Raw genomic sequence first — 137,287 nt, 5'->3', positions numbered from 1 at the left:
CTTTCTACAAACAGATGAAAGGTCTGTGCTTACCAACCCCAAATCATCCCAGCCTTCCTTGCCAGGGGCGAGTGATGGGTGCAAATTGTCCTGAAATGTCCTGTCTTTGTGACTCCTTAAATTTCTTTTTTTTTTTTTCTTGAAGGAGGAGACATAAACCAGGAAGATTTACATCACCAGGACTCTGGACCCTTTCCAAAGGGTGAGGTCTAACCCAGCATAAATTAACCCGAACAATGGCAAGTCAGGACAATGTTCTGATCATCCCACGAACACTCAGAGGTCTTACGCAATACATGTTTACCAGGCAAAGACTGTAGAGGAACAAAAAAACCACCAAGAGGTTCTGTAAACAGAAATACCCTCTCTTAACTCAGATTGCAGTCCTACAGGAAACGCATTATGAGCTTCATTAGCCTGTGATTAAATTCACCTTTCCCCAGCACACAAGATGGCAATGAAAAAGAAAGGAAGATACTGGGGAAGAAGAGAAGAAAAGCCCATGGTGCTCATGAGGTTAGAAGGTGGAAGAACACTGGGGCTTGTTTTGTGGAGCCTTTAACACCCAGGGGCCTCAGTGATGGGCAAATGGGTGAACATCAAGATAGACCCACCTCTAGCATAGATTTTCCTCATCTCCCTCCACACACAGCAAGTCTCACAAATATGGAGGGGGAGGGCAGACTGGAAGCATAAGAACAGCTTCACAGCAAAGCTGTGAGACATGGGAAGGACCAAGATCACCTGCTGTGGGAGACAAAGCAGAGGGTGGCATCAGCTGTAGGTCCAAAAAGGCTCAGAGAGAGCACTGGCAGCCTGGGATGGCTGCAGATACCTGGGACATGGTGTGTCAGGGCATTGCAGCGACAGCCAGGGAGCCAAGGGGAGAGCAGAGGACTAAACCGTCTACTTTCCACTTGGTAAAAACACCACCACTTTGATTTCACTTCTTCTCAACATCTGTCCCACTTTGTGACAGCTCCCTTACTTAAAAATAAATCCTTGGGGAAAAAAAAAAAAAAAGGGAAGAAGAAGAAAAAAAAAACAACTCTGCAATTTGTTCCTCCAAGCTGGGCTGCCTTTCTGGCCCTGATTTTATCAGAGTGGAGACAGGCTGTCCTTGCAGAATGATTTTACCATCTTGAAAATGATTACAGAGCTGCACAATGCCTTCAGCTCACCATGTAACGATATTTTTATATGCTGTCTCATTAGATCGCCACCCGGGTTGAGGATGTTTTCAAACATTGTCTCTTCATGGTCGGCGTACCGCAGTACCAGGAATAGAGTGACGAATTGGAGGGAGTTCAGAGGGCAGTGGCAATAATCTGAAATCTGATTTACAAGGAAATGTTAAAAAAGCTAAATCCATTTTACTTGGCTAGAGTGAAGAACTAGGCATCCACCCACAAAGATGGGAAGGGCAAAAGGCAGGTGCTGGGGAAGGTGGTACCTGATGTGGTGGAAGAAAAAAATAATAAATTAAAAAGCATGAATACTTTCTCCAAAATCTTTTGTTTTCAGCATATCCAGGACAGATTCATGGAAGGACTGCTGCTGGAGGGACAGCAACCGAAAACATTAGGAAAGAGATGACCTCTGGGGGAATAGTTCTCCTTAAGCAGAGATGGAGATTACAGGACTTACAGGTCTGTTTCTCCTTCAACCTCGCTGCTTCCCAAAGCACTGACCAGCAGTGACAACCAGCCATTAGTGACCCCAGTGGCCACCAAACCTGTGCTCGGAAGGTGACAGGCTCCAGAGCTCACTGTCACCCCTTGGAGTGACCCCTCACTCACCTGAGCCCCTTCTTCCCCACCTCTGGCAGGTCACATCATGTGCTTGAAGGAACTGATATTATCTCTGCAAATAATGCTCGTGGCATGTTGCACACTAGAATTTTTCCCCTTTATAAATACATGTGCTATAGCCTGGCTGCACTCGGTGAACTAGGGTGTCAGCAGCCTGTGATTAGAGGAGAACGAAACCCTGATTATGGGTTAATTAGTGAGGCTAATAAACTGCTTGTAGCTTCGTTTAGGAGAGAAACTGTATTTCATTGCAGACAAAACAGTGAAGAACATGGAGAGGAAGAGTGTTTTTCTTTGAGAGGTTGAAACTCGTCCCCTGGGAAGAAAGGAGAGACAGGAATGCCCTGCACGGATGCAAACGGATGCTGGTGACAGCAGCAGGTGGAGGGTCTGAGTTCATCCCTGCTCATACCCTACAACCAGAATGGAAGAGCAAACTGGGACTGCTGGAAGGGCAGGGGAGCCACAGGGGGAGGAAAGCCAAAATTACTCTGATGAGAAACGTCACCTCCAGAAGTGGTCCACAGCCAAAGGTGGATTCGGACCTGGCAGGGAGAGCATCACAAAGAGACAGGGCTGGGGGAAAACCCCAGAAGGAGCCTGGCTTAAGGGGCAGGAGCTGTGGCAGAGCCCTTCTGGTACTGGAGAAAGGAAAGCAGTTCACCCAGACATAGCCAGGGCAGCAGCGTGTGTGTGAAACAGGCAAGGGACAATCCTGCCCAGGGGGAAGGATTAAATTGTCTACAGTGCTTACACAAAGCAGTTGTTTCCATTGCTCATTTCTCTCTGAATCAGATGTTTAGAGTTTTATCTGAAGGGACTTTTATTTCTTTCCTTCTTTCTTTCTTTCTTTCTTTTTTTTTAAGTGGATGAGGTGGAAATCCCAGCACCAGCCTTTACCTTCCTGGTGGCAGTTCTGTTCCCAGATCTCCCCATGAGAACCAGGTGCCCAGGAAAAAAACAAGCTGGCTTCGCCATGCACTTTCCACAGACCTGGCACCCAACCAGCCTGGCACCACATCAACCAGAGCCCCATGGGTCTGGTTATCTGCAGCTCAGCATCTTGGTCCACAGCTCAGCTCTGGGCAACTCCCCCTTCCCCTTTCCCCTTGTCATGATGGGAGCATACGTGCAAGGCTCTGGCACAAAAATAACCCCCCTCCCATCACATTCCAGTGTATTAATAATGACATTTAATAACTTCTGCCTAATAGTCTCCATATTTGTGTGGGAATCTGTGACACATGGAGGACTGGACAAGCTTTCTCAGCACACACAGTGTGGTTGCCCCATATGTCGTGCAGTTTTCAAAGAAAGGAGGGGGACAAACAAACGGCATTCTGGAAAAATAAAATAATGCAAATTTTAATTAAATTGCATGTTGCTGATAGAATTAGTGCTGACAGCTCTGGAGATCAGGGTCTTCTCATATAACCAGATATAACCAGATGCTCATGGTTGTGGCCAAATCCTGTCCTGGAGGGTCTGAGAGGACTTCACTACATGTTCATTGCATCCTCATCCCTCAGCCACTGCAGGAACCAGGAGCAGGCCAGGGTTACCCGAGGATGTTCAGTGCTTTAGATCTGTGCCTCAGCCATGCCCAAGCCACATGTGTGGTCTGCTCCATGTACAGACAATAAATCTAATCAGCAGCCAATGTACATCCCTGAAGGGACAGACAAAATATACCCTGTGAGTTTATTGAGCCCATTAATGAGCTGGATGGCCACCGACAAATGTCCTGTGTTTAGGATCATGCAGAGGGGAAGGCAGTCCAGGGAGAGCTCCAGAGGGGTTCCCTTCCACAAGGATGGAAGTCCTTAATGTCTCCCCAGGAGAGATCTCATGGGCTGCTGGGAGGGAGTGTCTCTGCCAGATGCCCAAGTTGGATGAGGAAGGGTTCTCAGGTGAGGATCTCAGGTGAGGATCTCAGGTGGAGACAGGAGTGAGGAAGCTCCAATGTCCCTCCACACTGGAAGCATGGGTTTCACCTCCTTGAGCTCTTCCCCATGTGCAGGCTTGCTCCTCTCAGCTACATTTCCAGTAGGGGTTATATTTATGGCTCTGCTCACCAAGTAATTAAAACCACTCATTTAAAAAATAGCAAAAACAATCAAACCAGAAATCATTCAAACTTCATCAGTCAAGACTGCTCTGAAGTTACCAACAACTACAGCCACAGAAAGGCTTTGATTTACAGCCCGTCACCCTGGGTTTGGCGTGAGGGAAAGTCATCTTCCTCACATAGAAGAGGATGCTATTACAATTTTTTTGCGGTCAAAAATCCCTCTTGGGCAGAGCTGCATAAACCCAGAGTACCCTCCCTTGTTGATAGGAAGGAGACACAACCCGAGATGACTCATGTGACTCCCAGGGTCTGGAGTAAGGCCACCCCTCCAAACCACACTGACATTGCCCACCCAACCCTAATGATCCCTGGGACAATTTTGTTACCTAAACTCCACACGTGGGGTTTCAGCTACTGAAATCTCCTTCCTGTACCATAAGTAGGCAAGGCTTGAAATAATGGTGATGGAAATGGTGATGGTGGGGACAGAGGTTCAGACGTGATGATTCAAAGGTCCTCCTACAAAATCGTTCTAATTGGGCATTTACCTAAGCTGCATTCCCTGCCACACAAAGTCATTGCTTAAAGCAGAGCATACACCAAGGCAATTGCCTTTTTATTTTGCTGGTTATTATTTCTCACTGGAAAAGGGGGGGGTGGGGGAGGGAAGCTATCACTCTGGGGTTTTTATCAGGTTTCATCCACTCTGCCTGATGTTCAATAAAAGAAAACCTATCTCTAAAAGAGATGAGTAGACCTTTACAGAACAGTCATTGCCTGCAAAGTAACCTTTAAGTACCCAACTCTCTCTTAAGTTAATGCAGGCAGAGGATGGAGAGGAAGTTACAGTCACTCCTATATGTTTGAAAAATACAGCTATTTCTCTTAAAATTCAGCAGCCAGGCACACATGCTTTGATTGGTTTCATTGATGTTGTTGTTTTCAGTTTTCCTTAAATCACTACTTTTCCCCTACCCAGCTCAGCCACCTCAGTCTCCATGCAGGCAGAAGAAGAGGAACAGAATCAGCCTGCGCTTGGGGACCAACACCGTGTCCCCTTCTCACCCCTGAAGCTCAGAGTTATGAGAAGCTCAGCTGCTAAACATTCCCTTTTAGCAGCTCCTTCAGGAGAGTGCAGAAGGAGCCAGCAGGTCCCAAGTGGGGGTCTGGGCAGAAATGGGGAGCTGCTAAAAGGTCTGGTGTTGCACCCCAAGCCCTTGGTGTGCCAGTGCTGAGCATCATGACGGCTCACACCGAGTCATTCGTGTGCCTGATGTGCCTCTGTGTGTGACTGTAGCAGCCAGGAGTGGCCTCGGGGTGACAAACCATCCCCTGGTGCAACACATGCTACCAGGCAGGCAGTCCCATTCCACCAGGAGGTTGGGATCTCTGTGTGCCTACACCTGCAGACTCATCACACACTTCTCCTAGGGCTTGCCATGGCCACAAGCTCTCCCACTACAACCACCCCAACTAGGGAAGTTCACAGCCAGGCAGCCAATGTGGGCAGGGTTTGACTAAGTCTTTATGGTAGAGCCACGTTAGAGCCTTTGGAGGTCTTTGGCATGTAGCTCTAGTGAAAGGTGTCTCTGACCATGGCAGGGGAGTTGGAACTAGGTGACCTTTAAGGTCCATTCCAACACAAAGTATTCTATGATTCTGTGATAACCCTTTTGCAATAGAGGTTGTTCCTGCGGTGTTATGTTACCCACCTTCAGGGACTACCTCCAGACTCAGGAAGGACAGCATTCAGGCTACAGGGCTGCAGGATGGCCAAGAAAGGACACATGCGGGTCACCCACTGCCTCCCTCCAGGCACATCCGTCCCCTGCAGCAGGAAGGAATCCCCACGGCTCAGCTGAGAGGGGTGGCAGTGCCCAACCAGTGGATACACACGTGCCAGAGGAAACCTGAGACCTCCCCACAGGCCTCGTGCCATGGCTGCATCCTGTGTTAGGAGGCTCAGGATTTAGGGTACCCCCGGCACCTACTGCATAAGTGACAAGCAGCTGTCAGCAGCTTACGGGGGTCTCCGGCTGCCTGCAAATTTCCGCATTAAAGCTGTAAGCTCTCATGCCTCACTTGGGACCAATAAAACGGGGTAGGGTAAAGGCTGTTGTGATAAATGGGGCATAAATCACACCTCCCCCTCCTTCTTCCCTTTCCTTGGGGGGAGGGGGTGCTGCCAGAGCCTTTACCAGCCCTGCTTCAACATGCTCAGATGGGTCCTCTTTTGCCTGTGCAGTCAATTAGAACTTCATCAGAAATCAATTTGCGAGGCCCAGCTGAGATGTACCTATAGATCAGGCGATGCCAAGTGATTATTACACTAATGGAATATTCCATTGATTAATTGAATATATAAGTCCTGAAATGTAAGCCCCACTATCTTATCCGTGGTTTGTTACGGAACTGAGCAGCAGAGATGTTGCACCAGCATGAGAAGCTAACCTTGAGTCTCTCTCTTTTGGAGTGAAAGGCAGAGGATCTGGTCCTGATCACACAGGAAATACTTTTACCTCAGCCACCCAGAGACACTCCTCTCCTTTGTGTCAGCAAAAATAATGTCCTACCTTTTTCAATACTGTGGGCTTGGACAATTTTCTGACTTGGATGTTGTGCAGAAACTGTGCACACTGGGTGATGAGTGAGAAGGTCCATGGGAAATAAACACATCTACAAAAAGCACCTGCAATAGCTAACAAAGTGGAGAAGGTGCTGTTGGGACCATTGCCTGGACTCTTTCCCAGGGCTCTCCAGCTGCCCCCCATGGCCAGGTAGCACCAATCACTCCCACCTCTTCCTCCCATGCAGAGCTCCAAAAAGCTCAGCCTTTCTCTGCTTGTTGAGCAGTACCAGCTTGGATGGCCCAGCCCCATCCCAGAGTCAGCACTGCTCCCATTCCCCAAGCTCAGGGAGGAAATCCTTGGTGATTTATTTCATTTTTTTACACACAAGCAGATGTCAGGACTGCAGATCACAGCCAGCAGGTCAGGAGGGCCATCCAATGCTTTTCCAAGCAACTGTACCCACAGCCCAAGAGCTCCTCCGTGCCGCGAAAGCCCCAGGTGTCCAGAGGGCAAAGGTGGCCACATGCCTCCTGCAAAGGGCTTCCGGATCTGCCACACAGAGAGGGCCAGGCTACTTCTTCAGTGAAACACCTGGTTAAGTGCTTTGTTGGACGAAGGCCATAATGACCAAGAGAGAGAAACAAGATAGAGATGGGGGAGAAGGGAGAGGTAGGAGTGGCAAGTGGAAGAGGTGGGTTGCAGCTGGAGTAATCATCACTGAAGGGCCCAGCAGTGGGTTAAGGAATATTATTCCCAAATGGTATTGTGTGAATAACTCAGTGGAGAGCCATTAACTAGATGAGCAGGAGAGGTTTCCAGTCCTCTGCACAGAGTTCCTGCTCCCACACCAGAGGGTGAGGTCTCCTTCCCCAGCTTGAAGAGCACTGGGTGCCTGTGGCCAAACCATGTTGGTTGGCTGCTGGAAGAAGGAGCCATCCAAAACGGAAAAGTGACCTCCATGGCAGATGCCCAAAGGCGTGGAGACCCATTTGTTTTCCTCCCAGTGGGGTAACAAGCATCCCTTTGAAGGCTGCTTCCCAGGAGATGGCAGAGGCTACAACAGTAGTCACCATTTTTAGATAAATCATTGCAATGGTGAAACTGGATCCTTGTTCCCACCTGCTGCCTATCTGTGAGGCCTAAAACAATGGCTCTCATAAAACCAGAGATGGCAAGATGCACATAAGCTTCCCATTGTTCCCATCTTCCCTTCTCCCTATGCACAGCATCTGTTCTTCTTCCTGCCCCAGGATTCAGAAGGGACCCTGGGCCCAGCCAGACTGAAGGACTCACATGGAGAACAAGGACCATGCCTCACTTCTGGCTGGAGAACATCAGGTGTTCCCTCAGCACCTCAACTTCTTCACACTTTGCACTAGCTCTGGCCATCACTGGGGACTTCTGGTCTTCAACTCTTGCCCCCAAATTGTAGTGGAGTCCTTGTCCTGGCCTCTGGCAGTAGAAGCTGCTTAGCTGCTGACATGGGAAGCATCATTTTTCCCCTCTTTGTTTACATTTTTCTGAACAGGAAGGTAAAAGTAAATGGAGAGGAAAAACAAGTATTGATGGAACAGCTAGAAGGAAGAAGAGAGCTTTTCGTCTCACTGAGAGATCTGACCTTTCAGTGGTAGCATCAAGAAACCTCAAGCAACTGTGGTTTGCTGGCATTTGCTGCAGGTGAATCATAGGGAGCTTTCATCCCCTCTCTCAGGGGATAATGTCTAGACATCTATTAACTTGCAGGTTCTGGGTGCCTGAGACCTGAGGAGTCTAGAAACCCCCAGCTGGTGAGATCAGGCTCTGAAAAGAGATCAGAAGTCATGTTTTCTCAAGCAGCAGATCCCTATGGAACCCAGCATTCTTCCTGCTCAGCAGACCCTCTTGCCCTCACATGTGGGCCTGCAGTGGGATGTGGGTCTGCAGTGGCCTCATGTACAACTCGTGGTCTTCACACTTTAGTTGCAAAACACAACAGACTCGTAAAAGCAGCACAGAAAGATGGGCCAGAAATGAAACACATTCCACTGGGTTTGGGTTTGGGTTTGTGTTCGCAAAAGAGAAGAGGAAAGTTCATCTGTGCTGGTGTAAAACTGTACAGCCCCTCCTCTCCAATAGAAATGAGGAGCAAAATGTCCAGGCTGCCTTCCCTATCAGAGGGGGCTGGTAGTCCCAGACATACTGCTCATGCCGTGAGCTGAGGGGACACTGGAGATCAGGCAGCAAATGTGGCTGTGCTGTTGGTCAAGGAGTAATGAGACGCAGAGTAACAGAGAGCCCATCTTACCCATCTGGCCTTGAGCTCCTTTGGCCTCTCCTTGGCCAGAGGGATGCAGGAAGCCCATGGCAAAGGCATTACAGCAACAATGTCCAGAGGCACACCGGGGGGAGGCACGTAGTCCACCCAGACACATTCTCTACCTCCTGTTGAGCACGGAGCAGGAATCTGTTTGGCAAGCTCTTCGGGCAAAGGGCAGCAGGAGCACCCCAGGCTCCTGGTGCAGGGTACCACAGCCGGTTCAAACAGCGGTCATTGCTGATATGGGGAGAACAGACAACATCCCTGGAGTGGGGTTTGCTGCCTGCCGGGCAGTGCAGAGGTCAGATGCTGCCCCCATGTCCCTCCAGCCCCCTGCCACGGGGCTGCTACAGCTGCTGAGTGCCCATAAATGTGTGTATCACCTTTCTTTCCCTCTGCAAACAGCACAACCATCATTGATTTTAGAAGAATCCACAGGCCTCCCTGCAGAGGTGTTTTGCTCAAAGGCAGAGGGCTTGGGATGGTTTTTCCATCCTGGTAGCCCTGAAAGCAGAGCAGCTCTCCCTTCTCTGCCCTCCCCAGGCTGCTCAACCTCCTGAGGACTGATCCCCAAGCTGTAGGGAGCCAATTTCCAGATTTGCCGGATAGGACAAGGCAGGGGTAGAGGAGGCAGAGATGCAGTCCTGCCACTGCAGCCCCATAGCAGAGACCCTCCTTCTGCCCAGGGAACCTCAGCTACAAACCCAGAAAACAGGAATTAAAAATGGAGGTATCAAACCATGGCATGAACTGCAGGGAGATTTCAGACTGATAAATATTTCAGACTGACAACTATTCCTGTCCTTGAAAGTTCATTCATCAAACTCTCAGCAAGGCCTCCACATCCCAGGACCATAAATACTAAGACCTATTTTAACAGCTGCTTTCATCGTGGCCAATACCAGAGGATAAAAACCAGTTACAGATCAACCTATATCCTCACATATTGCAGGGTAATTTACTGCACCTATAAAGGCTATATTCAAATATACTTCTGTTTTAATTATAGCCCCTGGCTGTGTGGGATCCATTTCTGAGCTGGTTTTACCTTGTTTAGGTCCGACTTCACACAATGACAACGATTTAGAAACAATGGCAGAGTTAGTATTGCAGTGATATAAGCAGCCTTGGTCTTACATGCAGGAGGAGTTTTACTGTCTGTCTGTGGAAGGAAAATTTGATCAAAAACCATGAAAACCTGCTCACTGTCAGGAGAATAGAAATGTTGGCAACTTGGAGCTCTCCCCTTCTTGGCTCTGATGTAGTTTCTGAGTGATGCTGCAGCAGCATCTGTTTCCTGAAATGGGTATCACAAACTCCAGCAGGCAGGCTCAGGTCCTGCTCTGGTTTCTCTACAAGTCCCAGGCCCCTGGAGGACTTGAGGGACTACTTTTTGTGGGGTATTTGATAGTTTTCTCCTCAAATTAGCCCTGAATTTTTGGGTTGCCCAGATGCTCCCCACAGGACGGTGCAGAACCAGGAGCCTCTTGCTAAATGCCACGGTAGGAGGGAAGCACAGAGCCCTTCACTGCACCTCATCCGTGTTAGCAGCGGCCTACAAGGATAAAGGGGAAACCTTGCTTTGCTCCTTTCAGTCCCAAAAATAAATTTCATCCCCAGATCTTTACATCAGCCCCAAATTGTGACATCCCCGTGCTGAGCAGCTGCTGGGCTTCTCCATTCCCACTTCCAAGCACCATCTTGGCTAGGAACCCTTTAAGTTGAGCCGTTGCCTACCAGGCGCTCTTAAGCCTATTTCATTCATGAATTAAGTCCCTGACAGCCCATATCTCTATGATCAATATGTTTGTTTATTAGCAGCAGCTGCTGTGTTTTAGCAAAACTGGAGGGCTCCAGCAGGAGCAGCGCGCTCTAACCGCAGAGCAGGGCTTGGGATAGAGAGGAGAAGGACCTCCTGCTGGCAAATGGGAGCTGGGCTGGATAAGATTTCACGCTAATGACCCTTTAATTGAAATCACTGCTCAGGACAGATTGCTCGGCTCGGGGATATCTGCACTGATGGCTCCTGGTTTGGCCACTCCTGAGATGAGCCCATTAACTCGGCAGCGGTGAACAAAAGCAAGCAAGAGGGACAGCGAGGGGTCATCCATCCCCAGCAGAGCTGATCTGCACGTCTAAGGAAGCCCAGGTCAGCAGCTGGTGTAAATGGAGATCTGCACAAAGGGAGGAGAGGGTGTGCAGCTTGTTGGACCTTGTGCTTCTGCTTCTCTGTGCTTTGCTGACCCAGGCTGGATATGGCCCCTGTTGTCTCCTTCTCTGGGCAAGGTTGTCACTATGTGCTGGTCTGGTGTGCCCAGGAAGGGAAATCGGGACATCTGGGCATCATCTCCAGCTCATGGTGTGACCTCAGCCTTTGCTTGGCATCCACTCCATCTTCCTCTCTCAAGGCAGTAATATCTGTCTACCCCAACCCACGGTAGGCAGGAAGATGGACACATCAGAGCAGAACAGGAGCTGAAGAAAAGGGAAAATCCTGATCTCCTGTCTTCTTGTGCAAGAGGCAAAGCAGTCTGAGGTCCCTTTTCACTTTGCCATAGCAGGGCAGCATTACACAGGAGCACAGGCACAGGTAGGGCTGCTCCTGGCTGGGCTGGCAGCACAATGCAGCAGCTCAGGACAAGGGTGAGCTGTCCCCATGTTCAGCCCATCGTCAGAGCAGGACATGTGTGTGTGTGCTCTGTAAAAGTGGAGACCCTTCCCCCCCCGGGCAGGCTCTAGGGGAAGGGCAGAACATGGCTTCCTCCCCACAGAGCTTGGGGAGCTGCAATATAAAACTCAGGATTGGCAAAAAGTCCTCGGCAGCTGCAGAGGTGCTACAAGGTACAGTTCCTGCTCTGCATCCACCTCATTTCCAGTCAAGAGGGAATATCCCCATCCGTGGGGACTCTTCATATCACAAGGTTTATCATGGGACAGCGAGTGCTAATGAAACCCAGGCTTGTTAGATGTAGGCAGCTCTTTTGGGCCTGTTTTGTAAGTTGAAATGTTGATGTGTGTCTCTTGCAATGTGAAGAGATGTCTGAGTGCACAGAAAGGAGGGTTACGAACCTGCTTTGAATGCATTTATTATTCCCATTAATTACTATGCCTGCTAAAGAGGACCAGCTGTTCTAGGAGGCTGTGGTACCAATTTATCAGCAGAAGATTCCAACAGAAGTCGTAGAGAGTTTTCCTCTGAACTTGGGAGGATGGAAGATGGAGGATTTTTAATTAGAACTTGTTATTAATGGGAACGTAGCAAATTAAAAATAGTCTCCCTCCCCCCCTTCCTATTATACGAAGCTCTGATCTCAATTAGAAAGATCAGGGACTAACCATTGAATGGGAATTACTGAGATGAAAACTGATTGAAAGACAAAAAGCCAAAGACAGACACATCACAGGGAGGGAATGGAGACGGGGAGCGGCAGGACCAGGGAACAATGAGCAGAGTCTGGTGGAGGCTGCCTGCAGCTGCCGGGCGTCAGCAGCACAGCCCAGAGCTGATGGCTTTCTGCTTTCCCCTGCGGTGAGCACACGCTCCCAGGGCTGCTGCTAGCCAGAGCTGTCCCTTCTAGAGCCCTGGAAGCTCATCGCTGTTTGGGCTGGAGCTTGAGTCATGCTGCTGGGCATCACTGGTACCCCAGTTTTGCAGACTCAGCAGAGCGGGACCACAGGGTCTGTCCTATAGGGGCATCTCTATAGGAAGGACAAGTCCCTGTTTTCAGGCTTGGGGCCATTTTGGGTGTTTCTGGTGGGTGTAGGCTTCTGTATGCTTGGCATTGCACCTCCAAAAGTTTCCCATCTCACCTTCTTTCCTTACTCCTCATCCTACCTCACCTCACCATCACCATATGGTCTTGTCCTGCTGGTTCCCCAAATCCTGCAATGTTGATGATGCCCTGAAGCTTCTGAGTTCCCAGCAACAAATGATTGAATTGGTCCACATGTTCCCTATCCCAGGAGATGTAGCCCTACCACACAGGCATTGAGTGCAGGCTGGCTGCAGGATTGGTCCCTGCCACCTCTGGGTGGACAAGAACAGGTGGGTTGGGATGAGGCCTTGTGCTCCACTTTGGCTTTGCCAATCTGAGTCATGCCAGGTTGGGGAACAGAAGATCAAGACTCAAACCTGGGGTGGTGCAAAGGGACCTCTGGGTCTGACCAAACCCATCTCCTGCATCCCACTGTTGGAAAAGCTTGCTTAATGACTTCTTAATGAGAATCTAATCTACTCCTTTCTCTGGTCACCTGTGGATCAGCGCCCCTGTCTTCCTTCCAGCAGATAATCCATGCCATATTCTAGGGCAGACAGGGACCTTAGGCTGAAATTACAGCCTTGCTTACTAATTGCTGCATGTTCTCTCTCCGTAGGTATATCATTGCCAGCAATTAGCACAAAATCCTTTCCCACTCTTGTTAAGTTCCTGTGCTGCAGTTAAATACTCCCAGATCCCATTTAAATGATTTCAAATGCAATTCATTCTGGCTTGTTAAATAATTCCACAGCAGTGTTTGTCGTCTTCTCTCTCTGTTTTCCAACAGACACTTTCTCCCAGGAAGAATACAACGACTGAAGAACAGAGAAGGAGGGGGAAGGGGAAGTGATATGAAAGCTGAGAAATTTGGGGACCATCATCTGTGCCCATATTTTCACTTCTTTTTTTCCCTTCTTCTTAGGCTGAGATTTCTCTTGTTGTCTGGAGATACCGGGAGATCTTATGGCCCAGGGAGAACAGGATTCTGCCTGTGGCATTCTGCACCACGTAACCAACCACAGGAAGCTGCCTTGTGTTTCCTGATGCATTTTCCTGAGTCCAGGACTGTGGATGGGCAGGGATGAGGGTCAGTGAGACAGAAAGCAACTGTCCAACTCAGCTTGCCTTGGGGAAAACCTGCCTTTTCCACATGTGTTTCTCTGACTTCCAAGCCTTATTATCCCTGCTTCCCCCACCTTCTCCTCTTTTCCTTCCTTTCCTTCTTTTCCAGCCAACATGCTGCTGATCCAGTGCCCAGCATTGCCCACCTCTCCTAGAAGACATGACCTTTACTTGGACTCCCACTTTAGGTGCAGAGCTAGTGGAGGGGGGAGGTTGGTATGGGCTGAGCCCGATGCCTGCCTGTCATCACCATCTACACAGCACCTCATGGCATTTGTCTGTCATAGTCACAGGACATGGTCACACTCACAGATCCCTGCCCTCTGACCAGGGCTGCCCACGCCCCCAAACACAATCCTTGTGTTGTCCTTCCCACCATGGCTGCATTACATCATTTTTGGGTTTCATCTCCGGCTGACGATGCCAAGTCTCACGCATACACTGCACACTTCCCAATACTGGATATTTTCCTTAAAGCCCCAGTTCATGGAGACAAGTGATTCAGCAAGACTCTCAGCTTTTGGCTTATACTGAAAAAAAAAAAAAAAAGAAAGAAAAAAAGGAAAAGTTCTAGTTCTTGCAGCTGGGGAATAAATAAATAAAAGCTGTGAGTGTTATTTGAGTGCAACCTACCGGTTCCAGAGCCAGAAGGCAAGTGGAAAGAAAACAGTACTTAATATCTTTGTTTGAATTTGGAGACCAGACTGGTGAACTCTGAGTGTCTGGGGTCAGGAGTATGGCACCTGTTGTGCCTCTGCTCTGGGGAGCAGGTGAAGGAGCCAGGCTCATCTCCTCAGGCAGATTTTTGTGGCTTCGCAGACAGGGCTCTGCTTGCTATAAGGATGGGTATTGTGGCAGGGGAGAGTTCCCCATCTCCATCAGGAATATCTGAAATCTCACTGCAATTTCAGTAGCTTCTTATTCCTTCCTGTGTCATGAAATGCTGCTGCCTGCTAAACTTGATGGCTAACCCATTCCCACCCATATGAAGTGATCTCCATATACTGCCTGATAAGTCAGTGGCTTTCAATCCATGGTCCTTGAGACCTGGGGGTCCAAGTGACTACTTGCATGGAGTTGTGAAAAGGTTGCAAAGAAAAGCAATTTCCTTTCTGCCATTCAACAGTCTGCATCTGTGTTGCTGTCAGGAAACTTGTAGTGGCCCTCAAGCTGATGAAGCTGAAAGCCATTGTGCTAAATACATTAAGGATCCTGTGGGATGAAAGGTGGAAGAACAGGAGAGAGTGCTGTCAACAGGACAGGAGCTGCCAGACTGCCTGTCAAGGAAGGAGGACAGGGATATGTGAAGGTGGAATCCCCAACTTTGTGTTTATTCCTTTGGGCTTTTGTTTGTTTATGCCAGAATGAGTTTCAAGTGAAGTGTGTGGATGATCTCCTCAAGCCTTTCCAGGGTGGGAGTGGGCAACATGGAGTGCTCACAGCTAACGGTCCTCCTGAAAGGCTTGGATGGAAGCAAACAAAATATGTCACAGCAGTGTTCATGCAGTAAAGTTTACTGCTGAAAATCAATTTGGCTGGCCACACGCCTTGGACTGGGATGCCATCTTATTCCCAGGCAGCCATGGCATTGTAAAGATGGTCCTGAAAAACACCCTCTAAAATAAAAAGGGCAATGTAAGGGAAATCTCTGCTTGAAAAATGTGTGTCCCCATCTGTTAAACAATATTCAGGTGCTCCTGTATTTACGCTTCCTCCAGATTTATGCAGCGATGGCTTTAAAGGCAGATTGTCAATGAGAAGAACAGATGGAGTGAACAATCCTCCCATCCAAGCTCTGCACCAGAACTGAAGAAGTTTGTAATCTGGTTCTTGTTTACAGAGCCAAGGCTTCAAATTAAGCCCTCTGAGTAGTCTGACTGAGTAGCTCAGGAACCCATGGTGGAGCTGAGATACTCCTGATTTTGCTTATTGTTTTCTGCTGGTTTCCCATTGAGGGATATTTTGTTAAAGCAAAAATGGTGTCAGGGACTTTTTCTGCATGGGCACCCACTGGGGTCAAGAATGTGGGCCAAAGATTACAGGGCAACGGAGCCAAAATTTCCTTCTTCCCCATAGATATGAGAGAAAATGTTCCAAGTGTCTGAGCCAGCTTCCCAAGCTTCAAAATCAACTGGTTAGCAAGTCTCTTCACTACTCTGAACCTTTCATCAGCACTAAATTTCCTGTAAAATGAGAAAAGTCATTTCAGTGAAGCAAAACAATACTCAGTCACATCAGCATCTCAGCTCCCAATCTCTGTTTTCTGTATCTCCATCGATATTCAAAGGAAAACAATGTGATTGTTAATTACAAACTGTTTTGAATGCATGAAAGAAACTGTTTCAGAGCCAGAGCCAGCCAGAGGCAGAAAAGCTGAGAATACGACAACGTGCACTGAACAGCTTTAAAGGGCAGAAAGTCCCTTTGTAATTAAGGCTGATGCAATCATTGTAACAGACGCAAGGTGGAAACGTTACCTTGCGTAGCTTCCCACTTGCCTTCTCTCTGCCTGTTGGGTTTTGCTTTGGACTAGGTGGAAAATGCTGAAATATCAAGGGAGTGCTTTTCATTTCAAAGAAGTTAATGTATAAGTGATGTGATTCATTAGTAGCCTGTGGATGTATTGGTGTTCCAGGGTCCACAGCCCTTACTGAAGGCCAGTGCTGCCCTATGCTCATCTTCTGCTTCCTGGGTGTTCAGGAAGGAAGAGGCCAACTGAAACCTGGCAACTCAACCCTGATGGGAAATATAACAGAGCTGGAGGTTGGTGCAACAGATAATCCTCAAAACACAGTTTCTTTCCCCCATTCTAGGTGATCTTTTTAATCTCATCATGACCTAGCCCGCCATGGGGAAAGCAATCACAACAACTTGATGATGTATAGGATGAAAATGAAATGCACAGCTGTAAACAGAGGAGTCCAGATGTCCATGTGGAGGATGGCAGTTCACAGCAGAACATCTGTGGGGCAGGAGACAGGGGACAGTGGCTGGAGCATGTGTAGGAGAGCAGGGAGGAGAGAAAAAAAGGATGTGAAAGACAAACTGGATTAGACACCCAGACCCAAGGAGGCCTTCGGACAGAGCCATGTGGAGGGCTGTGGGAAGGTGCCAGGAGCCCAGGACAGCTTGCAGCACCAGTTCACCGTCTTCTGCTCATTAGCAGAGAGGGACTGCAGAGCTTAGTATACTGCACTTGCCCAGCCAAGGACAGCTGTGCTTCTGCCACTTCTGACTCCCCTGGCCTCCTCTCTGTCGGCAGTGCTGCCAGAAATCTCCAGCACCCCGTGGCCAGAGCTTCAGACCTGCTGCCTTGCACTTCCACCCACCCTGCAAATAGAGCAGCTGCCTACTCTGCAGTTCAAAGGCATCCTGCTTTCACCTGCCAGCCAGGCCAAGGCTAATTCAGAGGGAAGAAAATAATGCAAGTAAGCATCTGTGGTTACTCTCTGTCTGATCTGCTGCCCATGTACTCCACAGGACCTAGAAGCTTAGGGTGAAGGGGCTGGATGAAGGGTTCCTCTCCCAGCTGAGAACTCCCTCCATGCTTTTTGACCAAGGCTTCTGCAGTTGGGACCCCCCTTCAGGACAGCCAGCCAGGCTGTCTTCTCATTGTCATCTCCTGGAAACTACTCAGAGGGGAATGTCCCTTTGCTCAACCCTGCTCTGCTCTTCTTGAGGGCACCCCAAAAGTTCTCAGATTCCCACAACTGCCTTTCTTTGCCCTTGCCCTGCTTTCTCACCTACATCACTAAGCCAAACCCCCCGGAGTGCTTTCCTCTTCCCTCTCCGGTCCATCTTCTCCAGTTTTATCTAACTGCCCTCATGCTCATTCACACCAAGCTCCTCCTCCCCAAAAAGGAGCACTGGGAAATGTGTCAGTTCCGTGGCAGGGAACACTTCTGTGAGTCTGCGCCTCTCTCGACCTAATCCCAGACACACATCAACGACTCCATGTGTGACCTGGCTCCTTCCCTCCCAGGTGGCTGCAATGTACCCAGAATGTTTTTTCTGCGCCGTAAGAGCCGTGTCAGCACCGGTGTCCCCCAACAGCCTGCTCACAGCCCCAGCCAGGAGGCTGCCTGTCCCCTCTAGCTCCGGACACAAGGAGCAGGACGGGCAGCGGTGACACCGTGCTGAGCCGGTGGCTGTCTCTAGGACTGAGGTCTTGCTCCACATCGTGGCTCTGCTCCTCCTCCTCCGCTCACAACCTTCCTCCTACGGGAACGGTGACTAATGCTGATGGCAGTGCTTCTCTCTGGAATGCATCATCCCGGCGCACGTGGGTGTGCGAGGGTGAGGGAGCGAGCGCACGGAGCGGGGGGAGCGCGCTTGCCAGAGTGTGAGACGGGCTGCGGGAGCCGGCGTGTGACAGTGGGAGGGAGGGACAGCCCAGAGACCATGAGAGCATCCAGGCTGCCCCTCTGGGCACAGAAAGAGCTGGGGATGCAAAGGGATTGTCCAGGCGACACCTTCTAGTGGGATGTTGCTCCCAGGGTTCTGAGTGAGTCGGTGCACAGACTTGAAGGAGCTGGAAGCACTGGGCACACTGGGAAGATGGGGAGTCCTGGGTTTCTCTTATGTGAGAAACAGAGCAGGAGTCCAGACAGAACAGCTGACGCACTTAGAGCAAGTCATGTCTCAGCCCCTTCCTCAGTTTCCCCCTGAGCAACACTTGATACTGCCACAGCCATTATTTTTAAACAGTCTCCCAGACTAACATTCTCTCACCAGCTTGGTGCAGCTCCAGGACTCGATACGAGACAGCTCCTGATGCACCGATCCATCAGCAGTGACCATAAAGGTTGATGTGTAGGAATAAGGAGACAAGGGAGTGGCCCAGCATTGCCCAGTGTCCCTTTTGTGGGCTGTTCCATCACCCATGGGGTGTTAGACACTCAAGGAAAGGAGCTACTCTGGGTCAGAAACTTAGGTGACCCTTCCCTCCCTCAGCAGTCCCACCAGTCTCCATTTAGCCCCATTCCCCACACAGGGCATTGGTTGGTGGTTCCTGGGGAACACAGAGTGCTGAGGTATGCAGGATGCTGAAGGAGGTAGCCCCAGGAAGCAAGATCCGTGCAAAGTCTCAATCCAGTAATGGAAAAGAGCATTCTTGCCTGCTGCTCAGGCCAACATTGGGTGCCCACCTGCAATTTACCCGTGCGCGAGTGCACCCATGGAAGACTTGGATATTGCTCCTGAAGGCTGCAGGGCTCTAGCCAGGGATGTCCTTGCAGGGTATGGGAGGACACAGCCAGTGTCCATGGTTGGGATGCTACTGTGATCTCAGGCTCTGGCTGCAGGATCAGTCCCAGCATCCTGCCCACCAGGTATGTTAAAACCCCACCTCCGGAATCTGCTCTCCCCTCAGGGTGGTACAGTATAAAATTTATAGCATTTCTGGCATCCAGGAACTGGTACTGGGGGCTCATGACACATCTGCCCACTTTTGGTCAGCCTGCCATGTGGCTGCCACCCACGCACAGCCAGGACAGTCTTCGTCCCCTCCTGCCACCCTCACGCACCTCCTCCTCACCCCGCCGGCCGCGGGGAGGCTGTCCCATGGGAGGCCAGGCAGCGCTTTTAAACACCACGGTTAACCATCACCTCTGTTTTCCAGGCACGCGGGCGTGTGGTTGGTTTTTACAAGCCCACTTAAGAGCGGAGGAAGGGGTGAGCTGCCGGCTGCCCTGCCGGCGTCCCCGCGGGCTCCGGCGCCCCGCGCTGCCAACCGCAGCCCGGCCAGCCCGGCGTAATGGCCTGAAGAGTGGTGGAGAGAGCCAGAGCAGCCTGCTAATGCGAGCAGAGCAGACAGCGAGCACTGCCCGTGCCCCTCGTTCTCCCCCCACTCCTCCTCCCTTCGCCAGAGCCAAGCCCAGAGGGGGAGCCTGGGGAGATGGTTTTCTCTAGCCCTCAAGAAGAGACCCTGACAGGGCTGGATGGGGAGACAGGATCAGGCTGAGGCCAGGGGAAGCCTCTCCCACCCTGCATCCCACCAGTGGTTGCTCCAACACAGCTGTTTGCTTCCCTGCCCTTGCCCTGACAGCTCCATCCGATCTGCGCTCAGGGACAAGGTGCCCTGGAGTAGCAAGGAGGGCAGCAGGATCAGGCCTCCTCAGCCAGCTTGGAGGCTGGGAGCCATTTAATTGACTGAGGATTTTAATTACCTGTGCACTGGATAGAGCCCATGGGGAAAAGAGTGATGGGCAGGCAGCTGGACCAGCAGGTACAGAACAGGGAAGGTCATTGCTGAAGGTTTTCGGAGCAATACTATGGAGCAAGTGCCACTGAAAATGCACCTAACAGGTGCCATTCTGCATGCTGCGCGTCCATGGGCAGGTATGAGCCACTAAATGGGGCCCTCTTGCACCCTTCCTTCTGCAAGTACTACACAGGGCTGGAAACAGCACCTAAACAATTCTATGATTCAAGTCCATGTTATCAGGCAGGAGGAGGATTCGATGGTCCCATTTATTAGAAGAGCCTTATCTTCATAGGGAATGGGTATGGATCCAGAGCACAGAGGGCAGAGACAAAGATTCCTCACCCAAGTCCTGCCCAGATCTCACCAGAAACATGCTATGGGACAACAATGACAAATTTAGAGATGCTGAAGGTGTTCAAGCCTCTGTTTGCAAAGATTCAAGGCATAACAAGTGTCAAGGCTGCAGAGCAGCATCAGTGTTGATTTAGAGGATTTCTCAAGGCCCAAAGAATCCCCTCAAAAGCCCCCAGACCTCAAACCCCACCACTGACCCCCAGACCACCAGTGGCAGGTGTCATTACGTAGCAGCAGTGGTCATTTGTCACATAAGCCTTGTCCATTAGCAGCAGGGTGGAGTCTCAAACAGTTTTTGTGGAAGATTCTGAGCAGTTTTTGGCACCTACTGTTTGGATCAGAAACACAGTCCTTACAGGCTGCTCCAATCATAAAAATGGGTGGGAGAAGCAATAAATATTCCTTAGTCTTTGGCATAAAAGCACATAAAGGAGGAAGAAAAGCATCTCAGCCCAGGTGGCAAGGACAGAGCATCCACTGAATCCTCCAGTGCAGGTCCCCATGCTCCCAGGCTCACCACAACCTGTCTCCCTCATCCCCCACCACATCCACCCAATCACAGTGGGGACACATTTCCCAGGCAGCCCTCATCCGGAAGGACCTCAAGGCTTTTGGCAGCTGCTGCGTCACAGAGCATTTTTGTGGCTTCTACATGAACATCTCCATTCCAGGAGAGCCCATAAAGAGCTAGCAGTGGTTTCGGCATCGGGGCAGACGCGCGCTGGAAGACGCTGCCTGCCAATTCAGCAGTGCAAACGCCTCAGAGGGGTCTGTTGCAAGCAGAAAGCTGGCCAAATCCTGCTTATCTGATGGGATCTACCAGCATCCCTGCTCACAGCAGTACGACTTCAGGTTTTTTTGTCAGCTGATGATATGAGGCTGAAATGAAGATAAATGAGAGCGGAAAAAAAAAAAAAAGAGAGAAATCCTTCCTCAAAACACATCTGAAGTCAGGATAAAAAGCAACTCGGCGACGAGGGCTTCTTTTTTTCTTCTCCCCAAACTTTGGGAACTTGGATGTGGGTGTGAATATCACTTTAAGGATTTATAAAATGACACATGGCCTCACCTGTCAGCATGCCAAAATCTGAATGTCGGTTTTAATTACACCGAATATTTTACTTTCTTATGCAGAGGCATAATCAATTATCTTATTTAAAGGCATTACGATAATGTGTGTGTAAAATGGAGCCATTCCCTGTATTGCATTAGATTCTCTAATTATAGGAGAATGTTTGGAGCTAAAATGTCAGCCTGTCATCTGGCGGGTGTGTAATTCATGATCTGCATTTGCCGGCACGGATGGAGCTGACAAAAATTGCATTCATTCTCTTCCACTGCTTTGGCCTCAAATTTGCCTGGCCTGGAGGTGACAAATCTCACCCTGTCTCCCTTCTGGAGCACAGTGAATCCATCCCGCCCTGTGCTGGGTGGATGATGCCATGAAGAGCTGAGTTTGACAAACTGGTTTTTATTGGTGGGTGTTTCTTAGTTAAACCTCAGTGAGCCCAGAGATCGAGCGTGGGGTTATATACCAAGCTCTTGGGCAGTGTGGAGCTGTTTGGATGTGATCATGAGCTCAGCAAATGCTTCCTCATGTCCCACATGGCAGGAGGAGATCGAGGCGTGAGCAGAGCTGGAGGCAGAAGACAGAACCCACCAGGGACTCTTCAAAACACCCTCATCTGAATTACGAATAATGAACGCCCTCCAACTCTCAGTTATTAAAGCAGAGGGATTAGATAAAAATAGTGTGCTTGTTTCTTGGGATTTTAGTCCTTTCTTTAAGCATTACCCAAGTGAAAGCAGCCTGGATGGCTTCCATGTCTCTGTTTTGCAGGACAGTTCCTGATCACATCCGTTATTTCATTTCTAGGTGGGCAACCATGCAAAGGCAGGAGAGAAACTCCTCTGACTTGGGGCAGGAGCAAGGAGGAGCTTGGGGTTTTGGAAATTATGAAGCTTTCTCATTAAATGAGAAATACTGCAGTGAGATTGCTGTGAGAGCACTGAAACAGTGATTGTGATCCCCACAGGGCAAGGGGTAGCAAGAAGCATCACCTGGAGGTGACACCTCAGCAGCAGCAGCATCCCCAAGGGGATGGTCCTGATGTAGGAAATGCAGCTGGTGGCCATGCCATTAGCCAAAGGGACAAATCACATCAGGGAGTGCCATTGTTTTGTCCAGGCAGTGCCTCTTCCTGGGTAGTACCTACCCAGTCACCCCAAAAACAGACACTGTAGGACCAGATAGACCACACAGTGCGATGCCACAAGCTGTGGGCAGTGCCACCTTCTGGCCTGTCCCTGTGCCCCAGCTTTCACACCAGACCACCTTCTGGATTTTCTGAAGTGACCCGGATCCATGCAGCAGAGCAGGACCTGAGTCCCCCACAGTGCTTCCCGCATCACCCCTGCCTTCCCAACCCTCACTTCCCAGCACTGCCTTCCCTGCATCCAGGTATCCTACCACAGGCATCATCCCAAAGCTGCCAAGGATCCGCACGATGCCATTAAGAGGCTTATTAAAAAGTGATGCTCCAATTTAACACCTATTAGCCAGCACGGTGCCCTTTAACAGCACAGGGGGGCCTGCAAATGGAAGCCCCAGCTCCCAGCAGAACCCTAAGTGGCTGAATTTAACTTTATGGCTCCAATTAGAGCAGTACCCGTGCTGTGGATTTATTAACACTGAGCCCATCCCCAGACCGCTGCAGGCCGATGCCAACAGCAGGCACGAGTGGGTGCTTTGCCAGCCGTGACCACACCACCACGATGCCCCATCCCCCCAAGGGGAGGTTTGGGGGAACTTCTAGGGAAGGTATCATGTCAAACAAAGTGGGATCAAGGGGAGCACAAGCTGCACCCACCCCCAGTGGTTGCTGTAGCTTGAGTTTCCTATTTTGGGGGATCTCGCCAGCAGGTAGGATGCTAAGGCAAAGCAGGGGAATGTCTCTCTGGGTCTCAGATCTTCCTTTGGTCTGGATGAGCAGGGCAAGAGTGGGAGGGAGAGCAGCTGCCTTCATGCACGGTTTGGAGATGTTTAAAGAGCCTGTTTGTTCCAGGAGGTTTATAGGCCGCCTTTGCCTAATAAAGTAATTTTTTAGCGTCTTGCGTCACCCTAATTACTTGTCACAATAACGAGAGGCAGCCCTCGTGTGGTGTGCTCCCTGGCCCAGCCAGGGGCAGGCACAGCCAGTGGGAGAGATAGTGGGATACACAAGTCTGCAGAGAGGATGGAGACTTGGCGTCATTCATTCCCACCCATCATCTGCAGCATTTGAGGTCATTTTCCCCATGCACCTGCTGTTTCCCATTTCCTCATCACCACTCCCCAAAGCAAAAGCACAAACACCTCAATAGGGGCCCCTCCTGCCTGGGTTGTGTTGCCGGTGGGACCCTTTGCCAGCTGCAGGGGTGGGAGCAGCTTTTCAGCACTGCCCCGGTGCTGCTGCCCTGGGACCACAAACATCCCCGCCCTGGGACACACAGATGTCCCCAGAACTGAGCAAATAATGCCTGCTAAGGAGAGCTGGGGAAAGACAGAACAGCAGGACCAAGCAGGTCCTATTTTGGACCCTCAGAAGCACATTCTCTCCTGTGTAAACCACCTATGGGGCTGCAGTCACCCCAAGGCAGCTCCTACACAGCCCAGGGAGCAGCCCCTGCCCACATCACTGCCTTAGCCAGCAGAGCAGGCAGCACAACTCCCACAGTGCTGTCTCTCCCACCCTTCTCAGGCTGCTGTGAAAGCCCAGGAAGGACCTGATCACTGCAATTTTCTCCCCATCCCCACCGCTGGCTCATCAGCCAACCTGCCCCCGCCAGCACGGGCTGTCATTTCCTCACCATGAACAACATCTAACAGCTCTTTTTCCCTCTTCATTCAGACAAACAAACAAACCAACCATTCCAGGCCTTTGTAGCAAGAGGAAAATTAGTAGCAGGTGAAAGCAGATTTTAATGAGACCAAACTGTTCCTAACACAGCCTGGGAACAGCAGTTCCTTCCCCTCCCTTTTGGTGTTCTGTGGTTTGAGTGAGTAAAAAGAAAATTCGCATGGGGAATGCAGAAGGTTTTCCTGAGCAAAGTGCAGGTCTAAAGGAGAGCTCGTTCCAGGCATCTGTGTCCCTCCTTGCTCCCTGCATGGACTTCCCCGTCATCCATCCTCTGTCTGTCCTCTACGGACTGAATCCAGCCATTATTCATGTGCAATGCTCCACAAAGTATGAACTTTTCAGGCTGAAAAACAAAAAACTCCTTCCAGTTCAACATGAAATGTTTCATTTCATTCTCACATTACTTGTTTTTTACATTAAAAAAAAAAAAAAATCAATGGCAAACATCAACCCCCCCACATTTGGGAACAAAAAGTCTCAAGTTTGGTTCCGGAGAGGCTCGTGAACCGCCTGGATGTGGTCACATGCTGCCCAAGAAATGCCTCATCTTTGAGCCAAACCAGGGTGTTTGACTTGAATTCATTAGTTCCTTTTGTTCCTCCTGCCGCTATTTTCTCTGCATTTGTTTACATGAAGAAAATCCCCCCCTTCCCATTCCCCAGTTCTCCTCACATATTAGAGGAACATTATGGGATATTTATAGCTCAGCTGAGCTTGCTAAATGCCTTCTTCTAGGAAAATAGTTCATCAAACTGTCTATTTTGACTATTTGTTTATTCTCTCTTGCCCATCTGTTCCTACTTCCGTTGCTGGAAGCCCGGCACCACCTGAGTGAGAACAGGCACGAGTGCACAGCTCAATCTGGGGAGGTCACCTGGCTCAGGAAGGTTTTTTAGCTGGCTGCACCCACTTATAGCACACTGGGCAATGCAGAAATGGACCCCCGTGGGCACATAGAGGAATGTGCCACTGCCACCCTGGCTGGGAAGGAACATCCCCCGGCACAGGGTGCTTTGCTGCATGGCTCCGCTTTCATTGAAAGCCTGGCAAATTTGACAAACTTTGAAGAAAAATCCTTGTGCCCTCAGGCTGTGGAACCAGCTGTAGTGTTTGTGAAGCAGGGAGGGGAATGCCTCTGAGAATCCTACAGCAACACAGAAGGAATAGTCTGATGTGGGAAGCTTCCACTTTTTTCCACAAGAGATTATTCAGATAATTTCAGAAAGGTGACAGGAGTGACAGCCTGCTCCCACTCCCCTTGCTGTCCCCAGAGTAGCTCTGGAGCCACATCTGTACCAGCACATCTGGCAGGTGTCCCTCAGAGCAAAAACTGTGCTCCCCACCTGAGGTCAGAGCTCTGAAGCATCCCACCAATCCCCCTGCATCCCCACGTATGGCCACACAGCCAAAAGGTCTTCTTCTCCCCTTCCTTCTAGTATATAGGAGGGAAATATCTGAGATCACTGCAGTTTTATTGTCAGATTTGGCAGCCTTTTCATATTTGCTTGGATTGAGACATAAATTGAATTTGGTTTTCTCCCGCTGACTCAGTTATTTGTTATAGGAATAAGCATGTGGTAATGGATTAGACAGGGGAAAGAGATTTCTCTTTCAGGCGTGTGCACAAGGTGGGATTTGCCATGCCCTGTCCCACATTTTCCTGGCGTGGCTTTGCATCATCAACAACTTTGCAAGCACTTTCCCCTCACTGTCTGGCCACAGCTGGATGTGGGACTCCTCACGGCAGGGCTCTGCTTCTTTACCCAAATTCTGCAATGTTTTAGTGCGGAAGAAATCTTACCAACGGTGAAGTCATTTTCTAAATCTGCTCCCCACCCATATCCTTCCCTCTCCCTTAGTCCCCCATCAGTCACTTTGCTGAAAACAGTGAAAAGCATTTCTGGGGCTCATCAGCAACCATTCTGACTGAGGAGCTTTCAAGCTCCCTTTGCCCTTCCATCTTTCATTTGTGCAGACCAGGAGCAGTACATGATGCTCTCTGCATCCAATCCACATCCTTCCCACCTCCCTGCTCGCAGCAGGGCCACGCTGCACCACTACCAGCCCTGCAGGGACTGAGGCAGCATATGTGGAATTAGCCCCTGGATTTACCCACCAGCTTTGGCGTTTCTACACTTCCCATCCCAGCATTGCCCCTTCATCCAGAGTCTGGCACTCCTGGTTTTCCTCCAGTGTCCCCAGCCCACCTGGGGGCAAACAGAGCCCTCCAAACTCTCAGGCATGCTGCAAGCAGCAGAACCCAGCTCTGGCTCCCCAGCATCCCTCCTCCACAGCACTTGTGGGAAGTTTTCATGGAAAATCCATAAAATCCTCCTGTCCCTGGCACCTGACAGGGATGCAGGTCGCTGCAGCATCCCTGAAGCCACAGCACACTCTGCAGGCACTCACACCACAGCACTGACCCCAAACCCTCCAGCACGTCCCTCCCCACAAGTGTCACAGCATCGAGCCCCAGCCACTCCACGTGTCCCTGGAGATGGTGGCACTGGGCTGCAGAGGAGTCTGTGCCCACACCTAGCCCAGCAGATGCTGGCAGGTGGGGCCATGTCCACAGACACGAGCAGGCAAAGGCATCAGAGCGCATCGCACCATCCTCCCACCAAATCTCTACCGTCCCACCACATCCCCTCTTTACAAGTCATCAGGCACTCACTGCCTGCAGCCCCCCCCCCCAGTGGGCTTTGGCAGCTGAGGGCAGCTGCTGCAGGGCCTTGCCCCTTCTGATGCTCATCCCAGCTGCAGGGCTCCAGCACGGCACAGCCGTGGTTCCGCTAATTCTATCAGCATAAACATGGTTTATAGGGCTGCCATTTCCGTGTGTCAGCTTTTCTAAATCACCCTGTGCGATGCTCTCCATCCCTCACCAGAGCACCAGCCCCTCTCCCGAGGGCAGAGATACTGGGAGATCCCACTCAGCAGCAAACAGCACTAAAAGAAAGTTCATGTCAGGGATGGGGCAGGCTGGAGACACTCAGAACAGCCTCCACCAGGACCTCCACACCAGCCAGAGAGCAGGTCAGCCCCTCCACATCTCTAGGGTACATCCTGCAGGAGGGCATTTAGGTGAAAATAAAATCAAACAAGCAAGAAAGCAAACTACTAAACAGTCAAAAAAGCCCTCAGAAAAGAAAATACAAGCTACACAGCTCTGTGAAAAGAAAAACAGAACAGCCACAGTCCAAAAACCCTGCCAACCCAGCTGCTACCCACTGCCCACCCCCCATAAAGCTTTTTTTTTTTTTTTTGCCCTTTTTTTTTTTCTTTTTTAAAGACCCTGCTCAGTTCCCCCAGAACATGCCCAGTACCTGCTCTCAGCCACTTAGAACAAACACCCCATTTTTTGAGCTTGAGCCCACATCAAGCTGGATATGAAGCCGCTGTGGCTCTTGACCCCCTTGTCAGGCCCAACAAGCCCTCACATCAGTGGTTTCACCTGCAGAAACCACTCAGCCCCAGCTCTTGGGCATCTCCCTGTCCCAGTGTCAAACGTCCCAGCGCAGGGAAGGAGGCCAGAGCTTGCCAGAAAGCAGCAGCATTTCTGAGCAGAGCTCTTGCAAAATTCCCGTCCTTTCCCACGCGATTCGCAGCAGAAGCAGCCGCAGCGTTCCCACCTCGGCGGGAAGGAGCCACGAGGCAGACGGAGTCTGCCAGCACTGAAGCACTGTGGTGCAGGCTGCCAGGAGCCAGCCAGGATGCTCCTAAATGGCATCCAGCAAGTCTCAGTAGTGTGGAGCCTGGTGTGGCAGCAAAGCCCTTTGCTGTGATTCCTGTCAGGAAGGCTGAGGACTGAGAGAGACACTGTGGAGTGTCCCAGGGCTGGACCGGTCCCGTCAATGGCTGCTGTGGGGTGACACTTGACCTCTGAGGAGGGCACCCAAAAAAAGGTGTGTGAGTGGTCCCTGGAGACAATGAGGATGATGGGGCCTCTGGGGAGCTGGGCATTGGGGAAATCCAGCTCCAACGAATCCACAGAGGGAAGCGTGGGATGCCAGCTCGCTGCTGAGGGTCTGAGCCTTCAGAGACACATGCGTGGGGGTTAAAACCTGCTGCTCAGTTTGCACTCGCTTTTGGAGGCAGTGGGGTCCCCAGGCTCCTGTGTCCTCCCTGCTAGAGTCACACACCACGCCAGGAGGGGAGCTCAGCACCCTCCTGGGGGTCCCCCTGCTGCCCCCCTCACAGCCTGCATTGCCCAGAGCCTGATGTCTTCAGGGTACCACTCCCAAAATCTGTCCCACATGTGGAAAACTAAACAGCTAAACCAGCAAAGGGACTTTGTTGCTGCAGCAGGGCCTGTCAGCTGGCCCTGTCCACCTCTCGTGTCCCAGCTAGGCTGAGCCTCTGCTCAGGCACATGTGTCTGTCACTGATGTTTAAAAATAGAAATAATGACAACCTCTTCTCTCTTTCCTGCCTGGTTGGAGAAATAGCTTAATTAGTTAATAAGGGGTTTAATTTGTTGTGTAGCTGTGTGAAGAATTTACAGAGGGCGAGCTAGGTCAATAAGTCCGAGAAATGAGCCTTAGAGGGGAGAGGAGGGGAGGGGAGGGTGCCCCAACTGTGACTGCTTATGTTCCATGGGGAGACCCAGCTCTGCCTCTGGCCTCAGAAAGATTTCTAGATCAGGCCTGAGGAGCTTCTCTTGTGGTGAAATAGTTGTGTCTGGGGGGAAAAGTTGGGGCAAATCAATGGTTTTTGTTTTGCCTAACAATTTCTGCCCACATCAGCAGTGCAGTTGGACCTCAAGCAAGATGCTGTTCACCCCAGACACAGGGGTCTCCCCTTCTCTGCACTGAGATGTGGGACTCCCAGTATCCCCCAGTTCTGGGGAAGGGCAGGGAGGTGACCAGAGGATGGCTCTTTATTCCCATACACTCAAACCCAGCTGCAGTGAAGATGTCGACTCCTGGATATGGATTTCAAAGTCTTTATCTCCAAGGGCACTGCGCTCGAACACTTGAGGACACTGCCCATATCTCCTGTGCCCCTGTCCCAGCTGTAGTGGCAGGACCTGGCCCTCCAACACGCAGTCCCTTTGGCCATCAATTTGGCCAGGGCATGTCCTGTCTCAGCAAGCTCCTGATCCTAAACAACCTGGCAATTGCTTATCCATAGCAACACTTAAAAAGGCAAAAAATGGATCTTTATATGGAGTCACTGCCATGCTCCAGAAAGGGCTTCAGCACTCCTCATTCCCAAGCCTGGGGTGGGGATTGAGGACCCTGTGATGGTAGCCAAGATGCTGTGGCAGTTACAGCTCTCAGAAATGTCCTTACATTTACTGGGTTTTAATAGTGTTGGCTGGAACTTGTTGAGAATGAGCTCTTATGCCTCCTCGACCCCACTGAGCACCAGCTGATATCCTAGAAGGGGAAAGGGTAGTCTGGGTTGCTGATGAAGCCAGAAATAGGGAAAGCTGCTGGAGTCCACCAAGAGCCACACTGGGAGATGCTGGAACTGCCAAAGGCTTCTCCCCATCTATCCAAGGGAAAGCCACAGCAAACTTGTCTATGGCAGCTCTCCACTTCCCATTTGGGTGTCATTATAGGTAATTCCCTGCTTGAGGTCTCATCAGAGGTGGGGGAGGGAGGCACCATTTCAAGGAAAGACAAAAGGGATCTTTCTTCATCAGCATTAACCTCAGGCAGCTCTCAAGAAAAATTCTGGGCAATTAGTGGAGCATAAGAAGATTTATAATTGAAATCTAGTTTGTAGCACTACAGGCAGCTCCCTCGAAAGACATTTCTCAGAAACCAAAAAAGAGGGGAAGAAAATAATAGAGAGAGACAGAGGGGGAGAAGGAACTAGTTAAAGAGTTTTAAAATCTCACTGAAAACTCCATTTAGTTTAACATTGCATGATAGCTTTCATAATTCAGAACAAAGTGCAAAGCTCTTTAATGAGGCCATTAATGACCCTTTAATTTACTCCACCAGGGCTGAATTCATAAAACATTTATGTTCCATTTACACAGGATTTTCCTGAAACTCTTCAGGGCAAGTCACCATCACAGAGCAGGTGGGATGAAACAGAGGATTCTTCTTTTCTGTTCCCACTCTTCTTCACCCCAGTGCTGTAGATCCACATGGGACCCAGGAGGAAAAAGAGCCATTTTTCACTCCTCTGCATGATAAACAGATGCAGAGTGCTCACTTGGATTTGTGCTCTAGGAACTGTGAAACCCTTTCTAAGATCAAGCTGGGGCATCAACAACCAGCCTTAAAAGACATGTTTTAAAAAATCATTACAGCCCAATTCGTTACACACTTATGATATCAGATTTGCTCTTGGGGTAGCACTGTTGATCCCAGAACATCTGGGGAGATATGACTCCCCCAGCTTCCCAGGCTGCTTCCCACACTTAGAGTGGTGATGGAGGAAGGGATGGGGGGAGACTTAAAGAATGCAGGTATGTAGGTGAGTGCTGAGGCTGCTGATGCTGACTGCTCTGCTTGCTGATGAGGGTGGGCTGGGCTGGGAGCTGCTGCCAGGCTGAGCAGAGGTGCCTGCTGGGCTGCTGGTAGAGGTGGTCACTGAGATTGTCTCTTGGCATCTCAGTGTCTCCTGCCCCTGCAGCTGTGGGAAGCTCAGAAAGCTGTCAAGGGCACATAGGGCAGCACCCTGAGGTGAGAATGGGCTGGTTCAGCACTTCCTGAAGGCCACACCTGAGCTGCAAGTGATGCTTCAGTCTGGTTGTCCCTCAACTCAGACTAAGCTATTTGTCTCTTCGTGATTTTTTCTTCTGTTACAGATTGCAAGCAGGGAGAGACACCTAGGAATCTTTAATTGTTTGTATTGGCTGAAACATCTCTTTTTATTAAAAAAAACAAACAAGTCTTCCTAGTTTATTTCAAAGACCTCACTCTCATTTCTTCAGTAAATGTCAGTTTCTGAACATCTTCATATGAAAAGAGCCATTAATCATCCGAACAGGGTTCACAGCATCTTAATTTTGCTTTGACCAGCCTTCTCATATGCTTGCTCAGCTTCAGGACTTTTAAGCACTTCGATCTGCTTCTCGCTTTGACTTAAGGAGGGTTTGTTGCACCTGCAGACACAATATTCACGGCAAAATCAGGCCTACCGAGGTGTCAGCCCACAAGAGTCAGTCCCCCAAAAGCCTCTGCAGAGAGAGATAGGGAAGATGCTCTCAGGCTCTCGGCAGAGTAAGAAACTTGGAGCCCGTTGGAGAGCGTGTCCAGAGTCAATATTTCCAATACCTATGAATGACAGCAACAGTCCATTCCTGACGGTCTGTGGAGCTGGGTGTCCCTGCAGCTTGTGTCTGGTAAGATGTGGGGACACGGGCTCAGAGGGAGCTGCATTTTCCATATCACCTGCCCTCTCCCCCTCAAATTCAGCTTCGGTTGTCATTCTGTTTTCCTTCTTCACCCCTTATTTTGCTGACGCAGGTTAGAAACCCAATGGACCATCAAGGTACTGACACCGCTTGCGTCCGTGCGGTTCATGAGTCATCCTCCTCGTTTCACAGCTAACAGGGCTGCTGACGCTGATGCCCTCAGAAAGGACACATCAGCAGGAGCATCAGTACCTCTGAAACCATGTCAGCCCTCATCAGCAGCGGGCTGTGTGCACACTGGTTTGTTATTGTAGGGTCTCTTGTGTGCACCAGGTTCTACGCACCAGGTTTGTGGTTGTAGGGTCATTTTTCACTTCAGGGGAAGGAAGCAGAGAAAAAAAGATTGCTTGACCTACTTGAATCATTCATGCAGAACTGCTCTGCAGCATAGGGTCAAGTTTGTCAGAACACTTACATCACAAAAAGAAATTATGGCCAAAAGAAACTTTAAACATGGACAGGGAAAAAAAATAACTAAACCCTCACAGGTATACACTCCAATTGAGAGAAAAAAATGGACACAATTTTTCAAATATTCCAAGACCCTGACAGGACAAGAAGGGAATTGGTCTCAGTTCAAGTCCAAAGTGTCAGTAATGCAAGTGGTGTTGCAGGAGAGCAGTGAATGGGAACCTACAGCAAGAAGAGGAAGCAAAATGGAAGTGGCTGCCCAGGGGACCAGTATACCCAGCAGCAACAGGTTACCCACTCTGAAGAGATGCTCTCCATCCCAGCACAGAGGTGAGATTTGCTTAGGTGGAAGCATTTTGTGAACCACAGTAGCAGGAAAAGTCAAATTTATTTGCTGAAATCACCCTCAAAGGAAAATGGAGAAGCAGGAAGTATGAGAGCAGCAGTGCTAACGGGAGCCATGGATGGAGCTCATGGGATCATTCCTGGGATGCTGTCTGGTGCAGTGACAGTTGACTGACAGAGAGCAGGGAAAGGAGCCAGGTCTGAGCAGCATGGGGACATCTTACTGTCCCACAGAGCTGCCTGCAGACCCGGATGATCCAGGGGCTCTCAATCCCTTTGGCTCCATCAGCAGACTGCTCTGGGCAGCTCCAGGAACAAGCTGCCTTAGTTCAATTGTTATTTGATTTCCAGAAACATCAACACAGGGATCCCATCCGAACTGGACCCTGGATTGTTTACTAAGCACAGGCTGTCATTTAGTTGGAAACACATGAGCTTTTATTATATTTCCCTGGAAAAAAACAATAGTTTAAGCTAAGGGGGAAAATATTTAGTAAAAATCCTAAGTTGCACTCACACAGAGGCTCTGACGTTTCATAACCACTCAGTTCCCTGCTCACCCACCCCAGTTTCCTGCTTAGCACATCTCTACTTACAAAGACCAGCTCTAGGGGAGCCTAGAGCCAAGGACTTGGATTTGCTAAAGTTATCCATCTTGACAGCCACGTGGGGTCAAGACTTGCAGGCTATGAAGTAGAGGCAGGGTCCTGAAGCTTCCAATGTTTGCATCGATTTCTTAACATCTCCAGGTAGCTCACACACCTCCAGGGCTCCAAGAACCAAGACCTGGCAGCTACTGCTCTTGAGAGCATGCAGTACTTGAAGCCAACAGACACGCCACCTTTACAAGGATCTTTTTATATTTTAGCTAAAACCAGAAGTGCAGAGTTTCAGCCACACTGAAAGACCCTTGCAATATATCTATGAATGATTCAAGCTCCTCTGAGCAGTCCAAGATCTCTCTCCACCACTATAACTGAGTGCACAGACACCTGAGGATCCTCATGTATCCACTTTCCTGCTACTGCTTTAAAACCTGCAGAAGAGGGCAGCTGAAGCACTAAAAGCCTCAATTTGGTCATTTTGACAGGCCCCAGGAGGTGGGCCAGTGCTCACAAGGGGTCTGTCCTACTGGTGGTGTTGATGCTGCCTGAAAATCAACAGGGTTTCGCAGCCAAACCACAAGGTACAAACAGGGAAGGATCAGCAGGCCTGTGGGAATGCCCTGTTTTCTTCAGTACGGCTGCTGGATCTTCTAATCAAGACTATCTGATACACTGATGTCATGCTAGTAATGGTATAACTCTATATCAGCCTAATGACACAATGGGTTTACAAAAGGAGCAGTATATGCAGCAATACACATTCATGCTTGCTAATCCTTCATAAGCCTGTAATCCTGATTTTCTTTTCCAAATAATAAGTGCAGATCTATTAAGACCCTATCACTAGCTGCATGCTAAATTCCCCTCTTCCTGCCTGGAATCTGCAGTGTGCCCTACACATGGTGGGGCAGGGGAATGACATGTCCTGCCCACCAGCTCTCAGCCCCTGTAATGATTGGAGTGGTGCTTGCTTGAAAATCCCATTCTGGGGTTTCTCCCTCACCTCTACCAGGGGGAGTACAAGGAAGCAGCCACAGCTTCATTGTCACTTTGCTTCCTTTCTGGAGGGTCTGAGGATGCCTTCTAGAGGGCATTTCTGCATCAAAATGAAATACATTTATTCACAGGCATGCAAGTAAGCAAGGGAATAACCAGCAGTGTTTGACAGCCTCCTCCATCCAGCCCTGGCAGAGTTTTTCATCCCCTTCTTGACGATTGTGTCCCACTGCTGCCACATTCCCACCTTCACCAGCATCCCCAGCCATGGACAGCTGCTTCCAGGGAGTCTTGGTATCAAACAACATTTCATAACTACGCCAGCCACTTCATGCAAACAACCTGGAAATAACCCTTCCAGGAGTGACAAAGTAATAGTCACTAATTACACAATTAATTTATTCTTTGGCACTAATAAAAAAATTACTTTGTGTTTCAAAGGAGCAGGAAAAAAAGAATCTAAGGACTTGTTTAATTAAAACTACAATGTATTGGAAAACCAAGTACTTCTAATGACACAGACAATGGTGTCATTTTATAAATAGTAATTAATTACCTATAGAAATGACACTTTCTCTTCTTTAAAGCTATTCATTCTTTTTCTTGTTGTTTTTCTTTTTTTATTTGCATGCAACTATCTTCAGGGCACAAAAATCCTGGGAGCTACCAACCTGGTTCTGTGTGCCGTTCCTCAACTATGGGCAGAGGTGCTGTGTCCTCACCTCTCACATCCTGATCCCCACTGAGCACCAGTTGCAGAACTCCCTCCACAATCTCCCTCTATCTGTAACAGCTGCTCTCTGTCCTGAGCTCCCAGCAAAAGCGGGCAATGGGGTAAAATGTGACTCCAGCCATGAAGAGCCACTGGGACAGAGCTGACAGGCAGAACAGCTACAGCCTTCTGTGGAGGGAGTCAAGGCATGGACTGTTAGCCCAGTGCTATATATATATATAATGCTTATAAGTCCTGATGTTAACCAATGTTATATATATATTTTAAGTATTCATGTATTCACAGCTATAAAGGCCTTTTCTCTACTTGAGCTAAATTGTATAACCGTGACCTATTGTCCCAGAAGGGTTTTTATTCATGTTAAATGGGTACTGAGATTAGAGTGCTCCTTGGTAGTAGGTACAGAAGCATTCTGGAGGAGACAGGAGAAGATAGATTGTTGTATTGAGGCTCAGCACAGAAACCAAAAACAGGAGAACCAAGCAGCTCTGCAGCCCAGCTGGCTTCACATCTGAAAAATCAGCTGTAGGGTTGGAGTGGGGACAACAGAGCCCAGCACACACCCCTCACTCATTCACAAGTCCCCAATTCCAGTAGCTCCAACTTCCTATAGTGGTGCCTCAGCACTCTCTGGTCCCATCTGTTCCCTGACCTGTGAGCCAAATTGGCCTTTGTGGTGCTGTCCATGGTGGTGCTTCACAAGTGCTGCACCTCTGACAGGCTCTTCCAGGAGCCTGCTCCTCCAGGACACCGTGCCTGCTTGTGTTGCCCCTCATAAACAGTATGAATTGTCACTGGCTCCCTAGTACCCATGGGACCCTCCAGCCCCATCAATGAGCCCAGATGCACCTTGGTAGCTTACAATTAATATACAAGGGGAAACACAAACTCCTTGGAAAAAGCTCTGCATCAGCATCCTACAAACTCCTGTGCCCTCATGCCTCCCTGCCCAGCCAGGAGATCACTGCAAGTCACGTCACTGAGACTGGCAGATCCCCTGCTCTGATCTTAACCTTTATCCAAGGGCAGGGGATCCCTCTGGTTTCAAGACTCATGGTCACATAGCCACCAGAGGTGACATATCCCCAGTCTGCCTGTTCATTCCCAGTGCACACCAAGGACAGCCTCAGTTCCTTAGAGACCTGTTACCTCCACACTGTCTTGTGAAGAAATCAGGACAAGGCTGGCCTGGGTGCTGGTGCCAGGATGCACAGTGGTGGCCAGGGATGCTGGTGACCCCCCGCCAGCTCTGATACTCCAGTCACTCTAACACAGTCAGGGTGGAAGCAGCAGTGAGCTGGCTGCTGGCTGTTATGCTGGTGCCAGATGGTGGATGAGATTAAAAGAATTTGATTTTCAAATAATCCATAAACCTGGCTGAGCTAATGTCGTTTCATATGCATTATCTTGTAATCCCAGGGAAGAGAACATTTCAGAGCAAAGAGCCTTATTCTCCCTTCCTGCAAGGACTCTAACAAGCTATAGATAATCCCCTTTTTGTTGGAAGGTGCTTACAGGGGACCTACAACACCCAGAGTGTGGCACAGGGGCTGCAGCTCTGTGCTCGTGCCTGCGAACAGGACAGCCAGGCATCCAGCACCACGGGCTGTCTTGCCCTAAGCTTTGTAGGGGTGGGACCAGCACACAGCAGGGCCCAGGGACAGCTGAACTCAGACCTCTGACCAATAGAGGAGGGATTTTACCACTCCTGCCTCCTCGAAGTGCATAGGAGCCCATGCTGCACCACTAGGGTAAAAGAGGGGGATACATATATTTTTCCAGGTAAGTACTTTTGTGTGCACTTCTGGGGATAAACCCCCAAAGCCCAACCCAAGTAAATCAAAGGCATGCTGTGCCACCTTGGAAACAGGATCAGGCCCTCCCTGGTGACTGAACCCCACAGCCAGGGTCTGGTGACCACCTTTCCTCTCGCAAGGTGAGGGACAGCATCCAGCTGAAACCCGGACACTGCTGGAAACACTTCCACTGCCCTCTCCAAAGCAACTGCTCCACAACCAGGGTTATAGGAAATTCATCCTCAGGGATTTCTTAACTTCTCATTGCCTATGTCAAACACCCACAATCATTTTTTGCCCCTATCCTTACCCCCTGTGGATGCAACCCTTCTGCACTTCCATCCCTCCCTAACCCTCACACAGAGCCCTGGGCAGCCCTCACAACCTGCCTGCCATCCACCCTCCAGGCTCAGATGCTGCCTACCTGCTCCCTGTGTCTTTTCTCTGCACTAGAGATTCCTTGGAGTCTCTCGCTACTTGTCAAGCCTCAGTGGAGCAAAGACAACTGTCTGCCAATCACTGGGATCCTTCAACATGCAAGGTATAAGCTTGAGCACAGCAGTTAAAAATTGTTGATCCTTATTCCATGCTTCAGGTTCCCACGTTGAAGCATGCGAGAGCTAGAGAAGGAGGTGATTTTAAGGGGAAAGGGAAGTAAAACTCCACAGATAGGATTTCCCAGTCACTGCCTGCCATCTAGTGCCTAGCACCGAGCTGTTACATGGGCAGCAAGTGACATCCACCTCCATCCTCGGGGGAATTCAGGTCTTAAATTAGAGCCAGTGACATTCAAGCATCGGGCTACCAGTGCTGATAGTTGCCTACCGTGTTCCTCAGTCTGGGCGAGGGCCAGGGAGTGGAGTTCGGAGTCAAATAGCCCAAATCCTGGTGGGACCTGTCAGTGAAAACAGCATGGGAGCGAGGGGAGGCGATGCTGTGTGTGCCTGCCTGGGTTGTGACGCGATGCCTGGCTACAAGGAGCTCACTAAATACAACATGTCTCTCTTCGCTGCACACCTTCAAGGTCACATCGCCGTCGTCAGCAGCTCCGATCAAAGCGGTGCAAACAGGCATTGTGTGAAGAATGCCACAGACAGGCTAAAAATAGAGACAGGAATGGAAGCACGAGGTAAAGGGGTGAAGGGTGAGGCTTCTCAGCTGTGCAGGAGACTGAAAACTTACAGAGAATCAGGAAACAAACAAAAGTAATCAAGAAACACTGACTTGGTGACTTGGGATATTCTGGCACTTGGACACACCACTGGAGTTTCCTGCCCGGTTCAATCCATGGGCAACCATTTCAACAGGAACACAGTCCCTACCAACCACTAGAAGCCTTTGGGTTAGCACCAACAGCAGGTGCTTTGGAGTGGTTTACAGGTCCTCAGGCAATCTGGGGGGCTAATGCTCTCCCTCCCCTTCCTTCAGTAGGGATATACCTGTGTTCACCTTAGGGGGTGCCTGGCAGCTTCTTGCCCCTCTGAAAGGGCTCTGATACCTACCTGCCCACAAAGGCAGGAGAGAGCAGGCAAGACACCTACAACTCACCATACTCCTGCTTTCAGGCAGAGAAAATGAAGGGGTATGAAATCCAGAAGGATGTGGGACAGGTATGTCCACCTTGTTCACTGCCTCCAGCCCCTGCTAGCTCAGGAGCCTCTAGCACGCTGCTGGAAGGCACCGTCTGCTGCACCACATCCCTAAACAGGGACGAGACTGGATGTTGAGCTTGGAGTGCTGGTGGAGCAGAAAAGTGGCTCCCCACGGGCACCACATCCAGCAGTCACCAGTCCCACCCCCTGAAATGGGGAACTCACTGCCCCTACACACAGGGCACTGGTGGGATCAGACACCCCGAAAGCCCAGCCTCCCTCCTCTCCAAGGCTCTTATCATTTGGCTGCCCACTCCCTAAGGCATGCCACTGGCTTCCCTTGAGCTCATCCCAACATTTGCAGCCCATGCCATTTGGTAGTAGCACAGCTTGGGAATTCTTGTAGTTCCTGTTCTGCAGAGTGGGGCATTGGGTCTGACACAGTTGGGCTGCATGGGGCATTTGGAAAAGGCAGGCAGAGCAGGGCAGCAGCTTCCAAACACACAGAACCAGACTGACTGATTAGCACATGGCTCTCATTTCCTCCAATGCTTCCAGAAAAGCAATAGGCGACATTAACAAAAGGATTACTCAGAATTCAAAAGTAAATGGGATTTGTGACCCATTATATTAACTGGGGACTGGGGAAAGCCCTACAGAGAGAGAACACTGCCAGCAGGTCACCAAACCAATTATTAAGAGCTCACAGATCACGAAAGTAGAGATATACACACATCAAGATAAATTTCTATTTGCCTGCAGAAGCAGGATGCTGGCTGAGCCACCCTCCCAACCCAGTGTGGTTTTTCTACGTGCCCATTAAACCTGGATTATATCTAGTTATTTCCCCCAATAATTCACTCGCCCCACAGGTTTAATGCTGTGGAATAACATTTGGGAGGGTAAAACCTGAAAGGAGAAATGTAATGGTCATAATTACTTTGATAGATGAGAGAGTGCAGAAAGCAGGCAGGTAGCACGTGGTGGGAGCAGGACAGCAGCACACACTCACCCCTGGCATCGCTCACCGTCCTCCCAGCAGCAGTGCTGGCCCATGCCTCATGTCCCAGTGTCCCCAGCTTCCCTCTGCCCAGATGCTTGAGAGGCAGAGCAGCCTCTCAGAAGATAATCTGCCTTCGACATCAGCTCTCACCTTAAGCTCCATCAGAGATCAGCTTAAACTGCAAATTGCTAAGTGAAAACTCTCTTTCTAAACTTCTGCCTCAGCCAGTTATGACATTGGAAGTTCATGGTAGACAGGTAAAGGGCCAGGTCCTGCCAGCACACTGTCCTGCTTCTGGAGTGGCCTGTGATAGTGAGTCCTAAAGCCTTGTACACCATGCATAAGGGCTTTGTTGCCTTGCCTCGGTTTTGAAGAAGCTTCATTTTTATGTGGCTGAACAACCCTTCATATTTCAACTGAAAAATGCCCCTGGGTCTCCAAGCATTGCCTATGAAGTTCCGACAAAGGATTCTATACCCCCCAAGATCTGTTAGGGAAAAGTAGCCTTGACAGAAAGCTGTAGCTGGAACTATCTGAAGGGCGTTCCCGCTGTCAGCATTTCATACTCGCCTCCTGGCTTTCCTTTTTGAGGGCTTGGTGTCAAGGATTGGGTATTATGAACAAAGTTTCTGGGGTAATTTTACCCTGAGTACAAGTTTCCCAGCAGCACCCCTTCTTTTATATCCATTCTTACCTTTGTAGAGATTCACTCAAGCATTGCCTTCTGCCTGCCCCACTCTGCATCCTTCCAACATGCTGGTTATGCCAACCCACAGGGGTGATTTCAAAAGAAAAGGGAGGTAAAAGGTGTTTTGAAAACAAAAGGATGGGACAGAATCCACTCATGCCACTGCTGATCTCAACCAGATTTTCCACACAACTTTCTGCTGGGTCTCTGGGCTGCCATGAGCAGAGCACCCCATGCTGCATCCCCTGCAGGCAGGAGAACACAGCAGGAAAGGGTAGTGCTTGCAGAAATCCCAGGCACTACTAGAAAAATTCCCTCCAAAGACACAGATCCCTTCTAACACAAGCACAGGAGCTTGAACAGAACAAAGGCAAAGTGACTGATGCTGCTGGAGATGCTTCATCCTCCACGACAGGGAGCGAGCCCAAAGGCTACACCAGCTGGGACAGCATAACTCCCACCTTCCCTGAGCCAGCCCACCCCTTGCCCCAGCAGTGAGGGATACCACAGATTCTCCCTGCACCCAGCAGCTCTCCCTGCTCGAACAAGCTCACAGCTGCGTTTGGGAAAAACAGCAGCTCCCCTCCTACAGGTTTTCAGAGAACAGTAAGCCACTTAGCCTGTGATTCCAACAGCCTCTCCTGGCTCCACATGTATTTATCTTCTCCATTTTGAAGCCTTTGGTTGCTCGGGGCCAGCCAGGAGGAGCAACAAACAGCAGCTTCCCATTATGTGGGAAAGCATGCAGTTCTGAACAGTTCACAGAACATGTGAGCACTAACCCCCAAAACTCACACAGACAGGGAGGGACGTCAGCTAGGGAATGATTTTGTAGGGAAAGCAGAGGAAAACTATCTGTGAAGCTGAAAAGCAGTTTTATTAGCACTTGTTATCTCTCCTCCACTGGAGGGGAGTACTAGCATCAACTTGCCACAAAAAAACCCTTCATCTCCCTCTTCTAACATGATGGCTTAAGCAATGGCTTAGATGCTTAAATGCTGGTGTTTTAGGTTGCAATTGATCCTTCCATTTGTTTCTGCTCATGGTAACTTTTAGCAACAGCTGCTGGACTCTATCACACCAGGGAAAGGGCATTTGAGATGCTTCCTTCCCCCTGGGAGGGGGGAAAGGATTTGGCTTTTGTGTATGACCCTCATGAATGGAAGCGTCCTGTGCCGAAAATGGCCTTGAGGAGCAGAAAGGCCCCCCAGTCTGACCACATCCCAGCTTCCTCCCCCTGTGTGCACAGTCAGGGGAAGGTAAGACTCTGCTGCCAGCCTGGGAGCACTGATCTTACACTGGACTCCTTAGATGAGCCCCACGTTGCTGCTCTCAGCGAGGAGTCACAGGTCCTTTCCAAAACTCCTCTCTCCGGTGAACACTTCACAGGAGAGCTCTTCAATTGATCTGACTGCGCCTTGCACTGAAGCACCACAGCAAATTCAGTGCCTTTCACAAGCACTTGCTACACCTTCAGGTTCTGGTAGAGAGATCTCACGTGAGGAGGCTTTTGCCAAGGCGAAAAAAACCCTCCAGGCTCTGGGTGCAAACAAGCTCCAGCTTCTCTCTACACCCAGGCAAAGACTCACAGAGGTCTCCATTGCTTTCTCAAGGGGAGTTTTTTGTTTCATGCTAAACACAAGTGAAATCCTCCCCCAGCTCTTTGTGCTGGACTGCAGGAGGCACACCTGGCTGCAGCAGCTCTCACCCAGCCATGACACGACAGCTTTCTTCTGCTCTCTCAGAAAAGGTTTTGTGCTACTCTTTCAGTGGCTATCAGCAAAATACATCCCACCAGCCTGCCTGCTCAGGCTCATACAACTACAGCTATGGGTATAGGTTTGCACTGTGTGGAGCCACCAAGCTCCCAAAAGAAAAGAACAGCCTACTGCTGTGACCTACTGCAGGACTCTGGGAGCAGAGGAAGTGAGAACACCTCAAACCATCCTCTAGGAAACCATCATGATATCCTCCTACCTTCCCTCTCACTGAGGCCAGAGAAGAAAACAGGCCACACACAAGAAATGTGGGAAAGGGCCCAACTTGCAGGATCTGGGATTGTTTGCAACAACTGGCTGAGGGTTTTTAAATAAAATCGACTGCAGGGAAAAATCAAAAAAAGGTTTCAGTACAGCTTTTTCTTTCTTTTGTGCTCATGCTTTTGAGGATAAGTAAGCACTGATTAAACAGCATTTTAGATGTTTTAAAAGTTTTATTCCAGCAAAAACCTCCTTTTGGCATGGGAAACGGGGTAGAGACCTTGGCAAAGGGAATGCCCTAAGCCAGCGTCCTATGGAGCCAGTGACAGCCTGAAACAAGAGTGGCAGAGAAAAGCCTAATCCTGTGCTGACTGCACCCACAGTCCCCCAGGTGGGGAACAACCTGAGGGGAAGGACTCACCTCTCCCCACTGCAGGAGCTTCCAGTCCTGGAGAAGGCACTAGTGCTGACCTCAGAGAGCAGCCAAAGTATCTACAGTTTTTCAGGCACATACTTTGCTCCACCTGCATTTCCCCTTTGCCACTGAACTCTGCTGCAGACTCAGCCTCCTTGCCAGGCCTGCAAGGGTGCCTCCAGCAACAGTCCTGTTGGTAATTTATGGGAAACCTGCAGCTCCCAAACTGTCCAGTGTAAGAAAATGCAAGGTTGATGTGCTCCCTCCCTACCCTGATGGCTTGCAGAATGATTAAGGATAGCTTTAATTTGAGGCCTGCAGCTCAACAGCTCCCAAAGGATTGACAAAATACATAAAGCAATCTCCAGTTCCACCTCTGGAGGCCAGTCTCTCTGGATGATTAACAACAGCTATTTCCTCCCTCTCTCCCTGCCACTGGAGGAGGCTGATTCCCTGCAAGGTCCAGCCAGCACTCTGACTACCAAACAGCAACATTTACAACCAGAAAAAACTTCCAGGAACAGAACTGGCCCCAGAGGGGTGAGGTAGCACCACACAAACCCAGGACAGATCTTCTAATAAAGAAATCAGGATAATAGGGTCAGGCTTCCCGAGGCAGACCCAGCTGGGCTGGGTTAACAGTGCTGGCCTAATGCAGTGGGAACGGGAGCTGAGAACTCCCTACAAACATCTTTGAGGCTGCTCCCACAACACAGTAATGCTATTACAGCCTTCTCCTTCTAGGAGAACAGCCTCCCAGCCCAGACAGGGAGCTGCTGCTGCTGCTGTTACCCTCCTTCAGTGTCTGTTGAGGCTCAAGGGGAGGCAGTGTGGGTGAAAAATCAGCATTCGTCTGAAGAATGAGCTGCTGCCTATTTCTCACAGATCCATGTCCTCCACAGCCGCTGCGTATCGAGTCGAGGCCAGAGGCAGCTCCAATGCAGATTAAATGTTAGTAAGCTGTGAATATCCCAGCTTTCATTCTCCCCAGAAACCCACCTTGCCCTGGCTGGTGTCCATGAGGGTTTGTTCTCATCTGGACACAGAGACAACCCTCCAGTGCTGCTCTTACCAGACAGCAGGTACCAGAGACAAGCATTAGCCACTGCAAGGAGAAACCATTTGAGCTTGAGCCTGTGACAGGAGTCTGGAGAGGAAAGCAAGCCTCCCGGGTACCGCAACCCCAGGGAATCACACTCTTGGGAGAGGGAAAGATCATAACATGCATTTCCAGAAGAGGTGGAGGAGGATTCAACAAGAGCAAAGAACTCCCTCAGGAAAGCTTCACTTCCGAGTATAAGTTTTAATATTTATTCAGTACAGAGCCAGTGAAAAGAACTGAGAAATAAGGCAAAGGCAAATTATCCTCCAGAGCCCAAGTTAACATCTCATACACACAGACCATGCAAAGCAGCAGCCGTGCTCCTCCCTGGAGCCATGTCCCACATCTTCCCCATCTGCTGGAGCACAGCCCGTCGCTTACAAGTCCAGGAGGAATCGATCGACTTTTTTCAGGTATTCCAGCTTCAGGTAATCTCCCAGCTCATTCTTTGTGACCCACAGGTAATCTGCCTTCAGCTCTGTCTGGGTAAAATCAGTGCTCTGCAGGAAGGCTTTGAAGAAGAAGACTTTGGCTCCCACATTATCCTCAGTCCTGATGGCCCTGGGGAACTTATACTTGTAAATCCCATACGGTGCATTCCCCAGGATTTTGGCTTGAATGTGATCTCCTGCAACACCCCAGCAATGCAAGAGAAAAAAAAGAGACATAAGAACACACAGCAACAGTATCTGCTCTCCTGTATAACAAACAGGAACCATAAGCCACTCCTTGCCTCTGGTTCAGACTGACTGTTTCCTCTGTGGCAGAAATACTGACAACTGTGAGCCTTTTCTCATGAAGAAACTGCTCATTTGGAGACCAGCAAGTCCTCTCAGAGTGGGAGAGGGAGGGAGAGGGTACCAAGCTTTGCCAACCCACAGTGAAAAGTAAGGACACATGGGTTTGCCATCATCACCCATCTGCTGCAAAAGCTATTACACGGCACCGAGAGGGAAAGAGAAGCCATATACCTGGAGCAAGCCCAGACATTCAGAGGGTGTCTGGTCATGCTCCAGAATCAGATCACCTGGCACTGCTTGCTGCTGGTGGCAGCCAGAGATCTCAACTCACAGCTCTCTGCCAGCCCTCCACATGCTGCAGTACAGAGCCGATTACCCTGCATCTTCCCAGAAAAGTCTGCCCCACTGAGCTCCATCCCTCTGCCATGAAATGCTTTTTCCCAGCAGGTGGCAAGCAATTTCACTACAGCAGATGACAAATATCTCTCAGACAGGGCACAGGAAGAAAACCACTGGGACAAAGAAGAGGGAGGGTCAAGCACAGGGCAGACTACATACCCAAAAACGTAGCCATGGCTCGCTCAGCTGTGCTTCGCAGAGTCTCTCCAGGCTGCCATTCTGCTTGAGGCAGGAGCCACAGCTCCTGGTTACCAATTTTCTGTTTCACCAGAAGCATCAGGTTACTGTCCAGCTTCCTGTTCAGTGATGTTCGAATGTTCTTTTTATCAGCATCTGCCAAAAAACAACATAAGCTGGAACAAGACAAAAATCTAGACAGGAGTGCTCTCAGTTGCTCAGGAAATCAACAAAGGATTCAGCTGGAAACCACTCCTGTTTCAATCCCAGAAGGAATTTATAGCAAACAGTCTGGACCCCTACCTTGACAAAAATCAGCAAGAGAACTAAGCAGAGCTTAGGAACCAAGTGACCAAACATTTCTCTTGTCTGGAAACAACATCTATTTTCGTCATTTTCCTCTGGTAAAGCTGAACACGCACATTTTTTTGGTGTGGGAATGCTGATCTCCCTGTCAGTTAATTGCTCGTGTGCTAATGGTGCTACCACAGAGTAAAGACTCTCTTTAAAGCAAAAAAGACTCAAAAATGCCTTCCTTCTACTGAATTGCACTCCATTTGGCAAACAATCTGGGTGTTCTCACCCACCAGAAACTTCAGCCTGTACCTGTTATCCGCGGAGCAGGTTTGAACCGCAGAAATTTCTGTTCCCACTTGTCCTCCAGGTCTTGAGCCATGATAACCGTCTTGCCAGTCACTTCATCATCATCATCATGCAGGCTTTCCTTCCTCCTCTTGAGCCGCTCCTCCTCCTCCAGCTTACGGATTTCATGATCCGAGTAGTGGCTTTTCTCCAGCTCTATCTAGAAGGGTAACATAAAGAATTCTTGAGCCACAGCACTACGGGTGTTAGCAAGCTGAATTATTTCCACCTCAGCGAACACAAGATAATGGGAATTTCCCTGAGGTTGAGCAGGGCTTCCCTGTTTGCAGCAAGAGCACCTAACAGGGACACCACCAACACCCACATAATGTAGTGCAAATAGCATACAGCGCGCTCGGGAAGCAACATCAGACTGTGTGTGCAAGGCCACCAGCCCCTGATGCTCCTCTCCCCTCATTCCCGAGGGCGCCATTTCCCCACCAACACCCACCACCACCAGCCCCCTCTACCTGCCCCATAAGCGCCATCATCTCCTCCTCCTCCTTCTCCAGAGGCTGCGTGATCCGGGGAAGCCTCAGCAAGCACATCGCGCCGAAAAGCCTCCACGGGCGGCGAGCAGCAGCAGCGCTGCAAGCCCACCGAGCCGGACCCGCCGCCCGCTGCCCGAGGGGCGCCGCCATCACGCGCATCCCACAATGCCCCGCCATGTTCCCTCCCCGCTCCCGTCGTGCTCCGCGGCCGCCGCTCCCGGGGCGCGGGTCGCGGTCGCAGTCGCCGCCATGAGCGCGGCCGTGGCGGCGGCCGGGCAGAGGGTGCTCGGGGGGGGCTGGGGGTGAGCGGAGCTGGTGGGACGGGCTGTGGGGAGCGCGGGCACGCCGAGGAGGGTCTCTGGGGGTTTCCCGCTGGGGGTTTCCCGCTATCGCTACACGCGGTCCCCACGCCTCCCCAGCGCAGGTGCTTCACCGGCCGTTCTCTCCCCCCTCAGGGCCCGCGCCATCGCCGCCCTGTGCCGCGGGCTCCGCACCGGCCCCCCGAGGCTGCAGGACATCGCGGGGGCGGCTGCCAAGGAGACGGAGAAGCAGAGCGCGACCGAGCAGAGGTGAGAGCCGAGGCCAGGCCGCGCCGGGAGGGCGCTGCCATCTGCCGCTCGCTGCGAGGTTTTATCGCCTCCAGTGGGTTTGCAGCCGAGGGAGGGGAGGGAGCGGCTTGACTCAATCAGAAACGCAGCTTGTGTCTTTCGGAGACTTGGTCCCTTCTTTCTTTATTTCCCAATGTGAGGTAAAACTTTGTAATGTTTAAAGAGCCTGATAACTCTTGTTTTGCTCCTCAGCCCTTTAATCCTGCAGAGGAGCTCCATGAGATGGGATGGAAAGGTTTATGAAGAGATCCCAATAGCGCACATCAAAGCGACGTACAACAAGTAAGCAAATAAACTCCTCCATTCCTGCTCTCACGCACAGTAAAAGTTCAGGACATACCCGTGCTTTGGCCTGTCATGATTTTGACCTAAAGGCTCAAAGGAAAAGAAGTGGTGTTCATGACAGAGAAGATGATACTGATTCAAACCTCAGTGCTGTTCAGGAGGCATAACTGTCCTTAGAATGTCTTTAAAGCTATAAGATGGGTTTTATACATTTTGACTACATTCCGATATGAATAATCAGATGCTGACAGCTTTAACAGCAGGTTACTTCCAGCCTTCTGGTCTAGCACTGGCACTGTGCAGCTCTTGAAAGAATTGCCATATTCTCCATGAGAGACGATTGTATTTCATCAGTGATCCTTGCTGTGGTATTTTACTGTTGTTTCTAAAGGTTTTCAAAGTTCTAGAAATGTTTTGTGCATTTTTTTAATAAGCAGAAGAGGTAAAATGCAATGAGAGGTGGGTCTGAAAGGGCTGAGTAGGATCTGAGGTGTACCTGGATAAAGGACACCTGACCCAGAAAGTTTCTGCCACCTCGCTCAGGGTCTGTAGGGTGACCGGAAGGTCACTGCTGGGAGGGCTCTGCTGCAGGTTTGAGTGAGTGGGATGCCTTGAAAGGGAATGCTGAGCTAGGGTGGCTTGGAGAAGGGAGGCAGGAGTCCTGCAGTGAGCTGTGACAGTAAGGTGAGCGAGAAGAAATGAGCATAAAGCCTTGTTCCACCTTGCTTACTCCCTTTGCCCCTCTCTCTCTGCAGCACCCACGTCCAGGTGGTCAGCTTTGACAGCCGGCCGCTCGCCCACACGTCCTGTGGCACAGAAGGCTTCCAGAATGCCAAGAAGGGAACGGCCATTGCGGCACAAACCGCAGCCATGGCAGCAGCTGTGGTGAGTCCACACCGATGATTCCCACCTCCCAGTACCTGGGCACATGCCTGGCTCACAGGCAGCATTCCAGAGCTGTTCTATGCTGTCAGTGTCCCAAGCTTCATCTGCACACAGACAAAGTGTGTTTGAAGCAGCTGTTAGAAATGCCCTGAGGGTGAGTTGAGCTGTGCACAGCTCCTTTTTTCCTAAGTGAACATCTCTCAGTCATTTTGGGAATGTAGCCCCTGAATCAGCGGCAGTTCAATTTTTGCACCGTGGGGGGACTGAGAAGCGGCTGTAGTTACTGGCTGGATGTTTCATATTTGGTCTCTGCCACAGGAGAACTGAGCTGCTGCCAGCAGTTCCACTCAGAGAAGGTGATGTCCTTGCACATGTAGTTTCCAGCCACATACGGTTTATTATAACTTTCTAACAACCACATGGGTGTCTAGGTAGAGGAGATGAGGCTGGCTATGTCACAGTCCTCAGTACAGCAGAATGAGGCCAGGTTAAACTGAAAATCCTCATCCTACATTAGGTGGAATTCACTCCAGCCTTTCATGTCAGAGGTGTTTGGTGGCATTGCTGGCCAACAGCTTATTGTGATTGACTCAGAGGAGTATAAGAACATCTTCACTATTAATCTGTGATCATTGGAGCCTCTTAATAGCTGTGTAGCTGTGCTTGGGCAGATTTATTCTATCACTGTTGAAGTTGTTAGTATGTTAATTGCACCAGAACACAGCGAGACAGAGAGCCAGAGGAGCTCCCTCCACGTGGTGGCAGCAGGGCTGTGCTGTACAGCACTTCTTCATTTCCAATTTGCAAGACCCTAGAATTTTTGCACTGGAGGTGTGGACTCCTGCACAGCAAATCTAAAGCTTGCCTGCACTTCTCATTTACCCTCCAGAAGGAATCTACTTGTCACAGGGAAAAAGTCACCACATTAGGGAAGGGAGAACAGCTTTCAGTTAGTCCTTGTTAGTCCCTTGTCACTTCAGTCACGTATCCATGGATATGTCCTTTTTTGCCTTGGCTTTAGATCACAGATAGTTTGATTTTAAAGCTTTCTCTGTCTGCAGAGCTGACAGTCTAGCACAGAAGTCCTCCTGAACTTGCCATGGCTATTATCCAAGCCTCCTTTGCTCCTAGATTCTCTGCAACAATCCCCATATATGTCTTCTGTATCCATTACTGAGTAGCCTTTATTTTTACTTAAATACTATTATGATAATGGGTCAGAAGGGAACGACAGACTCCAGGGGATCCAGGCCAGCAGCAGTTCTCTCAAAGAGAACACTAACCAGTTGTTCTTTTCACAGAAAGCACGTGGGAAGGGTGTATTGCACGTGCGAGTCGTGGTGAAAGGACTGGGACCGGGACGCAAAGTAGGTGTCGGAGTTTCTTTGTCATATTTTATTTTCTCAGGCATCATGCATGTTTTCTAAATTCAGGCTAGTCTCAGTTAACATCACTGACTGAGATGTAAAGGATTCATCATTCAAGTTCCTTGAAATGAATTATTAGAATATTTAGAGTTGTAGGACTTCAGAGGTAGCATAAAAGCTGTATTTGGGACTTCTTACAGTTCAAGGAGGAAAACTGATGGTAACACTGCAAAAAGAACTGAAGCAGATAGGTTTAAACTGGGTTTTCTGATACAAGTCACTTATTTTGAAAATAATTACAAAGTGAGAACCACTGGAACAAGTTGATTTGGATGGGGGACCAAACTGTTTTGCCCAGAGCTTTTTCCCTTCTGTGCTGTTCAGTGTGTTGGTAACAGCGTGTCATCTGCTGTCTTGTTGTTACAGGCTGCCATCAAGGGTTTGACAATGGGAGGTTTGGAGGTGATCTCCATCACCGACAACACCCCGGTTCCCCACAACGGCTGCCGCCCTCGGAAAGCCAGGAGAATGTGAGGGGGCATTGGAAGAGACACACAGCTTTCAACATCAGTCCATGCAACAGGGACTGGGTTGAATGTTGCTCCTGTGACAGACTCTGGAAAGCCTCCCTCCCTGGAAATACTTGCTGAGGGAAGCTTGAAGAGGAGAGACCATCCTGGGCCTTAAAAGCCCAGGTGATAGAAGCTTGTGGTGAAAGCAGGCATACATGTGCTCCCTTAGTGGGAAGCCTCTTGTCTACAAAGTTTGTTGATTAAAATGTTGGGTTTTGACAGCCATTCCTGCTGTGTTCCCAGGAGTATTTTGAATTATTATTGCCTCTTAACTGCTCTCTTCCTCTTACCACTGTATGTGGCTCTTGCCTAGCCCTCTGTGCCATTAGTGCCCTTGTTAGAAGGGGAGCCTGAGGTCTCAATTTCCTTGTAGTAAACAAATGCATGGGGTCACATCATCTTCCTTCCCTCTCTCAGTGCACATATTGGGAAACAAGGCATGGGGTAACTCTTTCCTTCCCCCTGGCTCGCATAGCTCATTGTGCTGTGTGAGAGGCAGCTCTCCCTGTTCACAGAGCACTGGATCCATTACTGGCAAAGATCTGTTGCAGTGCTTTGTTTTGCCCAGGCTGTACTGGCCTGCCACTGCTTTTGGCAAAGCAAAGCACCATTCCGTCTAAAGGGGCTGGGATCTTGCCAGGTTTGGTGCTTACAGGCTCTTTGGCCCTGCCTTGTGCACCACCGACTGGATTTTCCGGGGTCCTGGCGAAAGCAAGCAGGGGTTAGTAGACCTGAGGAACAGTGAAATGCTGCCAAGGAGATTTAAAACACTTAAGTCTTGAACTGTACCTCTGTGTAACCACAAGCAGCAGGAGCTTGTTGTCGGTCTGTGATGTATTATTGCTGTCCCAGGTCCACCCAGAATTTCTGCCAAGGGAATATGTCTAGAGCATTAACCAGGGAAGGTAACAGCAGTAACTGATTACAGGATTGATTTCCTGGATGGCAGAGGCCCACTGCCTGGCAAAGGGCACCTCCTTCAAAAACCCTGCTGCCAGAGAAGCCCTGGGGCCATACAGCATGCACTGGGCAGGTATTTCACCTGTAAACAGGGTATATTTTGGAGCAGCCAGCAGTTCTATTGCAAACCCAGAATCTTCCTTTCTATTATTTCTCTTTCTGTCATTCCTCTGTAGTTTCTTAAATTGCATAATTAACCATTTTTCTTCTTCTTTAGAGAAAGGGTGCCATGGCAACAAGGCAGTGAACCTCCTTCATGGGGCTGAATGGCATTCGGCAGGTTTTGAAAGAAATCACTCTGCTTAGAAGAGCCCGTTGAGTTGCATTTGACAGAAGAGAAGAAAACAAGATTCAGATGAGTCCCCTACCTTAGTCCAGCTGTCTGAATTTGAATGGAGGGTAGGTGATCTTAAAGGGAAGTTCCTTGAGCTGTCACAGATTTGACAGCAAGGAAGAGAAGCTCTTCCGTAGATGTTTTGACACACTAGAAGAGCTTCCCCCTTGCTCCAGAAATACAGCTGAGCTTCTAGTGACTTCATATTCCTGTTTATAAGGAGAAGATGGCAGGTCAGCTATAAACTGTGAAGATTAACTCTGTGAATGCAGGCAGCTGGCTGGGGAGGGCACGTGTGATGTGTTTACAGCAGGGCTGGGCTGGTGTCTGTGCCGAGCACAGCGACCAGCCCAGAGTAAGGAGGAGCACCAGGCTCTGCTGGCAGGTTTATCAGCAATGTACTGTCTTAACACACTAAGAAAACCGAAATCTACCATTCTCTACCACAGGCTGCTCCAGTTGCATCAATGCAGGAGTGCCCACGTCACAAAAAGATGATAGAACAAATTGAAAAATAAGATTGTGAAGAGACCTGCAGTCCTTCTGAAATTCAGGGAAGAGTATGTGGGTGACTCAACAGTCATAAAGCAATGAGAATAAATCTTGCCTTGCCCAGACTTAGAATCAAAGGCTGTGCCCTTTGTAAAGGCCACTCCTTAACAGTCTTGGGTTTTGGGTATTTGTGAAGAGTTTAGGAAGTCTGTCCCTGCATCACCACTGCTTATACAGAGGGAAGCTTTATGTCCCTCTCTGCCCTGCCTACTTGTGGTAGCTACCCCTACTACTTCCTCCAGCTGACATTCCTGTAGCACCCTCTGAGCTGGACAGAAGAGGCTGAGTCTCTTCTGCATGGTTCAATGGCTGGATCTGTACAGTACCCTGCAATATTTGTCCTCCAGAGCCCCAGCTCCCTGTACTCTCCCTGAGCTCCCTGGCACAGTGCTTGAGTTGAGTTGTGCAGCTTCTTATTGAAGTCACATTTTTCATCCACCTTCTCTCCTGCCCTGATGGAGCACCCCCAAAGCCATGTTTAATGCTCAGTCCGAGCTGTTTATCCTGCACCACATCCCAGGGCTCTGGGGCAGTCAGTGAGGCACGAGAGCACAAAGCAAGGGCTTGGACACTCCTTCCTGCACACATTGTACAGTGAAAGAAGCCTTAAAACTCTCTATGGTGGTTCCTCTTGCAGGGAATTAATAGACACCAATAGTGCTTAATGATTTCCTTACCCTTCAGATGAAACTATTAATTAAGGGCCCGGTTTTAGTCAGCCACTGGTGTTTACCAGTTCTAATTGCTTTTCTTGGCGCCTGGGTGGAAAACAGCGTTTTCTACTGGCTCACATTCCTCCTGAGCAGTAATTACTTTACTTGTCAGTAGTGTGGCCACAGCATTAGCACCCTCATTAGGTTCATATCCTCTCCCTTTGGGCTTCCCAATTGCTTTTGGACATTCTTCTCTCCATTTCCTCCTAACCTCTGATTCCCTATGCTCAAAGATGACTTTTTCTGTGAAACAAGCTCCGAAACTGCTACTGGTTGCAAAGCTTCATCCTGAATTCAACTCTGGCCTTTTCTGGGGGCTTGTCTTCCATTTTAAAATAGCACATGGACCTCTCTCCATTGTATCCCTATAAATCCCTGTGCAAAATGCAGAATAGTCTCCTGACTTACAGATAAAATGCTGCCTGAGGTCTGTTTTACCCCTTACTGAGTGCACACCACCTTGGGGAGTTAGTTTAACTCAGTTACCCTTCCCTTGGACAGGGATGGCACCTGGTGGCTTGGAAAAATAGCCCCCAGGCTTCTCCTGAATAGTGTATTATTCTGCAAAGAGGAATTATTTCCCTGACCCCAGCAACAACGACTTTCTACCCAGAGCTGCAGTTTTATCTGCTGATTTGGTGATTTACTATTTCTTCTGTGAGCATCTCAGTGACAAGAGTCAGGCAGCCAATTTCGATCCCTTTGTGAGATTCAATTAAACCATTAAGTGATGTCAGTGTCCTTTAACAGCTGACTGTACACACAAGCAAATAGAAGGGGGAGAAGGGAACAGCCCCTGCAGTGCTAATAAACTGTAGCAGCAGGGGTGGCTTAGAGCAGCCCAGCTGCAGCTGTTAGGGACATCTGTGCAGGTTTTGCTGTTTTTCCCTCTGGTGTGGGAATACCTGGCTCGAGAAGTGCACAAAGCAGGTCGCTGAGTAGGTGTTTATAACCCTAAAGCACCCCCGGGGGGCCTTGGAGAAGTAACAGTTCAAATCAGGTGGTGTTTTTGCACTCAGATTTCAGCAGATAATCACGGTACTGCTTTTGTGCCTGGCATCCGTGCCCAGCCCCTCTTTTCCCTCCAACCTCAGCCTATGACCCCTCAGACCAAAAAGAGATCAAGGACCCTCAGATCGTTTCTATGCTTTCCCAATGCTCTCCTCTCCCCTCAAGAGGCATTAATGGGTACTCAACCACAGTAGGAACTGCTCAAAGGTTTTACTAATGAACAGCCTAAGAGCATCCAAATCTGCAAGCTGATGATGAAGCTGAGCTGCAGGGTCCTCTTGGGGAGATGCAGAGGGGAGCCAAGCCTCAATGCTATTCTCTTTTTTTGAAACTACTCACCCCTCCTCCACTGAGCTTTCCAAGCTTCCCCTGCAGTAGTGCCACTTGACAGTGGCACTCATTCCTCCAGAGTCCATAACTCTCTTCCTATGCCCACATCTACTGAGAGTGCACCTGGACCCAAACCCCTTGGCAGCTATGGAGCCCTAACAGCGACTGTTCGCGATAGCTGCTCCTGGTAGCAGCTTCAGCACTTGTTTTTCAAAAAAAAAGGAGGTAGAAGGGAGAAAGGGTTGGATACAAGGGGCTGAATGCTAAGCGAGAATGCAGGCAATGAAAAGGTGGGTTGGGAAAAGAAATGGAAGGAAAAATGCATGAAGAGAAAATACAATATAAAAAAGCCTCAAAGACCAAAAAAACCCACTCATTTCTTTAGTCTAAAATCTCACAGATTGTGGTCCAAGAGTTAGCACAAGTCAGGAGAAGGATGCAAGGAAGGGCTCTCCAGAATCTGGCTAGATGCGCTCCCCTTTGCTGTTCTCCCACGTCAGAAGCACAGAGTGGCTTTGCTCAGGAGTCTTCTCTGCCAGCACAACCAGCTCTTTGGGGCTTTCCATTCACCACTCTAAGGAGCTGTATTTAGAAACTTCCAAAGCCTCTCCCTGCAGCAACAACAGTCCTCAAAACCTTCCTTCCCTTGCAAGGGCTCTGAAATCCCTCCTCTGTGCCTTTCCACTTAACGATTCATTTTGCAAAGCCAAACTCTAACCCGGAGCAGCTGGGATTGATGTCCACCGTCCCTCCCAGCCATATCATTAAAGACTCCAGCTTTTGGCCCTTTCTCTCTCCCCTTGCTCCTCTGCACAGGAACAGGCCGGGCTCCCCATCGCACACAGAGCTCCAGGTAACAAATAAAACTTGGGGCTATGAGCAGGAGAATGACATGTATTCGTCCTGCAGCCCCTTCTGCAGGTCCCAAGGTGAGATGAAATAGGACTCCTGTCTCTTCATGCAGCAGCCTGCAGGCGAACAACTTGTTCTCCTATTTGTCAGCAGTGGCTCTCACACAGCCCCTTGGCAAGGCCTGGATGCTGCCTTTCATTTTGTACCTGCCAAATCCATAGAAATACCAATTTTCTGAGCTGCCAGGGTCAAACTGACAAAGGAATGCAAACTACTTTAGACCTTCCAGCCCACTGGACTTCTCTGTAATGCCAACGGCTGGGAAGCAACCTGCTCCAGCACTGGGAGATGCTCTGAAACAATCTGTCCTTGGACATGGTTGCAAAATCAGCCCTGTTACCAAAACCCCTCCGAGAGGAGCAGTGCTGCTGGCTGGGGAGATCCCTTTCCTGGTGATCCTGCAGCCAAGAGTGGTCGCACAGTCACCAAAGGGCCAGTGTAAAACTGGGACAAACTCTACTGGGCTTCAAGCAGCTGCATGGCAGAGCTGCTCTCCCCAGCCCTTATCAGAGCCAGCGGGTCAGCACCGACATTGCCTTCAAATCTGAGCCTTCTCTGGGGAAGAAGCCGATGGGGGATTTAAAGGGTAGGAGGCAGGATGAGGAGAGATTAACTCAGACTTTGCTGCCCAAAGCCAGACAGGCTGCACTGCACAATCACGCTGTCGAGATGACATTTGTCTGTCCTATGTTACAGGAGACCCTGTTTGGCTGCCAGTTGCTCCCTCTCCCTTACAAAGAGGGATTTTACAAGCATTAAGGACTCACCGGTCAGGGCTGAACCAGTGACCTACCTACACTGCTGCAGGTATCAGCACAGATAATCTGGACCTTACCCTGACCTCAGGACAAGCCCCAAAAAAATAGGGCAGCAGCAATGAAAACTATCCTTCACGGTCACAGATGCAAGAGCACACGCTAGCTCTGCAACAGGGGCGATGTTTCGGGAGGGGAGTCCCACACGCCCGGACGGTGCCGATGCCGCAGTATCCTGCAGGATGTGGGTTCAGCCCAGCGGCATGGGCCAGGGCTCCCCGCTGGTAGTCACAGGGGTGCTGGTGCCCCTCACCTCTATCAACTCACCATTTGAACCGTTTTCCCCCCGTCGGTTGCTGGGCACAGCAAGGCCGTTTCCATGCGGATGGCTGTTTCTCCCCGTTGCCGTGGTGACGGCACTGGGCGCCAGCAGGTCGGAGGCGGGAGAGCGAGGATCGTATCTCCCCGGCGCTCACCAAGGGCAGTGGGTACATCTAATCCGGCATTGCTCCATTTTATGCCTTTGAGGCGCACCGAGAAGCTATCAAATGACCAGTACAGTGGCGGCGAGCAGGCACTCAGAGGGATGCAGTGCTGCCCACTGCTCTTAACAGCACCCTAAAATCACATCGAACAGCGGCCAAGACTGCCCTGGCAGGGCTTTCCTGCCACCTGTCTGGCTCTCACCCCTCCAAGCCTCTCAAGCAGCTAGTCCCACCACAACCCTCAGTGCCAGCACCCCCAGGCTGTCCTCTGGCAGGGCTCAGGCACAGGGCTGGATGTCAGCACTGCCAGTGCATCCTCACCAGCCCTATCCAAGATAACCAGAAGCTGCTGCCCAGTTCATCAGGCACTAGAATGAAGACAGTGTGCTGAGCCACACAACTTTCTGTCATACCCCTCTGTCTGCCTGCCTGATGCTGTTGCAACACACCTGGATAGAGGAAGGATGCTGGCAGAGGGAAGGATGAACATGTGCAAGAGTAGCTTTCAGAGGGGAATGTGCACTGCCAAAAACAGGGGCTCAGGGAGTCCTCTGGGCAAAGCCAGGGCTGCTCTGGCCCATGCTTAGTGTCTTGCAAAGCTGCTGGGGAGAAAGAAAGAGAAGGGCAGCCACGGAGAGTAGAAGTAAAGCATTCCTGGCTTTAAAAAGCCTGAACTCAAACTAGTTCTGTCATCCACAGAAAATAAACTCCTCCAAAGGCTCCAGTTCATACCTGGACAAAGTAGAATGTAGAAAATGCTGGGGACTTTGTAGTGTTATCCATGACTTTCCGATGTTGCACTTTTTTGTTGCACTTTTTCTTCCCCAACGGCCAAATGCTGTGCTGCTCCTCTTCTAGAAAATCACCCCTGGCAGGCACCTCTTCCTGTGGTCCATCTACCTCTGGCCAGCCAAGGGCCCTGGACACCAAGCCATCTCCCTGCCATGTTCCTCTAAAACTGCCCTCAAATTTGCAGGTGCACTTGTCATCCTCACCGAGGGCAGCAATCACCCCACTAGCAAACTGCAACAGCTAGAAGGTGCCCTAGGAAAAGGTGCAACTTTTGGGAGAAAATAAACAAGAGACACAGTAAAAAATTACCTCAGCACAAATGCAGCAAAGCCTTGTGCTTGTACAATGTCCTCCCCTCCTGATTAACCAAGAGAGGGCCCACATGTTACCCAGAAACTGCAGCACAGCCCTGAGCAGCCGGGACAAGGGGCACTGTGCCCCTTTCCAGTTCTCCTCACATGCAGGGCCACGGCAGTCGCTCATGAATTACCAATTTCCAGACTGCTGGTTTAAAACTGGTGCAGTATTTTTATGTCAAAACATCAGAAAAAAAAAAAAAAAAAAAAAAAACCATTCCATTCAGGGTTTTTTCCATATCTGTATTTTTCTGAGAACTCATTTCCTTACACAGTAAGTACAGCTCTTCCCAAAGAGAAACACAAGCAAATCAGACCTTGGCCAGCTCTAGCAGGGGCCAGGGTTGCCAGATGAGCAGCCAGCACCAGGCTGGGACTGCTACAGTGACTGACTGTATAGCTCAGCCTACAGCCCCCATAGCTCTGAAGCAAGTTAAAAAAAAAAAAAAATTAAAAGCCATTTCACCATTCTCTCCTTCTGAGGAGTATTTGGCCAGAAAAGCTCTTTGCAGCCATGTAACGAGATAGGGAAGCACAGGGATTCAGCCACAACAATGACCTGCACTCTGGAACTTGGATAGCAAGGCAAAAGCAAACCCACAAAATCCTGTCCTGTTGCTTGTCCACAGGACCAACAATTTGCTCTGCAGCATTCACCTATCTGATAAAGACTCACAGAAGAAAAAAAGCTGTCAGAGGGCCACGTGTTCCACTGCCATCCCTTTACCACCTCTCTGCCCACAGCCTTGAGAGACCCTGCAGGAAAAGCTGGCAGAAAAGCAGCAAGACAGAGAACATAAGAAAGACAGAGACTTCTTAAAGTATCAGAAATCTGATTCTTCTAGCTGGGTCAAAAGGATCAAGGGAAGAGCATAACAGATGCAGCACCTGAGCAAAAGGAACGTCCTGTCAGTACACACAGGGAGCTAAATCAGGGCCAGCCATGAGCACTGGAAGGTTAATTGAAAGGAGTCTTTAGTAGGGGCACACCATTAATGGATCCATAGGTTTGACTCTAGTGGGATTTCTGTGGCTTGCTGTCTAATGCCACTTATATAAGAAATAATGTAAGTGTCCTGCTTTTACTGCTTGCTTTTTTTTTTTTTTAAAGCACAAGAAGTAACAAAAGACGGGATTTTGCTGCCAGTCAAACATGGTTTCCAACTCAAGCATCTCCTTGTCACTTTAGTGCCTGTCTGAAAAGCCACGGGCTCAAGAGCTTTCTGGTGTGCTCAGGAAAGCATCCAAGAACTGCACATGGGAAAGTGGAGGAAAGGTTCAAAGGAAAATCACATCCATGCTTAGAGGGACTAACACAAACAGGGATGCTGCCAGGTTGTTACAGAGCAGCAGCGGATTACAAGGGGAACCCAGACTTTGGGAAGGTCCCGATCGTGTGTTCTCAACCACAACATTCTGCAGAGGCAGGGAGCAGCACATGGAAAATCCTAGTGCCTTTGCCCAACCCAAAAGCAGTGGACAGGCAACAGCTCCTCTGCCAAGCAAGGTGTGTTCAGCTTTGTCCTGGTTTTGGCTGGGGCACTTACACATGATGGAGCCCTGCTTTCCTGGAGATGGCTGAACACCCACCTGCCCAAGGGGAGTGGGAATTAATTCCATGTTTTGCTTTGTTTGCACGTGGCTTTTAACCACCCATTAAGCTGTCTTTATCTCAACCCACAAATTTTCTCTTTTACTGTTCCAATTCTCTCCCCAGCCCTGCTGGTGAGGGATTGAGCAAGTGGCTGTGTGGGGCTGAGTTTCCAGCCGGGGTTAAACCACAAGCTTTCACCTCTTGATCGTGGATCATCAGCAGAAAATGACCAAAAGGTTAGACAAATGCTATAAATGGAATAAAGGAAGAGTCTCTGAATACAAGTTGGGACAGTAATAATATACAAAGGGGAAAACACAACTGAAGGCCAAAAATTCCTCTCCCAGCATTAGTTCATGTAGACAAGAATTTGAAAAATCTGCAGGAACTACAGAAAAGCCTCAGGTGGGAACATTCTTGAGCACACTTGTACTCCAAATTCCAGGAAGAGGCAGCAAACTCCCATGTGATACGCCTGCATAGTCCAAGACACACCTCTGCCACCTCTTCTTAGGAAAGGAATTCCCATTTGCAGCATTCAGGTTTTTGGAAGACAAAGACAATAAATCAGAGTCTTCAAGCAAATTCTGTTTATTCCATTTTTGTCTTGTGTTGCTAACAAATCTTTACCCTAAACTAAGAAAAATATCAGGTAGAAAATATCTCCCCTTTCCTCCCACCCTCCCCACCACACACACACACACACGCACTTTTTGTTTCTTAAACAAAAGAATCAAAATTTCAAGCATGAGAGACTTTTCTTTCCATACAATTCTGTAATAAAATTAACTCTGTTGTAGATATAAAATGCAGCAGCCAAGACCAGAGGATCTGCTACACTACTCCAAGGCAATTAGTACCCAGAATGATCAGTTTGTCTGCAAACATAATAAGAAAATACTTAGCACTTATCCAGCACTTTTTATCCATGAATTTCAAAGTGTTTTACAAAAGCTGAAAATATGTTTTTGGCCTCATTTACAGAGAAGAAAACACCAGCTGGAACAGGAAGAGATTTGCCCCCAGCCACAGAACAATTTAATAGCAGAGCTAAGAACAGATCTCTGGTCTCTGAGCCCAAAGTCCAACAATTTGTGCCACACACTCTGCTTCACATAGGGCAGCCTGAATTTAGCAAAAGCCCCGACTATAGAAATGCTGTAATTTATATTTTTTGCCACTGAAAAAAAAGTCTAAATGGAGCTATTTTAGTAAGGACAGACTTCCTGAGGCTGTGACACCAAGAAGTAAACCCAGTCTCAGATGGAGCTGCTGAAAGCTTTGGAAAAGAAAAAAAAAAAGTCTCATACTGAAGTGTGAACAGCTGTGAGATGGTGCAGAAGGAGGTAAATCCATGATCTACAGTGTGCAAACGATTCTCCACTTGGAGCTTTAATTGAATGTTTGAAGAGGAGATCACAGGATAAAAATCTAAAACCTTGACAAATAGTGTTATTAGATGGAGAGGAACCTGCAGCTAAAGCACACACAGCCTGACACCTGTTAGCAGTGTTCTGACCCACCATCACTCCTGACAGACCTGAGACACCAACAGTGCAAACAACAGGTAAAGAGTGGTGAAATGGAATGTCTTCCCTAGAAATATGTTTAGCAAGCCCAGGAGAGCAGAGAAGTACCATGAGGCAGAGAGTGAAGGCTGATTCAAGGACCGCAGGGAACCCTCGATTTCAAGGTCCACCATTCATGCCATAAGCAGGTACCAACACCCACAGTTCTCCTGTTCATTACCAGCAAAATGAATGCATGACTCCAACACTCCTCTTCACAGGCATGTGGCCACAACACATCATCCACAGCTCATTTTGGTCCAAACAAGACACCCACAGGGTCCTTTAAAGGGTTTCCTGTGTATTAGCACCAATTTTCTAATGCCTCCCCTGTAACTCCCATACGAATGGGACAACAGGCTCCAGCTTCCGACAGAGCACCTCGTGATGTTGAGATGGTTGTGCTGCCTGGCAGCACACAGCCCGTGTGCAAAAACCCCCAAATGCTAGCCTACAACCAAAAACTCCATTTTTAAGAGAGAAGGGCAGGCCAGCATCCTCACCAGTCCGTGGTGGCAGGTAATTACACCCAGGAGCTTAATTTATCAGCAGCATAAAAACTGCCGTGGTCCAGCCAGCCCCGACACAGCAGGCAGCTGCGCTCTGAAGCCTGGGAACAGCAACTCGGGTTCTCACAGAGAACAGTGTATCAAACAGGGAGAGGTAAGCAACCTAAGTCAACAAGCTCATCTCCTAACTGCAAACCTGCAGCAGTGAACATTAATTCAGGTCTCCTCCCTCCTTCCTGGGCAAACTCAAATGCTACTAATTTTCCATGCTCATACTCCAACACACCTGAGGGTGCCAGCAGCTGGGTCTCCTCTCTCCCCAGCAGCAGAACTGCAGATGGCCATGAGGATTCACCCCATGCTGCAGAAAAGTCCTTCTAACGTGACCAAGGAGCTACTGTTGCTCCCCTACACCCTTCCTAGCCACCCATCTTCCTTCTGCAGCCACCTCCTCGTGCATTAGAGACACAACCAGCTGCCCTGGCTTGCTGGTATTAACACACCATCTCGCATTTAGGAGCTTTTACAGATACTAAGGCACAAAGATTGAGTGACTTGCATAAGAGTCAGGAACACACCTCATGTCTCTCAGTTGTAGTGATTTCTCACACCTTTTTTCCTGACCTCTTGCATATCAAAATCACATGAGTAGAATGTGTGGATTGACAGCAGGATCTCGTTTCCCTAGCAATACTGAAGATACAAACAAGGGTAGCTGCATCCAAGCCTTCCCCGGGGCTCCCATCCATTCCCCCTATGACAGGCTGTTTGTGCAACAAAGTAAGAGAGCACCAGTGCAGAAGGGAGCGCTCCATAGGTGCAATGCAAAGCCCTGTCTCTGCCACCCCAAGTCTTACAGCAGGAAAGAAAATGGACATGCCTCTGGCAAACCAGGAAAGGAAACCTCAGCTACACTTTGTTCATCCACAGGGATAGGGAAGGACAGCAGCGCTTAATGCAGTGGGACCCCCACAGTACAATCAGGATCAGGAGAAACATCCACAGCCTTAACTGGAGCAGATCAGCTTTCCTCAGCTGAGTGCCCCGTGAGATGCCAGTGGCAGGAGCTCCCTGGTCAGGTTTCTCGACACGAGCAATGGTTTGGTTTCCCAGAAGGTGTGAGTGTCTGGCTTTGGAGCGTCTGCGGCAGAGGCCCGGACCCAAGGAGAGCAGCTGGTGAGGCCCACTACGTGCAGCTGTGCCTCATGTGGAAGTTCACCACGTACTCGGCGTTGGTGCGCTGCACCGAGATGGCAAAGGGCTCGAAGGGGTGGAAGGTGAACGCGACCAGGCGCCGCACGGTGTGATTGATGGGCCGCCCCAGGAGTCCCGCCTGGATCTCAAACTTCAGGAGGCCAGAATCACGAGCGTAAAATCTGAAAGGAAGAGAAAGTCAATTATGGCTGTTCCCGACTATTGACTTTGCCATCTGGGCTCTTCACACACAGAGTGCCTTGTTCCATCTCTGGTACTCCCTCAGGGGCAGGAGGTCCTCAGCTGGGTGTCGGGCTCTTGGCTATGCAGAAAAGTCCCTCCTGGGGCAGTTGTTTTCTACTGTCTAGAAAAGCTTCACTTCATTTTAGTATTAGAAGTGAAAGAACTCTGCCTGTCATTTTGGTGGACAAAGCTGATTTCACAAGGGGGAGTAAGTTTGGTTCAGACCCCACCTGTGCTGGCTCTCCATCCTCTCTTAATGCAAGCTGCTCCCCTTGATCCCTAAGGCAGATTTATTGTATAGAACTGAGCTTACTTCTCTTAGCAATGGACTTCACTGAGAGTGTAAGGCTACCCCTTCCCCCTCCTGGTGCTGCCAGGGAAGGCTTTACGCTGCTGTTCTTGTGCCTTGCTACCTCCCTGTTCAGCTGAAGAAACTTGATCCAATCCTGATCAAGGGTGCCAAGTTGTACTGTACAGCTCAAGCAAGGCTTTGCAGTTCCTTTTAGATTTCCATCAAAAAAGCATTAATGAGATAGGCTGGGCAGGAAGAACCTGGTGGATTGGATTCCACAATGAAAGCAAGGGCAGTGGTCAAAGTAAACCTAACATCCTTCTGCTGTCACACACCTGCCTATGGGTCAAGCTCATGTGTGTCTCCAGACAGGTGAGTTCTGGAACACAGCTCCAACACACAGCAAATACTGCCAAGGGGACAAGGCAAACAGTGCTGAAGAGAGGGGCGTCTGGGGAAGCTCTTTGCTTCTTGAACCTTCTCTGCACACAGTGTGTAACCGACATAAGCCCAGGTAACCCCACTGTCCTCTGCTGCTGTAGGAACATGGGATTCTCTGTGACGGTCCCACACTCCCCAAGATTTTGAAGGAGGTTTCTGGATGTGGTACCTTCACAAATTAGCTGGACTCTAACTTAAATCCTCACCCTGAAGTTGTCTCAGTTCGGTAGACTCTTTTCATTAGAGCTCTTCCAATTTTGAGCACAGAATTGCCATTTTGCCCCACAGCTGCTTCCTTTTCCACCAACACTTAGTATATGTGGGTATTTTGCATTTTCCTCTGGTTTTAACTCAAAGAATGCTTTTAATCTTGGAGCACATCTGCCCCCCGCCAGCAACACAATGCGCTCAGCTCTCAGTCTGGAAGAATGGCTGATGACAGATACGCTGTTTCAGGAGCAGACATACTCCACATTTTAACAACACAGCCTATTGAGAACCTCATGTTCTTCCTGGAGGGCCACTCTCGTCTCCCTTCCTCTGAATCAAACTGCCAGCCAGCCCTGCCTGAAAATTGCACACAAGAACCCAGCAAGAGAATCACAATCTTGGTATTTGGCTTTTCAAAAAGCCCTTTCCCTCCTACACAAGGCTGGGTATGCAGAGGGTCATTCTTTAAATAAATCACAGTCCCCCATCTGTTCCTCTCTCTCCCAATTCACAACAATTTACTACTCAAGATGAAGCTCCCTGTAATCTAAAAGATGTGCTCAGTTTGGTATTTTTAAATGTATTTTTAAAAGTGCTCTGCAATCAGAGGCCATTTCCATGGGCTCTCACTCTGGGGATAAATTAGGCACTGCAATATAAAATTGTATGTCAACAGAAACAGCAAGACCAGCCTTTTCAAACTGTAGGAAAATGGAAGATTTATCTGCAGACCAATTCTTCTGTTAAATGGCTCCTTATTAGCCATCTAGATGGATTTTAGAGACCCCCTGCTATAGGTAGAGTGTGTTAGAGCCTCTTCCTCACAAGTGCCATCATTTCACCCACTGAATATCTCTTCAAGCCTCCTGAAAAGAGACTGGAAGGCAGTGGTGATGGGGAACCTAAAGTCCTTCCAGCCTGAGAGCAAACAACCACTGGTCTCTCAAGTAGGCAGAGTTGAGAGCTGAACCTTCCGGGATGCAGAAAGGCACTAAGGGTTAAAAGGACACAGTGCACAGAAGTGCTGAATGGATGTGGAAAAGGTCTGGAGGCCTTCCTAGCTCACACATTGTGCCAGGAAACTGCACACAGATTATAACACCCTTAACTGCTGAAGGGTTTTCCATTCCAGACAATTACAGGACTTACATTACAAATCCTGCGGTCCTTCATTTCCAAACCCTCTACCCACAACAGGCAGCTGGCATTATTTTATTAATCCCTTTGTTTTGCATGTGAGAACCACAGCAGCACTATTTGAGCTATTGAATGGTTAAGGTTAGAGCCTCATCTTCTGCTTGCTTTCCAAAAACCAGGAGCCCCACTGCTCCGAGGCTCTATTCAAGTCCTAATTGACTCTGCACAGCTTTGAGCTTTAAAAGCTCTGGCTCTGAAATGCCGGTTTGCTCAGGGGAGGGAGGGAAGGTGGCACTTGGCTTTGTTTACTACAAAGACTCCACCGCAGCAAATGACTGTGGTTCTGCTCCCTTTTGTCCGCAGGAGCCGGGCGCAGGTTGGCGCTGGCAGACAACTGCCACCCTGCAAGTTTTCCCAACGTCAAGCATGACAAGGGGGAAAAGGGCAGGCTTTCTCTGCAGATAGCACGGAAGCTGGAGATCAAACCAAATCATACAGGCAGAAAAATCAATTAAATATACATAATTTGGGAATTGAGAGCGCAGGAATAATCAGAAGTTCCCTGCCACCTGAGTCAGGGCCAGGGGAGATATGAAAACACTTTTTGAGAATGAATTGATGAAAACAAAGTTGGGAAGCTGGCCAGAATGATCTCCCTAGGCTGCCTGAGCCCCCAACATGCGTGCAGTCACTAAACAAAGCACTCAGGCACTGAAGGCTCTCTTTGTTTTCAGAGCATAGGTTTGCTTCTCCAGTACTGAGAGTGGAAAGACTATTCTGTCTGGAGAACTCAGCCTCTTTGAGCCTTTCAGGCCAGAGATGTTGGATTTTTAACCACTATTGCTTGCAGCCATGGCTGCAGCCAACAAAAAGAAATAAACAGTCCTGGTGTTTCTGCAAAAAGCATTGCAAACCTCCTTATTCCCAAGCTCAGACTGCCAACATCAAAGACTCAGACAGGAGAGGCACTGAATGGCCCTCGGACCTGGCTGAAGCTCCTACTACAGACAGAAATTTCCTACAGTGCACAGAGAGAAGGGGTGTATGAGGAGAAGTGCAGCTCTCAGGGTGAGGACTGTAAACAAGGGAAGTCTGAAAACAGCTAAATCAATACCACAAGCATTCTGAGTAACACCTAACCCAGCCACTATTTTATTCACAGGACAAACCAGATAATCCTTGCCAGCTAAACCCACGTGCTCAAAAAGGATCCTTCCAGCATAGGAAAGCAGGCATCCAGAACTGTATGAATCTGCAGCCCAAACACAACAACAGCACTGCAAGAAGAGGAGGATGAACAAGACCATTCATATGGAAAAGGTCAGGCTTCACTACTCAAACCTTCCCCAGTGCAGCACAGTGAGAAACCTGAAGAAGCCTCCCATACACATGAGTTACTGCAAAGGAGAGAGGCCAAGCTTTGTGGGACTGCTGAAATAAACCCTCCGGTGAAAGGATTTCCTAAGCAAAAGGCCTTGATCTACTCCCTCTTCTTCACATGTGATGCCATGTGGCAGAGGCAATTTAGGATGACTCTCGCCCTGCTCCCCTCACATTCAGCTTCTTGGCCTGTCCCATACCTTATGGGGTGATCACCGCAGGTCTTGGGCCGCTCCATGACTGACACCCACTTGTCATCGTAGCTGAACAGGGAGAGGTCGAGGTAGGGGCTGCCGCTGTAGGACTGGGCGCTGATCGGGAGCTGCCCCAGCAGCCGCCGCACGGCCTCCGTGTGCCCTCCGTACTTGGCGTTCACGATCGTGTCCTTGAACCTGCAGCAAACCGAGAGACACCTTTTGTTCACAAAGGCCACAGGTGAACAGCACAGCTTAAATAAACTAAGGAGGGAAACAATTAGCGAAAGAAAACAGCAGCAAAGAACCAAACCAGCTCACTTCCAAAGATGTATCACAATGATTCAAGCATCAGCCAGTTCTGGTGACCTTTTTATCCTCCCTCCTCATTACTGTTTCTGCCCTCAAAGTCCAAACTGACAGAAGAAGAAGACTGTGCCTAGCCAGGTCTGGCCCCAGCTGCTCTGCAGTACAGGAAATGAACAGGATCAGAAACAGGGAGAGATGGATTAGCAGCTTATCAGTCAATCCAAGTTTTACCATGAAGCCGGGAAACAGGATAAGCAAAAGCCAGAGGGTTTCACAGTAACAGTTCAGCTATTAATGTTGACTTGAGAATCCCCCTCTCTCCAGCCACTGTGTTTTAAGGGAGAAACCTTAGATGAGGAAGAACCTTGACAAGAAGCACAAAGCTCTTCAGAAACTACAGTGAGCTGAAAGTTCTTCCTGAGGGAGACATTAACACAGGCTGGATTTCTCTTTCCAAACAAAATTTTAAGTTTTCCATGTGCGAGAACAGTCAGATCAGCTGCAGGGATGTTAGACATCAAGGAGGGTAAAACACTTCCATTTAACCAGAAATGCTCAGCCAAAAGCCAGCTCACTCTAGATTATTCTCAATGATACTTTGCTGTGGAAGTTACAACGCTCCCTTATAGCCAAGAGAATGAAAAGATTTGCCTCTCTACTTTAACACAAAGCAGGAGTTGTTCTTCAAGAGTCTCTGGTGAGTCCTCTCATTCTCTCTTCCATTAAGCATTACGGATTTCCTGACAGGCAGCTCTAGAAAGTTACAGACATAGTCAACTTCGTCACATTTCTGTGACATCAACCTAAAATCAACAGAAGCTTAATGCCCATAAGCGAATGCCAAGTACTTTGGATGATGTGAAACAAGTCACTGAAAGAACAAAACACCCTGAGTCACATAAAAATATATTCCAAAAGAAATAACGCACTCTGCCTCATTAAAATCGTGTTTGACTGTTAAAGCACATTCTAGAAAGCCAGGTTATTTTGGTATTTTGCTCAGCTTTCGCAATAGGTCTAAGCAGATGAGTTTCCTTTCTCCTAGCACTCTTTGATGAGAACCACAAGCTTGTCACTGATGTTGAGGAAAATGCTACAGAACAGAGTTTGATACACACTAAATTCAGAGAACATCACTTGGCAAAATACGTCCAACTAGATGACGCCAGCATCTTGACAAATCATATCTTCAGGGACCAAGGCTACTGGGCAGTAACACTTTAATAACCTCCAGAAGAGTTATTACTCAAGGAAAGATGGGAACATCTTTCCCCCAAAATTCCTCTTCCTTCTTCTAAGCACCAGATTCCCACTGCTTTGTGGCAATCCTGTAGCAAGGCAGATGCTGTGGAATATAAAACCAAATGCATGAGGCTGCAAGGTGAACCATGTATGAGCCTGCCCCTTACATCACTCTGCAAAGGGGACAAAGTTATTTGTTATTTGATACTGGCCTTCAGCGGACGGGGGTGAGCGTGTGTCTATACGGTATAAAGCATGCTCCAAATGGCTCACCGGCGCTGGATCTGCCTGGCAAAGTTGTTGCTGGAAGCTGAGCAGGGGAACTGGACAGCCTCACTGTGCAGGGTGGCATTCCTGAAGAGGTCACAGAAGTTCTCAAACAGCTCCAGCAGCTCGTCGGACGTGTTCTCGAACACGGCGATAACCTCCGTGGTCACCATGTTGTACACGACGAAGAACGAGGGCTGGGCAGAGAGGCAGAGGCAGTGGTTACCCAGGAGAGCATGGAGGGGAAGGTCTCCCTTCCTTCTCCCCACATCACACCACGGACCCTATCCAAATTTCTCCACAGCGCAGGAGAATCCCACATCCTTATGCTAATCCATATTCTCCTATTCAACATGTACCAAATTATCCACCTCTTAACTGTGATTAAGAAAACTTAATGGGCTTCCCATTTTTTAACTCCAACTGATGCAATAGTTCTGTTTTCTCTTCCTCTCTGTCCCCTCCACCAAATCCAAAACACTTTCTCAAGTGCCAAATTTAATTTTCATTCCTGCTTACAAAATGATTTTAGATCCAGTGCTAGCTGGCCATAAATTATTTTTTCTTCTCCGTAGAGACATTATATCCTTCCCCTTCTTAATATTTGCATCACAGAGAGATGAGCCTTTTTAGTGTACTATGTGCTATATCACTGCCCACAAAAAGTTGTCCCCTCCAGGTACCCTGCCAGCATAGAAATGAAAATCTGAAAGACATTAATGACTTCTTTTTAGTGCTGACATTCTTGTGCAAGAAGGCCCTTGTATAACACTGTGGATCTGGCAATGGCAATGTTTCCTGACACGAAGTTGGGAAAAAGGTGACATTGTGTCAGCACAGCTACATCAAAGGGAGATGACGTTCCTGTTCCATTGGGAAAGGGCAGATTTAATTCTTGGTCATTAAAAGTAGCTTTCATTAGACACATTGGCACCCCAAATAAGAACCTGCCCCCACTTCAGAAGTAACAAATTCCCGTGGTGTATGCACGTGCCTGATTAATCTTCTGTCAAGAGGTAACTTCTAAATGCTTCACCTCCTGCTCCCAAAAACAATGCTCAGGGATGACGGCAGGCACTCTGCCCACCCCACCCACCCCCAAATATCACAAGGTTTGTTTGTTTTACAGCCCCAAAATAAACTGTGATAATACAATCCAGCCCCCACATGTCAAAATGAAGCGTGCTAGATGAGGTTACTCACTAGACTGCTGCCTAAGGAAAGGGAAGCCCTTCTGAAATAAAGGGTTGGAGCAGAGAGAAAATAAGAGGAGACAGCAGAAGGAAACACTATTTAAATCACTGGAGACTGTAGGGAGTATCCTCCTACCTTAAATAAAAAAAGTTCCTTGGCCAGGTTAACGTACAGACACATCTACAGGATGTCCCTGAGCAGAGAAACTACCCTCCCTGCTTTTTAGCAGCACCTGTAACACCAGCAAAACATCATCACAGCATGAGAGGCAGCAGCTGAGTGTCACAGAAATCACGCAGCAAAGCTGTCAAGTCTATCAACAGAAGCCTGGAATAGCAACAACAACCCCCAAGCTACATATGCACAGCACATCTCAAAGGATTCGGTGCAGACCCAGACAAAAAACACGCAACCCACAAGTATAAACAGTGACTCCTCAACCTTCTTGGCAGAGAAGCCAGAGAGTAGAGAGGAGCCTGAAATTGGATGAAACTTTATGTTCCTTGTCTGATAGATGAAAGAAAAATCAGAGCTGTAGGTATTTTGAGAGCCAAGTTTTCTTCAGGAAGCCCTAACACAACGCCTACGCTCAGGAAGGTCTGCGGAGTCTGCTCCACATCTGGTATTATCTCCTGAAGAACTGAGAAATGAGACGCTTTTCCTTCAGCATAAAAGCCAGCACCTGAGGCTAAACCAACCACAGCCTGCATCTTAAAGTAACCCCCGGGTGAAGAGAGTTGAGAGCTCCCTGCAGCAAACCAGGCACAAAAGCCCCAGTAACCACAGCGGAGCGCTGAGCTGAGCCTGCCACAAATATCTACATCAGGGTCAGGAGCTCATTCCAGACACCAGCAACGAGCAGAACGCTGCAGACCACTTCCACAGAGCTTTAATGTCTCTGAGGCAGATGTTCAGTTTTACATCAATGAGCAAAGTGGACTAGATTAAGCCTTTCCTATTTCCTACCAAAGCAACTTCCCCAAACAAACACCAAAGAGAAAAAATAAAACAAATGAGAGTCATCTTCCAGGAAGAATCAGACTAAGGCAACAAGCTAAGAGCTACTGTCTATTTCTTCTATTATCTAAGTCCTGGTGGAAGAGAAGGGTATGAGAGGAAAACAAACATCTGGGGAACAATCAGAACTACATGCTGTACTGGAGATTTATTACAAATTCTTGCTAAATACTTTCAACAGAATAAAAACCAAGCTTGTTAAAGGAATAAAAACTGGCTTAAAAAAAAATCTCTGTTTCACAGAGCTCCAAATGTGGCCACCACTTAAACAGCAGTGAAAAGAGATGATCAACCTGCGGGGTGGTGAAATGTCTGGAGAGACACAGCACTGACTGAGCTACATTTGCTGTAATTCCACTTCTTTAGTACTAAACTAAAAGGAGAAGCAATTGGCACACTAGCCAGATCTAAGAGCTGCTACTCCAATTTGGAGAGATCATAAATACTGTCTCTCACTGAAGCTTGAAAGAGTAAGTAAGCAGGCAGAACAGAAAAGGTAATTCTACTGGGGAAAAAATGAAGACTATTATATCTGCAAAATGTGCTTGAAGATACATGAGAAAAGGGAGAGACTACCTCTACACTTAAAGTGGACTTTATGAAATATCAGCTAAAAATAAATTCAGCTGGGTATCTGGAAGGGAAAGAGGGTTCTACAGCATCTATGAGTATGGGGAACAAACCCTGGAGAAAGGGAACTCACTAAGCATGTCAGATCTTTTCTCTCTCTTTTTTCAGCTGAGAAGGAAGAGATGAAATTATGCAAACAAAAGACACAAAAGTTATTTAATATTAGAGGCATCAAATGTTCTCGTAAGAACAAAGTCCTGGGGATCCTAAACAACATTCACAGGCTCAGCTAAGAAACAAGCATTGTACTGCTTGAGCACTTGTCCCAAAGCAATGAGCAGCCTGAGGACAGAGGCAGTACCTGAGCAACCTAGTCTAGTGGAAGGTTTCCCTGCCCATGGCAGGGGAGTTGGAATTAGATGATCTTTAAGGCCCCTCCCAACCCAAACCATTCTGTGATTCTATACCTGGGAAGGATCCGTCACCCGCAGCGTGACCACGTCCTCACTGGTGTATTTGATAAAGAGATGGTTCTCATCCAGGAGCTGCATCTTCCACATGCGGAGCTGCCTCAGCTGGTCAAAGTACTGGAAGAACCTTCTCTTTGCTATAGCGCTTCCATCCTGCTCAGCCCTCCTCCACAGGTACACCAGCAGCCTGTGCTTCAGGGAGTTTATGAAGGGCTCTTTGTAGGGGTTGGCCATCCCTGTCTGTGAGTCCCGCTGCACCTCGGGATACACCGCAGACAGGGTCAGGAGATCATCCTCGTAGCAGAAGCGGCCGATGGTCCGCACGTCGATGAACGTCCCCTCGGGTGTCACCTGGAAGACGTGGATGGTCTGCTGCTGCACGGAGAGGATGGCCAGGATGTTCTTGTAGAGGTACAGCCCCTGGTTGTGGGACAGGATGACCTTGTCACACTTGAAGGTGCGCGTGTCGCACAGCCGGCCCGTGTGGAGGTCGATGATGTGCAGGGAGTAATCCTCGAGTGGGGAGCGCGGGTTGGGGGTCACGGACTCGCTGTTGCGATACACCTCGAAGAAGGGTGGGTGTGGCTCCTCGGGCAGGTAGGCGGCTGAGCCCACGATCACGTACCGGCAGTCATCCGTGAACAGGCTGCACTCACGGTTCAGGTGCTCCCCGTTGGAGGCCACGTTGGTGATGTGCAGCAGCACGAAGAAGCGCTCGAAGAGCCGCCCACGGATGTTGACGGACCGCTGGTCGTTGCCATTGGCCAGGATCTCCCCTTCGTAGCCCTGCAGCAGGTCCTCAGCCGCCTGGCAGCCCTGGTACTCGTAGATCTCCAGGGAGGTCTGGTCGGAGGAGAAGGCGATGAAGTAGCGGCCATCAGGGGAGAACTTGCGCAGGAAGCAGGGCGGCTTCTCCACGTTGACCACGGTGAAGTTGGGGAAGACATTCTGGTGGAAGACACGGACCTGGTGCCAGTGAGTGCCAGCCTTGCCAGAGCTGATCCGGCGGCGCTCCAGGCGGTGGATGACGTTCTGGTTCTGGATGCGCCGAGGCCGGATTGTGGGGGCCTCATGGTCCATGGTCAGGGCTCTACCTCATCCTCTCCCTATGGGGAACAGCACACGAGCTCTGGGACCACACGGGGTGGAATTCAGGGGACCTGCTCACATGGACCCACAGCACCCCAAGGGGGTGGCTAAAAGGGGCAGGCTGGACTTTGGGAGTGGGGAAATAACACAGGAGAGCACTGGGAGCAGGGGGAGAAACTGGGAGAGAGATCTCAGCGGGAGGCACCAGGAAATCAAGGGGAGCCCAGAGGTGCCCCCAGTGCACTGAGGAGTGGTGGTACCTGCAAGTCTGTCTGCTGAAAAGGGACACACAGCCGGGCACCGGGAGGGAGTCAGGAAGAAGGGCAGGCACAGGTGGACACCAAGGGAATGGAGGGAGCCCAGGGAACCAGGGATAATCCGCAGATCTGATAAATGGCAAGCACGAGAAACTGGGGGCGAGGGGGCACAGAGGGAGTCACCGCAATGTGCCCGGGCCCGCCTGCCGAGGGGGGAGCGGGGAGCCCCGGTCCTCCGGGGCCGTGCAGGGACTGAGCTCCAGGGGAAGCCCGGGGGCTGCCGCGGGTCCGCCCGCTGAACGGCGCGAGGCTCCCAGCAGTTCTCCTGCTAGGCTGGGGGTTGAGGGGACACGGGGGACCCGGCTGAGGGCCCGGGGGAGGCCGCGGCCGCGCTCACCGCCGGGGCCGCGCCGGGTCCCCTCACGCCATGGCCGCCGCCATCTTTCCGCCACCGCATAGCGGCAGGAGGGCGGTGCGGCCACTTCCGCTTCCGGCCGCGGGACAGCGAGCGGGGGTGGCCCGGCCAGATCGGCTGCGCGCGGCTGAGAGCGCCCCCTGGCGGCGGGAGGAAGCGCTGCTCCGCGCACCCCCAGAACGCACAGCAACCATCCTGGAACCATCCTGGAACCATCCTGGAACCATCCTGAAACCATCCTGCACCCCCAGAACCCACAGCACACATTCTGGCACCATCCTGGATCCACCCTCCACCCACAGCACCCATACTGGACCCACCCTGGAACCACCCTGGACCCATCCTGGACAATCCTGCACCCCTTGCACTCATCCTGCATCCCCTGCACCCACCCAGAACTCACCCAGCACCCACCCTGAACCCACCCAGCACCCATCCTGGATCTATCCTGGAACCACTCTGTATCCATCCTGCACCCATCCAGCACCCATCCTGTAGCCTCTGCACCCCTCCAGCACCCCCTGCCTCCGCCCTGTACCCATTGTAGACACCACACCCATTCGGAACCTGCTAGACCCATCCTGTACCCCCTGCACTCACCCTACACCCATTCTACATCCACTCTGCACCCACCCTGGACTCATCCTTCACCTCATGCACCCATATTGGACCCACCCTGTACCCACAGCACCCATTGTACAACCGACCAGCCCTTGCACCCTATCTCAGCACCCCCTGAACCCCTCTTGCACTCCAGCTACCTCATCCCAGCACCATCCTGCACCCCCATCCCTGCACCCAAACACCCCTGGAGCCCCTCCATGCCTGGAGCACCTCCATCCCCAGGAGAGGTCTGGCATGGCCCCATTACTCCCTGCACCCCCTGTATCCCGAGTCCCCACACGGGGACACCGCAGGGGACATCACAACTGCCACCAGCACATTGGGGTGCACCCCAACCCTTCAACCCCAGCACCGGCCACAGAGATTGGGGTCACCCCCGGGCACCTCCTTGGCCTTTCCAAGGGGCTTGAAAGCCTTTTGCTCGCCTTGGCTTTTACCAGCACCCCTTCCCACCCCATGCATTAGCGTCGAGGGCAGCTCCGAGGGGCACTTCTCTTTCAAAGGAAAGGAAGGAGGACTGTCAGGGGGGCCCTTGAGATCCATTTGCCAGCCTCTTGCCGAGGCTGAGCCGACACACCGGCTCTTGGAGCCACTCCACTGGCAGGCGTGGGAGCTGGGAGTGGGGGACACTGGGCTCCAACCGGGGTGCTGGAGAGGGGGGTGACAGTGACACCCAGTCAGTGTCACATCAGCATGGTTGGGGGATGCTCCTGCTGTGCGAAAGCTCTCGCCATTGAATTCCCAGGGATTCTTTGTCTGTTTTATGTGATGCTTTAGGGCCCAGACAGCAGTGGGGCAGAGTAAGACCCCACCACCCAAGGAGTTGGGACCTGGGTGTCTCCAACTGCCTTCCCGCAGGGATGGGGGAAGGCGGAATACCTGGCACTCCCGAGCCTGGCACACCCTGGGTGACCCTCTGCATGATCCCACTGCCACCCCACCTGCCTGCCCCATTCCAATCTTCCACTGGTTCCATGCCCAGCAGCCATATCCTGTGTCCCTTCCCGCTCTCCCCGCCACCTCCCAGTGTCAGAAGGCGTGATGACAAGACTAAAATTGATGGCTCCAGTGTCCCTCTTTGTCTCTCTGGCTCCTGCCTAATTAATTGAGATCCACCTTAATAGGATCAAACTAAATACCAAAGAACATCCAACCACACAGCAGCTGGCATGAAAACAGGCGCCCGGCACACACACACCGAGAGGCAGCTCACCGGACAAAAGGGTCGTTAACACAGCAGCAATTAGTGCTTCCAGAGCTAATAACTTCATCACAGTAACTGTCCCACAGCTTCAGCCCCCTCCCCGGTGCCTGGAGAGGTCAGAGGACCCTCACTGGAGCAGTTTCAGCGATCAGCAGGGATTTGCATCATGTGCAATAGATCTCATTGCTGGCACAAGGCTGGGGGCAAAGTTAGTCCTGGTTTATTTTGGCCTGGGGGATGGCAGGAGGTGGGAGGTCACTGTGCCAGATTTTCCCCCCTCCCAGCCCCAGCTGAATGTTGGGGGTTCAGGACTCCTGGGATATTTCCCACCTCCCACAGCATTTTGTGCCATCCCTTAGGGGCCCAGCACTGGGGGACACGTGGCTGTCCCCACCCTTGTCTGCTGGGGGCAGCAGGGAGGTGTGGTATCCCTCTGCACATCCCCAGGCCAGAGGAACAGGGCAAGCCCCTGTCTAGAGCCCACAGTGCTGGTACAGGGTTACTGGGGGCTGGTATGGGTGTCACTGGGAACTCATGTGGAGGTTACTGCAGGCTGGTGTGGAGGTTTCTGGGGATTGGTATAGAGGTTACTGGGAATGGGTATGGAGGTTACTGGGGGCTGGTCCAGGGGGCTGCTGGGCTCCTTCAGCTTCACAGAGCATCTGTGGGTCCATGGCATTGGGTCTCTCTGGGCTGGTTTTGGTGGAAATCCCTTTAGCAGCACGTTGTGCCGAGGAGAGGGATCCTCCGTGCCTTCACCAGCCCCACCACTGCCCTGCCGGTGCTACATCCACCTCCAGCCTCTTTCTCCAGAGCCAGCAGGTGGGTTAAAAAAAAAGAAAACAATAAATTGCAGCCCATTTCAGCTGGTTTGGATAATTTTTTCCTGTTCCTGAAGCAAGGACCCTTCTCGCTTTGGCTGTTTATCAAGAGCCTCCCAGCTCTAGATCCTGTGGCTGCTTTCCCCGGATTAGAGAGGGTATGTAAGGAGAATAGGGCTGGGGAAGTCGCAGGCGTGGGCTGCTCCCATCCTGGCTGCCCCACCAGCCAGATACAACCCCCACCATGAAATCCCTGTGGGGAAAAGCTGGGCAATCTCCTCACAGGAGGAGGCTCATGGAGGAAGAAAACCCTCCAGGTCCTGAACATCACCATCCCGCTCCGATGGCCACTGGGCTCATTGGTGTTCAACTTCTCCATTGTGCTGAGGGTGGGGAAAAAGAAAATGAACCTTTTTTTATAATATATAAAAAAAAAGAAGGTGAAGTTTGCGCAAGAGCCTGGTGTGGGGAGAATGCTGCAGCCATGAGTGGTGCCTTGATGCCCCCCAAGCCCCTCCATATGCAGGGATGAGTGGCTGTTCTGCACAAACCAGCTGCCTACACAGGGCGGTTTTAGGTGGAAGCATCCTAATGATGGCAGCGACAAACTTCAGCTGAGGAAACTCTTGTTGGCGTGAGAGAAGAGCACGTGAAGCAGACAGAGACCTTGGGTGTATCTCATCTTTCTAAAAGAACAAGGATGTAATTCAATACTTACAATATTGAATGTTTACAATATTACAACATTTACAATGAATATTACAATATTGTAAATATTAAATATTTGTAAATATTGTAAATATTAAATATTTACAATATTCCCCAAATCTGGGGAATTACTTCAGTCATATTTTTAGAGTTTGGGGCTCCTGTTGCATGGGGATCAATGCACACATTTGCATGTTTTCATAAAGGGGATGAACAGGTCCTGTCCACCGTGGCTGGCACTCAGGGCTCCCCATCTGCAGCCCTTCTCCCCATGTTGAGCAGGTTTCACTGGGATTGGGTTCCATCAAAGCCAAGTTTGCAGCTTGTAGCACTTGTGGACTTTCACAGCTGTAAGGGAACCTTTCTTTGCCGCCACAGCATCCCTTGCTCTGGTTTTAACTGGCATCAGAGACTCATTTTGGAATGGAACTGGATGAATTTTGAAGGCTCTTAATGGGAGTACCTGGTCTGTGAGTCTGGGGTCATTGGGTGTGGGACTGGGCCCTCTTTTCTTGCTCCTGGTGCTGTCTCTGCTTGAAGGCAAGATCTGCTTTAAACACCTTCCACAACTTTCCTGATCTTTGCAAAACACCCCATTGCAGGTGCTGAGCACAGGCAGGACCAGAGAGGCAGGAGCTGGGTGGTGCCTGGTCCACCCAGGGTGCCCCTGGGATGGCTGGGGGTGCCACCGCTGGAGAACTGGGATCCCCTAAGCACAGGAGATGGCAAGGGACCAGCACTCTCATAGGCAGGGGGACAGCAGCACCCACCCCTGCTGCAGGGTGTCCGGACTAGGGGAGCATCCAGCTGCTCCTCACCCCAAGGAGAGAGCTGGAGCTGCCCACCTGCTTAACCCACAGCCAGCTCCCTGTGTGCGGTGACAGCCCTGTCCCCTCCCACACACCCACCACAGGACACCGGTCCTGTCCCCACCGTGCCACCCGCGGGGTGACAGCCCTGTCCGCCACCATATACCTATCACAGGGTGACAGTCCTGCCCCCCCCGTGCCACCATGGGGGTGACAGCTCTGTGTCCCCCGTGCCACCCATGGCGTGACAGCCCTGTCCCCTCGCCGTGTCCCCCGGGGGGGGGCAGCCCGGCAGCCTCCTCCCGGCTGATGCGCAGTGACATTTGCAATCTGTTGCCATGGGCGCTCGGGGACTTTTGCTGTGGAGAGGAATCGCGTTTCTCCCCCCTCCTCCTCCTCCTCCTCTTCCCTCCCTCCCGATGACGTCATGGATGACCACGGTGGTGACAGGGCCACCTGTGGGCTGATGAGGGGTTTAAAGAGACAGTCTGCAGCTGCAACAGGAGCCCTGGCCATTGTCTCCGCACCTGAGAGCGGGGTAACCTGCAGCCCCCAGACCCTCCATCCATCCATCCATCCATCTATCCACCCACCGCATCTCATCCATCACATCCCATCTGTCCCACCTCATCCCCGCATCCTCTGCCTCCATCACTGCAGCTCTCCCGGGACCGGGGCATCCCAAGCAGGGTTCCGTATCCCTTCCCTGTAGAGGCTTCTCCAAGGTAAGGCTGCGCTCCGTGCCCTCCTGTCCCACTGGGGACCCCGGTGGGCTGCCAGCAGCGTTCAGTGCTGCAGCCTGGAGGGATCCCCTGGGAATCCAAAGCCTGGATGGTGTACCCCCACCTTGGACAGAAGACAGAGCAATCCCTGGGACAACAAAACCCCTGAGGTGGCATTTCCCTGCTTGCAAAAAGGGGCTGGGATGCTCCTGCCTGGGGTAGCACTGAGGTGTGGGGGGTCTACAGGTTCTTCATCCCTTGTCAGACGGCATTCCCAGACTACTACAGAGCATCTGCCTTCTGTCTATGCCAGCCCTCTGGAATGAGCCTTGAGCATCTTTTTGTCCCCGCAGTGGTGCTCATGAAGGGGACCCTCAGAGCTGGTACAATGTCATGCACCTGAAACCCACCATGGCCAAGCCCTGAAGGGCCACGGGTAATTCCAGGAGCCACAGGTGATGCCAGGAGTCATGGTGCAGGCTGTAGGAGCAGGCAAGGGCAGGAGGAGAGGAGCTGCACTCCTCATTTTATGGGAAGGAAGGACCATCTCTGCCCTGTCCTCAGGGCTTTGTCCCACTGTCCTTCCAGCTCCGATGAGGTGAGCGGCAGGTAAGTGGCTCCGTTCGGTGTCACTTGGATGTGTGAGCAGGGAGCAAGGTAGAGAAAGGGTCTGTGAGAGGCTTGAAGAAGAGCAGATGTGTGTGCAGGGATCGGGGTGTGTGTTTACCCTGAGAGGACGGTTTTGTCCCTCCCCACTGGACATACCCCAGTGGTGACCATGCAAGTCGCCAAACTCCTCAGCAGTTCCCACCAAGCAGTCCTTGAGGGTCTTTCCAAGCCCACAGCTGCCTGCAGTTCCAGATCCACTGGAGCCTGCATGGACTCCCAACAGCTACAGAGCTGCTGGTCCCACAGGGTTGGCTGTCATGGGAGCAAAGCAACTGGGGCAAACCCCAGGGTGAATAGCCTGGGCTGCCTCTGCAGCCTTCCCAGGGACAGCTGGCATGGGGACATGGGGCAGGATGGGCAGGGGACCACACTGCAGTGACTCCATGGTCCATACTTGAGGATCTGAGCAAACCTAGGGATGCAGCTGACCCTGGTACCCTGGGATCCTGCTGGAGTCAGGCTGTCTACGTCCTGGTCCTGCAGTGCTGGGATCTGAAGGAATAGGCAGTGGTATGTTTCCGCCATCCATCCCTCAAAAGATGCAGAGGGATTAGGCTGGGCCTGGTTTTTGAGTGGAAGAAGCAAAATGTGAATTGTCTGACAGGTGGCATTTTCTGCCTGGGCGGCCTTGGTGTTTGCCCATTTGGTAGCAGCAGAAGCGCAGAGACACAACCTGGACTTCTGGGCAATGGCCTGGGAGATTTGGAGGAAAAACCGGCAGCCCCCAGTGATGCTCTGTCACCTTTGCCCCCGTTGCTGCCATGGGCACACTCTGTGAGTGCTGTCTGTAAATCTGGGAGCTCTGGCTATGCTCAGCACCCCAGCGTGGCACAGGGCAGCCCTGGGTGGACTCACCTTGCTTTGGAAGGCTTTGGGAAGGCTGAGGCTGCTGCTCCACGGGTAAAGCTCAGAGGGGGTGAAGGGTCTGTGGCAGAGGGCTGTTGAGGGGGTTGACTCCCAGGTGCACAGTTGGGCTCATCCCCTCCCTGCACGTTGCATGGGGCAGAGGCTGCTTGAGCAGCAGCCACGGAAAGCAGGAGCTAATTTAATAGTAGATAGGAGTGAGGGCTGCCTGCTTTCCCAGTGGCTCTAAAAGGTGCAAATAGAGCTGAACAGACACGGGGTGTGGGGTCTGGCTCGTGCAGATGAACACATGGAACAGGCAGGGGATGTACAACACGCGGGAGGAATTGCGGAGTACTGGCTGTCTGAGCCCAATGGTCCAGGGATGCACTATGTAGCTGGCCTTCTTTTCTTGCTTCAAAATCCTGCAAGAGCATGTAACCAGAAGAGAGCTCTTGCCTGTGTTTGAAGGCACCCAAATACACACACACACACACACACATACACACACACACACACACACACACACACGTGTCCCACCCCAATATGTCGTGGAACCAGGGAATGCCAGTACACGAGCTGGTTACGCTCCCAGCTCCCCCTGGCAGGCGCTTCCACCTCCCCCATTCCCTCAGGGGAAACTCTTCCAAGGCTGGTGATGGATAACACTGCCAGAGCACAGGCTTCTTTCTTGACCCTCCTTCTGGCATCATCCAAATTCCCTCTGCCAGCATTGTAGGCTTCAATTTGAGATGGTGCCTGAGCTTGAGGCTAAATGCCTGTTTGCCACTGTCTTAAACAGGGATGGGGTCTCCAACAGGGATTTCCCTGGGTGGGGAATGAGGTTGAGACCTTGCTCTGGTGATGAGAAATCCAATCCTTTGCCCACAGGAGGCAGAGTTAGGGTGAAGTGGCCAATTCCACCTTCAAGGCTCCTCCCTGGTCTGTATTTTCTCATCAGGGTCTGAGCCCACCCAAGGCTCGGGATGTTGCTGTGTGCTGGAGTGACGGCTCCCTCTGGTCAAACACCAGGAGGGGATGAAGGTGCCAGTTTTCATGCTGCCCTTGGCATGCTTCAGGCTGGACTGTGCCCAAGCCACAGGGATGAAAGGTGAGGAACCAATGCCACCAGGCAGTAGCCAGCATCCCTCATCTCCCATCCTGGCTCAGCGTGTGCACGCAGCAGGCACTGGCTCCTCAGCAGTGGCACGCAGGCTTTTCCAGCACAGCCTCTTAACCCAGCTAATTCCCTTGTTTGCTCCTGCCAGGCCCGCTGTGCCCCTGCCAGGGGATGGCCCGGATCCTGCTAATTGCACCAGCAAGCTGCCATGTGTCTCCATCACTGGGGTTGTTATTTTCTGGGGTTATTTTGGGGACTGCTGGCCCTTACCTGGGCCAGGGCAGTGTCAGGGCAGTGATTGGCAACACCCCTTGCCACTTCCCTTTCACCATCTCCCACTAAATTATCTCAATTATAGATTGACTCCCCATAGACTCTCACCAGGAATCAGGGAGATCCTTGGCACGGCACGGCCCTATGTTTCTCCCATTCCTTCTTCCCTGTCAGGAAGGCAACAAAGGCACAGGGCTGCCTGAACTCACCTAACCCACTCCCAGCCCAAAAGTCCACATCTCCAAGGCTGGTTTGGAGGTCCTAGAGTTGATTTGCAGGTGCCATAGCTCACCCTCACAACAGTCCCCTGCTCTCCTCCCTTCCTCATCCAGGGTAGGCTCAGGGTGCCAGCAGCACCCTGGAGCATCCCTCACCTCCCACCTCCCCATTCCCTCCTCCTGTCCCCAGGCCATCTGGCCACACTCATCCATGTTAAACAAATGCTGGAGTCTATTATCAGGCCCTGCCTCCCCCTTCCCCCCCAGACAGATGGAGGCTGAGCACACCCGGAGCCCCAGCCCGCAGCATTCATGTGTGTGAATGAGAAAATTGAATTATTTATGGCCATGTGAATAAGGCTGGCGGCTGCAGAGGCCGAGCGGAAAGGACTCCATTACGTGGAGAGTACCTGTTGCTATGGAGCTGGGGTTCTTCCCCATGGCCCCCCATGCACAGCTGCATCCTTGCCCACCCCCCAGCCTCCCCTGCTCCTCACAGAGCTGGGATGGAGAGCAGAGCTGAGTGCTGGACTGGCCACAGTGTGCCCAGCGTGGGTGCTTTTCTCCCTGCGTTCTGCCTGGTGCTCCTGCAGACCGCCTTGGAAATCAGTCCAAATCTCCCCACGTTTTGAAGCAGTACCCCCAGTGCAATATGGGGATGGTGTGATGCTGGTGGCCAGTGGCTCCCTGATTCCCTGGCCACTGTGTTCTGCAGCCAGAAAGCAGTGGGAAGTGTTGGGGTGGGCAGCGGCAGCACCTCATGGCTGGGGCTGGGCAAAGCAAGTCTGATCCTGGCACAGCATGGGGTGAGGGCTGACTCAGCTTGGACTCCTTAACTCCCCTGAAACCTCTAGTCCCCCGAGGCAGCGGGAGCTGTGAATTGAGGCTCCCCCAACCCCCATATGCCCAGGCAGAAGAGGAACTTTGCAAGAATGGGGAATCCTTCCAGAGCCACCTGCAATGCAGCCTCTCCTTCAGGGATGCTGAATCCTGCAGTGATGCTGAGAGAGGTGGTGGGGCATCCCTCCCTCCCACTGTCTCCCTAACTCCTCCTTGGTTATAAAGTAGGACTTTGTCCCCATTGGGGTGCAGCTGCTCCTACCTCGATGCCACCCTGAGGTCAGGCCAGGCTCCTGGGGACCATGAGGGGATGGCACCTGGCAGCCCCCAGCCCTGCACGACAGCAGCGCAGGGACTCCCGCTCCCTTCCCTGCAGAGCTAAGAATAGACTTCAGCTCCACTCCTGGTGCTGAGTGGGCTCTGCTGGGCTCAGAGGAATAAAAAGCAGGAAAATGCTTATTTTAGCTGCTGCAGTCGGCAGCTGTGACTCTGATGTACCTAAGGAGAGGCTTTACCCATCCTCTGCTGGGAGCAGAGGCACCATTGCAGACCTCTCAGTCAGGCTACGGATGCCCCTGCCATGCTCACAGCCCAGAAATCTCAGCTGGCTCCCAGTCCTTCTCTGCCACAACCGGCTGCTTCCCCCTCCCTTCATTTCCCCACACTTCTGGAGTGAGCCTGGGGGATGCAGGTGCTCCCACCATTCCCATGCCTTGGGGGATGCTCCCTCCCAGCTCCCTGCACCAGCCGCTGCTGGAGGCCAGCAGAGCCTTGCTGAGATGCTTAGGGCTTGTGTAGGGTCCTGGGGTTCATCCAGCTATACCAGGCAGGGGGGGGGGTTGTCCCCAGTACCTGAGATAAAGAGGGACTGCAGAAATCCCTATGTCTGAGTGACGTGCCACCCTGGGACGCTGCAGCAGTGAGCTGGCACATGCCAGCCCTGGCTGTGGGTGCAGGGCCAGGGGAAGCACCCGCTCCAGGAGAGCACCTCTGGGTCCCTCTCCCCAGCGTCACCCCCGAGGTAAAATCAAGAGAAAGCTAATTGTTACCATAGTTACGTGAAGTGGCCTTTCTTAGGGAGCCACGTCATCACTGCTGTCACAAGGTTAAGGCGGTGGGGAGTGGTGGTGGGGAAGGGGGGAGAGATGTGTTTTCTATGGAAAAACCATGGCAACAGCTATTTCTAAGGGAACAGCTGTGCACAGTGAGGCCATGGGGAAGGGGAAGGGGCTGGGGCGTCTCAATGCCAGCCATGCTCTGAAGGCAGCAGTGCCAGGTCCAGCAGCTCTCCATGGCAGCCTGCATCCCCAGAGTCCCCTTCCCACCTGTGCCAGGGGTCACTGGGTGTCTCCCATGGTGCCAGCACGTTGCTATGGGCTCCAGTATGCCCAGCAAAACAACACTCAGCCACTCCAGTTTGCTTGCCCTGTTCAACCCCTCCTGGAATGCTCCCATCGGCAGGGCAGGAAGGGGTGCTGGACGTGTGGGATGGCTGAGACCACCCGCCATGGGGAGTAGGGATTCAATTGCTTATCCAGAGCAAACACATCCAGACAGAGCCCCAGCAGACAGCCCAAGGTTGATTAATGAATGACACAAAGCTTCAACAACTGTAATGCAAACACTGGTGGAGATGGTCAGGATGGACTCAACACCACCAGAGTCAGTACAGCCTCTGGGGCTGAGGAACACTAGTGGAGGTGCAAGTGCAATGGCCATGGGGATGTCCTGCAGGTCTAGGCATGGCTGGCTAAGCCCTGGAGATGCAGAGGTCTGAGGAATCTGCACCCTGGATTAGCTTTGCAACGGCCAAGTGGACCCACGAAGGAGAAGATGCCGGTCTCAGCCACACCCTCCACCCTGGTTCCTGTTTCAACACATAGCTGGAAATTATCTCTGTTTGCAAGATACTTAATTAAGACCATTTCCCTGAAGGAAACCAAGATGGAGAGCTTCACTTTCTCAGTATTCCAGTGCTTTCTGGCATTCATTTCCACATCAATTAGGGCACAAATTAGTCATCTGGAGTGCAATTCAGTGGCTGTGCTCAAGGGAAGCTCTTCAGCACACGTGCCATCTTCTTCCAGGAAGGTAGGTGTCAGGCACAGGAGGGGTGGCCACAGCAGGGACAGGGAAGGGGCAGGCATGGTGCTGAGGTCTACAGCCTGCAGCTGGGCTGAGACCCTGAGACTGGACATGGACCAGAGTCAGCAAGAGGGTTTAGGGTGTATCCATGAGCTCTGTCTGCTTCTCCTTGGCCCCTAGACCTTGGGATGACTTGGTGAACCACTGTACTCTGAGATTAATCTCCTGATGGCACTGGCAAGGGAGGATGAGGAATGTGAGGATGAGATGCTCAGCTCTGTGCCCTCCTGTGACAAGATCCAACCTGTGGGTGCATCAGAGGGCTGCCACAGAAATGTGGTTTAAGGGTGGTTGACATCTTGATCTTGAGGTTGTTGGGTCTGGGTAGTCTCCTGATCAAGTCTTCATACGGACATGTGGAGGCACCTCTGCCGTGGTCATGGCTGTGCATCCATCCATCTGCAGGTGAACCTGTCCTTGTTCACTTTAGCTGAGAGGTTTCTGTAGAAAATGCAGCTGAAATGCAGGATAAAAGTTCAGGAGGAGGAGAGTCCAAAGGGGAATAAACAGCCCCTCTGAGCAGCAGCACAGCCACCCTGGCTGCTCTCCCAGCAGAGCTGTATGGGGTGCTGTTGTTGTAGGAATTCACTGAACACCAAGAGCTCCTGCTGGGAGAAGCGCCGCAGCCATCCGGCACGCGAGGGAGAATCTGGACGATCGATCGATGGGAGATCATCATGGCAGAGCAGGCAGAGGAAGAGCTGGCAGAGAGGTGGCTGGGACAAGGCATCTGAAAGCCACGGCTGGCTGTCCATGGGTCACCATATGACCCAGGGAGCACCAGGTGTAGTCCCTGCTTTACTTCCTCACCCTCTTCAGGGGGTGGAAGATGGCCCTAGCCATCTTAGAAATGCTGCACAAAGCTCCGTGCTGACTGTCAGGGAGCCAGGATGGGAAGGTTTCAGCTAAAATACCAATGTCTCGGTGATCTCCGTTATGAGGCTCAGTTCCCCTATTGCTTTTGACCCGTTTTTGCTGAGGTCTGTAAGGTGCTCCCACTTGGCTGGTGCCTCATTCTCCATCAGAACACTCATGTGTGTCTCTGCCTCCATAGGACAACCTCTGGGTCATGTGCTTGGTGCTACTTTCCTTAAATATTTCACCTTTCTCATTTCCCATATGCACAGCCACCATGCAGGGGCCAGAAATCTCCCTCACCCTTCTGGTCAGCCTGCCCATTGCCTGCTGCCTGCTGCCTGCTCCATCTCTTTCCAAACAGCACCAGGATCCCTGTGAGGAGCCACCTGCACCCAGGACATGCCCTCCGAGCCCCCATTAGTTAACAGTTGTCTTATGCACTGCAACATTTGATGCCTTATTCTTCCTAATCCCGCCTGATGTAGCTGTGGCTGTCCTCATTAGCCACATAATTGTCAAGCAAACACAAAACAGGCCCTGACACGGTCGAAGGAAATTGGTTTAAAAATATGAAGCCACATTCTCAGATGTTGTTGAAGGGGTCTCATTTGTTTATTTGCATTCACATGGCACCCTGTGGGATAATGAGAGAGAGACTCTGCTGGAAAAATACCTATTTTTCTTAAAGATCATCTTAGGAGAAGGTGGGTTTGAAATGCCAGCTGGGGAGGTCCAGCCCAGCCCCTGTGCTGGTAGAGGACAACTACCTCTCCACCTGGTCTCATCTCTTGCACTAAGGACTTTCCAAGAAGAGAAGGTGGTCACTCATGCCCACACTGGTATGGTTGCCCAGGGAGAGACTTAGCCATCCACATCTCCTGGTAATTTCAAAGGGGCTCCATCCACTTCTGACAGCAGGCGACAGGGCTAAGTTAATGGAGGCAGCTGTAAGAAATCTAATTAACCTGCAGTGTGTTGTTTAATTTGTGCAAAGTTGTTGTGGTTACTCAACTATAAACTCTATCCCCAGCTCTAATGACAGGGACTTGCATGGCAGCAGTGGGAGCATTCTGGAGGTGGGCAGCCACCTCGTGCTCACCCTTGAAGATGCCCCCAATTATGTGAGGAGCGTTCCAGTGGTTGCCTCCATCTGGTTCTTCCATGGCATTTGAGACCCTTTTCTAGCTCCAGTCTTTGGAACAGGCACCTGTGCTGCTTCTCTGCCTGCTCTGGCATTCAACCCTGGTGTACAGCTTCCAAAAACCAACCTTCAGGACCCAGCAGTGTCAATCTGTTGATTGCACTAAAGTCCAGGAGATGGTTTAAGGCCGTCAAGTTCCCATCACAGCTCTTAGGCTACAATTATGTTCAAGGCTCTTTGCTTCAGTTATGTCTTTTTACTAATGCTTGGAGCCACTGTACTGATCTTTTCTTCAAGGCTGACCTCCATGTAGCTTCCCAGGGGAGAGCCAGGACTGTTATTTAAGCCAATTCACAAAACAGGTCCTGAAGGCCAGTTGTCCATTATACGATTTTTTGAACAGCAGGAATCATCAGGGCTGATGGTGGCTGAGCTATTTGTGTCGGTTCAGGGAGAAGCATAGGAAAAGGGACGGATGTCATGCGTTAGCTTCTCTTCCCAGGTTAACCTTCCCCAAAGATCTTTGACCAGACAATAACCCCCCTGCAGAGGGGCTCTGGAGCCTGTGGTACCCACAGAGAGGTGATGATGAGCATCAGCACTTCTGTCATCTTGCACCAAAGCCTTGTGTTCCCCCCACGATCACTATAAGAGTGATCTCATACCCTGCAGGGACATCCTTCCCACGGAGGGAAAAGTTTTAACCAGGTCCCAGAAGACTCCCATTGCCCATTGAGGTGAGGTTTGACAAGAAAGGAACTGAGAAGGAAGATGATCCACCTCTGAGGTCCATTAAAGCCAAGCAGGCTGGGGCCACAGGGTTTGTAGGAGCAGAGACCTCCAGCACCAAGGTCCCGCTCAGCACTGGTGCTCCAGGAATGTTGGGGATGTGGAATACAAGTGCATCCTTGGCAGCAGCATACAGTTACACCAAGCCCTGCAAGATCTTGCAAGAGCCTCCTCCTGCAGCCCACGGCAGCTCTCACTTGCATTTTGAGGGGACTGCTGCGCCTCTGTCTGGTGGAAAGCCTGGAGACCTTGGCTCGCTCCTCCCTGGACACCTCCTTGGCTGTTCCTCCAAACCAGCAATGCAGGTAGCCCAGGCAGTGCCTGGGGGGAATGCCGGGGGGCTGCTTGCTGGCCAGTGTGGGATTCCCTGCAAACAGTACTCCCAGCAAGCCAGCCTGCATCCACAAACGGGGTTCCCAGCACAGTCCCTTGTGCAGGGACACAGAAGCGCCCTCGGAGCAGCTCAGTCACCACCAGTTTGAGTGCGTCCCCTTGTAAAGCTCTTGGCATCCTGTCCCCAAGCCATTGAGCTCTACAGCCCTTCCCCTTCAACCCGGGGACAAAACAAGGTCCCTGGGCAGCCAAGGGTAGAAGTGGCGGCTGCCGAGAGGGAGAGAAGCTCAATTTGGGTTTTCCTTTCTCTTTTTTCCTTTTTTTTTAAAAGAATTTAAAAGTGGCAGCACTAGCAAAGGGTAATTATCCCTCTGTTCCAGCTGAAATACAATTAAGGCGGCTCTCAACGAGCCCCTGGGATATTGTGGTTTACTAATTAACAAGCGGATATGCTGTGGCCCCTGTCATGGCAATTACAGCATGAGACAGGCTTCAGGAGCTCTAATTACACATCAGCCCGCGACACACGCTGCAATACAAATTAATGAGGGCCCGAGCTGGCAATGAAGGGAGTTTGCCCAGCAAGAGGCTGAGATGGGCAGCAGGGATGGGGATGGATGCAGGGGATAGGGATGAGGGGACCTGATGTGGCTCCAAGCCTCGGGATCCTGGTGCACTCTGCAAGGATCAGGAGCATGCAGGGAGGAAATCGGGGATAAAATACTCCATAGTTACCAAAAAAATAATGCATTGGAGAAAGGAGAGAGGCTTCTGCTTTGTGGAACCGTGGCCTGATGGGATGAGTGGCATTTGGGATGACTGCAATGAATAGCAAGTATCGCATCTTCCGCTATTAATTCCCAGACCAATAAAGCTGCTGTTAAGAAAAGAAGTCAGATGGGAAATACCCAACAGGGTTTTGACTGCTGACAAATAACGAACAGATCTCCCAGAGCCAGGAGGAATTTTTCTGACAAATTGTTTATTGGGGAAAGTTATGCAGTTTCAGCTTGAGTTCCACTAATAGCTTTGGCCAGGTCTGGAAAATTAAAAAAAAAAAAAAGCCAATCAGGATTTTTGTAAATGCAGTTTTGACATCTTGCATTTTCAAAAGCTGTTTCCTTTCAAAACGTATTAAAATGATATAATTAGACCAAAATACAGGCCACACACCTAATGACATAATGTTTCTAACAAAATAGTTTCTGATGAAATGAAACTATTTATCAGCTTTGCTGATATTTATCAGATTTTTGCCGGTCCAAGCCCAGCAGTGACATGATAGTAGTGTGCCTGTTGAATTTACTGCTCCTGCTGTCTCCTCTCCAGCACCTGCCTCCTATGGACACCCAAGGAGAAACAGTGGGAGGTGACATGGTGGATGTTCTGGGCTTTGGCCACCGGTACCACCTGCAAATGCCACTGCTGGTACACTGGCTCTTGGACAGACAGGAGGATCTGGGGAGGCTGAAGCAAAGCCCCCAGGATTTGGAACTCCCTCCAGCCTCCTGCTGGGGTGGAATCAGCAGAGCTCGAGGGCAGCCCTCGCAGGGGAGGGAGTCTCAGGGGGGTGCACAGCAGGTCTCTCGTTTGTGACGAAAGGCTGAGATGAGGCAGGCAAGGGGGTTTCAGACTAATCCCTCTTATTCTGTTATGCTGAGGGAGGACACTTTGCACAGTCCCCAGCAGCAGCACCCAGAGCAGGAAACCACGGGAGACCACTCTGTTGCAGAGCATGGCAGGGAGAGGACACACCCCCCCCACACATTGCTCCCAATATAGATCCCATTAACCATCGCAATTAACACGAGCCAGGCCCTCTCTCCTCTTTGTCGCCCCAGCCAGAGCTGTACATAAAAATAACTGTTTATTACACAGCAGGCAGAGCCCGGCTTATCACTGCAGACAGGAAACTGCCGTGCAGAAACCGCACGTTTCACTTTTAATAAGTTTGGCAGTAAAACATCTCGTCAAACGAGGCCACGACAGGGCAATAATGAAGATTCCATGTGGCCTGTAATTGCTCACTGCTCTCCTGGGGGTGAGCCAGAAAGCGTGGAGCGAGGTGGGAGACGTATGGCAGCGTCATCTGCCCTCACCTCCTGCTCAGGGAGCATCCCTCCTTATCCCTGGCAGCATCCCTGGACCACTGGCACCCTCCAGGACATGGCTGAGGAGGAGGTCTGTCCCATGGAGTGCTGGAGGAGGTGTCAGAGAAATAGGGTGGCTCTTGGTGCTCCAAGGGAAAGGAAAAGGAGTCCTTTCCAAGCAGGACTTTCCAGCACTGAGTAGTCTTCAAGGCTGAGCGGGTGCTCTTGCACACCATCCATCCCCACCCTTATCCAAGAGGGATGCAGTCCCCTGGAGGTTTTGCGCAACTGGTCTCACAGGGGGGGAACTGAGGATGGGGAACTCAGCATGGCAATGGAGGGGTCCCACAGAGATCCCTCTGCTGAACCTCTGCTATGGAGCTATCCTGCCAAAGGCCAGGAAGTGACACTGTGCCTGTCCGTTCTGACACCCTCGTGCTGGTGGTCTCAGGCCACCAGCTGGTGACACTTCAGCCAGGTGGCACCGGCTGCCAGAGATGGTCCCTTGCATCGAAGGGTGGTGGTGGTGTTTCCAGGTGCTCCCTTCATGATGAGTCTTTCTTTCCCTAAAGGAAACCAGGTCCAGCAAGGGATCGGTCAGTGCCCCAATCTATTTCTGTAGCTTCTCAGCTTCTGTTTGATCCTTTGGATGCTGGTGGACACAAACCAGCCTGCCACAAGCCTATTCAGAGTGATGGGAGCAGCTCGGGGCACCCTGGCGGGGTACTCCAACCACAGATGGGTGATAGGGATGCACCATGCAGCCTGCAAAGCCCAGGATGATGAAGCAGTCTCTCATCACCTGTGGAGGCAAAGCTGGGTCCTTGCTGCCTTCTCTGAGTTAATCTCTGCCTGAGCTGCCCATTCCCACCAGCCATTCCCCCTTGGCAGGGAGGGAACAGAGAGGTCCAGGAGGACGTGGTGCAACCAACACTGTTAAGATGAGCTCTGGCATCGAGGTAATAGGAGACAAAATGATGCATGTCGAGGCTGGCACTAGGAAATGAGGCAGTTTAGAGTCACAGCAGGAACGTGCTGGTGCTGGCAGGGACCGCTGGCAGGCTCCCGGGCGGGCAGGAGGCTTTGTTCGCCTGCAGCACTGCTCTTGGGGAGTTTACCTGGAATTACTGATCCGCATTCATAAACATGATCACATTAATTGGCTGCCGAGGCTGCAGTCGCCGTCTCCTCTCAGCACTGGGACTTCATCTCCCTTCCCATCCCAAATGTCAGGATGTGTCTGTTCTTCCATCCACTCGGCACCATGGCCGAGAACAGAGAAGCAGTTGGAGAAAGGAAAGAGGCAGAGGATGGGCGAGTCCATGAGCCTGGAGCCAGTGACAGACACCCACTGCCACCACCTCCGTGCTGCAAAGCAGCGCCTTGAAAATAAACAGCAGACACCTTCTGGAGGGGTCTGGGAGCTCTGCAGGAATCCCTGTAACCCTGGGCAGTGATGACTTGGGAACAGGCACCTGGGCTAGAGACCAGCTTTTATGGCAGGAGCAATGACTGGTGGGCAGGAGAGGGACCAGCTCCCAGCTGAGGACAGAGACACTCAGGCTTCTCAGCCTGAGACCAGGCTGGTGCTTGTCTCACTTGGAGCGGGGCCAATCACTTCTAGTAAATTATTCATCCGACAAATTTAGCCTGTTATTCTAGTCGTGCTCTACCCAGAGTTTTACAGATTTCATTATTATTTCAAATTGTGCAAACACCGCAGAAACCTCTCTGGGGCTCTGGCACGCTCTGCCTTCATCTCAGCTCATCTGCCACACCTGGAACAGGATTTTTACCATCTAGTGCCAAACCCTCCATCCCCAGCATGGCCACAGGACCTCGTGGAGGTGAGTGGCATCCCCGTTCAGCATCAGGCTTCTGCTGAGGGGAGAACTATCTACTGTGTGAGAACCATCTACTGATGACCCGGGGTCAGTGGGATCACAGGAGACCACGGCACACCAATGGACCCATACAAACATATTCTGACTTTTTTTCACCTCCATCCTTGTATCTGGGGCAGGGGAGAAAAATGACAGCACTGTTCAGCACTGTTCCCTTGTATTCTGCACTATCTTGTTTCCTAAGCCTGGTCACCTTGGGAAAGCAGGAAGAGATTTTCCCTTCCTCCTGACATGCCATAATTTCTCCTGTTGAGGTTTCTTTGTAGTCATGAGGGTACAGCAAAAACTTTGCACTGCCAAAGAGAATCACATGCCTCTTGCAACATATACAGCCTGGGAAAGGAAGGGAGATGGATGGGTTTTCTTGTGAACAAGCTAAGAGCTATCAGACCCATGAGTGGAGCAGCAATGTGTCTGGGGAGAAGCTGTCAACCAGGAATGGTCGAGGCACTTTAACCTTTCATCTCAACAGAGTGTGAAGGAGAAGAGCAGCCAGTGACACCACCTCCTTGTCTACCCAGAGCCGGTGGAGAAATGCCACCAGCATTGCAAGCCCATTTCCCCCACATCAGGGCTCATCACTCATGTGATGATGATCAGCTCACACTCACTTATGGGGAGAAAAACTGGGCAAAGAGGCCCAGGAATACCAAATGAACTATCCCCGAGGGCTGTTAATGCACAGTTTCACCAAAACCACCAGAAATAGCATAAATTTCTACATAGAGACCTGCCAGGGCTCCCTAGCAAGGTATTATGGGACACTTGAATGACTCTTATTAAAGGGGGATTAACTAGCTGAACAGCAGGGACGGAAGTAAGAGATGCAAAACACAGAGCAACAGATTTAAGGAAGAGGTTTACTGGCCAAAAGAAAAACATAAAAGAAATACGAAAAAATAAATCAGAGTGCTCTAAATCTTTTCTTTCTGACCAGGCTGAAGAAGCTCATGGGTGGTAAAAAAGGGGAACGACGGAGCATGGAAACACTTGTCCTGCATCCCTGTGAGCCCCATTTGTGGCAGGGAGAGGGAATGCTCAGAGCGGAGCCCAGTGGGACAAGGATGGACGTGGTGCCTGGTTCCCTCTGGAAGACTAGTGATTTTGTTGTTGTATGGCTCATCCCACCACAACAAGTCACAGTCTGCCTTAGGGCGCACGGCCTATGCAGCGACACCAAAGGCGTGGGGACAAGCTGGTGACTGGGGCTGCCTGTGGCCTTTCTCCACTTCTGACCACCTCGGACGTTGCTTTTGTGAGCCTTGAGAGTGAAGCAACGAGAGGCGGGTCTGAAACCCCACCTTCAACCATGCCCTGCCCAGAGCTGCTTCCCCCCCCCGCCACCCTGGGGAGCACAGCCTGGAGGATGCAAACCCTGCAGGAGCTGCTGCGCCTCAGCCCACCCCACCGTCTGAAGGAGGGATGCCCACAGGGCCAGCACTGCACCGCAGGAAACACACAGGAAAACTACAGTTTCTGTGCCAGGCTGCACTCCCGGGCACGGAGCCGTATGCCCCAAAATAAAAAGCAGCCCTCCAAAACACAAGAGGCAAGCTGAATCGCTATAGTTGACCTCCTAAAACAACAACTTCGTGGCAAAGCAATGAATTTACTTTTTGAGTACTTTCGTTTCTCGTGCACATATCTTTATGTCGCAACTTTGATTCTGACAACACTCTGTTGACCAATTATGCACAAACACGCAAAATATGCATAAAATTTTATCCCACCCCCAAAACCCAACACCTCGAAGGTGCCCTCCCCACCAGGTGAGAGTCCTGAAGCCCTGAGCGTCTGGTTCTGGGATATAAACCCCAGATATGTCCTCAGACACTCCCAATTCCCCCCTCGCGCTATAACCGGGGCCCCAGAAGCCCCGCCCACCGCTCAGCCCTGCCGGGCCCCGCCCCCGCATGCAAATCACCCGCCATTCAGCCAATAGGGGGACAGGGGGCGTGACCACGGCGGGACTTGCCCGGGCATGTGTGAGCGGCGGCTTCCGGGCGGGACACGTGGGGAGCGCGGCGGGACCGGTCAGGAGTGGGGGACAGGGGGCCTTGGGGTGGGGGAGCAGGGGCAGGGGCAGGGGGGCAGGTACGGGCCTGGGAATGGGTGATGGGGCGGGCAGGGCACTGGGGCCCGGAGCGAGGCAGAGAGAGCCCGGGTAATGGGCGGACAGGGCTCTGGGGAGCACGTAATGGGGTGGGCAGGGGGGGTAGTGGGGTGGGCAGGGGGGCTGCGGATCGGCGAGAGAGTTGGCAAGACCATGGGACCGGGAAAGAGGCGGTTTGGGACCGGGCAATAAGCGGCAAAGGGGTGGGGACAGGGTGTGACAGTGTGTCCGTGTGCACCTCCTCCCCACCGCCCCCCCCCTCCCTGTCCCATAACTCCTGTCTGTGCCTGCGGGATGAGGGGGGGTTCCTACGGGCTATGCGCGTCGTTTTTGACTGGGGAGCACGGGGGCTGCGCGGCACTCATGCCCCCCTGTGCACACTCCAGCAGGAATGCCACCTGGCAAAGGGCAGATGACCCCGCTGCTGCCCGCCCCGACGGTCTCTGCGCCCACCCTGCAGGGCACCCATGACCCCTCGGCGGTGGGCTGCCCTCAGGCCCCGAAGGGTCCCAGCTCGCCGCAGAGCCGCAGCAAGAAGAAGAGCCGTAAGCACCAGCGGTTCCTGGAGCGCCGGGCGCTGCTGGAGCAGAAGGGGCTGCTGAGCCCCCGCGAGCACAGGAGCACTCAGACCCCCGTGGCGGGGCCAGAGGCACACGCCACCCTCACCAAGGCAAATGGCACCACGACACAGCGCTCTGGCAAGGTCCCCAAGCCCAAACGGGTCATCTCTGCATCCCTGTCCCCATCTGCCTCTCCGGACAGTATAGCCAGGCACCACTCTGTGCTGCTGTCCCAGGGGAACGACAGCTCCAAGAAGGTGAGAATGTCCTCACTGGTCCTGCGCCCGGGCAAGTACGTGGCCATTGACTGTGAGATGGTGGGCACCGGCCCTCAGGGCAGGCTGAGTGAGCTGGCACGGTGCTCCGTGGTGAACTACGAGGGGGATGTCATCTATGACAAGTACATTCAGCCCGAGCTCCCCATCGTGGACTTCCGGACACGCTGGAGTGGCATCACCAAGCACCACATGAAGAGAGCGATTCCCTTCAAGGCTGCCCAGGCAGAGGTGAGGGGAAAAAGAGAAATTAAAAAAAAAAACCAAAACAGTATGTTATTTGCCAAACACAAATTGGGGTTTTTGGTGGCCCATGCTGAACTGCTCTGAGGCAGAGACACAACCACAGGATAGGAAGCCTCTGAAGCTGTGCAGTGGGTTGTTTTGGTGGCTGTTGCTCCCTTCTGGGAACCTAAAAACTGGAAGTCAAGGAGCTTAATTTAATAAAAAATGGTTTATTTTATGCTTAATTGGTGTTTCTTTTGCTGCTTGTCTTACCCTTTCTGACTCTTCCAGATCCTGAAGATCTTGAAAGACAAGATTGTGGTAGGACACGCCATCCACAATGACTTCCAAGCCCTGAAGTACTTCCACCCAAAAGACAGGACTCGAGACACCAGCCAGATCCCTGTGCTGAAGCAGAGGGCAGGGCTGCCTGTCAGGGCCAACGTCTCACTCAAGAACTTAGCCAGGCACCTGCTCCATAAAAGGATCCAGGTAAGCACCAGGAACCTTGAAGGGGAAGCAGTTCCTGGGTTAGCTACAAACCTGTGTGGTCAGCCTGGCCCTCCCACCTCCATGGGTGCTTTTTGTGAGATGGAGATGGCACTTGTTCACCCTGTGCCTCTGGCTATAAATAAGCTGGGAGAGCCCAGGGCCTCCCAAGCTGACCATTAAGCATCTCAGTAAAACGTGGACAGGACCTGTGCCCTCCAGAAAGTGTTGAAGAGATACCTGTACCTCCTTGGTTGCATCAAACCTTTACTGTCTCCAAAACCACAGCATTTGTGTACTTCTGAGCAAGCAGACAACATGACCTGTGGGATTTTTGCTGTGCCTTTTGTCTAACTGAGGCTTTTCCCCCTTTGCTCAGGTTGGCCATAGAGGACACTCGTCGGTGGAAGATGCTCAGACAGCCATGGAGCTGTACAGACTGGTGGAGGTGCAGTGGGAGAAGGAGCTAGCCTATAGCCTGCCCCCCCGGCCCCCCAGCCCCGTCACAGACCCCACTGCAGACAGCAGCCAGTACTTGGATGACCAGTACTGGCCCACAGACCTGATGGCAAGTGGCCTGTGATGGGGGACAGCGTCTCCTCCGTGTGTTTTGGGCCATCCTGGTGCCTTCAGCTCTGGAAGGTGGAAGTGACCGCTGACCTCCTTCCCCAGGGCTTGTACTCCATGGGCTCTGCCCAGTACCCAGCCCTGCACAGGGATGGAGACATGGTGACACCTGGACACCAGCAGTCTCCCAAAAATGCTGTCTGCAGCCCCTAGTTTGTGCACAGAAATGAGGGCTGTGGCTGCGCTGTGTTCATCTGTCACTTTGGGATGAGTAGGGTCCTGGCGTCAGCCTGGAGGAGCCCCCATGGGCATGTGTGGTGGGGGCTACCAGCACATCCTCCGTGCCTTCCATGGGATTGTCCCCTTCCCAGATGGAAGTGGCAGGTTTTCCTGTGGAAGGACTGAGGTGTTTTGCTGATGCCCAAAGGTGCAAACCATCCAGGGCCAGTAAACGATCACCTTCCTCCTTTTTTTCATAGACTTGTAAAATATGCTGAGTTGGAAGGGATATGTCAGGATCATAGAGTCCAACTCCTGGCCCTGCACAGGACACCCCAAGAGTCCTGCCAAGTGCCTGAGAGTGTTGTCCAAACACTTCTTGAACTCAGACAGGCTTGGTGCTATGACCACTTCCATGGGGAGCCTGTTCCAGTGCTCAGCCATCTGGGTGAAAAACCTTTTCCTGATATCCAGCCTAAACCTCCCCTGACTCAGCTTCATGCCATTTCCTTGCGTCCTGTCACTGGTCACAAGAGAAGAGGTTGGTGCCTGCCCCTTAGCTTCCCCTCATGAGGATGTTGAAGATTGCAATGAGGTCTCCCCTCAGTCACCTCTAGGCTGAACAAACTAAGTGACCTCAGCCACTCCTCATAAGGCTTCCCTTCCAGTCTCTTCACCATCCTCATGGCCCTCCTTTGGACGCTCTCTAGCAGCTTAAAGTCTTTTTTAATGTTGTGGTGCCCAAAATTGCCCACAATACTCAAGGTGAGGTCACACCGGTGTAAAGCAGAGCAGGACAGTCCCCTTACTTAGTATTCCTTCAAGTCCTGTGCCTCGATCGTTAATGAACATGTTGAAGAGAACTGGGCCAAGGATGGAGCCCTGTGTAACCCCACTAGCAACAGGTTGCCAGTCTGATGTCACGCTGTTCACTCTTTGTGCCCGACCTGTGAACCAGTTGCTGACCCATCATGTGACATGGTTATCCAGCTGTGTGCTGGATGTTTTATCCAGAAGGATACTGTGAGAGACTGTCCCAAAAACATTGCTGAATTCAAAAAAGATAACATCTACCGGCATACATTGATCAATCAGGTGGGTTACCCTGTTGTAGAAGGAAATCAGGTTTGATGAGCAGGACTTTCCTCTCATGAAGCCATGCTGGCTGTGATTGATGACTGTGTTGTCCTCCAGGTGTTTTTCAATACCTCCCAGAATAATCTTTGTGATTTTACTGGGCACTGAAGTGAGACTGACAGGCCTGTAGCTTCCAGGGTCCACCTTCTTGCCCTTCTTGAAAACTGAGACAACATTCGCTGGCTTCCAGTCAGCTTGGACCTCTCCAGATTCCCAAGACTGCTCAAAAATCATTGGGAGAGGCTTTGTGATGACATCAGTTAGCTCTTGAAGGATTCTTGGATGAATCCCACCACACCCCATAGATTTGTAGGGATCCAGCTGCACAATGAAGCCTGAGAAAAAAGTCTGGATCTGATCAATGTCCAGTGTGGACAAGAGCATAGAATGCACTTAATTTTAAATAAATTATTGACATAATTGTCCAGTTCTGAATTAAAAACTGTTTTTGCTAAACCCTTGTGTACATTCTGCATGATTTGATCTGGCAGTTCTACAGGTGCAAGAGGGTGGGGTGAGATTGGCCTGAGTACCATGTCATGCTCCAGGGCTTAAAACCCACCTGCAACTGGAAAAGGTGCTTCGAATGGCCTGACAGTGGATGGAGTAAGTAGTTCCTTGGGGTACAGGCTTGTCGTCTTTGGAGGAGCAGGGAATGGGCTCAGCTGGAGCCCTGCAATCCAGCACTTCATCTGCTTGGAGAAAGCTCAGTGCAAGAGGGCATCCTGCTCCGTCACTGTCCAGCAGCAGGGCTGTCCCAGCTCAGGGAGCTCCCTGTGTTAAGGAGAGGCACTGTTGCAATTTGCTCACCTCACAGGTCAGTGTTCCTTCCCCCAGCATCTATGAGTGAGAGCTGTGCAGGCATGGGTGAGCTGTGGCATGGGCTGCTGTGATGGTGTGGGGACAGGGTGATGCTCACCTGCAGTGACTCTGCCTGTAGGTGACATATATGTGGCTGCAGAGATGTGTCCCAGCTGGGTGTGGGAGCACCAGAGAGGGTTTTGGGGCTGGACATGGAATTGTGTGCTTCCCCAGGGAACTGAACAGCCATGGTTATAGAAAATTAATAGTTTTTTGCCATGTGCCTCAAGGTCAGCCCTTAACAACCCTTTAGCCCAGTCCCACTGCCTGGGCTGCGAGACAGGAGGTGGCAGAGGGAGCTGGAGAGCTGCCAGCACCCTGGGGACTTTGGGGAACCTGGTGCAGCACACTGGGATACAGCAGCCAGCACTGGAATGGAGCTCACAACTCCCTCGGCCAGGCTAGACAATCCCAGGCTTTTCCCAGCAAGCTGTGGGAGGTAAGGAGAGCTCAGCCCCAGCCTTGGGAAGTGGCCAAGGCAGCCGGGTGACGCAGGCACACCTGACGCACACATCAGTGCCATTACCAGGCACATCTTGCACTTCCCTTCTTAACTCCTCCTTGCCTGGTAGAGGAAGCCAGGAACAGCTCAGAAATGCTTTGAAACGTGTCTGACACATCAAAAAAAAATCTTGGTCCTCACAATGGCCCAAACACAACCATCCTTCAACAGATAGAGTAACCTGGGCTCTGCTGTGAGCTCATGGTCTGGGCACTCTCCACTAGACCTGGTAGGAAACACAGCCTCACAGTAGGACTTTGAATTCTGCTTGTTTCATTTTCTCCCAGGTGTGTTCCTGGTGCAGCAAGCTGTAAAACAGGGCCAGCACCACCCCCTGTGCCAGCCTTGGGGTGCAGCTCAGCTGAGCCCCAGCAGAATGCCACGCAATGTCAGCAGGACCTGGCAAGGTATGGCAGGGACTGAACCCCACGGGGCACAAAGAGGGGTGCAGGAGGAGCACAGCTGGGGCAGGTTTTTCTGTTTCCTCCTCTCCCAGTGGGGCAGGAGGGAAGTGAGTGTGTAGGAAAGGTGAAAGCTCAGTGGGCCTGCACGTATTGATCAGATGATGGGGGCATTCTAAAGGCAATGCAGCAGCACTGTCTTCTGCTCCTGGAAAAGCAGACCCAGAGGAAAGACACAGCAGAGGGATGCTTTGCTTATGGCCATATAACCTGGCCCATGTAACTGCATCCCCTTGGGGGGCACTCGAGTTCATGGGGCACCCCACAGCTCCAAACTTGTTTATCCACCTGAGTGGAGGAACTTGTTGCCTCCCCAGCCCCCTGCACAGCACAGCCCTGGGGTTGCACAGTAGCACAAAGCACTGAGAGCTTGTCCCCACTGACGCCTCATTTATTTAACTCTCCTACTGGAATTCCCTCCCTGCTTTGGGAGCAAATTTGGGGGCAGCAAAGCAGGCAAAGGCCAGCTGCTCTTTGGTGCTGACACACCCTGCAAGCTTTGCCACAATCTCCGGTACTCAGGGAGGGTGAGAAACAAATTTGGGTGTTAATCCCTATTTGCATCAGGTGTGAGGGGCTTGGAAAACCCCAACACTGTGCTGCAGCCCCCCAGCCCCCCCAAAAACTGCTGCTGAGCAAACCCCACATGGATGATTAGGGGTGGTGGCAATCTGCTCCCTGACAACGATGTTTGCTCTGAATAATCTAAATGGTGACATTGGGCCCATTTTCACCCTCTGAGAGCTAATCAGGATTTTCACAGGTGTTTGTGAATATTCACCAACATGCCAACTCGGAGTTGCCATGGCTGAACACGCTTGGGCTCATCACACACTCTGGCTCATCCCACAAGCGGCCCACTGGTGCTCATGTCGGGAGGCTGAGCATCTTTAGGCGGATGAAGGAGAGCTGGGCTGTCTCACAATTTATGCTTAATTTTGCGGTAATTGAAGAATCTGCAGAAAACTCAGCCATTATCTCAACAACTCTGAACAATGATTAACCCAAACCCACGAATCCAGCACGGGGCTTTTTTATCAGAGGGAAAACATTGTCAAATGAGTTTTTTTCCAGCCAGCTGCGAGTGCAGGTAACCGATAAGCCCGTCATTGGAGTGGGACTGAGCCAATGGGAGCTGATGGCGACGGCTTTTGCTTCTGTCTAGCAACAGCTTCTCCTTGAGCAGCAGACACAATCCAATTCTTTCTGTTGCTTTCATTGAGCTTCCCTCCTACTACATGGGGGTTTTCATGGGGGACAGTCAGAAACTGAGTTTCATGTGGATTGCCCACATTTTTCTGCATGTTTTGGTGTCTATTCCTGTCCTGCGTGGTGAAAGCTTTGCAGCTGTAAGAGGCTCCATCCTGCTCATATCCTGGGCTCTGCTCACACCCTGTCTTGTCCATGCACCACAGCTCTGTCGGGTGGATGTTGGACACCCATAGGGTACTTGGAATAGCACCATAGCAGAACAGCAGCTGTACTGGGGATCTGTCTGATCAGAGGTCAGGCATCACCAATGCCTGACCATGGTCCAGCACCTCTCCCATCTGCTGGGGGCTGTTTGTATGGGGACCGCAGCTGGGAGCAGCATCCCCTGATCAAACACCTGGTAAGCTTTGCTGCTGGCTCTGCTTATCATGGTACATGTGGTTGAAATGTCACGTAAACTCCAAATCACAGCACCATAGAATATCCCGAGTTGGAGGGAACCCACTAACACCTGGTTACACAGGATATCCCTAAAAATCACAACATGAGTGTCTTGGGGTGGAGCAGTACCTAATAACAGCCTGGAGCAAGCCCCCAGCCTGAGACTATCTGTCCCCCCACTGTGGGGACACAGAGGGACAATTCACCCTTTTTGCAGTCAGAAACACGAGGCTTCACTCGGGCATTCACTAGAGACCAGAGCAGAGGGAGGACCCGGCCCCCTTGTATCCTCGCCCCATCACTACCCCCACCCACCATCACCCCTCTCTACCCTCTGAGCGTAAATTAGAAGGGAGAAAACTCTCAGACAACTATAAATTAAAATCCTAGGAGTTTTAATAAGCTGCTTGGCCGGAAGAAGCAGATAGGTGTGATGTGGAAATGAATAGGCACATCTGGCAGCCGCTTAGCACCTGGGCTGCAGGAGGGGTGTGCGTGATGTGTGCGTGTGCAAACCCCAGCACAGCCTCCCGGATTGGCTGCAAAACTCCTTCCCGACCAACGCCGGGGAACGGGGTGGCCTAGCAACAGTCTTTTCCTAATGAAAAACAAGCCACTTAACTAACCATCGTGACTGTGTGCATATGAGAGGAAAAGGCACAATTCCCGGCAGCTCCATCCTCCTTAGGGAGCTGGCCACAAAGGGGGCTGCAAAGGGTGAGCTGGACAGGTGGGGCAGCCTGACCCAAGTACCCCTGTACCTCTCAGTCCCTGCTCCATGGATGCTTTGGGTGCGTGGGTAGGGTTTGCTGTAGGCAAAACACAAAGAAGCTCCCAGGGATAAACCGGGGGGGGGGCTGGGGGCTGGGTGTCAATAGGTCATGGGGGCCATGAACTCCTGAAGGTGGCATCTTTTAGATCAGGAGTGCTTCAGGACAGCCTTCTCCTGGCAAGGTGTTCAATTCCCAGTATGGCAACATGGGGAGAGGACCCAGCCCAGCACACCAGCACTGGAAGCAGCAGTAGTTTGGTGTGGTGTTTCCTTCATCCCCAGTTGCTGCATCAGCTCAGGGAGCTTTAAGCTCTGCACCAAACCTGTGGTCTTTCAGCCTGCTTTCCCCCTATCAGCTCACCTTGGGGGTGATGGGGAGATGTTAGAGCATCTGTGGTGTTCCTTTTAATTTTCCATTCAAAAGGAGGCTTCATCTCAGCTGAAAGCACAGCCTGTGCTTCCAGCTCAGACCTGCCCCACGACAGAGCTGCCTCCATCACTCCGCTCCTGCACACCTGGGGCCCCTCACAAAGAATTAGAAATAACCCTTTATTATTCACTTTTTTCACAAACAAGAAAACATAAGGCAGAGCAGCAAGTGTGGTATGCTCCAGGCCAATGTCCCTGCCACAATGGGTGGAGTCGGGCAAAGGCTCTTCTATGGGGGGACCTGATGGAGAAAATTAGAAATTAACTGGAGTAGAGGGAAGGCACAAAACGTGACTCCTCAGTCCTGACTGGAAACCCCCCCATCCCGATTTTCACTCCATTTCTGCCCATTTCAGGTTTGTGCCGTCCGGGCTGTTCACTAGATGGTGCCCTCGGGCTGCTGGTTCCTGAATTATCCCCTCGCAGGCTGGGATGGGATAGGGCCCGGCTCTGCCCCGAGTTGCCAGGATGTATTTTCGGCAGCTCACAAGCACAAAAGTGGTGTGAAGGCCACTTACATTGCTCAGTGTTTTGGCATCTTTGGTGTCTGGTAATGCACTGCAAGCAATGGTTGCTCTCCCATATCCCAGGTCTACTTGAAACCATTAGTATTTACAGCCCTAAAACAGGAGGAGAAGATGGACAAAGAGGCAATTCCGTGGCAAATGCATTTGAACAAAATAGCAGCTAACCATCCACACCTGTCACCAAAAAACATGTACAGCTGAAGTTTTGCAGCACCATGATGGGGGAAAGAGGAGGAAGACAGGATAACACCCATTAGTGTTACTTGGAAGATAGCAATTAATTTAGGAATGTAAAACAAGGGGCATAAAGAAACATTAGCTGTCTCTGTTGGGGAGGAGCCCTGCCATGGGCAGCAGGATGCAATGAGACAGGAATTCAGGGCATGCTGTGGTCCTGTGAATACAGGACCACCCATAGATCCAGGGCAGGAGCAGCCAGAGAGGCTGCAGGGCAACACTGGGATCAGTTTACCATCCTGAGACATCGCTGTTTGCATTCAGCCTTCACCTGGCCAAGATGAAGGCTTTTTCCTTTTATTGGAAACCACTTCTGACTTTATAAGTTGGGGATCTCAGCCATGAGTGGCAACTTCCAGGGGCCAAGTCATCCAAGGCCACTCTGTGGTGGCACTGTGGGACATACAGGGGTCCCCTTTAATCTTCTGGCCTCTTAAAACAGCAGAACAATGGAAAAATCAAAGGCCGGAGCTACACAGACAGGCATTTGTTGTCATTTTAAGATGCCATAATTATGCAATTTAGGGTGAAAAAGTTTCTCCAAAACTGATTTCTTGTTGTCGCTTATCTCTACCCTGCCCCAGGCAAACCCTGAGTACTCCTCATACACAGGGACTCATACCCCTCCAGGTCCTGCAGAGCCATCCAGACATCAGGGGCTGAGCAACAAAGACCGGGAACTGTGCCAAATTTTTGTTGTTATTTTTATATTATCATTTTTAGGGTTTGGTTTTTGGTTTGGATTTTTTTTTTTCTAATCCTAGGCTGATCAAGCTAGAAATAATGGGGGAGAAATTATGTTTGCCTTCAGCATCAGCAGCCTAAATGTCCTGGAGGGAGACATCTTGTCAATGAGTCTTGAGGAGCTAACGTCAGCAGGAGGCAGGAATGATCCTCTTGGCCTCTGGCATCATTGACTGCAATAACAAGAGAGGAAAATGGCACTCAGAGACCTCCTTAGCATCTCTTGTTTTGGGGATGAATGTAGAGAATGAGCACATGAACACAACTGCCTACGGAGCCTCCTTTTGATCTTCTAGGTCTCCCTTATTGGAGGGAATCTTGACTAAACAAACTCATTAAATTGGGAATTTAATCCCACGTACCTCCATGGGGGCTGCTCCCCAACAATCAAATGATGCTCCTGCCTTGGACAGATTTAGGTTCATCCTACCTCTAGGAATGGCACCTTCCTTGCCACTGGATCCCACTCTCAGAAACCTGGACCTGAGACAGATCTACCCCTTTAAGCCTGGAGACATGACAACCCACTGCCTCCAACCCTGCAAATAAACCCCCATATTTAGCACCTAAGTCCAGTGTCAGGTAAAGCTCCACATCCCTTCCATCTCCATAATTTGCCTTTGTGTAAGGTCAGGCTATCCCCTTGAGAGGGAAGTGTTTTGCAGCCCACGCTACGTTGAACAAGGATATGTTTTCCTCATTTACTTGTAGCTCAAGAGAGAAAATTTGCAGCAGGAAACCAAGTCCTGGGTGGTGGGAAACACTTGGCAGAAATGGTCTCTGTGTCCTCTCAAACCTTTGTTGGCACCAGGCAAGCACTGAGCCCCCCAGGAAGGGACAGGAGCAGTAGGTGTGGGGAGAGAGAAAGATGAAGCAGCTGAAGGGAGTTGAAGGGGAGGGATTTTTCCCCTTAGACTTGCCTCTAACCACCTCAGGCCACCACCGCCTCCCCCAAGGGACCCATTTCGCCTCCTAACAGCTCTGTTCATGGGAATTGCTGCAGTGGGGGCCCACGGGGTTATGTGAGGCTCCACCAAGTGTTCTGGGCACATACCCACTCCCTTGCCAGGAGTGGGCACAAAGTTTGAAGGCAGGGGGACTGACTGCATCCCCCAGCCCCCTGAGAGCCTTACAATGCAGGATCAAGATCAATCCTGCCTGCCTTCATCCCTCAAGGCTGGAGAACACCAGTGCCAAAGCCAAGACACTGAGTGTGTGTCCACCAATTTGGCCTGTCCCTCTGTCCCCAGGAGCAGGGCTGACCCGCTCGGCAGGTCCCGATTAACGGGACGTTTTTGAGCAAAAGCCTTATGAAACTGCCTTTCACGGGCAACACAGAGGACAGTTGTTCCCAGGGCCAAACCTCCCTTCTCCCCTGCTCCTGCTGCGGGATTCTCGGCTGCTCGGAACCCGCAGAACCCGTGGCGAAGGAGGAGAGGTGGGAAGGGGGATTTACGGCTCTGTGCGAGGCCAGCGGGAGGAGCTGTGCCGGGGCAGGGGCTTGGGGAGAGGGTGGCATCAAGGCAGGGCTGCAGCCGGCTGACGCCAGCCCCACTCTGCGGCCTGAGACCCTTCCAAGGTGCCAGCCGAGGTACAGATGTTCCCATTGTGCATCTTGGGAGCCTTCTCGGAAAACTCCAGCAGCTTCGTTCCTCAAACTGCCTTTTTAGCTCCAGCTTTTGGGTTTTTTTCTCCTTTTTTTTTTCTTTTTTTGAAGCGTATATATAAGTTTGGAAGAGAGCCTTCTCGCTGCTGCATTTCTTTGCCTCATGCCAACCCCTTCAGAGTTTTAAGAGCTCCCTCCCCCCGCTTTGTGTGTGTGTCCCCTCACCTGAATGATCGTCACCATCCCAGGGGCTGGCACTATTCGGCTCTGGTGCAAAGGAACCACTGGCAACCACAGCCTGTTTTATGCTGCAGGAGCTGGTTAGTGGGGTGAAACAGATGGGTGGAAGAGTGGGCTGTGCACCTGGGATCCTACAAACCAGTTCTGCTCTGGTGCTCCCAGGCGTTTGGTGCTTGAAGTACATGACCCCGTGACACACTGCTCCCTGACTCAGCTTTCCCACCACCAGAACAAGCAGCATTGCAGTGGGGAGAGGAGAGGTTTGCAAACCACTTTGAGATTCTAAGCTGTAGGGTTTTGTTTCCCCCCCTGCTTCCTGTGGGCAGAAGCAGCTAAGGTGGGTCAAGAAGTGAGATGTGCAAGAGAGATGTTAGATGAGCCCTCAGATGCAGCAGAGAGGCAGCTTCGAAAACTCAAGCTGAGAATGGAGCTGAAAAATGATGGAAGGATCTGGAGAAGAATCAGGCTCTTAGAACAGGATCAGGGCCAGGAATCAGAGCTGCAAGGTGCTTGCCCCTGTCTCTAGCTCCATATTTATGGTGTGCTTGGTTCCTCAAGGGAGAAGGACTGAGCAGTTCCTTGGGTTCAGTCTAGGTGTGAGGATAGAGAGATAAAACTCTGCTTTGGGCCCTGCTCTGGTCCTGCATCTCATCCTGCCCTTGCTTAGAAATCATTTGGGCCAAGCCACAGAGCACCATGGCTTCCCCGTGGCTGAAGTTCCCGATTAGCCTCCAGGTCCAAATGCAAAAGAAAGGCAAAGAGAAAGCCCTGCAGTGCTCTTAAACCCTCATCCTGGCCTGAATCCTCTCTCAAGTACAGCATCCTTAATGTTAGTGGTGGACCCAGGTGTCATTTAGTTAAGAAGTGCACCTTAGAAGAGGAGAAATTACCCAATCTCTCCTTGCCAGCATTAGCAGCTTATGGATAAGAGGGTAATAAACAAGAATCAACTTCCAAAGAGAAACAGAAAAGCAACACTACTTATAGCCAGAAAGCAACTGAAAGGGCACATTTGTAACAGGAAAGATATTTACAGGCTACTAGCAGCGAGGAAAGCCATGGCTTTTAGAGGGAGCAGGGGCAAAGGGCGTCTGTTTTTCAAAGCAATCAGGAAAGGGAATTCTGAAAAGCAAACACAGCTCTCTGAGACCTTAAAGAAAAGGCAGAAGATGGTGGAAGTCACCCTCAGAGCACAAGGACATCCAGATCAGGGACCACACCTGGAGGCATGCCAGTGGCAGGGTGACAGGCAGGGCTGGTGCCGGGAGGGAAGGCACGGCTCCCACGAGCCCTTTGCTGGCGACAGACTGCCTTGGGAAACTCCAGGCTGGGGTTTTAATCTGGTCCTGCAGATAGGCTCTCCATATCAGTTTCCTCCTCCAGGCACAGGGCCCTTGGGGCTGGTGAGCCAGCAAGTCTGCCCACTCTGATGGTGGCAAGAGGAAGAGGGTGGCTGGGGGCTGGAATCACTGTGGTGCTGATTTCATGCTATTTTGCTTCGTATGTTCTCTAAAAATCATGGACCACAACTGTGGGTAGCTCCCAGCCAGGCCACTGCAGCCAAGGCTCCATCCCCAACCCATAAGCACAACCCAGACTAGAATCTACTACCCTCCAATGTAGAAAATTGGGTCTTACAGAGACTCTTCCATAACCTGTAAGTTGCATTTAAATCACCCAAAGCTTTACCTCCACCCCTTCCAGTCCATCTTTGAGATCTCTGTGCCCACCAGGAGCTGTGGCCCATCCACACTTTGGATGGGCACCCCAGACAGAGCATGGGCACAGTGAGATGCTGAGGAGAGAGGTTTCAGAGCTTGCTGAACAGGGAGCTTGAACACCTTTTTCACCTTGCTGAACACTTAAGCAAGGCAGGGAAAGCCCCACAAGACAGCTTTGAGGTGTCAGATCTGAGAAACTGAGAAGCATCTGTAGGATTAAGAAGCCAAGCAGAAGCTTTGAGAACACCTTCAGCCCCTTCCTATGACATCTACACCCCTTTTGAAGTCTTATATCCTAAAAAAGCTAACAGTTATAAAGAAAAACAGAGAGAGAGGGAGGCATCTTCCAGCAGAGTAGTGAACATGCACATCCTACTGCTGTTCATTAAAAGTAGCTAATAATCTCATTTTTTTCCCAGCTCAGATAAAGCACTGTGTATAAGTAGATAAGAGGCTTACATACCCAGGAGGCTCAATTAATGTTGTTAGTTCACACGGCCTCAGGTACAAGACATTGCTGACCCCAAGCTGCAGCTACTAACTGTTTAAAGAATATCTTTATTTTAAGTTCTTATAATCCAAAGACTTTTATTTTTGTTTATTCCTATTACTCTCCTCATCTCCACAGCACTTCAGCACAATGTTCCCTGGCTCTACAGGTACTGCTGACTCTACATCAGCAGCCTAACAAAAATTCTCTTCCCTCCCCTATCACCTAAATCCTCACACAAAAAGAAGAGGCACCTGATGAGACTATTCTTACAGAGCCCCACTGCCAGTACGGGCAGGCTCAAGTGTGCTGGGTAGAGGCTGCTCTGCCCACCTGTAGCCTCTGTCCTACAGAAAGCAGGAGCTACCTCTAGTGTTATTTTAAGTGAACATGTGGGGCCCAAGGGTGTCTGGGAAAGGGATGGGTTGTTTTTCTTACCCTGCTGGTCAAATTTGCTCACACTGAGGTAGTTTGGGCTATTTACTCTTCTCTAGTCTTATCAGAGAAGAAGCATTTGGTGATTTTTATTTTTTTCCCCAGAAAAATTGTGAGATATGAGCTGGGAATGCATTTTCTTAGTGATATGCTGAGGTATGACTCCCAGAGAGTTTCTCTATCTTTCAGAGGTGGCTCTTAGGCTGTACCCTGTGCAAAAACCCTGTGCTGGGGCATCAACACAGCTACTTAGTGGTTTTTTTCATCACTCACTGGCTGCAGCAGCAGGATTTGGGCCTGTCTTTTTTCCAAAACAGCAAGGTGTCCTGCACTGCTGCATCCAGGAGGACAACTGTAGCAAAGAAAAACAACCCAGAGATGCCCCTGAGCTGCTGGGGCATGGTCATGGGAGAGAGCTGTGCTACAGAAGCACTGGTGATAGTATGTGTGCAGTTCTAGCTGAGAGCTAGAGATGCCTGGAGGCACATGTGGGGCACAGCTGCCATGAGCAGGATAACCATAGATCAAGGGAATAGCAAGGGTCAGGAGAGCTGAGTAGGGCTGTGTTCACGGCTGAGGTTTGCTCGGCACCTCTTCCACCTGCTCTTATGTCTCTGCATTGATGGGTGCCAGAACATCCTAAATATTTAGAGGATGAGGCAAGTGGTCTAAGTGGAGGATGCTGTGCAGATGTGGTCAGCAAGCCCAGCAGTGGTGAGCAGGGGGTTCCCCTGCCTCTGTGGGATAGGGGCACAGCTGAAGATGTCAGCAGCTGTAGCCCATCCCTCATCCCTGCTGGCATTGCCCAGAGCACTGCCTGTGCCCTGGCAATGGAACACGAATGTCTGCCTGTTTCTTCCCTCTGCTTGGACTTGGGAAGTTCCCTGACCCAACCTTCCAAGCTTTGTTTCCCTTCCGGCATCATTGGTGACCACATGTGAAGGTGACTTTCAGACACTTTCAATCCACAGCCTCATGCTCTCCCCACCAACCCAACCCACCTTGCAGCTGATCTCACCCACATGTGGGTGAACCTGGCACAAAAGTACACAGCTGCTGAAATAAACACTGTGTTTCCTCCCAAGGTGGGGTACACGCTACCCCTATGCTCCTGGACACACTGTGCTCCGGGTTTCATCCTGCATCTATAAACTGGTGGCTGTTCTTCAAGCCAGTACACACCCTTCCCCTCCTGTCTTGCTCCTCTCCACCAGCACAGCCCTCCTCTGGAACTTCACCCAGTCTCCAAAAGACAATATGGGTGAGCTCTGCTGGCTCTCATGGCAGGAAGGCTTCAACAGCATCTGCATTGAATGGACTAGAGAAGATTAAGTGCTCTCTCACTCCTGAAAAGCACATTTAATTCACTTTCACTCTCTCCTCCCTCTCCCCCAGACCTCCCTGGCATCCAGGACACAGGGACTTTTATTATACCACTGAAAATCTCAAATGGGACTGATCTTTTATTTTTTTTTTGCCTGTTCCACCCTTTAGAGAAATGTCTCCTGTGATGGGTCACCAAGCTAATGTGTCTGCTGTCACTCACAGGCAGCTCTGGCCCCACATCCTGGCAGGGGTCTCTCCCAGCCAGCATCTGCTTGGGGCTCAGAAGGCCCCAAGAGCAAGATTTAAAGCTTGACAGCGGGGAGGCCTCTGAGAAAGGATGTGTTATCAGCCAGTGACAAAAACTGTCTCTTGTCTTTCGGTCCCCTTCAGTGCTTTGGAGGAACCCGGCAGAAGCCCTGAGGTGCTGGCAGGGTGGCAACAGGATGGACAGGAGGCTGCAGATGGCTCTGGGATGGGACTAGCCTGCCCTTACCCTTCCTCCTCTATTTCTCTCTGTGTTGGGCTATCAGCTTGTTTCCTTCCAGCCCTTTGCACTGAGCACCTGTGGCAGGGCACAGCTGCTTGACGACATATTTGAAATTCCAGAAATGTCTGAAATTAATTCCATTTCCTCAGCTTGTGCTGGGGATGCTGAAGGCCACTTCGGGTTTGTCCTGCTGGAAATGAGCTTCCCTTAGCATTGCATAGGGGCCAGCCATGAAGCTGGGCTGGATTTATTCTTAGGGAGAAAAAGCAGGCTATGGCAATGTGAGGGATCATGGGTTATGCATGCGCCTTCCTCTGGCTCAGCTCAGCAGCAAGGTTGCTGTCTCCATGGGGCCAAGCTCTCCTTGGTGTAAAAGCCCAAAGGGCAGCAGGAACACAGGTGGGAATGCTTTTTTTTTTTGCCAGCAAAGAAGCAGTCATAGCTCAGCATCCCTTGACTTGCCGGGTGTGGGTGTCTGAGTTTAAATGGGAAGAGACTGGATCCCCACTGGGGCAGACAACTGCAAAATGTACTGGCTGTTAGGTACTTACAGAAACCTCTCTGGACCTGCCTCATTAAAACAAACTGGGAATCCAAAGATTTCTCCTTGGAGACGCACAAGCAGGGAAAGGTGCATCTGCCTGTTTAGTGAGCTCCCCTCCCAGAGTGGCTTCTCTTTATTTGCTGCCCTTTACCAAGAGAGTTTTGAATTAACCCTGCATCCTATGCCTGACTTTGAGGTTCAGTGCCCCTCCAGCCCTCTTGTGACAGACACAAATTCACCGATGTAAATGTGACAGCGATTCTGCACTGCTGCAATCACAGCTGCTGCAGTGTAGGAGGGCACCTGCAGAGGGAAACACTGCTGCCATTGCCTTCAGCCCTGTTTTTCATCCTTTGGGATACGCCAAGATTGTGTCCATGCAGAAGTCCATGGCAAAACTCCAGCTGTGCTTAAAGGTTTCTGGTTTCTTATTAGGAAAACTTTCTGAAGAAATGGTAATAAAAACAGTATTTCTGAAAGAAAACCAAATGCCAAGCAAGAATAGTATTTTCTCCTAAAGATGCGCCAATGATGAGAAAATCCCCAGTCAATAAATGCTAAGCTGCTAGAAATCAGGTGGGGCTGTCTCCAATTAGCCTGTTACCATGTGAATGCAGCACATCTGGATTTTCTTTTGTTGCTCTGACATTTCTTTTCCAAAAGCCATAAATGTCCAACATTGCTTTTATTTTTCCTCCAAGACAGTCCCGCCTTTCCCAGCGCTCATTCCTCTGGCAGTTGTGCTTCCCTACTGTAAGTGGGTGAGGTGCCAGCCTGTGCCTCCAGGCTCTGAAGAGACAGTTGTTTGCCCCAGGGAAGGTCTGGCAGGTGAATTTGAGCTGTATAAGAAGAGCAATAGGCTTTGAAAATCTGAACCTGCCACAGCAATGTTAACAAATCACCCTAAAGCAAGTCTTGCAGCTCTGATGGTGAGGATATCTTCTGATCTCCACTGTGTGGGAAAAGGAAAGATGTGAATAAGGCAAAGTGAAGCAAGACTTTCTGTCTCAAGATGACATCAGGCTTTGAAGATCAAAGATTCTTCCATAAAGTCCCTGCCATGGGCTTACCCAAAGGCTCCTGTAACCCCTGGATCTGCCATAGAAGTTGCAAGGGGGCCACTTTCCACCAGTCACTCAACAAGCTCTTGGGGGATGAGTCAGGCTACAAATAAGGGCAGAACAGCCTGGTATACTCACAGTTTGGATAAGGCACGGTGGGCTGTATCTTTCCTTCACTCAATAGAAATGGGGAGAAACCTGTCAGCCAATGGGTTACTAAAGTCTTTTGCCTTATCCCTTGTTCATGACTTGAGAAGAAAGCACTTCTGCAAAGTGTGTTTTTATTTGAAATGAGTTGTTGAACTCCTTCCCTCCCCAGGTGTCAGACTGTAGGACCTCTGTGGTGACAAATCTGCATTGCTTGCTCTGATGGGACACAGGTCAAATTTCTTTCTCAATCCCTCACTCCAAAAAGGCTCTCCAATATTTGCTTAAAAAAATCACTCTTTCCATGTCCATTCTGCCAGTAATTTCTCTTACTGGAATCTCTTGTAGTTCAAGTGCTGTCAAAAGAAGAAAAATTGCCCAAATAATCTTATTCCCTAGTGTTATCACACACTGGCTGCTCCATCCAGAATGTGTCCACAGTGGGGCAGTGATGGAGTCTCCATAATAATTACTATTATGGCACAACTAAAGCCTTAAAAGGGATAGTGGTTATGGGCAGGAAAACCTGCAGCTAGCAACCAGGTCCAGTTTATGCAAACACAACTTGACTCACAAAAGCCATAGCCAGAGGAAGAGTTGAGAGCTCCTTCTGACATCCCAGGGCTCTTCCTGGCTTTTACTGGGCTGGATGAGCTCTGGGGTGAGCTGTAGCCCAGGCTGAACACGGTACCAAAGCATGTACCAAAGCATGTGCCCCAGCAATGCAAGCCCCTCTGTCCTTCCCCAGGCCAGCCTGAGCTTGTGTACACACCACAGACTCCTCTCACCACTTAACCAGCTGCAGGACAACAAGGAGGGCTGAAATCCCTCAGTGTCACCACTGTTAGGAGAGCAGGAAGAGAGCCCTGAAGGATTGCTCTTCAAGTAGCATAAATGTTTTCCAAGCCTCAGCACACATGGAGAGGGTGCTTCTGTTTCCAGATCTGTCCCATCATGTCAGGGCTGGGGAAAGCAAGGGTATCCATGACTTTCCCTGGGCACAGTCCCTTGAGGCCACACCTTACCCATTCACACTGACTGTAGCAACACCCCTCCTGGCTGTTCAGAAACAAGCTGTGTGTGACTGTACTTTATAAAGACATAAACTCCAGAAATTGCTGAAGAAGAGGACCCTGAGCTTTCTTTGCGGTGTATCACACTTCTCCTGAGTAGCACCCCCTCCTTGAGATGCTGGACAACACATCCAGCAGTTGTTCTGTGATGGATCATTAGTGCAGGATATGTGCTGGTGTCCTGGCCAACCTGTTCTTCCTGCCCAAGGTCAAATAGAATCTTCTTCTGTCCCTGTTTTACTGTGGGGAGAAGCAGAGAAAATGCAGTTCTCTGAGACCAAGATTTCAAAAGAGTTTGTTCAGTTCTCATAGCAGAAATGTGACTGCCTGGTGCCTGCAGCCTGTGTCTGCAGAAGGGATGATCCTGCTGAGCTCCCTTCCCACAGAGATCCCTGTTGCTTTTATTATCATCCTTGCAGTCAGGCGCACTGACCTGGAAGAACCTTGTTCCTACCTCTTTTACACATCTCTCTACCTTCCCTTCATCTGGGGACAGAACTCTTGTCCGGAGGATCAGGGAAGACTTCTGCGCAATCATGTGCAGAAAGGTGGAGTTCTGGGAGTGGGATATTTAGATGAGTATTTGGTGGACAGATGTTTCACAGCCATTATGTGAGCAGGAAAGGAGTTGACTTTTGATATCCTAAAGCACCTACCTCTGTTTTTTTCCTGCTGCTTTGCTGCCCATCTGTCCCAGGCCAGGCAGCCAGAAGAGGGGTGCTGACATTTGTGTGTGTGTGTGTGTGTGCAGTTGTCAGAAGCTGTTGGCTGGTAACAGAGGTGTTTTTGCTGGTGACCTCTGTGAATAGGGTTAAAAAGTGATGTTGAAGGCAGCATTGCACCCAGGGCAGAGCCTTGCAGAGCCTTGTCTCCTGTGCCCCTGGGACAGGTGATTTTGGCAGAGTCTGTGGTGTTTCCCTGTGTGCTGTGTCATGCCACGTATTCCCAGTTCATGAACTAGGGGACAGCTACCCCAACTCTAAAACATACCACTGCCATCTTTCTTCCCAGACATCCTGGCTCCCTCCTCCACAGGTTACCATGGGAGCCACAAAGCTCTGCCAAAGTTCACACCTTATAAGAACTTCTGAGTGGAAAATCCGAATCTGTGCAATTTCCACGCTTTCAGTGGCAACCTCTCCATCCTTCCCCCACCCTTCCCAGTACTTTGTTATCCTATGGATCCACAGATCAGACAGTCCTCCCCCATTTTAGTGTCCATGCCCTGCAACTCTGCTCTGTGCCTGCCCCAGCACTCAATGGAGCCATTGATTGCACACCCTGGTTTGCTTTGGCCTCCAGTTCAGCTCCTCAGAAATCCTAAAAAAGAGGCATCAGCATTTCCCCAGTGTATATCTAGGAATTAAGTATTTCAGGAGGGCTACACAGTCCCAGCCCTAGAGGTGTAGCAAGACCCATAGGATTTGACTTCATCTCCTCCCTGCTCCTCCTCAGGTCTCCCCAGGGATGAAGAACAATCACTTTCTCAAAGCAGACATCACTTTCTCAATGCTGTGGGTACAGAGATCTCACAACTACTTATCTCCAGCCCAGGCCCTCCACCACTTGTTGGCCAGCTCAGGGATTGGTCTATTTTAGGGCCTTTCTGCATGTATTCTGGGACATCCCTCTGTCCCCTCCTTCTTGCCCCTGAAGTGCCCTGGACTAAAGGCATGTCCAGCTGGTTCACTGGCTGATGCTTTTGGCTTTATGCTAATGGAAAGTTTTCCTCTGCAGGGCAATTTTTTTTCCTTTGGCCAGTCACAACTAAAATCCAGTCCTCAATTTAGCAAGGACAGAGCAAAGGTCTCTGTATATGACTTGCGGGTTCTGACTGGCAGAACTTAACATCATATATGATTGTTGACTTTTCAGGTTTACAGATGTACAAGTCACACATTTTGTAGACCAGCTGGTGGGAGGTATTTTCTTTAAGCTCTTTGAGAGCCCCAGTGAAGAACAGCGAACATTTCTTATCCCCAGGCTACATACTTATTTTATCCTTAAATGTTCTTAGTAACTATTCACAGATTAACTCTCTATTTTTCTTGAGGAGTAAAGGTGAAAATAGATTATAGATAGCAAGGGCTACCAACAGAGACAGGAGAGCACGGCTGAGAGCCTTTTTTCATCACTACAGTGTGATGCAGAGAATTTAACAATCTGCGTGTTGCAAGGTGAAAATTACACAGACCCACATTTTGATGAGTTAGGTAAAGATTCACATATACATATTAGACATACATAAAAGCACATACACATGGAGAAAATGAGCTTAACTAATGGTTGTGCCTGGTACTTACATTGCTTTCTTCATGAAAGGAACTCAGCATGGTTTATCAAGCTGTATGAGAGCACTTTTCCCTCGCCGTTGAAAAATGGAGGTAGTTGTTTTGGTGTTTCATAGCAACAACTTGAAAGGGAAAAAACAGTGTCCAAGCAGAGTTGCTGGCTAGACTGGGGAGGCAGGTTTATTGGAGGCTGCTAATGCAGAGTTAGTGCCCTTCTTCCATCAGGTGCCAGGGGAACAATTTGGTGACCGCAGGCTACCAGAGACCCCATCTTCCTTGTCAGCCCAAAGGCAGCCTGTTGTGGTGTGGCTGGTCTTTCCATCAGAGCTGGCTTATGCTGACAGCTTCTTACAGAATTTGCAAAAGAGATTGACAACATATGTCCATCCTGGCAGATGTTCCTTGGACTGTCCTGTCTGCTGGCACGGTGGGCAGCCCAGTCCTTGGATGGGTGGGAAAAAGCCTGGCTTCCAGTGGGAGCAGCAGGTGAAGGTGACCTCCACACTCTCTAGAAGACCAAGAAAGTTCTTACCTTGTGGACAAACATCTCACAAATCAGTTTCAACCAGGACATACTTGGGTTCTCCGGAAATGCCTTATGGATCCATCTGCAAGCTTGAAAGGTATTCATTCCCTCTATCTACAGAGTGATGGAGTCCAGCCATCCCAGTCCTGCCCAGTACTGCACTGTACTTTGTTCTTAAACAATCAGCAACCCACCCCCCACCAAATTTTTATTCCAAATTGTGCCATTCCTGATGAAGCATGTTGGTTGAAGGAGTTTTGGTGCCTGGATTGTCAGTCTAAGCTGGTTTTACCTTGGCACACTGTCATGGGGGGACCAGCACTGGTTTTCCATGACTGCTCATGGCCCATAGCAAATGAACAGATGAGAGGAAACATCTAGCAGAGCCATCTGAGAATCAAGTGCCACCACACATGGACCAGGGTTCTCCTAACCTCAGGGGATACTGCTCCATCCCAGTGATCAACTTCCCATCAGTCAGAGAATCGTGTGGTGACAACAGAATGAGAAAATACCATTGCTATTGGCTTCATCCTTACTGTTGCTCTCTTCTCAATTCTAGCAGCCGCTCCTTTTTTTTACCCTTGGTTCCCTTTCTCCTTTCCTCCCTGTCTCTTCTCCCCATGCCTGCTCCAAGCCATCTCTTCTTAATTACCTGCATGTATTTTTTAAAATGAAAGGGCTATACAAACAGAACCCTGTGAGTGCCAGGCTAAATTCCTAAAACAAGCTTTCTCTTCCGGGAGGAGACCCAAACACATCCACTCATTGATTGGGCCGCTAGCTGATACTCAGCTTACCCCCTCCTCCTGTATTTCAGATAGGTTTTCTTTCTTTATTAAACGTCTCTAAAAAAACCAACAGATTGCCTGTGAATGACCACACAGTAGAATCCTACAAAGCTCCCATTCATGGCCAAGAAACTTGTACAATCCCAGTGGTGCAACAGAAAGGCAGCTCTTTATAAACCTACCTGAGTTAAAAGGTCAATGGCCATAAACTCCCCCTCCCTGCTTTCCTGCAGGGTTTGGGTTTTTAATAGTAATCAGTGCTTTTTTACTGTCACAAGGAATAGGTCTTTTGAAGGGTGGAGGGAAGGGTTATTTTTTTGCTTGAGGGCTGCAGGGAAAGAGCTGTATCATGCTGAGAGATACGCCCCAGGACCCCTCCACTGCTGTTCCCTTCATCCAGTGGAGCTTTTGGTTGGATAGGTTATCCCTGGCTTGGTTTAGTTTGTATTGCTGGGCCTGGAAAGCAGGGAAGTGCTTTAGCTTGCGCATGATCTGAAGCTGAAAAAAGCTCCTGTGGATGATGACCATGGATGTGGCCTCTGAGAGAAGACAGGCAATGGAGTTAAGTGGTCAAGAGTCCTAAAATCAGGCCAAATGTTTTGATCAAGGACAGGTGAATTTTTACGATGTCAAAAGTCTCAGTTCTTCCAGCAGCATCCTTTCCTTTAGCTTTGCTACATCTACATGAACATGAGCTCTGCCTTCTCTGAGTGGGTTCCTCAGCCAGAATATTATGAAGAGCCTGTGAACATCATTCATTTAAACCTGTGATGGATTCCCAAAGAAGAAAACAGATGAGTAGGCTGTGCTGTGCTAAGTCAGGACCTCTGAGTCCCATTAGCAGAAAACTCTCAAGGGTTTGTCCCAGAAGGAACAACATTTGCCATATTCTTGGGCTTCTTGGAATTGACCTGGATATTTCCTTATCTCTGATAGCTGTAAAATGTAACTGATTCTGAAAATGTTAAGTAATTTTTATAGAAATAATTAAATCCCTTTCCTAAAAATCCCTCAGGAGACAGAGTCCTCCATTGCAATACATAACTCATGTGACTTGCAAGGGCTTGCAGCTGAAGTGTTTATGAATTGAGAACGTATTTCCTGTCTCAGAAACACATTTTTATTCAGGAATTACGTAAAAGGGCAACAGTTCTCCATGACAGTAGGGATGGATGAACAGGTGGGTTTGGATGAAGGCAGTTTGTTCAAGTGAACTTCAAAGACATCAGCTCACAAGTGTACACACTCAGTGTGGTGGGAATAAAAGGTTATTTAAGTTCTTCCACTAAAAAATATCAATTTTTTTAGCATGTGTAAGATGTTTAAGCCCATATTAATATCCTTTAAATCTCCCTTTCAAACACACTACAAAGCCTTTCAACGAAGGACTCATTTTAATGGACTTAGAGGTAATCTTGTTTTTTACCAAATAAAATAAAGGTTTCACTAATTAAAAATGTTACAACATTTAGACTGCTCTTTTCTTTCCACTTCTTTAATTAAAAGGCATCTTGGGGGAAGGTTTCGAGAGCTGTATCCAAGTTTAATTTAATATTCCTAATACTGAGGCCAAAAAGGAACAAGTTGTTCCTGAAAGAATTTCATCCAGGAGATGGAGAGGGTGGGAAAGGCTTGGCTTAGCTATGAGCAACTAGTTCAGGTGGTTGGATCTGAGCAAACCCTTCGCAAGAAGAACAAGGGGGTACGTGAAGCAGACGGCATTGCTTCGTCTCTGTTGCCATGGAGAGCGGGGTTAAAATAGACACACTTTTGAGTTCAAGGATGAGGAATACACTTCTTGGGTCCCTGAAGAGCAACCATAGTGACGGCAACTCTAGCCCCACGTTCTTGGTTACACATCCCACCAGCTATCCATCACCTCTGCAGAACATCATCTCACACAAGGGCTGCATCCCTCCCAGCCAGCCAACAGAAGGGTGCGAGAGCTCGCTTTGAGCACTCATTTGACCACCCACACCACCCTGGCAGGCAGCTCAGGTACAAGCTAGAGGAGCAGGGTTGAGATTTGGTGATTCCTGTGTATTTCCTGAGAAAAGGCAGGTTACGTGTGACTCAGTCTTGGTGGTAAGCAGGTATGGTTTCTTTGGTGGAAAACCAGACAGGAGAGGTTCTACTCCATCCTCTTTCCTGTCCTCACTCAAACTCCTGTTGATGAGCACCTCCTCTGTGCTTAAAATCAGTGAAATGACCAAGGTTCATAAGAAAGCTTGTGTTTGTTCACAAGGGCTGTTTTTAAACACAGATCCCTGACTCAGACACGAGTTGGCACAGTGGAGCAGGGTGGCCAGCTGCCTCACTGCAGAGAGGAACAAGTAGCTGGAGGTTGGAAGGATGTGAACTTCAACTGGCTTTGCCTCTAGGAAAGTTGCTGTGGTACCACACCCTGCACCTTCTTCTCCTCCTAACTGTGCTTGAACAAAGACCAAATCTCAGCCTGCTTTGCAGTGGACACCCTATTGCACACTGCCACTCTCTGATTGACTCCAAATCCCACTACTTTGGTTTTGAGATGATGCAAGGCATTGGGTCAGATCTAAAGGGTAGGGAGACAAAGAGGTCCTGGTATCCATATAGTGCACAAGCTTATGAGAAATGGCATCCTAAGGGCTGCAGCTGTTGTCCCTTTCAGGGAATGGGAAAGGGCCAGGGGCTTGCTTTTCCCCATGGAAGGAAGGAAGTTGGGCTAGAGGATCATTGTAGGTCCCTTCCAACTGAAATTATTCTATTCTATTCTATTCTATTCTATTCTATTCTATTCTATTCATCATCTAAGCCTGTTTCCTTTGGCCAGTGAAGAGAGAGATGAAGTTCTGGCTCCTGACTTGTTCCGATGAGCAGGAATGGGTGAAGCCAGGTGATGAAGAGGAAGGCTTCTCTGGCTTGATCTAAACAGACACCCACAGCACTGATCATGGGAGAGGGCCTGCTCTTCCACCTCTCAGCACAGAATGTCTCTTCCACTTCTGGGTGGAGGAGCCCTGAAAAACTCTTTTGGTCTTGTGATTGTTTTACAACCTTCATCTCACTCAGCACCTGAGCTGCGAAAACATAAATGATGAGATGGTGGGGGTCCGAACCTCAGATTCAGCAGGGCACCTTGTCACTAATTAGCATAGAAGGTCTCTAAGTTCACCTACTCATCCTTCCTGGACTATAAAAGCTATTTTCAAAGCCTGGCCTCGTGTCTTTATAGATGTTGAGAAACGACACCCTTCCGGCTCAGTCACTTGCGTCTCTCCCACACATCTGTTAAAGGACCAGCAACTACTGTTAAAGGGAGCATGAGACATCAGTTACTTCTGGAAAATGTTAGCGTTTTCCTGCCTGATATGCTCAGCTAGCCTGGAATTATTTAAAAAAAAAAAAAAAAAAGAAAGGACTTTTCCACAAGATTTCTGGGAGGGGTATACAAAAAGGAACTTGTTGTCAGCCACAGCTCATGACTAATGTAATATAAAAAGCATCTGTTTGGCAGAATTTTAAGCAATAGACTGTTTCAGGAATGAGGGTATTATTTTATGTGCAAGGCTATATTTAGAATTTGTGGACTGCAGAGTCGCAAGAAAATAATTGCATCAAGGAAATCTGGTGGAATCACAAACCATGAGAATGCAAAGCCTGAATCATCTGAGCCCTCAGGAGCCTAGGATTTATTCCACCAGTGCTCACAGCAGCTCATCCATTTGTTGGTGTTTGAGGAATTTCCTTAGCTTTAAAGCAGTTTTTGTTTCCCTGTTGATATATTTACTAAGGCAATAATTGCAGCATGTGAGAATGACTGAAGCTGTAAAATGGTCTCTAGACCCTTAGAGAATAGACTTCAAACTCTCTTGTTTTGAACTATCCCTCCTCCTCCCGGCATGGGTGCATCTGAAAGCTCTGAAGATAGGAATCCTCAGATCCTATTGTTCAGATGTGGCTTTTCACGTGGTGATTCACACCCTCCTCACTTGGGCACCCTGGCATCTCCTCCTCCCAAGAACTGGTCTAGAATAGAAGATGCCCCAAGATGAGATGGCACTGCATTAGGCTGTGACGCCCTCATCCTCTGCACACCACGAGATCCTCCTGTGCCAGCGAAAATCCCCCCAAAGGGCTGTGGGCTCCTAGAGGATGCATTGCTTACATATATACGGTTGGAGGTGGGAGGGTTGCACAAAGTGACTCGAGTCCCCATATGGCAGGATAACAGATGTATGAGCTGATTGTTTTGAAATGGGGGGAGAGTTTTCAGCTCAGCTGTGACAGGAGCATGCAACAAACTCTCTGACCCTTACCTCCCCCTGTCAGTGCCAGACCTCTTCTCCCCACATCTCCTCCTACATGTGCACAGTGCTTCCCCTCCACCTTGTGGGGCAGATGGCCAAGGACTCCTTATTCCAATTCAGAAAGTCCCATCACGACTTTTTTCAGCCAGGGTGGCATCCCTATCCCAGCTTAGCCCTCCCCAGAAACATTCAGCTTCACGGCTCTTGGCAATGGGCTGTAGTGATCTTTTTGGACTCATATAAAATTCAACTATATCTGCAAAGCAGTGTTGATAGTAGAGGCCACAAGGAAAGCTGAGAGATATTTCCTTCCAAATTCTTGTACTGGATGTCAGAAATTATCTGATCTGATGGTTTCATGTGTAGTCTTCAAGGCACTTCAACAGTTTGCAGTTGGCTAAGCTGATGGCTGGTTTTGTTTTTAAATTAAATAGGTATTTTTATTGAGGTTTTGCTTTGGCTGCACAGTGATGGGTCAGGCATGATCCTGACAGTCACTGATCTTGCTTTTTATGGCAATAATAGCATGTGTTTATCCCAGGGAAGCAGGACATGTGAAGGGTGCCAAGGGCTGGCTCAGGTAAATTTGCCTTGCAAAAAAACCCATAATACCTCCTCTTCACTTCAGCAACTGAGACGAAGAGCATAATGGGTTTCAGTTACTTTTATTTGGGCAGGGAAGACAAGACCCTTGTCACAGCATCTCAAGGGACAGATGAACACAAACTGTCCATAGCTCCCAACCTCCCTCCAGCTGAAGGGCACGTATGGCACCTAAGAAGAGCCTCTTTCTTCACAAGTCAGTACACTGCCATAGTGTCCTCAGTGAGCAGGAAGGAGGGATGGGGCAAAAGAGGATTTCAGAGAAAGAGATGAGAGCAGTGGTGACATTTATTTCAAGACCTTCATGATGAAAGGTTCCCCACGCTGTGAGGACTCATTCATGCCATTTCAGAGCTGGCATTCAACCAGGGCTTAATCCAGTGCAGAATGAAATCAGGCATTATGAAGAGATGGATGGTTGTAATTGAAATAATAACATAAATATAATTGAAATATAAATATATGTATACACACACATACACACACTGTATAAAACCCCTGTGGAAACAACAATAACCTTTTAGCTCTGCAAGCCAACAAACCTATTCCTGTAACCGCCTCTAATCTGTATGTTTGCACCTGGGATTCTTTAAGGAAATGCAGAGTTGTAATTAACTGAGGGTGTGGAGAAGCCAGATGAGTGGGATATTCACACTATGAGGCCAGAGTGTGAATATGCACTGGTCACAAGGATAAAGAGCCGGCGTGGCAGCTTTGTCCCAAGAGAACGTTTTACGTGCTCTCCTTCATCAAATAGCCCCACATTGCAACTCACAAATTTCCTCCAGTGACCATAAAGATTTTCAAAAAACTTTATTTCTGAGTTAGTCATTTAAAAAGTGACTCTGTGACATTAAAAAAAGGCCCTTGGATTTCATTAGGCTCCTGCACAGCTTTAGCAGCCCTGAAGCTGGTACCAAGCTGCCATGTGAAGTTACAGTGCCTACATTGTTGGTGGGAACCTTAGGGAAAGAGGTTTCTGGACATGCCCTAGCGTCCACTTTCAGGTGATAACTTCTTGGCTAATAAACACATTTAAAACACAAAATATGAATTTCCCTTATTGCTTATGACGGAGTGGCTGCCAAGCATTGGCAATTAGGATTATGTCTGGAGAGGGAAGGGGCTTAGCCAGCGCCTTTGGATGTTCAGTGCAGGAGACTTGGCTCACAGCTGAGACCGCTCCCACATCTGGCTAGAAGAGCTGCCTTGCTGTCACACTTAGGTGAAGCTTTAAACTGGGCCTGACTAGGTGAGGCACAGCTTGCCCCAAGTTCCCATGGCCCAATCCCTGGGCAAGCAGTTCCTTCTTTTTCCCTCTCTACATTACTGTTTCTTGCCTGGTTTTATCTTGAGGCCAAAAATTGTCTGCAGGGTCTCCAGATGCAAACCAGCAGCGTCAAAGGTGTTCAGGAGGTTCTATAAGCAAAAAAAAAAGGAGTTTATAAATCCAACTCTCCAGTCAATCTAACACAGACCACAGTGGGTTCTTGCCTGTTCCTGTCCTGGACACTACAGCCCACAAAGAGACTTTTGGAAGGAGATAATATTTGTATTGTTTGTGAGAAGGATGCTCTGTAAACAACTGAGACATACATAGCTATATCAAGTTAACACCATGATGTGACTAGTGGGGCAAACAGAGAATCTGACAGAGCGAACGCTGGAGCTGAGAGTAACATGGAGGCTTCATTTTGTCAAGGCAGATGTTGCCATTGGGTGGAGTGTCTGGTGTGTGTTCTTGTCAGTGACAAGTCTGAAAAATGCCAAAAAATTGTCATCGGTGATTAAACTCCCTCACGCAGGGAGGCTTTGGGAATAGTAGTCAATGGCTTTATAATTAGCAAAAATTACTGAGAAAAGTGTAATCTGAATGCTTCTTTTCTCTCATCAAAGACTTTCTGTCTCTAAGTCCCCTTCCGAGCTGGTCTGTCTCCTAGCCCAGCTTTCCTGTGATGACAAGGGACAACAGACCGCCTCAGATCACACAAGGCAGGACGGATTCACGCTTGCCAATGTGTGAATCATATAATGACCAAAGAAACTCTGCTGGAGTCTTCGAATGCCAGTCAGCATTTGCATTGCACCTGATCCTGTCTGGGTGGTCAGTCCCAGGCACGGGGTTCCCTGCTGGGACTCACCTCTGCCAGCCAAAGCAGTGGATCATTCAATAGACTTGGAGCTGGCTAACAGGGTTATAAGCCTGTGCTCTTGAAACTCTCTGATCCCCCCAGCCTGCAACCCAAAGATCCAAACTTTAGAACTAGGACCACACCAGGACCTCCAGCTCTGAGCTGGTCCAGCTGTACTGAGCACAGCTTCTGCTTCTGTACCATTCTGGTACCATTAAATCCTCTTTTCTAGCTGGATCACACATGTGTGACCGGAGGAACAGGAGCCTGGCAATGTTGAAGCAGGGTTGCTGACGTTTTAGGCACAAATTACACTCAGGAAATGTATCTGGTGTGGTTTTGCTCCCCGTCATACGTGTATGAAGGCTTGGCCAGCACATCCTGGCTGATGTGCAGAGCGTGCAGAAGCCTGAACTTTTCCTGTTGATGAGCCCGAATGAGCCCCAGGGAACTGTGACAGATTCACACCCATGCTGGATGAGGCCCCAGGAGGATGCGTAACACCCCTTCTACAGGCAGATTGCATACATTAGTGTAGGAATTTCTCAGGAAACCCATTCTTAGAGAGAGCTGGCTTCTATTTAGCAAATGCCACATGAAACAAGCTGTTATGAGACTGCTGTCTTCCATAGTGTGACAAAACCCTTTTTTTTTTTGAAGGAGTCTTCTTGAATATACAGATTTCATCTTCTCCCCCTCCTCAAAAAGAAATCCACCATGCTTGTATCTGATGCTATATTCACCTTCCCAGATGGATGAACATGCCTGAGCGTACTCCCACTCATATGAACCCAGGGAGTGTCACCAAAAACCAGTGTCATGAGAGTCTGAGTGAACAGGTACAAGGGAGCTGGTGGCACTGTGATTGTGTGTTGGCCTCAGGCAATACAGTGACAGTCAACAGCGTGATGTGTCACTTCTCAAGTATATAAAGCATGTACACAAACACCCACAGGTTGCTCCTGACCCCTTGGATGTGACTCCATTGATTGCAAGGGAAATGCAATGGATAGGGGAGCAAAGAAGCCTCGGGAGAGGGACACAACACCAAGTGGAAGTGGCAGGTATTGCTCCCGCTGCATTCAACAGCTGGCCCTGTAAAACATACCACCAAACCCAGCAAATATCTGGATAGCAGAAGCCCCTGCTCACTGCTCCAGGAGAGGTCCCCAGAGGCTTCAGTGGAGCCTGGGGTTCCCACCGGAGCCAGTGCTCAGCCTCCCCGAGTCCCGCAGCCTCCGGTGAGCCTTGAGCAGCATCCTGCCCACTGACTGGAGCTTCTTAAGCCTCAAAGACTGGAGGTGTTGTTCCAGGCATAAGGCAGCAGTGTTTTAAGCTGCTGTTCCCCAGGGCTTTCTCTCACAAGCTCTGTGATTACGTCATGTCTCCAGTGAGGTCAGTGCTCAGATGGCTGTAGATGGAGTTTCAAACTGCTCCTGGCTTGCTGGCGTGCTCTTGCTGTGCAGGATGTGGCCAAGCCAACACCAGGAGGGTGCAATGGGATTGTCCCTCCTCAGTAGCCCTTTCTTCGGGGGCTGGCTTCCCACTGCACACCCATGCGAGTCCCGTGGTGGGAAGAAAGGGGCACTTGTTTCTTGCCTACTGTTAATAGAAAGGGCTGGAAGTGTAACCAGAAATGACAACTTGAGTGAAATGTGATGCCTCTGGAGGGGCCCAGAAGGCAGCAAAGTGGTGCCTTTCCAGCCATGCCAAAGACCCTTTTCTCCCCCTCTCCAAAGAAGCAGTCAGCTTGGGAAATCTTGTTTTCACAAACGTATATTTTTCCCTGTAAAAACAATAAATGGTGTTATTGATGGGCAAAGCTGAGGTCCAATGTGGCCACACACTGTGAGGCTTGGCTGGCTTCCTCTGCTGTCGGTAGGCTCTTCTTTTCCCAAGGAGACTTTGGATACTTCCTTCTGCTGCAAGGGCCACACATAGAGACAGAACAATCCATTGAAGGATGCTGTATACCCCATCCAGTCCCATCCAGGACCTAGGAGGTGCAGAGGGGGCCAGGAGGATGAGACACTGTAATCGGTGCCTCTAACTCCTTCTGTCACTGCTGATCTGCAAGAGCAGAGCCTGCCTGAAGCCTAAAGGTCCAGTCCAAGCTGACCAGCCCATTTCTCAATAATAAATTTCAATGGACAAGGCTGTAAATTCATATACACACAGAAATTACCATCCTCAGGTGGAGAAACAGCTGTGAGCAATGGCTGCTCTTTCAGTCCCACATACCCCATGGGCAGGCCTGACTTAGACTCATCATTATCTCTCAGGTACAAGTGATTTGGGAGTTTTGTTGAGCACAGATGCTCAGGCAAAGGTCCAATCTCATTTGGATAAGGTCTAAGCAAGGAAGAAAACATTGCTTAGTGTCTGGCTTGGACAACGTGTAATTCTCAAGAGCTGTCTTCACAATTTTCCCCCAACATAGTCTTTGACCAGTATTTGCCAAAAGAAAAAAAAAAAGGTCAAGCCCTACACAGATGTTAGAAAAGAAAAGTTAGAGCAAATAAATAGTATCTGGCTTCATACCAGGAATCCAAACTATGAACAAAACCCAATGGCCAGTCACCATTAAAGCAAACATAGCAGAAGAAACCAGAAACTGACCAAGATTTGATCTCTTCCCCACGCATCTGCAATACCAAGCTGCTTCACTGCTTTACATCCCCTCCTGTCTCTCTGTGCTCTACGCATCACATCCCTTTCACAAGCTGACCCCCACGCGAGCACAGGCACACTCACACATGCCCACACACACACTCACCCTCACGCACAACTTTTCCGCCTTTCCACCCAGCCCACTCCACTCGTTCCGGTCAGTGCCCTGGCTGCCATGGCAGGGATGCTGCTGATTCACATGTCGTCACTGGCAGCTCCTCTCCCACATCCCTTGGATCTGCTGCGCCGCACGTCGCTGGCGCATGGTGGGGCCAGGAGCTTTCACCGCCGTGAAGTAGGGTACTGGGGCAAATGCCCACGGCATACCAATGAGGGGAGAGCTGCCCGTGAGCAGACACGGAGCAAAGGTTCCCTATTCTCTTTTCTTGGCTGCTGGCACATGTGGGGCAGCGGAGATGTGGGAGAGCAGGGAAGGAGCAGTGTGAGCCAGAGACAGCAGTAGGAGCTCTGTCGCACTTTGGGATGAATGCTAAGCAGACCCCACCGGGCGGGAGCACCCAGATGAATGGGATCCTTTCACATCAGCCTGACAGAGGAGGGATTTCATAGTTCTCCGAGCAGCACAGAGCTGCCTTAATCCAGGAGATACAATGCCCTGCTCATACGGCTCAGGAAACAAAATAAATATGTTCTTGCAAAGACATCACAATGAAGCTTTTAAGGACTCAACGTGAGAAGGCTCTACCTGGTTCTTGCGTCTCCTTGCATGTGCAGCAGCTAAGAGCCAAGCTTTTTATTTTTTCTGCTTTTCTCAATATTTGCCCCCATCGCTGAACCTGGCTCTGGGGTGGAGGAGGAAAAGAACATTTCCATGTCGGCTCTCCTCTAAAAATAAGCAGAAACAGGAACCCCCAGGTTCATTCTAAAGAAAATGATCACAGACAGTCCTGGAAAAAAAACCCAACAACCAAGTAGAAATACAATTTACTTTGCAGATCAAGTAAAAATAAGCAAAAAAGACAAGAAGAGCTGGGGGAACAATGTCCTGGCAGGACAGAGATGATGTCTGTTCCCCATGTCTGCCATCTCTGGCATCTCTACCAAACAGCCATGACAGTAGCAGCAGGATGCAGTAGCTGTGACTACAGAATAACCATGGAGTGAAGCTCAACACTGAGGACCAGTGGCCACTCTTTCCAGCTTCCCATTAATCCCACACGCAGGGATTCAGCAAAACAGCCCCACAGGGTAGCGATACCAAAGGCAGCCCATGTCAAAAATCAGCTGTCGATCTGGAGATGAGCTCTTTGCACCATGGCTTAATCCTCCATCAGGTGCCCTGGCCTGCAGGACTGCATGCTGCCCCAGCTCAGCAGAATCTGGTACCCAGCAAGCTCCAGACGGCTTTGAGACTTTCTCCACCTTCATCCAGCCATGGATGGAGAGGAGTCTTTAGCACTAGTGACTAACCCAGCTGCTCTGCCCTGGCCACATGCGTCAGTTTTGGTATTTGCCTTTTGTTCTGTGATGCTGCTGCAGCAAAGAGCATTTACTCCACTGTACAAGAATAATACAATATGGGGCATCTATGGCACAGTTGCTGTGCTCATAGGGTTGTTTATGCTGCCGCCATTAGGTGTGCTTGGGTTCATCCCTCCTTCCTAAGACTGCTCTTTCCCAGGTGGCATGCAGCCTTGAGAATGGGCTGGGTGACTTCAACCCACTTAAGGTATATGTGGTTCATTTCTTATTTCTTTGATGGTTTGGGTTCCCAGCTGAAGGTGACCCCTGTTGTGCTGGGAGGGGATGTATTGATACCTCTGCTAGGTGGTAATGGAGGCTCTTTCAAACACTGCAGCTGAAATGTCCCCTGTGAATGGCTCTCAGGAGAAGGGCTTGTAATACCCAGAGGTTACAACAAAATTACACAATGTATATGAGACATGTGACTGCCTTATTTTGCCTTATATGCTGTCCCAGTTGTGGGGACCAAGTAAGTGGGGTTACTTGGGCAGCTTTTGGTTAGGGTTAGGGTTAGGGTTGGAACAAATTTCAGCCTGCAGGACTCTGCTGTCACACATCAGCTCAGGAAGCTACCTACCTGTCCTACACATGGAGGTACCACACAGCAGTATAAAACTGTCAAATCCACCCCTGAGATAAAGAGCTTTTGTCAAGCTGATCAAAGCATGAAGACGTGAGGAGTGCACAGAGACAAAGGTTTTATGAACAGAACTGGTGGCTTCTCCACCAGACCTTCCTTCCCTCACCCAGGCCATAAAACACCAGCTGACAGCAGAAGAAATTGTCCCTCCTATCAATGAGCAGAGATGTACTTTTTGCAGACAAAGCTCTGCCTCCCACAACCCTAGCAGCCTGCTGTTCCACTACAAAACTTCCACATTTTGCTTTCCCCAAGTGTTAAGCTCTGTAAAGAACCCAGCGCCGGTGCCCATCATTGAAACGGAAACGCGCCTTCCAATAATTAGCCGAACTGTGGCCCTCGCTCTTGGATGGATGTTCGCTCCCAAGCTCTGCAACTTGTCTGGATGCAGAATAAAATGCCCACTTTTCTACCAGCTTCCCCTGCCACTCCATGTGCGAGGACTGACATTCCTGTGCCAGAGCTGCCGAGGTGAGGCGGTGGGTTGGCTGGGAGACCGGCAGCTCTGCAATTCCCCGGGCCCATGAGCTACCAGAACTGCCAGACTGTGTCAAGCAATGTGTGAGTCACCACTCAGCTTCTGCTTAGCAGTGAAGCAAAAATCCACAATTCTGGCAAAATTTAGGCCCTTTTATTATTCTTTCTAGCAGCCGTACCAAGCAGGCTCTTTTAGCTTCCCAAACCGAAGTTGAATAGAGCTGCCAAGGGCTGTCATGCCAAGTTTCTGTTTCTAATTTCCTTGCAGTGGAGATGCTGAGATGGCTGAGAATATTTCACTTTACCACCTGGCCGCCAAAAAGCTAGGTCTGCATTTTGGGTGATGTCACATTTCCTGAGCTTTGGAGAATGATTGTCTCTCCTTTCTCTTTTGGTGCAAAATGAGCTCAATCATTTAAAAAAAGAAATCCCTCATGAGCTGCCAAGGAAATACCAGTGAGAGAGACAGGAACAAAAGCACAACTGTAAAATCAGGGGAGACAAAAGGATTCAATAAATCTGATTTTTTTTCCCCACACAGACTGTAGCATCCATGTCAGCTAATGACAAGAATTATTTGGTGACATTGGAAGAATTTGGAAAAAATCTGTTCTTCTTTAACAGCCCTGTGTCTAAACCACCCATCCCAGTGGGTTTGTGGTTAATCTGGCTAAGGTCTATGGCCTCTTTGACAAAAGCTGTAGCTCCCATACAGCCTTTCCTAGCAGGATTCATCTCAGAGATGTTGGGAAGATGAATATATGATGATGAATATGCTCTCAAGCTCAGTGGCTGAATTCATTTGTGTGGCCAAAAACCCCATTAGTAGTCTGTACACACAATACATATAGTTACGTTTTAAATACAGAGGCATTGTCCAAAGGTATTTCCATTAGCCCTGTTTACTCCCAAACCACTTGAGCTTAGACATTCTTGACGTCCTGAACCTAAATGTGGATGAAGTGTGAGGCAGCTCTCCAAAGGGTGAGACAGAAGGGAAATCACTGTGCCAAGCAGCTTTAATGGAAAAAACATTTGAAATTGCCACAGTTCACTATTTCTCTTTTTTTTTTTATCCTGGGTAACCCAAAAAGTGCAATGACTGGGTTAGAGCAGAGATAAGGATTAGGTGCTCATGAAGAAAGAAAAGATGTCAGTCAGGAGGGGAAGGCCAGATTTGGTTATAGGAGTATCTCACTACTGGAAAAGTTTGAAAACTGATTTTCTGGAAATTCCCACAGGAGCAGCAGTCTCCTCTTAGTCTGGTTATTTGCCTTTTCTCCAGTTTGCTAGTGAAGTGACCCCAGATTCTGTGAGAATGCTTGCTACCCCAAAGCACCTACAAAAGAACTCCTCTTCAGTGATTTTTGGGTTAAGAACTATCCGATGGCTCTTTCCAGTTTGCTCCTTATGCTGTGCCACACAAGAGGTGAATTGTACCAAGTTTCGACTTTGGTTTGGGTTTGGTTTTGTTCTTGACTGTGTTGACTTAGGTTTTTTCCCCTTTCAGAATGAAAAAGAGGAAATCAGTTTAAAAGAGCAACAGCAAAAAATAGGACCTCTATGGCAAGGCCACGTGAGCAGATGACCAGTAAGGCTTAAAGGGTACAGGGATTTGGAAATATTTTCACCCAGGAACAATGTTCCACCACCTGTAAATAGCAGCAATTCAAACAGAGAGCTCAAGTTCAGAAATAAATACATGAATCACTGTTTTTATTCCTTAGTCACATTAGTTATTAAAGCCTCAGGAACACCAGTTCTTCCACTCTCCTAGTTGAGCTGGGAAAAGCAAAAGTGTAAGGCCAAATGCTGACTCAGAGCAGCAAAGTAAAGCATATATGTCACAGAAGGGATTTTGAGAGCCATTCTCCGTTCTTTGTTCCTCCTAGAGCTCTTCTGAGGCTCTCATTGAGGACTCACAGCTTTAGAAATGTGTTTTGGTTTGACCAAAATCAAAATAAAACTTTCCAGCTGAAGGAGAGCCTGAGGGTCTATGAGTGTGGGGTGGTTCTGCTGACTGGTGTGGAATGCAGTGGGGATCTGATCCCAGCCACAGCTGGCCATGGGACTTGACTCTTCTGTGTTGCCACCACTGTCTTAGACCTGCAGATCTTTGGAGCTATGCAGTGCAGGAGCCGGGAACAGTTCTTCTGCTGGCTGCAAAGGCAGCTAGTGCGGGTTCCAGTGCACCAAGCAAGCTTCTGGAGCATCTCCCAACATGCCAGGGATGGTAGCCACCACACAAGCTTTTATTCCCACATTTAGTCCCATAGAGAAACAGTGTTGGTGGGTTTTGGCAACAATGAAAACACATCAAAAAAGAAAATTCTTGGGAGAGGAAATGGGGAGAAATGAAGAGACTGAGACTGCATCTCTGTCACCTAAGGAACAAAGAGAAATAGGCGCTGCTAATTAATGGTTGTTTTTCAACATTATGTAAAATGCTTAATGAAGTCTCATTTGAACAAGAGCTGCCCTGATGTGCCAGGGGATGTTTGAGCCCTTTCAGTCCTCAGCTGGCTCGCTCACACCTCGGCCCTGACGAGCCCGCCCGGCTGCTCCTGCAGAAGCAGGGCATTCATGTTCCCGGAGTGTTAATGATTTCACCCTCCATAAACCCAGCCACTCAACCGCGCTCAGCGGACACACACTGAGATGAAATGCTCTCTTTGAAGGCCAGGAGGAGGTGACAGGACTGAAGTTTCTTCCTGGGACAGTTTCATCTCCATCACGGGCGAGGTCCCCATGGAAGGATTGTCTCATTCCCATCTCCCGTGGAAGAATCTAACCCCCTTAGCCTCACTGGTATTGATAAATTTTAGCATAATGAGCCATCCCTTGGGCTCATGGAGGTTGTTAGTGGCTGACCTAGAGTATTTTCTTGGCTCCTGCTTTGACAAAGGGGCAGAGGACTCCATACATCCTGCAGCTGTGCCAGCTTTGAGGGGCAGAAGACCTTCTCATTGCTGAGCTCTCCAGCCCAGGCACACATAGTTAATTTCTTCCCCAAGCACTCAGTTGACAAATTTTACAGGAGGCTGGGAAAGTAATGAAAATAGTCTGCACTGCATGTTTATTTGAAAAATGCTATAAAACCCTCTGAATCATTTTCACACTGAGGTGATCTGACCAGCCCGACAGGGAATACTTAAGGTAACAGGCCTGGGCCTGCCCGCATCACCCAGCTGGGCATGATGCTCTATATTGCTGTTAGGTGCTCCAGCACCTGGGGGTCACTGGGAGTCTGCTGCTATCTCTGGGCTACTCACATTTGCATCCAGCTGTGGGATCCCCTGGAGCACAGGACACAGGGAATAAACCTGAACCAGGGATGCTCCTGTGCTGGAAGTTCTCAGGTGGTGACTTAGGGTAGCACAGCATCATCCCGATCCAAGGCAAGGGGAAAGGAGGCAGCAAGTTAAAAATAGGGTTTTCCTTCTGTTTTCAAGGAAAGAAAATGATTCAACCATTCAGATGAGGTGAATTAAATGTGATCCTGTCTCACAACCAAAGCACTATGGGGAGCCATCCCTTTAGATGAAACTTCATAGATTTGTCTCCCTGAAGTTTGGACCTTTGCAGCTCAAAGGAACTACAGATTCCAATGAGACACAGTCTTTCTCCTTCTGAAAGGTCTAAGGGAATTGTGGGTACTACTGGATTAAAATGTTTTCACTAGTAAGGCTCAATGCCAGTACAGATGTTTCTGTAGCTTTTATCCTTGCTCCATGCACTTGGCTCTAGGGCTCAGTATTTCCCCCTGTGACATATTAATACTTTTTGCATAGGTGTTCAAGGCAGAAAGATCCAAACCTGCCAGCTCCACTGGGTGAAGCAGCTTTACACACTCTCACACAATGGTAACATCCACTGAGAAAAGCCAAAGGAGCCTCCTGCTCCCAGCTGTCACTGTCCTGATGTCTTGGGTGGGGAAACCTCTGGTAACCAGCTCAAGGGATCACACAAGAGGGTGATGGGGCAGAAAAAGATGCAAATAAGTGGGTTTACTCTGAGTAGAGCTGTCAAAGCTTGTTTTGACGAGATGTTGTCTGATTTCCTTGCTGGGCAAGTTCAGCCAGCCATCTCAGGAGCAGGTGGGGTGGTTCCCTGCCAGCAGGTCCATTACGGATGTGCTGGGGCAGTGAGGGGTGGAACTGAGAACTGGTGGAGGGTAAGGGTTTTCTCAAAGTAGGGAATGGGGGCACAGAAAGTCTTCACCTTCTGGAAGACCTGTGGTCCAGAGCAGATGGAAAACCAGGAGAGGAGCAACAGATTCTCCATAAAACTACATGGTGTTTTTGGAGGGAGGAAGGTATTTCTTTCATGGGGTATCTGAGCTCAGAATTTGGACCAGTGTGTGAGACAACAACTCAAGCTGTGCTTCAGGAGGACCGAACAATGCTTTTCCCAGTGACCAGAGCTCTTTCTCCCTCTTCTGCATCAAGAAATGCTCTGCCTTCCTGTGTCAGGACCTCTGTCCCCAGAGAGGTGAGGAGCAGCTTCAGGAGGACAGGTGAAATTCCTTAGCTGCTGGCATCGTGAACAGGACATGTCACATCAGTGCAGGAAGACAGGAAGGGGACACACACTGCAGACTTCCTGAGCAAACAGGGAACTCCATCCTGTCCCTGACACAGCCCCTCCAGCCACCTTTGCATGAGCCACACGCTCCCCTCCACGAGACTGACCATCTGCCAGCCTTCCTGCCTGTCTCTCCCATCCCCTCCTTCCTGCCTGCCCAGATAGTCTTTCCTGCTGAGGGAAAGCAAACAGCTTCTGTTTATTCCCTTTCCTCCATCTGCTAGTGTGTAATAGGAGCCTGTTCCACCATTTTCCCCCTCCTTTTCTCCCTTTGCCTTGCTGAAGGAGCCGTTCTCCATCGAGGCAAGAGACAGCCACCTGCACTGCCCCACTGTAGATGTCCACCCTGAGACACAGTGCTTGGTCCAAAGGAGAAGACTGAGAAACAAACAAAATCTTCCATTTGCCTTGACATCTTTGAATATTGTCACAGGAAGACAAACCCAAACCATGACTTTATGTGGAAAATGTCTCTTCTATTTTTGACCTCCCAAGGCTTTTTTTAAAATTGTAGTTGTCACCCCTAATGAATTAAGAACGGACCTTTCCACAGGGAGAAAGTTAAAAAAAACACTAATTCTAATGTCACTCCTTCCTGTTCTACTCAAATGTGCAGGATAGCCCACAGACACTGAAAAGCTCTGTGGGATTTGGGGTCTGGGATGCAGTGGAAACGTCACAGCTCACTTGCACAGCTCCTCCACCACACAACATCACTGTTATGGACTCATAACAGGACACTCATGGTGTTTGCCCTGTTCCTGCACACTTCCGTGTGACTTTCTGTGGAGCTTAAGCATGAAAAATCCTGCATAAATACATAAACAAGATTATTTTCTAACTAAGCACCGTGCTTGTAATTTTTCTAATAAGAAATGGCTACAGAATAGCCGGGGGGACAGGTAGGGGGGTTTGAAGGTTCATTCTTTTTTCTTTCTTTCTCTTTATCCACCCAAGTCATATTCTCTGCATGTGACATCACATTAAGCTGTCCCCTGGCAAGACTAGAGCAGGTCCCCGACAGGGACTTGCAGCAAAGCCACACTCAGCATGACAGCATTTCTGTGACAGCATGTCAGCTCCCTGGCTGGATGTTCTTCCTACCCTGTACGTGAGTCCCACATCATATATTTCATTAATACTCTCCGGCAGCCTCACCCATGGGAAGCTGGGACTGTGTTTGTCACATCAAGAGATGGCAAAACCCACCCCAGTGTCTGGAAGCAAAAGGAGCTGCTGGCAGCTTTTCTGAGTTGTACCTCTGCACTGCACAGGGAGTTCCCAACACCCAGCAAATACCCAAAACGTCCTAAAACTAATTTATTATTTTTTTTTTAGTAGTGGGTGGAGATGGGAGGGGCTCTCCCACCCCCGCTGCGAGTTATCCAAGGTGAGTCTCAACTATATTGGTCTGCTTCCAAATAAAAAACATCATTGCTTACACATAGTATTTATATGTTCCTCCACCCTGGTTTTGGCTCCTTCCCACTTTTCTTCACAAACTGCAGGCTGAAAAGGGCCATTCAGGGAGGCTCAGCAACACAAACACGGCTCCAGCCCCTCTGCCAGCTCCCTGCTCCAGAGTGAGAACAACAGATTTCAGCAGGAGAAAAAGATTTCTTGGCCCCTGTTAACATTTTCACTTCTCACACTCAGACTGTGTTCCCTTGGGCTTTTCTTTTTTCTCCTTTCCTCTTTTGATGCTAATTGTTGCAATAGAGACCTTAGCAGCAGAGCTGCAGACCGTGTAAACTCCAGCTGAATTTTATATTTCTACATAAGCCTGGGGAAGCAGCATCTTCGTCCCACAGACCCCCTTCTGAGATAACACTAAACCAATGTAGGTGGCCCTTGGTTTCTGCTTCTGAAGTCTGATTCACTACCAATATGTGCAAAATGGAAAATAAACACAGATATGCATTTCCCCATTGTGGATTTGGGCATACAATTTGTTTGTGTTTTTTTTTCCCTTGTTGGAAGCTGATTTTCTTGCTTTCTGTAGTTTATTAAGTGTGTCCTAGTAATCAGATCTTCAGTGACGACAAACCAGTGTGACTCCACTTAGTCGCTGGAGCATGGCTGATTTGCATTTCACAACCTCTTCACACCTCAGTTCCAGCAACCTATAGGCATGTATGAACACACTTCCAGTGTCTCCATTAGTGCTATGAAGCCAATTTTGAGAGGAAATTCGAAATCTCTTCACCGTATATCAACTCACTGATGACATTCTTAAATTCTTGGACTGATAAACATGAATTAGATACCCTCTACTTATCAGTGCAGGTGAAATCTGGGTAGAAACGGGGCAGAAGCTTCTCATCAAAGGGAAATGTCTATGAAGCACATCATTATTGTCCTGTTTTTGAAAACAAAACCAGGGGGCTGGGCTCTGGTGGACAACCACCAAATGCAGATGCCAAGTGAACAAAGGCTGTGGCACAGAGATGACCCATGGGCTGGTTGGAATAACTCAGAAGCTCCTTAAAAACATGTAGGAGAAAATTCTGGGGGCCTGTTCCCATGCTAGGTTTTGTGGCGGGGGTGGCAGGATGCTGAGCAGGTGCTCCCATCAACTCCATCCCAAATGGCATCTCCTCTTCAGGTAGACGGAGACAAAGAAGCTGGGAGAAGCCAGGGACTGAAGCTGGAGTTGTGCAAGACTTTGTGTGGGAGACATGGGAGTAATGGCAAGCTGAGGGGAGACTCTGCAATAAAGCAGGCTGCGGGAAGGACACAGAGCTCTTCACTCCCACAGCACCACCCAGAGCTACACCATCCCCTGAGGACTGCTCAGAAATCCTACCCCAGCCCATCTTCACTCTCCAAAACATCCCTGGCACAAGGAGCACTGCTACCTGCCCTGATGTAACCAGACCTTGTCCTGGTCAGTTTGGCAGAACAGCACCTCAGGAGCAAAACCAGGCCACAGTTCTCTCCCTGGTGTCCATCACAACACTCTGAGTGCTGCTCAGCTTAGGAATCTTACAAGCCTTTCTTCTCCCCATGCGCTTGGGATGTGTGTTTGCTTTGGCCACCGTGCCCCAACCTCCATTTCATTTATAATTTTTGTATTCAATCACTTTACACACAGCAATGGTCTCTAGTCAGAGCAGACACAGGTCCCCACTTGTTCCAGGCAGAGCCATAGACCACATAGTGTTCTGAGTCGCGAGGAGGAGGAAAATGGAGACAGAGAAGAAGTGACTGACAGACCCAGGATATGGCGAGTGGAGGGGACTGGGTCATGGGGATGCTGCCCCAGGGGTTTGTGGAGCTGGGTGAGCTCCATTTCTTAAACAGCTTTCTGTTGTCCACGTGAAGGAACAGAGTGTTTTTTTTTAAAAAATGCCAGCAAATCACAACTGCCAGCTGAATACAAAATGCAGTGTTGTTCATGGTGGGGTTTTTCATCCAGGACTGGTTTTGACTGTAATTTTCCTGTTGTTTGTTGCCACTTGTGGTGTGTGCGTATGCTGTTGTCAGCATGCTCTGGTGAAATGAGACATTGGTGGTTTGGTTTGTTTGCTCTTCTCCAGGAAATGTGACTCCCTTGTGGCAGCCTGGTCATGTTGCTCTCTCCTGCCTCCTCATGCAGATGCAGAGGTTGTGATGGTGTCTTTCTAAAAGCCATTACAAAACTGGACCTAAGGGGTGTACCCTAGAAAATACAGAGGACTGGGGTGAAGATGGGCACAGGATCCAGCTCTTTGCCTAAAGCACAGCCTCTGTTCTCACACAAGGACAAGACACTCATTGGCATCCAAGACAGTGAGGGAACCTCAAAGGGATAAAGCCTTGAAGTGGTGGCCATCCATACACCAGGCTTTGCACCACACTCTGCATCTGGGCTGGGACAAATCTCGTAACTCAGTGGCAATTAATAGGTGCACTGAAGTTGCCTAAAGAATTACATAACATCCCTACCTCTTTCCTCCTTGAAGTGCTTATGGCTTGTGAAACGCCTACTGTATTACGCTGCCAACTTTTTCAAGTAGGATTTTATACTGCTCTTTATAAATATCAGTGCACGCATCTATAATGTCACCTTAGGACTTGGCTAAAAATCTCCAGGCCTCATGGTTAACATGGTTTCTTGGGATCCCTTTTCAATTTTCCTTTGACAGGTGACTTACAATTCACTTCTGTTAATTTTGCAACACGCGAGGATCCCATTATGAAATAAAAGACCTATGACCAAAGACACACATCATTTCCAGATGCTGGCCAAACGCAGACCAAAAACCACCCTGATCGCTCAGAAAGGCCCAGAAATGAGACACAGATCTTGTCCTTGCTCTTGGGGAACTTCCCAGCCTTCTACTTTGCTTATCATCTTTCTAAATCTTGCGTCACAAGCAAAACCTTGTGTAACAAACAGATGAAAGGGAATGCCTTTTGGGAGCAAGAAGACTGTCATCCCTGTGACTATGGCAGCCTGGCACCGGAGAAGTTAAACCCTAGTAGCACCTCTGAGTGACTGGAATCCACAAAGGTGTGCAAATGGCAGCCAGCCCCTCAGAAGTGCTGAGTTTGCCCAGGGACTGCTAAATTCCTGCCTCTCCCCATGCAGTTGACATCTTCATCCCCACCAGCTTGCTGGCTGCCTTCCCTTCCCTGCGGAGCTGGGAGAGAGAAATGAAAACACAGATGACTATGAGGCTGGAGAAAATGCTCTGAAAAGGTGATTTCTGGCAAAGGAGGATTTGCCACGTCACGGGACACTTCTTGGCTTCAGCCCTACAAACAGCTCCCACTGAGGTAGCCAGCAGCCTGCACAGAGGAGGATGGAAAAGTACCAGTGAGTGCTCTCTCCCAGGCCTCCTCCTCCCAGGAGGGGCTCTGCAGACACCGTGCACACACACCCCTCTCCTGTGGTATTTAACATGGGGCTGTGGGGAGCGTGATGCTTTCAGAGGGCACGGGCCTCAAAGGGTCACAGACACTGCAATGGGAGCAGGGAGAGTGCAGGGAATACCTGACCTGGTCCTTGCAAATCTGTATTAGAAAAGGGTCTCCAGCTGACCCTGATCCCACAGCTGATCCAGTACCCAACAAGGACAATGGAGGAGTCACTTGGACAGTCCCAGGATTTCCAAGCCTCGCTCCAAGGAAAGGTGTTAAATCTTTAGGCAACTTTTACCAAGCTCCAAGCCCAAGAACCACAAGATGCCCCAGAGAGAACAGACAGGCTGATCTGAGAGCTGGCTGAATATTTTGCAGTCACTATTTAAAAACGGGACATGAGCAATTTATAATGAAGCAGTGTCACCAGCTGGCATCTGAAAAGCATTTCCTCTCTGTCAATGAGCAGGAGAGAAACTGGAGGGAATTGTGTGAAACCAAATTTCATTTGCCTTTATTTATAAAATGATTCCCCAGCTCAGCAGCTGAGCAGCCTCAGAATGGTTTTTGGGATCCAGGTTCAGAGCATGTCCCCTGATCCAGCAGCAGCAAGCACCTTAAGCCCTGTTTGTGGTGTGGTATGGTTCAACACCCAAGTTAAAACTCATCCTGGTGTCAAAAAGCATGCCAAGACAGCACATGTGTATGAATATCAGCAGTGGAGGCATGGCCATATTTTCTTAAGCTGATGCTACGTAAGAGATAAGAAAATTCAAATCCCATGTTTGTGGGCTTCGTGCAGCCATGCAGAGAAAGAGAAACAGCTTTCCTCTACCTCTGAATCTGATTTGCCCAT

The 137,287-nt window shown here is 50.1% G+C and overlaps 4 protein-coding genes and 1 long non-coding RNA gene across 6 annotated transcripts; 2 read left to right on the top strand and 3 right to left on the bottom strand.

Annotated features, from left to right (window-relative positions):
* Window positions 1-43,309: 43,309 nt before the first annotated feature.
* On the bottom strand, window positions 43,310-46,137 carry MRPL46 (mitochondrial ribosomal protein L46). The gene is made up of 5 exons (XM_027711968.2): window positions 46,034-46,137; window positions 45,557-45,880; window positions 45,051-45,246; window positions 44,427-44,600; window positions 43,310-43,756 (listed from the first exon to the last, which is right to left on the bottom strand). The coding sequence occupies exons 2-5, from the start codon at window positions 45,752-45,754 to the stop codon at window positions 43,506-43,508; spliced, it is 819 nt and encodes a 272-aa protein (XP_027567769.1). The 5' UTR covers window positions 45,755-45,880; window positions 46,034-46,137; the 3' UTR covers window positions 43,310-43,505.
* On the top strand, window positions 45,771-49,521 carry MRPS11 (mitochondrial ribosomal protein S11). Its single transcript, XM_027711969.2, has 6 exons — window positions 45,771-45,879; window positions 46,033-46,146; window positions 46,378-46,467; window positions 47,226-47,355; window positions 48,657-48,722; window positions 49,149-49,521. The coding sequence occupies exons 1-6, from the start codon at window positions 45,827-45,829 to the stop codon at window positions 49,254-49,256; spliced, it is 561 nt and encodes a 186-aa protein (XP_027567770.1). The 5' UTR covers window positions 45,771-45,826; the 3' UTR covers window positions 49,257-49,521.
* A 9,142-nt stretch (window positions 49,522-58,663) lies between these two features.
* DET1 (DET1 partner of COP1 E3 ubiquitin ligase) lies at window positions 58,664-72,101 on the bottom strand. Of its 2 annotated transcripts, none has more exons than XM_039385926.1 (5): window positions 71,675-72,101; window positions 70,323-71,431; window positions 67,081-67,271; window positions 65,263-65,454; window positions 58,664-61,541 (listed from the first exon to the last, which is right to left on the bottom strand). In XM_039385926.1, the coding sequence occupies exons 2-5, from the start codon at window positions 71,403-71,405 to the stop codon at window positions 61,352-61,354; spliced, it is 1,656 nt and encodes a 551-aa protein (XP_039241860.1). In that variant the 5' UTR covers window positions 71,406-71,431; window positions 71,675-72,101; the 3' UTR covers window positions 58,664-61,351. The 2 variants fall into 2 exon arrangements, with proteins under 2 accessions (XP_039241860.1, XP_039241861.1); XM_039385927.1 differs by having other exon boundaries at window positions 72,069-72,097.
* A 15,950-nt stretch (window positions 72,102-88,051) lies between these two features.
* On the bottom strand, window positions 88,052-113,544 carry LOC120324184. The gene is made up of 3 exons (XR_005565287.1): window positions 113,402-113,544; window positions 95,668-102,141; window positions 88,052-93,557 (listed from the first exon to the last, which is right to left on the bottom strand). It is a non-coding gene; the product is annotated as an uncharacterized LOC120324184 (long non-coding RNA).
* On the top strand, window positions 91,365-94,957 carry AEN (apoptosis enhancing nuclease). Its single transcript, XM_027711977.2, has 4 exons — window positions 91,365-92,230; window positions 92,697-93,376; window positions 93,662-93,862; window positions 94,239-94,957. Exons 1-4 carry the CDS (start codon window positions 92,179-92,181, stop codon window positions 94,440-94,442), a joined length of 1,137 nt encoding a protein of 378 aa, XP_027567778.2. The 5' UTR covers window positions 91,365-92,178; the 3' UTR covers window positions 94,443-94,957.
* Window positions 113,545-137,287: the final 23,743 nt, after the last annotated feature.

The sequence above is a fragment of the Pipra filicauda genome, unplaced genomic scaffold (assembly GCF_003945595.2).
Source record: "Pipra filicauda isolate LSUMZ 115617 unplaced genomic scaffold, ASM394559v2 scaffold44_size3831614_pilon, whole genome shotgun sequence".
NCBI lineage: Eukaryota > Metazoa > Chordata > Aves > Passeriformes > Pipridae > Pipra > Pipra filicauda.
This window is presented reverse-complemented; position numbering and strand designations above follow the sequence as displayed.

What these genes read in the sequence shown, in the direction of transcription:
- MRPL46 (XM_027711968.2), bottom strand. Translation starts at nt 45,754, where the DNA reads ATGGCGGGGCATTGTGGGATGCGCGTGATGGCGGCGCCCCTCGGGCAG. An exon ending in TGATGGCGCTTATGGGGCAG is followed by an intron (nt 45,247 to 45,556) that starts GTAGAGGGGGCT and finishes TTACCCTTCTAG; the next exon opens with ATAGAGCTGGAGAAAAGCCA. An exon ending in AGCCATGGCTACGTTTTTGG is followed by an intron (nt 43,757 to 44,426) that starts GTATGTAGTCTG and finishes GGGGTGTTGCAG; the next exon opens with GAGATCACATTCAAGCCAAA.
- MRPS11 (XM_027711969.2), top strand. Translation starts at nt 45,827, where the DNA reads ATGAGCGCGGCCGTGGCGGCGGCCGGGCAGAGGGTGCTCGGGGGGGGC. An exon ending in ATCAAAGCGACGTACAACAA is followed by an intron (nt 46,468 to 47,225) that starts GTAAGCAAATAA and finishes CTCTCTCTGCAG; the next exon opens with CACCCACGTCCAGGTGGTCA. An exon ending in GACTGGGACCGGGACGCAAA is followed by an intron (nt 48,723 to 49,148) that starts GTAGGTGTCGGA and finishes TTGTTGTTACAG; the next exon opens with GCTGCCATCAAGGGTTTGAC.
- DET1 (XM_039385926.1), bottom strand. Translation starts at nt 71,405, where the DNA reads ATGGACCATGAGGCCCCCACAATCCGGCCTCGGCGCATCCAGAACCAG. An exon ending in GCCAGGCAGATCCAGCGCCG is followed by an intron (nt 65,455 to 67,080) that starts GTGAGCCATTTG and finishes GGTTTGCTGCAG; the next exon opens with GTTCAAGGACACGATCGTGA. An exon ending in TGCGGTGATCACCCCATAAG is followed by an intron (nt 61,542 to 65,262) that starts GTATGGGACAGG and finishes TCTTCCTTTCAG; the next exon opens with ATTTTACGCTCGTGATTCTG.
- AEN (XM_027711977.2), top strand. Translation starts at nt 92,179, where the DNA reads ATGTGTGAGCGGCGGCTTCCGGGCGGGACACGTGGGGAGCGCGGCGGG. An exon ending in TGGGGAGCGCGGCGGGACCG is followed by an intron (nt 92,231 to 92,696) that starts GTCAGGAGTGGG and finishes TGCACACTCCAG; the next exon opens with CAGGAATGCCACCTGGCAAA. An exon ending in TGCTCCATAAAAGGATCCAG is followed by an intron (nt 93,863 to 94,238) that starts GTAAGCACCAGG and finishes CCCTTTGCTCAG; the next exon opens with GTTGGCCATAGAGGACACTC.